The sequence below is a fragment of the Camelus bactrianus genome, chromosome 16 (genome assembly GCF_048773025.1).
Source record: "Camelus bactrianus isolate YW-2024 breed Bactrian camel chromosome 16, ASM4877302v1, whole genome shotgun sequence".
Classification (NCBI taxonomy): domain Eukaryota; kingdom Metazoa; phylum Chordata; class Mammalia; order Artiodactyla; family Camelidae; genus Camelus; species Camelus bactrianus.
Window position 1 is genome coordinate 42,217,101 of NC_133554.1, and position 142,418 is coordinate 42,359,518.

At 47.6% G+C, this 142,418-nt stretch overlaps 3 protein-coding genes and 1 pseudogene across 10 annotated transcripts; all 4 read left to right on the top strand.

The window, feature by feature from the left end:
- Positions 1-913: 913 nt before the first annotated feature.
- Positions 914-24,741, top strand: LOC105072578 (leucine-rich repeat-containing protein 37A3). The gene is given in 11 exon segments (XM_074342205.1): positions 914-1,073; positions 1,158-1,320; positions 3,651-3,722; positions 11,705-11,776; positions 14,652-14,723; positions 15,738-15,818; positions 19,753-19,824; positions 20,381-20,394; positions 20,397-20,451; positions 22,141-22,259; positions 24,201-24,741. Coding segments are annotated over 11 exon segments (1,224 nt in total). The 3' UTR covers positions 24,545-24,741.
- Positions 24,742-25,194: 453 nt separating this feature from the next.
- Positions 25,195-26,675, top strand: LOC141573555 (leucine-rich repeat-containing protein 37A3-like; annotated as a pseudogene).
- Positions 26,676-42,098: 15,423 nt separating this feature from the next.
- PLEKHM1 (pleckstrin homology and RUN domain containing M1) lies at positions 42,099-88,574 on the top strand. 2 transcript variants are annotated; one of them, XM_074343257.1, is made up of 12 exons: positions 42,099-42,235; positions 48,047-48,134; positions 50,195-50,442; positions 52,155-52,781; positions 59,667-60,072; positions 70,032-70,302; positions 73,129-74,049; positions 76,442-76,587; positions 79,684-79,877; positions 84,113-84,176; positions 84,748-84,905; positions 85,753-88,574. In XM_074343257.1, the coding sequence occupies exons 2-12, from the start codon at positions 48,087-48,089 to the stop codon at positions 85,862-85,864; spliced, it is 3,195 nt and encodes a 1,064-aa protein (XP_074199358.1). In that variant the 5' UTR covers positions 42,099-42,235; positions 48,047-48,086; the 3' UTR covers positions 85,865-88,574. The 2 variants fall into 2 exon arrangements, with proteins under 2 accessions (XP_074199358.1, XP_074199359.1); XM_074343258.1 differs by lacking the exon at positions 42,099-42,235 and adding an exon at positions 44,709-44,856.
- A 1,241-nt stretch (positions 88,575-89,815) lies between these two features.
- On the top strand, positions 89,816-119,910 carry ARHGAP27 (Rho GTPase activating protein 27). 7 transcript variants are annotated; one of them, XM_074343259.1, is made up of 19 exons: positions 89,821-90,390; positions 90,803-90,963; positions 91,367-91,507; positions 92,816-93,493; positions 110,427-110,834; positions 111,120-111,302; positions 111,510-111,590; positions 111,664-111,747; positions 112,121-112,188; positions 112,512-112,602; positions 113,117-113,221; positions 115,811-115,909; positions 116,863-116,980; positions 117,112-117,234; positions 117,311-117,409; positions 117,594-117,671; positions 117,757-117,891; positions 118,029-118,134; positions 118,236-119,910. In XM_074343259.1, exons 2-19 carry the CDS (start codon positions 90,949-90,951, stop codon positions 118,411-118,413), a joined length of 2,790 nt encoding a protein of 929 aa, XP_074199360.1. In that variant the 5' UTR covers positions 89,821-90,390; positions 90,803-90,948; the 3' UTR covers positions 118,414-119,910. The 7 variants fall into 7 exon arrangements, with proteins under 7 accessions (XP_074199363.1, XP_074199364.1, XP_074199360.1 ...); XM_074343261.1 differs by having other exon boundaries at positions 89,836-90,390; positions 116,863-116,968; XM_074343262.1 differs by lacking the exon at positions 111,510-111,590 and having other exon boundaries at positions 89,816-90,390.
- The last annotated feature ends 22,508 nt before the right edge of the window (positions 119,911-142,418 follow it).

Below are 142,418 nucleotides of genomic sequence, written 5' to 3' on the forward strand. Positions count from 1 at the left end.
CTCCAACCAAGCAAGAGACCCCAACTCAGCCTCCAGAGCCACCAAAGGAGGTTGACTTTCAATATCCACCCCATCAGGAGGTGCCCATTCCAACTCCAAGGAAGGGTCAAGGTCAGCACCCAACACCGTCCAGCATCACACCTCATCACCTAGACCTGGAGATAACCGTGACTTCAGGACCTAGTGTGGAGGCAGAACACTCTACATCTCACCCTCCAAAACACCCTGAGGGGACACTTGCCCCTTCAAGCATCACTCCAGTCACAATTCACACTGTGGACCTGGAACTTACATTAACAAGCATCCATTGTGGAGGTTGAACCTTCTCCGACCAAGCAAGAGAACCCAACTCAGCCTCCAGAGCCAACAAAGGAGGTTGTCTTTCAATATCCACCCCATCAGGAGGTGACCATTCCAACTCCAAGGAAGGGTCAAGGTCAGCACCCAACACTGTCCAGCATCACACATCATCACATAGACCTTTAGCTAACTGTGACTTCAGAACTTAGTGCAGAGGCTGAACACTCTACATCTCCCTCTCCAAAACACCCTGAGGGGACACCCGCCCCTTCGAGCATCTCTCCAGTCACAGTTCACACTGTGGACATGGAACTTACAGTAACGAGCATCCATTGTGGGCATTGAACATTCTCCAACCAGCCTCCAGAGCTAGCAAAGGAGGTTGTCGTTCAATATCCACCCCATCAAGTGGTGACCAATCCAAAATCCAAGGAAGAGTCAAGGTCAGCACCCAACACCGTCCAGTGTCACACCTCATCACGTAGACCTGGAGCTAACCGTGACTTCAGAACCTACTACGGAGGCTGAACACTCTTCATCTCCCCCTCCAAAACACCCTGATGGGACACTTGCCCCTTCAAGCATCACTCCAGTCACAGTTGACACTGTGGACATGGAAGTGACTGTAACTGGAGAATCCAGTGTGATTGCAGAACCTGTTATGAAGGCTGAACATTCTACATTCCTTCAGAAAACTACAGCTCCTTCTCCTGAGGTGGCCCTTGCACACCCACTCCTGACTCGAATCACAGTTACAGCTGTAGGCCCAGAAGGTACCATAACTCGACACCCAGGGTCATCGAAGACAGCTGTTTAGACTGATCCTTCAGTGGTGCATTCTATAACATACACCTCAGAAAAGGAGCAACTGGAACAGAGTGCTCCCACAAGCGTGAATGTCTGTGAGCTCTGCATCTGCAGTATTGAGACCTTGTCCTGCGTTGGTCTCAGCCCAAAGGAGAGGCACTGCAGAGTGCCTGTGCCAGAGCCCGACAGCTACAATGGCACCTTCACCGTCCTGTAAGTATTGCTTTTCCTCATTTGTTCTCTGCATCCTGCCTGACCTGGCAGCCTTTCTTTGAGGTCTTCCTGGGTCTTCCTCATCTCCCCAGTTCACACTGACTGACTTTGTTTTTACCTTTTGTCTTATAAGAAATTTCTCATCTTCATTCGCCTTCTTACTATCATTCCTTCTTCTCCAGTCTTTTGAATTGCCCCTACTCTTTTTCTTACTCCATTTTTTAGTCCATTATTTAATTTCTTAACATCTTCTCTTCTCCCATTTTTCTCCATCCTCATTGCAGCAACCCGTACCTCTCCCCATCTCATTGGTGGTAATTCAACAAAGTGGTTAAGAGTAGAGATTCTGGAGTCAGACTACCTGGGTTTGAATCCAGATCTGCCCTTTATTAGCTTTGTGACTCAGTTTCCTCATCTGGAAATTAGGGATTATCATAGTCACCAACCATCTCATAGGATTATTGTGAGATTTAGGTGAGTTAATATGTGTAAAGCTTTTACGTCAGTGCCTAGCATATATCTGAGTGTTAGCCATTATTATTATTCAATCCCTCAGTTACACTGAGAACTCATCTTTGCCCCCTGGATTTCTATGTATAGCACCCATTTTATGCCCAACCCAAGGCTAAGTACTGTGGGAGCCACAGAAGTATGGTGTTGTCTCCAGAACATCACAGTGACAGGTGGGAAGAAAGGGAATACACCTTAAAAGGTAGGTGATGTGTAATTGAGTATTAAAAGATACAGAGAGGTGCTGTAATTAACCAGAACCTGGAATCACTGGGGTGTGGAGGTCAGGGGAAACTGCATGGGTTAGCTAAAACTTTCACTGGAACTTAAAGACTGGCTGTGATTTGTTAGAGTAAAAATAGGGAATAGAGTCTAGGGAAAGGTGTGGCTGCAGGAATCATGAGGATTTAAGAGATCAGTCTAGCTGTGAAGAACGGGGTTAGGCAGCAATGAAAGATATGCTATGAAAAACCTTGACTGTCACAAATGAGGGGTTGAAAAATATGCTATAAGATGTGGGGAGCCATTGAAATTTTTCAAGGAAAAGAGAGAAATGATGAAAACAAGAAGTTTATTTTAGATTCCATATGTAGTGTGATCTAGAGAGGAAGGTTGGATTCAGGGAGACCAAACAGAATGCTGTAGCAAAACCTAGGAGGAAAGTGAGAATGGGCTGAATTAGCATGGTTGTGATAGGAGGAGGAGGAAATCCTAAAAGCACAACAAAGGGAAAACTGACAAGGTTTACTAACTGCCTAGAGTCGGGGGGCGAGGTGTACAGGAAAGAGAAAAATCAAATATGTTGATGAGGAGAAGGCTGGTGGTACAACAGGTGGACATACAGTTGGGAAGGAGAGCCACTTTGAGGGACATGGGTTCAGTTTTTATTGATGAATATAAAGCAACCAGAAGGCTTCTGTTTGAGTGGAAATGTCCCATAGGGAGGTGGGCAGACAGGTATCTGTTTTGACTTATTTCTGATCCCCCTGAAAAATGTGCATATAAACTAAATCGTCGTTGCTGAGGGAAGAGGACAAAGCTAAAGGTAAAGATTCAACGCCATCCAGTTAGTGGTTGAAACTGAACCTCAGGCATTTAACAGCTTCTTTTAAACATGTGTAATTCATGGGTACATTCTCACTGTGTAAAAGAAAGTGTCATAGAAGTATGCACAGGATAAAATGTGAAATTCTCTCCCCACCCTCCCTCCCACCCATAAGATAACTATGTTACTATTTTGATGTGTGTCCTTCCTTCCAGGCTCTTTCCTTTGCATTTTTTCCCCTAATGAGGTAATAACTTCACTCCTTACTCGGTGATCTGTGCTTTTCCTTATGCGATGTGTCTAAGAGGTATTTCCATATTAGTCTCTAATTTCTAACTGCCCTTATCCTTCCAATACCTGGAGAGATTTAGAGGGCACTGAGCCAAAGCTTTGGTGTTACCTGGCATAAGATTTCTTTACTTGCTGATAATGATACATTTTTGCCATTTTTATCATTGATTTGTAGGAGTCATTTTAGACACATAAGTGACTTTGGGAGAAAAAAGACTTACATTCAAAACAATTGGCAATATGTATCCAAGAAATTGGACAGATAGGAAGTTCAGGTTCTCAGGAGATGCCTCATTACTTGTGCCAGTGGCCTCACATTATATGTTTATGAATTGTGCCCACTGGGAAGCTAAGAAGCTGTGGGAGTTAGAAAGCTGGTCTCTTCTGCATTTGAGTATTCCCCACAAGGTTACTGTGATTCTCTCACTTACTCTGCTCATTCTTTTCCTACCTATTTAAGGATATGAACTGTGTTCCTTCACAGAGATTTCCAAGAAAACTCTATTTCTTACATTGATGAAAATACATGGAAGCCTTACTGCTGGACTGAGAAACTGTGAGTATATTCTCTCCGAACATGCATACAAAACACTAACTGCCTTGTCAGATTCTTCTTGGTCCAGAATTTCGAGGTCAACAGCTGTGTTAAAAGGTACTTCCCCCTTCATATTCCAAACCAACCTATTGATTGAAATTCCATGTTTATTTAAAAAATCAAACTTGGCAGGCCCTCATTCAAATAAGCAAGAACCAATTTAAACTTACTTTCCATTATACCAGTAATACATGATTATATTCTCAATATATAAAAATGAAAAACAGGTATAATGAAAACCCTTCTTGTGCCTTAATCCCCCACTCACAACAATTTTGAGTTTAGTAAAACAGTCCTTCCAGACTCTTTTCCATGTATTTGGCTACATACATATTTACAGATAAAATAAGTTTGTCATGTGTCTTTCTTATCCTTTTGTATGTAAAGGATAACATCCTGCAACTTGATTCTTTAACGTCATGATACATCTTATGTTTCTTTCTTTCCCAGTACGTAGAGGGTTGCCCCATTCATTTAAACTCCTGCATAATATTCCATAGTATGGATGTATCAGTTTAATAATGCTTGTATTGAAAGGTGTTTAGATTGCATCTAGTTTTCTTTTTACAAACATTGCTGCAATGAGCATCCTTGCACATGCATCTTTGTGAGCCTGTCAGGTATTTCCGTAGAATAGATACCTAGAAATGGGATTGTTGGGGTGAAAAGTATGTAGATATAAACTTCTAATTGCCCTCAAGCAAGTTGTGCCAGTTTATACTCCAGTCAGCACTCCCTGACAGCCTTTACTTCCCCACAGCCTTCCACTGCTGGATATTCTCCAAGTTTTTGGCTGATCTGAAGGGTCAATAAAAGGGGTGCCATGTGAATTTGAATTTTTCTGAAGCTGTGAATTTAAATATCTTTATATGTTTGCTGGACATTTGTATTTCATCTCTGAATTGTCTGTCCTTTACCCATTTTTCTGTTTTTTTTTTTTTAAATTGATTTGTAGGTAAGTCAGGTTAGATAAAATAAGTGATTTTAGGGAGAAAACTACATTCAAGGCAATTAACTGGCATTTTTCATGGCAGTTTGTATTATTTGTTCAACCTGAATAGACAAATCATAAATATAACTTCCAAATTAATAATAAAAGTAGTAACAGTCATAGTAATCTTGAAGTAGAGATTATGAGTACCCTTAAAGAGATGCCCCCTTAATCTGATAAGTTACTGATAAGGAAAAAAATGCTAGAACCAGGCAGTTTTTTGTTTTTGTTTTTTAAATTTACAGATTTCTTAAATACTATATATGATTTTTATTTCTCATGACAGTATCTGACTTGGAGGTTTTATTTCCCAGGCTTGTAAGAAAAATGAAAGTCATTTGGCACAAGAAATAGAGAATACTAGTTTTCTCTGGAGAGGAAAATTGAATGGTAGACTGAGGGAAAGATGTAAGGGGAAAACTTTGGATCGTATACTATATACCTTTGGAATTCTGAGCCATGTGAATATATATTACATATTTAAGAAAAGTAAATCAAAATTAAAAAACTAATTTTTCTAAAGCATGTATTTCAGTTGACACAGTATAATATGAGTCTGGTAAGGATTGAAATTTTCTAAGGCAGCTTGAGTTTTATACTTTATAAGCAGAGGTTCCTAACTTAGAGTCAGTGGCTCCCGATGGCAGGATTTCTTAATCCCCTACCCCCACCACATGTATCTTTTTGGCGATCTGCATAAGCTTATGTTCTTAGGATAATGTTATTAAATGTAAAATAAATTAATATATATACAGAAAAACAAAGGAAACCATTACACTGAAATCATTTTCAGAATATTTTAAAAATTAGTGATATAGAAATAAATATGCTTCTCTTAACACATTAAATAACAAGAATAGTTGTAAGTCTAATAACTATTATAACTCCAAGATAGTGATGAGAATAAATGATATTTCAAGATACCTGCAACAAACATGTGATATGGAGTGATCTGTGACTTCTGTTGGGAAGCAAGTTAACTGTACTGCTAATCTCCTGTGGTTTGTTGCCTGCACTCAGAACAGAAGGAATTGCTAGTTTTAATTAGAGATTTGTGAAAATGGAGAAGTAATTTTATTTCCCTTCCAAGTTTGGGCCTCTGAATTCAGTCCACTCTGTTCACAAACCTCTGCCCTAAAAGGATGATCCACAAATGGAAATTGCATGCACACTTTTGCATGTATTCAAGAAAGTGCAGTTTTCTAGGGAAAAGGGCCATTACATTTATGAAATTCTCAAAGGATTCTTGTCTCAAAAGATTGAGTCACAAATGTATGGGTGAAGAAAGACATTTCTGTAAAGCTATAAGTAGATAATAAATGAAAGATTTGTTTTAAATAACAGTATCTGATAGTTGGTAACCTGTCGCTTTCCGAATTCATCCAACAAATATTTATGGAGGATCCAGTGTGTGCCAGGGACTGTTTTACATGCCAGGGATATAGGCCCAAGAACAAAAGAGACCAAACAGCGCAGTCCTCAGAGGGTTAAAAAATACATAAAAATAAATATATAAATATAATAGATATAATATGAAATATTCATAAGTGCTTTGGAGAGAAAGAAAGCAGAGGAAGGAGGGTAAATTACTTTCAGAATGGCCTACTGTTTGCATTATACGTTAAGTCAAACAAACAAACAAAAAACCCTGAGCCCTGTCAGTTTCCTAGAAGTTACAGAGAGGGATAATTGTGAAAATAGATAATATCAAGAATGAATGTGAAATTCAGAAGGTTGCCTTAGACCATAACCGTGGTCAGAGGTTAATGGATGTTTCTTAAATGTTAGTTCGTGCCTGGTTTAGATACTTTCCTGGTGTGAGGAAGTTTTAGATCTGGCTTTAACTCTGATTCCCTATAACTTTAAAATTTTTCTTCAGTGAAAATGAGTGTTTGGAGTTCTACAGATGAATACATTTTATTTCAGTTAGTTGCTTATTTGAAGCTCCTTTTGGGGGTAATTTTTTGGTGACTGACTCATTCTCTAAACTTTACTTCTAGATTGAATGTATTGTTGTTATTTAAAAAAATTTTTCTATCCTGTCATCCAAACAGCTTGACACAAAGAAACCCCATTAACTTAAAAGACATACTCTTTGGTTACTCCCCATCCTTCTGTGATACTTAGACTCTAGCCAGTCTGACATGGGCAACAGTCAATCAGAAGACACTGCCATCAACAGTTGAGGGTCAGCCCTGTCTCTGTTGGTTTACTGAATCCTTGTCAGTGTTTAAAGTTATCATTAGTATATGTGAGTTTCATTTTTGTCTTGATTTTTTTCATGTATCGTTGTTTCTTATGATCTTTCTATGTCATCTATGGTGTTCGCGTACAGCTTTGTTATGTGATGTAGGGATGTAGAGTTTTTTCCAACTTTTAATTTATGAGAAGGGTTACTATAAATGTCATTGGATGTACTGATTTTTGTGGATCATTTCCATGGAAATATGAAACTTAACTACTTAACAGAGGTGAGAAAACAGTCAGTCATAGCACCACCTGTTGACCACTCCCCCTTCACATATCTTCTGACCATCACTGCTGTTCCTTCTAACGTGATCAATTTCAAATGGAGGTCAGGGTCTTGGAAGCATTCTCAGGGCTCCAAGAGTTCTTTGTGGGGATTTAAGTTTTTTCTGTGTTTTTTTTTTTAATGATCTTTTGAAAAAGCGTGGAACTACATCCTGTATAATGTGAGCCACCATATAACTAAGAGCTGCCCTTGATTTCAGCCACAGAGTTTCCAGATAGTAACATGTTAATTCTCATAAGCTATGAGTAAATAATCTATGAGATGGACTTAAGCTATGAGATGGAATTAATATAAATGTGACCAAAAGGCACTGTGAGAGAAAAACAAGAACATTTTACATGCAGAACTCCGTGGAAATAGTTTCACAACGCAATATAGTGTGTGCTCAAATCCCCAGGGCTCCTGAAGGATGTACAACTGTTAATACTTCCCACAAGGAAGGGGATTCTCTGAGGCAAGAGAAAGTTACCTTTGCTATCTTACAGAGTTTCTTGTGTGCTGGCTCCCTACTGCTTCCTCCCTCTAACTCTTGGAGGCACTGGTTATGGGCCTTCCTGCTTAGCAGGTTTAAGAAGCAGGTGCAAAAAAAGAAAAAAGAAAAGAAACTGGTGCAAAACAGCACCTTCTCTTCCCCGCAGCATGTTCCTAGTCTTTGTTGTGAGACCAGGCAGAGCAAAGGCCTTAGCTGTCCTCGGGCAGACCCAGGTGGCAGGCGTGAGTGTGAATCCTTCCTGCCCCCTGCATTCTGCATTCTGGAGAGGTCATTGGCTGGATCTCTCAGTTTTCTAATTTGTTCTTTAACTGTCATTTCTGCTGCTCATGTACTGAGTTTTTTTTTTAAATTAATGCGAAATTTCCATTCATATATTCTTGAGTTGATTCTTTGCAACGGATGTACTGTCTATTTACATCTGCCTGGGGATACTAATTATGCTGTTCTAAAGTCCTCTTGTGTTAACTCTGATTAGCGGGCTATATGCTGTTATGTTTGTTTTTGTTTTCTGTCCTTAATAGAGTTGGCTTTCTCCCATTGGTCATTTCTGAGTACAGTTCATCTTTGTAGTTGAGATTCTGCTGCTTCTGTTTTCCAGCTTTATGGGAGAGGTGAAGTGAGCTGCTGAGGCTTGTTACTCCCATTGGGTTCTCCTGAGAGTAGGCAAGAAGTGGAAGGTGCCTTCTGCTGGCTAGTGAGGGAGTGCATGGCCTTCCTCCAGGGTTCTGGGACTTTGCCCTTTTTCTAACACCAGTTGCTCCAACCTGGAGGAAGAACTTTTTTTTTTTTTGCTGCCTGGGTCAAGGAGCAAAGATGTGGGGTTGATGTGCTGCAGGTTGCTCCTACGACACCATCCCAAATAATCACGCTGCAGGCAGCTACAGGACATTTCTGGTCAGGGAGCATTTGTAGAGCTGCTTGCTTTGAGCTAAGGTTGTCGTTTTTAAATTATATCTTTTCTGTCATTCTTAGGGATTTTGGTGGAAGTTGAAGGAGTAGAGGCTTGACATGTTTCAATCTGCCAACTTGAAATAGCACAACTTCTTAGAAGTACAATTTTGTATCCCTGTTACCTCCTAGAGAAACTCAGGCAAATATGTGTCCGGATACAAATACAGGACTGTTCAAACCAGCATTGTTTTTAGTAACTAAAGAATAGAAAGCTCTTGGTATGTACCAGTAATTGAATCAATAAAGTGCGGTTAGTCCCACACTTAGAAGACTTACACTCTATCAGAAATGTGATGATGGCCACAGAAATCCCCTTACAGTTTCTGGTAGCCACTTAAAAGTAACAAGAAACAGATGAAATAAATGTTAATGTATTCTATTTAACCCTTATAACCCAAATATTATCATTTCAACATGTAAACATTATATACATTGTTGATAAGATATTCTACATCTTTTTCTTTAAGTCTTCAAAAATATTCAAAGTATTGTCATATCTACATGTAATCAGTATAAAAATTAACGAGAGTCTCCATAGTTTTTGTCTGTACTCTTTGAAACTCAATTTTCTTGCTAAATTTTATTTGTATTTAGATTTCATAAAATTTACAGTTGAAAAGTTGTATCACACACCCAAATTGTTGCAAACACACTTAACATTTTTTTTAACATTTTTTATTGATTTATAATCATTTTACAATGTTGTGTCAAATTCCAGTGTTCAGTACAATTTTTCAGTCATACATGGACATATACACACTCATTGTCACATTTTTTTCTCTGTGAGCTACCATAATGTTTTGTGTATATTTCCCTGTGCTATACAGTATAATCTTGTTTATCTATTCTACAATTTTGAAATCCCAGTCTATCCCTTCCCACCCTCTGCCCCCCTGGCAACCACAAGTCTGTATTCTCTGTCTATGAGTCTATTTCTGTCCTGTATTTATGCTTTGTTTTTGTTTGTTTGTTTGTTTTTTAGATTCCACATATGAGCAATCTCATATGGCATTTTTCTTTCTCTTTCTGGCTTACTTTGCTTAGAATGACATTCTCCAGGAGCATCCATGTTGTTGCAAATGGCGTTATGTTGTCGGGTTTTATGGCTGAGTAGTATTCCATTGTATAAATATACCACATCTTCTTTATCCATTCACCTGTTGATGGACATTTAGGCTGTTTCCATGTCTTGGCTATTGTAAATAGTGCTGCTATGAACATTGGGGTGCAGGTGTCATCCTGAAGTAGGGTTCCTTCTGGATACAAGCCCAGGAGTGGGATTCCTGGGTCATACGTTAAGTCTATTCCTAGTCTTTTGTGGAATTTCCACACTGTTTTCCATAGTGGCTGCACCAAACTGCATTCCCACCAGCAGTGTAGGAGGGTTCCCCTTTCTCCACTGCCTCTCCAGCATTTGTCATTTGTGGATTTTTGAATGACGGCCATTCTGACTGGTGTGAGGTGATACCTCATTGTAGTTTTGATTTGCATTTCTCTGATAATTAGTGATATTGAGCATTTTTTCATATGCCTTTTGATCATTTGTATGTCTTCTTTGGAGAACTGCTTGTTTAGGTCTTCTGCCCATTTTTGGATTGGGTTGTTTATTTTTTCCTTATTGAGTCGTATGAGCTGCTTATATATTCTGGAGATCAAGCCTTTGTTGGTTTCATTTGCAAAAATTTTCTCCCATTCCGTAGGTTGTCTTCTTGTTTTACTTATGGTTTCCTTTGCTGTGCAGAAGCTTGTAAGTTTCATTAGGTCCCATTTGTTTATTCTTGCTTTTATTTCTACTAGGAGAAAAATTTTGAAATGTATGTCAGATAATGTTTTGCCTATGTTTTCCTCTAGGAGGTTTATTGTATCTTGTCTTATGGTTAAGTCTTTGATCCATTTTGAGTTGATTTTTGTATATGGTGTAAGACAGTGTTCTAGCTTCATTGCTTTACATGCTGCTGTCCAGTTTTCCCAACACCATTTGCTGAAGAGACTGTCTTTATTCAATTGTATATTCTTGCCTCCTTTGTTGAAGATTAGTTGACCAAACATTTTCTGATAATTACATTGAGTATCAGTTTTTACATTTTAATTTTAAAAATAATTAAGTTAAATTAGAATTCAACTCCTTAAGCACATTAGCTACTCAAGTACTCAGTAGCCACATGTTGCTAGACATGCAACACTACATGCTACATGCAAGAATAAAATAGATTTACAAAATATTGTTGAATGAAAGAACATAGAGAATAATACATAAATGATTCCACTTACATAAAGTTAAGAAGCAAGAATAAATTATATTCTTTGTGGCTGATGTATAAAAGGCAAAACTACATTTAAAAAGCAAGGAAAGTAGTATTAAAGTCAGGATAGTGGTTCCCTCTAGGGAGAGGGCTGTAATTGGAAAGGAGCACAGCAGGGGCTGCGGGGGTGCTGGCTGTGTTTTTTCTTGATGTGAATGGTGTTACATGGGAAGTTCTAATTATTAAAGTGAACAGGTATGTATATTTTACGTACATTTTAATTTTGAAAAAAAATTTCAGTGGGGAGAAAAATCAAATGGCTTCATTTGCAGCCCTAATATACTCTGGGACTTCCAGATACGGTTTGGGAAAAGAGAGAAAGGAGTGGCAGCTCTGCAGCATCAGTGCTGCCCAGAGTTGGGTTCTAACCAAGGACTTGTGATCTGAAGAGTAGGCGTTGAATACATGATTTGGTGAGGAAGAGCGGATGGGTGTGTGTGTGTGTGTGTGTGTGTGTGTGTGTGATGGAGAGAGATGGACGCAAAGGAAGACGGAAGAAAAAATGATTAAATGAAACCAGAGCAGAGATCACCATCTCTAAATTAAATAAGAGTTAGGGTATTTAGGTGGCAGCATTATCCAGGCTTCCCCTACATATAGGAGTTAGTCTTATGTAGTAAGTAATTGTAGTTGTGTTGCATCTTGACTCAAAATAACCTTTTCATTTTTTAGAATTCTCAGAGAAAGTTCTTTGACTGAGTTACATAAGGAATCATTTAAAGGCTTGCTAGCCCTCCGGTATTTGTAAGTTAGTTAGTTAATCATATTTACTTATGAGGTCTTAGTTATATTATCAAAAAGTAATTAAGAGGTTCAAATCAGATAACCTCTACAATTTTTTCAGGCAATAAAATTCTGTAATTCTCTGTGTAGGGCCCCAGCCCATCTCCAGCATCAAATACTTCCTATGCATTTTTAATTTTTACATTTATATAGACAAGCTACAGATAGAAAAACAGTTTCAGTTGTAGAGGAGAAGTAGTAATGAGGTCCAAGCAATTCTAGACACTCATATGAACCTTATTATGTAAGTGTTCATATACCATCCACTTATATTTAGTTTATGGCCCACGGATCAGATCCAGCCCATGAGCCGTATTTACACAGCACACAAGTTAAGGATGATGTTTAAAGGGCTTTAATTGGGAAAATGGAGGAAAAAACAAAGGAAAACACGCGACAGAGACTGTGTGTGGCCTGCACAGCCTCACATACTCACTGTGTGGCCTTCACAGAAAAGGAGTGAAAAAGGTGGTTTAGTAGAATGAGAGGAATTAAAGTTAAGCTCAAATTATCACCTACAGGACCAGAAAATATAGAACACTTACATTAATATGAGTGCCATTAAGTCATAATTTTAATATAAATTAAATTAACTTTTAAATATTAAATATTAAAGCAAATGAATTATGTAAACAGTATTGTCCAGAACACATCAAGTTACCAAGACAAGAGACTGGCATTAAGGGTTCAATGTTGGAATTGTTATACCAATATTAAAAATGTTTAAGGTGATGGTTAAAGTGGTATAGTTATACATGTTTACACCAAGTAAGCATATTAGAAATGCCCCTAACTTCACTAATTACAAAATAAAAAACTCTGCAGCCTCATTATACAAGGAAAGAAATGCTTGCATAGTATTTTTGTTTATTTAGAGATAGGGAGATACTGTGTTCTTTGCTATGAAAGATCAATTTTTATCCATTGTCCATGGCATCCAGAGCTGTGTATGCCATTAATCCTTACTAAGCTAACTAATGATGCTCTTTAGCAACGAGATTCTTCTTGCAAATATAGAAGGCTGAGGGAATTGGGTATAAGGACCCTCACATGGCCCTAAAAATAGTCCTTTTAACAGTCAAACCATCCAAACCTTAAGGGGCAACCACTTTTGTGTTAGTCTTCTTGGGTCCCTCTGTCATGTGGGCTCCAAACCTTAGAAACACAGTTTGGAGAAAAATAAATGAGTTAACTGCTCAGTGGATTAGGCCTTTGACTACTTCTACTATGAAATACTTTCTTAGCTGATTATTTCATGTTAGCGTAAATCATTTTTACTCATTTTAAGAAATGCCAATTAGTAAAAAAGAGTATGCCGAGCACATGCCTAATGTAAACACAAAGATGGGTAAGACAGAGTTCCTTCTAGCAACTCCTGATCTCACAGGGAAAATAAACATAAGCTCAAACCAAATGCACAAGCACAGAGTGGATGACAGAGTGCTGCAGAGGCATAGAAAAGGGAGCGATGAAGTAGTAGACCTACATTTCTTCCAAAACAGTCATTTTCCTCCTGTTCACTCCCCAGCTAGTTGTTTATTTTTAAAAACTCTGACTTTGCTCTATGTCCATGCATTGGCTTTAAACATGATAGACGTTGCACATGAGCAGGTCTAGTCCATACATTCAAGGAGTTTATACTCAGAGGAAATGGGCTGCAAAAACAGCTATATAAGAAAAAAAGAAGTGTAGAGGGGCAATGAGAGCCCTAAGTTGGTTTTGGAGCTCAGAAGAGGGAAGAAAGACTTCAAACTGGATCAGAGAAAATGTTAGATCAGTGCTGTTTGAACAGGACCTTAAAGGGCCATTGTGTATCAACAGACAGACATCTTGGGAAGAATAAATATACAAAAAAAAAAAAAAAAGAAAAGAGGCAAAACACAGGAAACATGCTTTTAGTACCTGGAGAGTACAAGTAGGAAGAGTAGGAGATTAGGGCCAGGTCATCTAGGGCTTTGAAGGCCACGCTGAGGGTGACACGCCAGGCTGCCCCATTCCCGCAGCAGTGCTCTCGGACAGACTTGAGCCTGCAGCAGAATCAGTCACTTGGAGGGCTTGTCAAAGCACAAGTTGTGCCCCACAGTTTCTGATTCAGTTGGTCCTGAGTAGAGCTGAGCATTTCTTAAGTAAGTTTACAAGTGATGGTGGTATTTGAGAACCACGTCTGGAGAGTTAACCTGGTGACTGTGTACAGGATGACTGAGAAAGGAAGAGACCAGAGGCAGAAACACCAGTCAGAAGACAATTACACCCATCCAGGATAAGTGAGAGACTAAGTTAGAATCAGTGGAAATAAGATAGCCAGCTATAGTCAAGTGTGGGTGTTTCAAATAAAAGTCAATATTTTAGTATAATACTGAATTAGTTCAAATTACACATTAATAAGAGCAGTAACTTCCTTTCAAGTCATGTGAAAGGCTATCTTTTATTTCTGCTGGTATTGAATTGGCATAGAAAAATAGAATTAAACTGGGAGTTGTGTAAATAGAGTATTCATTTTCACATTGAACATTATAATTATATATGGAGGTAAAAACTTTGAGTTTATAATCTAGAATTTGTTAAGACCACAAAAGGTTATCTAATCAATTCTTCTGCTCTGAGGAAAGATTACCTCCAAATTCTACCAAGATCTATATAGGTGTATATATTATTTGTGAAAATCATGAAAGTGAGACCCTTAAGAAGGTGAGGACAGGTTCCAATAACAATTCATAAGGTTTAGAGGTCATACAGAAGCGACTTACTCGTTGTTATTCTAACCTCTAGAAGTTATTCCTACTAATTAGCTATCTAGTAGCTAATTGAGGCAATATTTTCCTTTTCCTTTTCCTAGAGATTTATCCTTCAATAAAATACAGTTTTTTGAAAGTGGTACATTTGAATCGCTACCTTTTTTGGAGTTTGTGTAAGTTACAAATATAACTTCATTATGTTTGGAATTTTTATAAAACTTAATTTTTTATAAAATTAACTTGCTACTCATTTTGAAACATTAAAATTTTAGTGTAGAGAGCTACTACAATTATGTAGCTAATCCTTTTTGTCTCTTGCAAAGATTTGCAGTCAGATGACATTTGGCAATGTCTGGAGACATTTTTGGTTATCAGAACTATAGGTATGCTGCTGCCATCTGGTGGGCAGAGACCAGAGATGCTGCTAAACCACCTACAGGGTACTAGAGAGCCCCCCACAACAAAGAGTAGTCCGGCCCAAAATGTCAGTAGTACTGCCCTTTGCTAGAGAAGTAAGGATCACTTATCACAAATATTTATTGAGGATTTACTGTTTTGTATTTGTAGGCCCCTGACTGTGGGAACAAGGGAACAAGCCTTGGGCTAGAATGGTAAACAAGTTATTAAAAGCTGCAGACTCAGAGGTGAGAAGGCTGGTTAGCCAAGGACGGGTAAGATCCCCAGAGAGGGGCAACCTAAGACAGGCACAGCCACCTGAGTCCAAGAAGAACATTGTAAAGCAGCCGTTTCTTATACACTCTGCCCTGATAAGCTGTAAGGCTCACTGGTGTCAACACAAACATGATTTACCAAAACATAAAGGGTCTTCTGACCTTGAGCCAGACACTGCCAGTTAACCATTTCCTTTGTCATTCTTCTTTGCTATGTAAGACTGTGCAGCTTAATAAAGCTTCAGAGTAGCCATCAACTCTCTCCGCATACAGTGTGTATGTGTACATGGTATTGTGACACCGACAGTATCTAATGCACCATATATGTAATTATGAAAATATAAATCATAAGCAACTATTTTCCACAGTGAGATTTCTTTAGTGTATGGAAGAGATAATAAGGTTATGTTTCATCATATATAAATTAGAATTACTGCCAAAAGATAATGTTCTGAAAGAATATTTTTTTCTTCTTTTGCTTGTGTCTTTTTTTTCTTTCCTTTTTTCAGTTTGTAGAAATCTAAGTTGCAACTTAATCATAGACCTGAGCTTTGGAATATTCTGGGCCTGGAATGGAATGCAGTTTTTACACAAGTTGTAAGTGAAATAGATGAATGCATGTAAAAGCTATGTGTTTTGGTTATCGGTAATTGGTTAGCTGGGTGTAAGCTCACTATGAATTCCAGAAATTATGTCTTAAGATCTTTTTTTTTTTTTTTAAATGAGAAAACTAAGGTACAAAGAGGCCAGGAGACTTGTCTAACTCATATATGGAACACTTTGCTTTCCCTACTACTGATCCTTGGCACGAGCAATAAAATAAAAGGCACCCAACAGAAACACTCAAATTAGCATTGCCATGGAATCCCATTGTTGTTGCTCCAATATGTGAATGGTACTTGAAATTCCACTTTTGAATTTAGTTCCTGCTCATGTGCAAAATTCCTAACTACTTAAAATGTATGCAGCACAGAGCTGCAAAGAACTAAGTTTAGCCCCAAATTCTTCAGGGAGCAAAAGTTATGGGTACTTTCTCAACTATTAGCTTCTTTTAAATGGTAAACCATAAAGAATTCCTGAACACCCACCACTGGGCACCTCTCTCCCCAACCACCCAAAACATTATTTTTCAAAAAGTATATATGTCTGAAGTGAATTATATGTGGCCGATAGGAACCTTTGAGGTGTGGATATTTCTGTTAAGCTGTAGTGTGAAAAATATAAAGAAGATACATTGCTATCGCCTAATTCTATGTACTTTCCTGACTACTACTAATAAGAAGTGTGGGTTTTTCAGAATCTTGAAAATTCTGTGATTTCTCCATGTCACAAGCAGATCACAGCAGGTAGGTTCAGTGGCCTGAGGGGGATTTTAGACTCGAGGTGAAGAGCCTCCTCTAAATCAGGCTTTGGAAAAGACTTTCCTATTTGTCTTGTAGTTCAGAAATCCAGTTTCACACAGTTCACTTTGGGTTAATGAAGGTGTTGAAGGTGTGTCTGGAGCTGGATTAACAGTTCTGCAGATGCCCACCAGTGGCATCTCCCTCCCATCTTCATTGGTTTGCTGGTGCCTAACTTGTGGAAAGAGAACAGAGGGTCAGTTTTTCTCTTGCCAGAGAGTGGACTCATTAGGTCCCTCCACCAAGAGATTTTAGTAGCATCAGTACCATGTCTTAAACTCATGACCTTTTCTAAACACTTTATAACACCAAGAATCCCTTATAAGAATCTGAGTTTCATTATGGTTATGTAGGTGACCCGGGGGGGAAAATTGTGGAATCACAGTTAATAAAAATTAATTTATTCAAAAATATTCATTGAGTGCCATGCGTGCTGTGTGTCTGCCCTGCACTAAGTGCTGGGGTTACAAAGAAGAATAGGCCAAAGACTTTGTCCCCAAGAAACTTTCATACTGGGAGAAAATTGATGGGAAAACTTACAAGAGCCATGCTAGCATCTCTGCAGCAGGGTAACAAGGTTGGGGGGCAAGGAAGTAGAAAATGGGTGGTGGGCTAGAAAAGATGGTCATGGAAGAGGCATGAGCCTGTTCCTCTTGAATTTCTGTGTTTACCTTAAATGGCAGAAAAAGTTAATGAAAGAATCAGAGCCAGTGTTGGAAATAAGTTAACACTGTATTCCTAAAATTCATTCACAGTTACTTTCAAAAGGTTGTCAGAATACAGTAAGTGTGTGTTGGTGGCTGGGCTCCTCCTTTGTTTTGTGCCAAATCTAGAAAGTCTAGATGGTGCCACCCCTTGAGTTGTCATTTTGTTGCCTATAATGAGATATTACTGAGGTATTTATAAATTGAAATAATATTTTCCTCTGCATTAAATAAGTCTGGAAAAGGGCCCCAGCTGAGGTGAATTTGTCATGAATTAAATGAAGCTGAAGCTGCAGGGCTCCCCACTTGCCTAGGTCCCTTCCAAGGTCTTGGGAGGGATCCTAGCAGTTTTTGTGTTTATAACTTTGCATGTTTTTAGTTAGGATTTTTCCAATGTAGATGAATTTTAAGCCCCACAAAACCTTGATTCATCACTGGGTTTCAGGTAATTATAACTCAGTAGGTTTCTTGAATGAAACCTCTGTGTTATTGACAAACACCAGGTGAACAAGTTAGAGGTGTGCTAGAGTCTATTTTGAATCTGAGGTCCACCTCAAAGACAAACCAAGAGCTAATTAATTAATAAAGCACCATTTTTAACTTTGTTTTTTTTCTTTTTGTTTTGGTGGTGGGAGGTAATTCAACTTATTTATTTATTCTCAGAGGAGGTATGGGTACTGCTAAGTTTAATATTTCCTCCTTATCCTTAATTTTTGTCGCTTTGATTACTATGTGCCTTGGTGTGTTCCTCTTTGGGTTGATCCTGTGTGGAACTCTCTGCGCTTCCTGGATGTGGGTAACTGTTTCCTTTCCCAAGTTGGGGAAGTTTTTGGTTATTAGGATGTGGGCTATTTTTCAAGGCTACCACTGTCATGGTCTAGGACAAGCTAAAGCAATACAGATCTCACTGTCCTTATAGATTTTAATTTGTTTTTCTTAAATAAATTGCTCCCCAGATTGCTACAAGCCCACTGGTTAAATTTCCAGAGTTCTGAGAAAGTTGATTCTGACCATTTTTGCCAGTTGTTGTTGTTTTTATGGAGGGATGAATTTTCAGATGTCCTCACCCCACCATTTTTACTGATTAGCCTGCAACATGGTTTAAAATCTCTAAAGCCTCAATGACCATAGGCTAATTAAATATTTAATCATGGGAGATAATTGAAGAAATGAAATAAAAGAGAAAAATGTAATTCTCATAGAGGCTCTCCCAGATGGGGAAATGAAATTTGAAAAAGTATTTCTATATTTAGTGCCCTCAGACTTAAGGTTAAAGTAATAGTTATTTTAAACACACTCCTTTTTTTTTTTTTTTTTTTTTTTAATTCAGGTTAAACACAGGCTTTGGAGTCAGAACAGAGTTCAGGTTCCAGCTCTGCTTCTTACTAGCTTGATGCCTTAGGACAAGTTATATAACTTCTCTGTAAAATGGGATAATAATAATATCTATCACATAAGGTTACTGTGAGGATTAAATATTAAATGTTGTTCATAGATAGCTGGCAATCCAAAGGGTATTATTTGTGATAATCTTTATAATATTCTGTAAAAGTACACTAATGATTCTTGAGTAGAGTTAATTAACCTAAAGGCAGATTTTCTTTTCTTTCTTCCTGTTTCTTTTGGGTATACAAAAAAATTTTTCTTTTTCTTGTTTGTTTTAAAGAATTGAGAAGAAAATCTTTTCCAGCATTTTGGAATAAAAATTTGTTCCAGAAAATGAATTTGTCACTTTGTTGATATATAAACAAAATGTTATTTATGCAACAAATATTTATTAAGTACCTAGTAAATATTAGGCTCTGTGTCAGGCACTGAGATGACAATGACAATAAAATGTAGTCCCTGCTCTCATGGAGCTGACAATCCAGGAGACTGACAAGTAAGCAGGTGATTCCACACATGGTAGCAAAGGCTGTGATACAAGAACACATATGGGAGTGTGCAGTGGGAGTGTTGCTCTCCCCAGCTCCTCTTGTATTTTTCTCTTCTTCAGCTCCAGAACCAAGGGATTGGTCCTACTTTTGTGTTTAGCTGGGTAGTTTAAAACATGAAATTTTAAAAATTTCTAGAGATGAAAGAAAAATGCCTTGAATTATGGAGGATACTAGAAATAGTATTTCTTACAGAGGAATGGCTTCCTACCAGCATAGTTCCTTCTAGGGTTTTTGGCCTAAAAAGTTCTTTGGCATATTTTTTTCTTTGCTATCCACTTTTTTTTTTCTCTTTCTGTTCTCCACTTTATCATCTAGACACCTGGGTAGTTCCCAAATGAAGAGTGCTTTATGAATTCTAAGGGTGACTTATAGGTAGATTCAGGATTTTTTTTTTTTTTTTTTTTAGCTTCGAGTTCCATACCAAAAAAATGAATATAAACTTTCATGGATGTTATTTTGCAGATAATTTTAATGCCATTCCAGTCTTCAAAATTCTCAGTCATAATCCTTTGATAACAGTTGAAGATACTTATCTTTTTAAATTGCCAGCGTTAAGATATTTGTAAGTATTGCAACAGTCTTATGGCTCTTGAGTTGATTTCTGCTCTTTTTTTACTTTCATCAGAGATTGAGGATTTTGGCTAAAAAGTCACAATTTAAATTTTAACTGGGTTATTGTGGTAAGAATTATTGGCAAAGAAAAGGATTAAGAAAGAATGTATACGGGTAAGACAGCCAGCAGAGGAAGAAAGCAGTGTTGAAGAACATGTATAGAGATGAAACATGTAAAAATATGATTTATCCCAAAAAGCAAAAAGGAATAAGTTGTACGTTATATTAAAAAAAAAAAAGTAATCAAAAGAATTGAATGCAGTTGAGAGTGAGAGTTAGGATAATGGTAAAAGGAAAAAAAAAAAAAAAAAAAAGTCCTGTTCAGCACCAAGGTCATTAATTTAATGATGCAAATAAATTTAAATTTCTTCAATAAGAGCTCCCTGGAATTATTGTCTATGGCAAGTAAAAAGCCAGAATTGAAATAATCACATATTAGTTATCTTTTTAAAGGTAGAATTTTTGTCTTTGGGTTTATATCATGCCTGTTCGGGCTTTTCCTTCAGGGACCTGGGAAAAACACACGTCTCACAACAATTGAAAGAATCCCCATGATGGCCCTTGAATTGGAAAAACTGTAAGTTGATTTTTATTACATTTATTTTCAGTTGTTTTTTTATAGGTTTGTTTTATTATTTTCTTAAGTCAGGTTTATTGATGTATAAGTTTCATAATTTTCATGTAATAAAATTCACTCTGTTAAAATACACAGTTTGCTGTGTATTGACAAATATGTAGTTATATAGGCACCCCCACATCTGAGATATAGAAAACTTCTGCAGACCCAAAAGTCACCTCATGTCCCTCTGTAGTCAGTCCCCTCCTCCCACCACCAGCCCTGGTAACCACCAGTCTGATTTTTGTCCCTATAACTTTGCCCTTTCTGAATGCCTTATAAGTTAAATCATAGGGTATGTGGCCTTTTATTTTTGGCTTCTTTCACTTAGCCAGTCTCTTTGGAGATTATCCATGTTGTTGCACCTGTCAGTAATTCATTTCTTTTTATTGCTGAGTAGTATTCCAATTGTGTGGATATACAGTTTGTTTATGCATTCATCAGTGGATGAACATTTGAATTGTTTCTAGCTTTTTGACTATTATGAATAAAGCCACTAAAAACACTCATGAAAGTGCAAACATACGTTCTGTGTGAATATATGTTTTCATTTCTTTGGGACAAAATACCCAAGGATGAGGTTGCTGCATCCTATGCTAAGTGTATGTTTAACTTTTCAAGAAACTGCTTAACTGTTTTCTACAGTGACGGTACCACTTTGCATTCCCACTAGCAGTGCACGAGAGTTGCACTTGCTGCACAGCTTCACCTGATCCTTATATTTCAGTTTTTAAGAAAAATTTTAATGTCTCCAGTAGATATGTATGTATACTTCCATTTCTCTTGGGTAAATACTTGCCAATAGGATGGCTGGATCATTGGTAGGTGTATATTTAAATTAAAAAACTATTTTCCATAGTTGTTCAGCCATTTTACATCTCTGTTAGCTGTGTATGAGAGTTCCGTTTTCTTCACATTTTGCCTAAACTTGCTATGATCATCATTTTTTTTTAACTTTTTTTTATTGACTTAGAGTCATTTTACAATGTTGTGTCAAATTTCAGTGTAGAGCACAATTTTTCAGATATGATCATTGTTTTTAACTGTAGATAATTTAATAGTTATATAGTGGCATCTCAGTGTAGCATCTCTAACAATTAATCATGTCAAACATCTTTTCACATGCTTCTTTTCCATCTATATATCTTTGAATTTTTTGTCTATATTTTTATTGAGTTTTGAGAGTTCTTTATATATTCTAGAAACAGTCCTTTATTCAATATGTAGTTTTCTAAGTATTCTGTGATTTATCTTTCATTCTCTCAAGAGTGTCTTTCACGGCGCAGAAATTCTTAAATTTGACCATGTCTTATTTGTCTTTTTTTTTTTTTAAATGGACAGTGCCTTTTGTGTTGGGAGGAGATACTTCTGAATTAAACTACAAATCAGTGTCATCCAATTCTAATCCCTATCACCTTTTTTCCTAGGCACACCAACACCCACTGCCATCCTTACCCTTCTGTTGGGCACTTCTGTCCTCTGTATTTATTTACAACAGTTAAAAGCAACAGTTGGTCAACTGGTCGCTGTCCAATTCTCCAGGCCATGTGCCCCAAGAACTTATTTTTTTACTGCCCTGTGGTGGCCGTGGCCTGTCTCCCTACTCAAGTCACTCCTTTACCACTAATTTAATTCTGTTTCCATTTATAGGATCTTACCTAGCCGTCGGACCTGCTGCCTCTGCCAATTTAAAAATACTATTGAAGTTGTCTGCAAGACAGTCAAGCTGCGCTGTGACGGGGACTGCCTGGCAAGCACCACACGTTGTGGTGAGTCTGCATTGCCTGATGATAAATTTTTACTTTTTTTTAAAAATTTTTATTTTTAATCAGTGATGATAAAAATTTTAAACTAATGATGTAATCGAACTATTTTTATTCATTCATTCAGAGTTTCAACTCCTTAAATTTCTAAGAACTACTCCCTTGCTAAAAGTAAGATTCTCAGTTACATTATTAAGCTCATAATGCCTCAGTTACTGTCAGCTTAATAATGTAACTGATCCACATACATAGAGGAACAAGAGAAAGGCATGGAAGTGGGAAGGGAATGACCATTCAGGGCCACATATTGTATACTGTGCTCTCTGCTTGATGCGTTACCCCCAAATGAGAACTTATTCATGTAAGTGCACCACGGTTTGTAAACTGATTTAATATCCATTAGGTCTCAAGTACCCTTTGTCTTATAGGGCAGGTGTAAATATATTTTTGTTTATTTTGTTTGTTTTTTCAGTTTTATAAAAGAATGCAAGTGGTGGTATTTTGTGTTTTATTTGGAGCCTGAGCATTTCTGGTTCCATAAACAGAAGCTGCTACCTAGCCCTTCCAGTGGATGGGATGGCTCTTTTATTCTTAGACTGTCCAGCTCTGAACTTGCTCTGAAACTCAAGCATTTCTATACATAAAACACTCAGATGCTTTCAAGGATTTTTCTGTACATTAGATTTATTGGCACTTAACTTGGTGACTTCCAAAATGTGCTTTCATGCACAGAACAGCTTGAATACTGGTCTCTATCAATGATCTGGAGCACTTTATAAATAATATTTTGCTACTTACATAAAAATGTTGCTTATTTTCCAAACTTTTTTTTTTAAACCAATTATATTACTCCCTTCTCCCCCAGAAGTTGGCAGAACAGGCATTTTTAATCTCCCTCCTTTTACAGGTGAGCAAAGCAAGATCAGAGGTGTGAAGTGCTGAGGCCTAGTGCCTAGATCTCCTGTCCCCAGTTTGGGGCTGTCTGCGAGCTCTTGTTCCTCCTTTCTCATGACCCTTCACCTCTTCCTCTGACCCTCACACCTCCTCCTCTGACCCTAACCACCACCACCAAAAGTACTTTAAATCCTTCTGGAAGAGAGACCCAGCTGCACAGTGGTACACATGACCTTAACACAGTCAGAAGCTTTTGATGGGTCTCCAAGTAAATCTGGAAATACTAGGAGTTAAATAAAATGAAAGCAAAGTAGGCATCTGACAAAAGTTGCTTTTTCCCTTCTGCATTTTAGGACTTCCAAGTATTATTCCATTGATTTCTTGAATATTTCACATTAGCATACAGCCTGGCAAATCTCTTATTAACCTACACCCCAGATCTCTGCCCAAACGTTAGCCAGAGAGCCAGCGTGGACATAGTGTTTCTCTCTGTGTAGAGCCTTCTGTTATGGGGGCTGGGATATACGGGAGCAGGACCAAGGAGAGGCATTGGTGGTAAGTGGAAAAGGCCACATCCAGATGAGGACCTGTTAGCAGCGGGTGTTGTGATAATCTGTGATGGGAGCAGGAACACGAGCACGCTGAGGAGGTGGAGAGAGGAAGCCTCACTCCTCTGCGTCTGAGGCAGGATGGGCTGGGGTGTATGAACGAGAGGAGTCACAGTGGGTCTGCAGAGCGTCCTGCTGAGTGGGGAACAGTTGTCTTCCAGCCTTGACTTCTCTTGAGTACTGGGCAGTTGGCCCCTGGGAACCAGTGGAATAATCCTGAACACTGTCACTCTATTTCACACCATGGAATTTTCTGAGTAGAGAGCCACTTTTTCAAAAGATATCTTTTTTACCTCTTGTTGTGAAGTTTCTTTTTCTCCTCTCTAAGTGGCACTCAGATGTTTGCTGATTTCTAATTTATTTGGCTGCGATATGTGGCTGTGGACTGACAAAAAACTATCCAATAGCCTTCAATTATCAAAAACAGTCTCCTCTTTTTTGACAGATGAAGAAGCAGCAGTAGGGGATGCAGAAGGGTCATTCATGAAGGTTTTACAAGCCTGGAAGCAGAGCACCAGCGCCAAGCTGATTATTGAGCCAGAGAAGGCGTCCTTGGACACACGTGGTGTCAGCCTGCCAGCCTCCATGTATGAGCAGCCAGACTTTAATGATGAAAGTGACGTTGTCAGTGCAGTAAATTACGTACTGCCTTATTTCTCAGAGGGAAATCTAGAAGATGTAGAAGCAGCATTTTTGCCATTCATTAAACTTCTTTTTTCAAATATACAAGATGGAGATAAGCCCCTGGGTTATTTGGGGGGAAAAAAACACAAGGAACCATTCTGTTAAACCTGAATCCAACAATTAACCTTATAAAAATAAACTGAAGAGATTCTATCTTCTGAAAAAATGATTCGATTCAGAAATGCAAAAAAGAAAAAAAAATTGATGAGGTTAAAAACAAAGAAGAAACGCATGCTTGTACATGCCGACACTTTAGGCCCCAAATTTAAATGGCAGATCTTTCAAAAGGAATTGGAAATTGCCCAACCACAGGAAAACAGCCCAGCAAAGACTGAGAGTGTAGGGGAAAGGCTGTGGGGAGTGGAAAGGGTCCTCAAGGGCCCAGGGGGCATCATCAAAACACATATCAAAGAATTGATGCGTCAGGGGAAACAGAATGCCCAGCCACCTGTGGAGAACACTGCCAAGGAAAAAGAGCTCAGGAGGCCATCCCCAAGAAAGCTAGAGCAGCTTCAATGATGAAGAGGCCCAGGAAGTCAGTGGGAAGCTCCTTCAGCCTTCATTTACAAATGAACATAAGGCAGCAGTCTGTTCTTCCCTGCCTTCTGCTTCCACCCCTCCTAAATCTGATGTTAATCACAAATCAAAAGACTTATCCTACACTGTTTTAGAAGATGCAGATGCTAGAGTTAGAAATATGGAGATTTCTAAGCCAACGTCACGTCCCCCCTCCCCAAAAAACACTTCTTCCTTGATACTCGCTCTCGTGTGATCCACAATTATTCAAGGCCAAAAGGAATCACAACTTGGGAGGGAAAGAGTTACTCAGGAGAGTATCTGCAAGCAGGCCTTCATCCTCTGCAGTGAGGAGCCTCATAAATTCTCCTTCACGAGGAGCTACTTCAACTTCAGGGGAACTGACTTCTCAGGAAAATCCTTCTCCAGAATTATTTTCTCCTTCAGACCCTACTACTGGAAAGGTGACTGCCGGAAGGAGCTATCTCTGAAGTCACTGTCCATACAGATGTTCCCAGCACATATTCTGTTACTGCAGGCAACTTTATGCCAACTGTTCAACACGCCCACGAATCACAATGGGAATACCACAACGTGGGCACCGAATTACCCTCTAAACCCACCGGCTTCAATTTCCCAGGGCTTTCATCCTTGGGTGATCAGTTTGAAATTCAGGTAACCCAGCAACTATGGTCCTCCATCCCCAAAGATGACGTGAGAAGCCTCATTTCCCATGTGATCCGGACTTTTAAAATGGTCTGATCTGAGACCTATGTGAAGCTGGCCTGTGCCAAGCTCTTCTCCAGAACAGGCCTTCTGGTAGTAGAACAGCTGCCTATTTGGGGGAAAGATAATAGCAGGTCCCCATTTCTTATCTTAAATATATCTCTATAAACATGAAAGAAAATAACTCATAAAAGTATTAGAAGAAAATAGAAGCAATATGTTTATAATCGTGTGGTGGAAAAGGGCTTTCAGAGCCTGATGCCACAGGCAGAAACCTTTGGCAGATTTGACCACCTTGTCTGTGACACCAACTTAGCACCGACCTATGCCAAGCACAGGACAAAGAATCTTCCATATATTTTCTGATTTAACCCCCACAGTCCTGTGAAGACGGTAGTACCATCCTTGTTTCATAGATGTAGGACATCAGCTTAAGGCCCCAGTGACAAAACCAAAAGCAGAATCCAGCTTCAGCTGACTTTAAAGCCTGAGCTCCTTACTCCACTCTTCTGTCTCATCCCCTTAGAGACAAAAACATTGGGAAGTGTTTGAAACACTGAAAATCAATGAAAGCCAATATTTATTTATTGTAAAGAGTGTTATAAATGAACAGGAAGAAGACAGACAATCCAGGGGAGGAGAGGGCAGGGGCTTGGTAGAGTAGCCGTCTGTTGACAATCTGTCCCCACATCAGCCTGTCCTCATGGTGAGTGGGTTTTGTCAGCCAGGCCTTTGTCACCTCGTGGCAGAAAAATAGTCTCTGATACTTTCTTCTAGTGCTTTTATAATCTATCTAGAATTTGCTTTGTTTTTTAGTGTAGTTGAGGTAGGGGATCGAACTTCTTTCCCCTGCATGAAAATCGAATTGTTTCAAAATTTTCTACTGAATGGTTCATTCTTTCTTCACTAATCTAAAAATACTGTCTTTATCTGGACTCTGTTCTATTGATCCAGTTACCTTTTCCTATACCAGTACCGGCACCACACTGCCTAATTCCAGTTGCTCTGGAACATGTTTTATAAATGGTAGGGTAAGCTTCTGCTTTTTGATCATCTTTTTCATAGATTTCATAACTATTCTTGCACAATTTCTCCACCAAATGTCAAATAGCCAGGATTTGTTGAATATTTATCTTGGATTTATATAGGATTGCATTGAATTTGTGGGTTAATTTGAGGACAATTGATATCTTTACAACATTCTAGGAAGATGGTATCTCATGCTATATACATATTTTTTTATTTTAATGTCCTTCAGAAGGGTTTTAATGTTTTCATCACATAGGTCTTATACATTCTCGGTTAAGTTTATCCCTAGGTACTTTATGCAGTTTTATTGATATTTTAATGGGCTATTTCTTCTATTTCTTAGTTATTTGTGTTATAGAGGAAAGTTTTTGAGGCTTATATGTTGATCTCCTGATTTTGTATGTAGGATCTTCCTGAATTCTTATATTGCTTCCAGCCTAAAGGTTTTCCATCATTTCATACGCAAATATGCTTGTCTCTTCCTTTCCCATATTTTTCTTACTGCATTGATGAGGACCTCCTCAACAGTGATCAATAGTGGCCATAATGATAGGCATCCTACTGTTATTCTTGGCTTTAAAACCATGCTTAGGTTTCTGCTAGATACTTTTATTTTGTTTTCCTACTTCTAAGAATTTTTATTGGGAATTATCTATTGAATGTTACCTAAAACAATCAATAAAATGTATTGCCGGCTGCGCCCCAGATCCTAAGTTAGGTACTGTGAAAGAGTCAAAGGATTATTAAACAAGACAGCATTCCTTCTACAAAAAAAGTCATCATCTCACTGAGTAGATAAGACTTAAAATAAAAAGGAATGAATAAAGATTTAGAGATAGTCATTGTGATGAATTATTCTGATCATGTTTCTTCCAAAACAGCTTTATTCTCACAGAACAGCAGCAAAGGGCAGTAAAAAAAAAAGTGTAAGGTAAATACTACTCTGGTAATTTTTTTTAAAGTTTTTTTTAATTTTTTTGTTTTACTTTTGTGGGGGAGATTATTAGGTTAATTTATTTTTAATGGAGGTACTGAGGATTGAACCCAGGACCTCGTGCATGCAAAGCAGCTCACTCTACCACTAAGCTATACCCTCCCCCTAGTCTGGTAATTTTTAAAGTAGGATTTTAGAACTAGAGGAGAACTTAGAGCTCATCTATTCAATCTCTTCAGTTTCCAGTGAAGAAAGCACAAGAGACAGGAAGAATGTTTATCGTAATGCTTCACCCAAATTTATTTACCAGCAAAACTAGCTCCCCAGCCAAAGCTGAGTTGGAATGGGACAGGCACAGATGCCTCTGCTTTTCCTAGTCCTTTAAGGAAAGAAGAGGGAGGGGGAGAGGTTTGGGTTGTTACCTGTTCCTGCTGGTGGTGGCCATCAGGCCAGGCTGGGCCAGTAGCCTTCTTGGAGGTTCTGGGGTAGGGAAGGCCACATAGTTCTAGGGTTTGAGGACCAGCCTCACTCAAAGTTGTTGGAAGGTAGAATATATGAGTCCTTCCTAGAAAGTGTCAGGAAAACTTCCCTTGTCATCCTGCTGGTTTTCAGGCCCCCACACTCTATTCCCTTTATCCAAACCTCATAGAATTGTAACTGGGAGAAACTATAGATAGTCATTTGTTTATATTAAGGAAATGGAGAAAGAGAAAGGGAAAAGGCCCTGCCCCACAGCCATGCTGCTAGTGAGTATCAAAAAGAAGATGCTTCCTTTCCACTGAGGACTTTATTGATCACACTGTGCTTGGGCTGTGAGCTACATTTTATGTCACAAATCAGCACCACATACTATATGGACACCAAGAGTTTCTAAAACAAACTCTGATTTTGCATTCTGATTTTTTCCTATTCTATGTATATTCAAAAAAGAATGTTTTGTGTTTTAGTGCTGCTCATGGCCTTTCAACTGACTTCACAATTCACTTATGCATCGGTGACAGCCTGTGGTGTGAAAGCCAGTGAGTCAGATAACTGTGCTAGTTGGACTCAGGGATTTACTTAGTGTGATTCAACTTACAGGATAAAGCAGCTAGGAAAATAGGGGCTCCTCCCCACTGGCCCCCAGCAAGTGTTGCGTGTGAGACTGCGTCTGCAGAGGACTGGGGTGAACACTTCCAGAGAGTCACATGCTTCTGCCCAGCACGGCCGGCCGTGAAGGGTCTTCCCTGCACGAGGGCACTTGGCAGGGCGGAGCCATGTGCTGCTCAGCTCCCTCCAGCTCAGCCCAGCACCAAACCTCCCCACTTCCTGCCTCACCCAGCACAGGCCCGTGGCTGCATGATTTCAAGTGAGTATGTAATGACAGTGCCACCTCCATCAGCTGCAAGGTTCTTCCACTCCTGCAAAGAAAGTCATTAATCAGTCACATTTAGTAAGCCAGTGATGGTTGAGGAACGTTAGTGAGTAAAAGAAATTCTCAATGATCAATAACAACGACAACAACGAGGAGAAAGATGGCAGCTGTTTGCTGAGCACCTGCTCTGGGCCAGGTGCAGTACAAGGCACTTGGGTCACACCATTAGGTCATGAGAACAAGAAAGTCCCCATGCCCGCTCAGACTCTGTAATGAGTGGGGGGTTGATGTCAACAAGAGAGGTGGACACGAAGACAGAGCTGACAAGAAACCAAGGATAAAGATCCTCATGTTGCTGGGCTTCCCAGATTGTGGACCAGGATTCCAAGTAGCTCCAGGCTCCTATGTGGGAGTGTTTCCATTATTTCAAAGTTGGTACATAGAGTGAGGCTTAGGTAATATTTTTTATGTCACACTACCTCAAATTTGCACGATTCTTTATTAGTCTCAAATGCTACCCTACCATATTTCTAAATAAAAATGCCCAAGAGTAAGGTTCTGCTTTGCCCAGCTTGACCCAGATTGGGCGGTGCTTTTGTCAGAACGCAGAGACTTCACCTGGCCAGCCTGTCTCTCCTTGGGTCAGGAACACACCCCTGGCTGTAGGAGTCAGCTGGTTCAGAAAACCATGGCTGCCTAGGGCTGCCTCTGTCCCCATCTTCCTGATGGGCAAACTAGCTTGGAGCCCGGCTCCTTACTGAGATCTGAGTGATAGAACAAGGGAGGGAAACACAAGGCCAACAGCTACTACGTGAAAATTCTCACTGATTCCAATGAAATCTATCAGACAATTTAGCCATTTTTAAAAGGCTAAATGAAATGAAATGAGGCAATGTATGAATAGGGTAAGAATGACACAGAAAGGTTGCAGGGTTCAGAGGAGGGAAGGTTAGGAAGCTGGGGAGAGTTCATGAAAAAGGAGGGACTTGACCTGGGCCCGGGGTATATGCCAGACACTGTGCCTGGTGCTGGAGGAAGAGTTGGCTAGGACACAGCCCCTGTCCTCCAGGCACTCCTAAGACTGGGAGGAGGGACAAACCCCTGCAGATGTACATAGAAGACAGTGTGTTGACGTGACAATGGCAATGTACCAAGAAGTGGCTTGGCTCTTGGTTGGCTGGAAAGGAGTAAATGTGAGGGATGGCTTGGAGGAGGGGAAGAGGAAGAAAGCTACACGGAAGGACAGTACAGCGGCGAGAAGCGTGAAACCCCAGGTGTTCCCGAGCTCGAAGAACGAGGAGGGAAAGGCAGTGTGTGAGGCCACGTGGGGAGCAAGGCACCAGTCCCAAAGGGCCTGGTGAAAGCACATGGGCTTTACCAAACAGCACAGACTGCAATGTTTTAAGCAGAGAAGAGACATGATCAAGTTTGAGTTTTAGAGTACTTTGAAGGTGACTTGTAAGTAGAGGCCAAGAGATCAATTGGGGGGTAGGCTAGGAACTGGGAGAAAATGGGGCTCCAGACCAGAGGTTTTGATGCAGCTGAAGCACATGTATGGTGGGTACACATGAGTGAGAACTGGAAGGACAAGCACTTATGTTCAAAGAAGGAAAGGTTGGACTTTTGAGTTTTTTTAATGGTAGATTCTAGATGATAATAAGGTACAAGTGTAACCCGGGGATGCGTGGGTCAGTGAAGTATTAGGAATCCAGGAAGTGATGAGAAAGAGTTCGAACAGCCTTGGAGACTCACTTGTTTCCCCCTTTTCAGTGACCCAGCAGAAAACTAGCTGAGCAGGTACCTGCGGGGTCGGGGAAGACCAGGCTCCCCTTCTCCTGTCATCGCTTCTGTCTTTGGGCAGTTTCCATTACCAGTGGCACACGTGTTCCCTGCCTCCCTGTTCCTATAGTTGTGGGGCACTCCCAGTGGCTCCCTCCCTGAGGGAGTGCTAGCCATGGGACACACAGTCAGAAAATACAGCTCCCGTTCAAAAGGGCTGCCAGAGAAATGGCACCCATATAATTATGAAAAGGGAAATAAAGTTTCTCAAAATATGATCTGTAGACCTCTGTACTGAAATGTCCCTGGGGTGCTTATTTAAAAGAGTATTAAATGAATAAATAATAAGGCTAGTCCTGGACACCTCCCCTTTTCAAAAATAAACAAAGCCAGGCACTTCTTAAAGTGGTGAAGACAGATTTCAATCAATAATATACAGTAGCAATAATACAGGAAAAGGGTCCATCGTAAACTGAACTCAGCTGCACCTGAGGTGACCAGGTTTTTAAAGGGAGAATGAGGGGATAGGAAGGGGGAGGGGGGCTCCGTAGAGTGAGAGAGGTGAAGGATTGCAAAAGGCAGGAAGGGCGGGGCATTGGTCACGTGAAACCCATCTGTGTTGACTAATTGTCACTTATCAAAGTTAGGCTCCTACCCTCTCACAGAAGCTGAGAGACCAGGGCCCTCCCTTCAAGCGTTGGCTGGAACAAACAGCCAATTCTTCAGACATCCTTGAGTGTTTTTTAGGGAGCTGGGGTCATCCTAGGGATGTGTCCTTGAGCTGTTAGAAACTATGTTAGTGTTTGTTCAAGCCTTTATAGGCCAAGGTTGAATCCAGAAGTCTCAGAGGAACCTGGCTTGAATTTGGTCCAGGAGAGAGCCCGTCACTCTCCAAACCAATGTGCCTGCCCCTCCTGAGTCAACCTCCAAAGCAGATCCATGTTAACAAGCCCTGTTACGCTCACTAAACTACTGAGGTCTAGAAGGAGGGAGGGAAGTGGAGGGTGCAGAGGTTCCTGGCTTCTTCGGGGCTGGAGGTCAGCAGGGCTCTGAGGAGGGGAGAGGCTGGGCAGAGGGACGCAAGGATGACTGGAGGCAGACTGGACTCTCCTCTTGGACACTGGACTGCAGCCCCCCACCCATGGAGGTCAGGGCCTCTCACTCTTGGGGAGCACCAGGTCCGACCAGCTCTGGCTTCTGAGGCCCTGGTAGGAGTGAGATGTTGAGACCTGGCGGGCGGCAGTGGGGCACAAGCGTGGGGGCATGAGGGGAGCACACCCATTCAAGAAGAAGACACATCCTGAGGCCTGAAGCAGAAGTAGGAATAGTGGTTCAAGGTGAGGCTTTAGGTGTTGGAGGGTAATGTTGGAAAGAGTTTGGCGCCACACTGTGGAGTGTTTTGGATTGCAGGGCATCAGGAAATTAAGACTTCAATCTGTGAACGATATGAAGGTTTCGTGTGGGAGAGGATCACATGGAGAATGGTAGAGCCTGGCTCCCTGACACACGAGTCACCAAACTAGCTCTGGACTTACTTAATCAGATTCTTACATAGAGGTCAGTAAATTTCTTATTAGACCCAGTGTTGTGTAGGGTCTCTATTGCAGCAGCTGAACTTAGAACCTAATAAAAGAATAGGTACGCGTGTTGGTTAACTATTGCCACAAGAGTGCTATATAACAAACCCACCTCAGAACTCAGTGCGTTGGAGTAACGACTGTCACCAGTCTGCGGCATAGCTGGGACAGCTCTGCTTTAATGCCCTGCTGGCTAGATCTGCTCTGCACCTCACTGCTGGTCTGCAGATCAGCCAGCGTGGCTCTTTTCCATGTGTGTTCATTCTGGGGCCCAGGCTGAAGCGGCAGCAGCTACCCAAAGGAGGCATAAGAGAGCAAGGCAGAAACCCATCAGGCATCGTCCATCCTAGGCAAGGAGCTGGCACTCTCTCACTTCTGCCCATGGAATGGGCCAAAGCCCCCAGCCAGGGAACGAGACCGTACACTCTGCCCACAGTGAGACGCAGCAAAGGTGTGGATGCAGGGAGGTGAGTGCTCGGGGCCAAAAATTCTATCCCAGGATGTAACTGAGTTTTGATTTGGGATTTGTGTAGACAATTGTGATTTTTATTCAGCACTCATATGACCCTTTGGTAAGGTTATGCCTAGTTCTGTAGAAGAAATGAATGTTCTGCAGAATGCACAAATTCCACTCTCCCTGTTGTCATCATGAAAGATAGTGTCCATCATTGTGCAGACCCAAGCACTGTTCCCTATTAGGTCAGAAACCCTGACAACACAGGAATCACATGTCCTTCCTCCCTCCAATGTCTAGCAGCAAGCCCTGCCCAGTGGTGACTCAGGAATATTTCTGAGTGAAGTTTAGGCCATTTCTTCATTCTCCCCATATGATTCCTTGTACAGACCGAGCACCCAAAGGTCAGCATGTGCTGCTGTGCATTCACCCCATAAGCTGCCAAGGGGCTATGCCTTGTGGAGCTGGGATTTGTACCCGGGTCTGTCTGATGTTGAATCATGCATCCACTGCCTCCCATAGGAACCTCAGAGAAGAAAGGGCTACACGGGGTAAACATCAAAACAGGTTGGTGAGATGTGCTCTCTAGAGGCTATATGACAAAGGTTCTCATTGCCTGAAATATCCTGAAAGGAAGGCTGCCCAAAGGCACAAGCCTAGGAATCCACATGAACTTAAGGACAATTTTAAGAACAGGGAGATTCACCATCAGAACCTGCACGGCTTCACAAAGCCCCTTGGCCTCTCCATCATCTCTTTGTCCCTCTCATCAGAGCAAAAGCAAAACCAGCCTCAGATGCTCTCCATTAATTTTTGCCTTGCCCAGTGCATTTTGCAATCTAAAGGAGACCCACTTAAAGGGACCCATGATTAACCCTAAAGAATGCCACCCTCACCATTGAATTCCAGGCACAGGGCATGTGGGTGGAAATTGTATTTTAGGGCAGTGACTCGTGGTAAGTTGTTTCCCCCAGTCCCCAAAAGGGGCTATTGGATATCAAACTATCTCAGGCTCAGGCTGATAAAAGTGGAAGGATAAGGAACCCAGAATTGTTGCAAGATGTGTTGGTTATGATGGTATGATGTAAAAGATTTCAGAGCTTTTTATTAAAAGTGGTGATCCATGGCTCTCTGGGCTGAGTAAGGGATCACCTTAGTGGATTACAAGAGGATATTATGCAGCAGCTTTTAAAAATAAGGCAGACCAAACAGTCTATCTTCAAGATATGTGTGTTAAGTGAACAAAGCAAGATGTGGTACAATATGTAGAGTATGCCACTAGCCACACGTGGCTGTGTAAATCCAAATTTAAATTAATGCAAATTAAGTAAAGTTTAAAAGTCACTTCCAAGTTACACTAGCCACATTTCAAGTGCTCTGTAGGCATGTGTGTGACTGACAGTACTTTATTGGGCAGCACGGTAGACTTTTAAAAATTGAACTATGGTTGATTTACAATGTTGTGTTAGTTTCTGATGTACAGCAAAAAGTATATTTTTTTGTATTCTTTTCGTATTCTTTTCCATTATAGATTTTTACAAGATACTGACTATAGTTCCCTGTGGCATACAGCAGGACCTTGTTGTTTATTTTATATACAGTAATATGAATCCACAAATCCCAAACTCCTAATTTATTCCTCCCCCTCTTTCCCCTTTGATAACCATAAGTTTGTTTTCTGTGTCTGTGAGTCTGTTTCTGTTTTTGCAAATAAGTTTATTTGTGTCACATATAGATTCCATATATAAGTGATGTCATATGGTATTTGTGTTACTTCACATAGTGTGATAATCTCTAGGTCCATCTGTGTTGCTGCAAATGGCATTATTTCATTCTTTTTTATGGCTGAGTTATATACATACACACACACACACACACAAACACACACACACTCCACATCTTCTTTATCCATTCAACAGATAGACTGTTTTTACCATTATGGTTCTATTGAACGATGCTGGTACAGAATATTTCCGAAGGACATGCAAGAAGCTGAATGGTGGTTGCTTTCAGGGAAGGGGACTGGGAGGCTGCAGCACCATATTCCCTTTTGTACCTTTCGAATTTTATATCATATATTTGTATTAGGAAATTAAAAAATAAATTTAAAAAATAACTTTGGAGTTAAGTATTCCCACATAGGGTCAGTGGAATCACTAGGACAGTGATTCCCAGGAGATTACTTTGCAATCAGCCAAAAACAAAACCAAATCTTAAGCCCAAATTCTTCACAGGTTTTCACTGTTCCTTAATATTATTGTGGCAAGTAAAACACAATTCATTAAAGCAGCAGTGCTTTTACAGTAATTTTTGGTCCTTATGTACTTTTTCCCAATTAATATACACTAAAGGTATAAGTATTATCATGAGGAGGTCCAAAGACCATTCTGTTTTTGAGTATTGGCTAGGGATTCTTAACTGAGGATGTGCTCCAGTAAAGACAGAGTAAAGAGCAAGAAGAGAAGGAAGCCAGGAAAAGACCCAACCCAGGAAGCAGGGAGGGGCAGTTCCAGGACGGCAGCTGTGTGACAGGCCGAGGAGGTGACTAGCACACCCTGGAGCACAGAACCTGGAGGAGGGGACTCAGAGGGAAATGGGCACAGCTGCTAAGCCCCAGAGCACTGGAGCACTGAGGATGCAGCGTGGCAGATAGTACAGAGAGAGACAGGAAACTGAGCACCTGGCTCTCAGAAGGGGATGCGAACGTAATCAGAGTCTATTATTAAGCTCTATGGGGAACGATATTTACACAGTCACAGTTCTGTAAAAACTACCAATTATCTGGAAATAGTGACGGAACTAAACCTCAAGAATGGACTGGGAGTAGGGGTGTAAAAGAACTAAGTCCTTGTCAATGTTAGTAGGAACTCAATAGACAGTGTTTAAAATGGATAAATCAAGAACTAGAAGTGCAAAGAGATGTGAAGAAGAGCACCAGAAAATTCAGATAAAACCTGCTCCCTAGAAGGAACCCAGCCCAGTGAGCTGGCTCAGAAAGGCGGGCAAGGAACCAGTCAGGGGCAAGGCACTGCGGTGGACCATTTTGTTTCACTTAATGCTATTTGAACTGTACACTATGCATATCATACAGTTTTTAGTTCATTATTTTGTGATTTCCCCTCCGGCTTTATTGAGGTATAATTGACAAATAATTTTAAAATGTAAATCCATTTTTTAAAAAAGAGTGAGAAGAACCAGTGTCCAGAAGCCAGGAGAACATGAGCTATTGCAGTGTCGAGAGGGACAGTTGCATTAATACTAGTTTGATGATTTCATTCAGTTGCCAAGTAAGGATGTATCTGGGTCCAAACAAGAAAAGATCTCACTCCATTGCTCAGAATAGCAGTGGAAGGCAGGAACTTGATGGCACTGGGAAGTGAGAAATAGTCAAACTGTAATAATAATAGCTAGTCAACATCCAGTGCTTACTATAGACCAGAAACTGTCCTAATGATATTATCTTACTTAATCTGATATTTTCCTGACTTTACAGATGAGGAACTGAGGCTCAGTGAGGTATTGGAACTTCCCTGCTGTCACACACTCTTACCCCTCTGCCTGAGGCTAAGGGGCCAGAGGATGTTGTGACTGACTTCTCTTTTCTGGACATTAGTAAAATCCAATTTAGCAGTTTCTATCTTCAATGCTCTCTCAAGGGGTCTGTGAAATACACTGACACTCTGGCAGTTGTCTTAGCCCGACATTTGCTAGGTTGCCCTGGGCCCCCACTGTGTTAGGGAAAGCCCAGGAAACAGTATGGAGTACAGCTGGGATTCAAATTTAAGCGTTTCTGGATCCAAAGCTCACTTGCTTGCACACTGAATGACTTCACTTCTCATTACCTCTCCAGTTAGAATCAGAAAGAGCTGTATGAGAATCCTGCTTCTACCATTTCTTAGTTGTGTGGACTTGGGCCCCCAAGTCACTGAACCTCTCTTATCTCTGTCCTGTGGGGTAATAAAGGGACTACCTTCCAGCTGGTTGGTAAGGATAAGTCACAATTCCAACCTGGCAAAGGGTAGTAGCTTCTATTTTCCACAAATGCCAAGCCCTTACCCCTCATCTCCTAGGTCAGGACAGAGTCTCTCATTTTATTATGCTTCAGATCCGTTGGTAGTGAGGGCACAGGACAGGTGGGTGGTCAAGCCCCAATTTTTGGACCCCATCTTAAAATGACTCTTTAGGGTAGGGGTGGGGTTTAGGAAACTGCTTGTTGGACCTGTCCCCAGGGAATCTGGATGCCTACGATTCTTGTATCTAGCTTCAAGTAACTTTGGATAGTGCTTGAAATCTAAGCTTTCAGACCAGTGGGATGTGAACCGCCTTTGCCAATGTTTTTGAGCCTTTCCTGCCCTGGCCTCCAACTGTGTATGTGCATCCTCCCTTTCCCTCCGGCCTTACCTGTCTTTATTTCCCCATTCATTCTGACCCCCTGCCCTTACTCTTCTCTTTTCTTACTTCCTAGCTTCCCTCCACCTCTTGGTGCATCCTCCCCGGAGCTCAGCCTGCATTGCTACCCACCAGCCATTTCTCTGCCAGTCCCTTCCTCTGTAGTGCCATTTCTTCCATTGACTGGGGAGGCTCAAATCAAAAGTCACTTCCTCCAGGATATCTTTTAAGATCTCTTTGAGCTCTCTAGAACTTTGCAGGTGCCTTTATTATTTTCAAATTGTGGTAATCTGAGATGATTTTTCTGGCTAGGGTCTTCCTGGTGGACTCATAGTTCACATATGAAATCTTTCAAGGAAATGTGCACCGTGTGTGTGCATTTCCCCTTCCTTCACTCTCCAACCCTCCCTCAACCCTCCACCTCTCCCCCACCCCCACCAGGATCCAAGACTTTATTTGGCTTCACAAAGGGGTGGAGAGCAAGATCAAGAGAGGAAGACAAGCCTGCAGGTTTTGCAGAGAGGCTGAGAGACCTGGGAAATAAGACGGGAAGATGGGGGCTCCTGAAAAAGTCAGACAAGTGATTACTCTGTGGGGTTCCCACAGCTTTTGCAGAGGGCCATTGCGCAAAAATCCATAACAACTGAGGGAAGTCACATGTTCCATTTATGGGGAGGGTATGCTTGTGCCAAGCCAGTGAGGCTCTTGCTGTGCCACTTATGACCAGAAACACTATACTTCTGCCAAAGTAACAGGATTTCCCTAGTAAGTCCCTTACTTTCCACCTTGTCTAAAATGACTTTAACACCAAGAGAATACTTTGCCTCTATGTCCTTATTTCTAATCTTCCTGCTCAACCATTAACCCTAGTGAAGGCACTCAGCACCCAGACTCACCTGGCCTAAAACCAAGGAGGGGTGGTTCTCACTCCTGGAGAATTACTGAAGGGGCAGACCACACACAATCTGGGGCCAGAGCCCTAGCAATCACTTTTATAAACGGAAACTGTTACTGATGTTCCCCAACGATTGGCTTCACCTCTTGCTGGGTGTGGAGCCAAAAACACAACCAAGCCAAAGATTGGGAGAAGGATTTATTACTTGAAGCAAGTAAGGAAAACACCCAGAATCTTTCCTGAAACAGTGTCTCCCCAACAGCAAAATTGGGCATGTTTTAAGCTAAGGGTACATGCATATTCATGAAGGGGCTTGAGCAGAGGAGAACTCAACATAGAATTGGGACAAAAGTTGACGGAGTCCAAGCTTTAGTTGATTGAAGTTAGGAGGGTTAGAAAATGTCAACCTCATCATTTCTTAATTTCTGACCAGTCTGGGGTCACGTAGCATGTGGTGACCATCCTCCAACTGGGTGGGGGCCTTAGGTCCTGAAGAATAACTCAAAGATAGAGATATAGATATAGATATATCCCTTAAGGAGAAACTAGGACTCTGTTTTATTGCTGAACTATGGTTTTTGGTTTTTTGTTTGTTTTTTACTGCTGCTCCTGTTCCTGCATTCCTTTGTTCCCTTAAGGTCATTAATTACTGAGACCTGTTCAAGGGCAAGCATCATGGCCAGACTTAGATCACAAAATGGCTTAGGCCTAAAACGGCTTCTCATGTCATTAAGCTGTATCTGGTTCTTTTCTTCCAGGAACCTCCTACCCCATCTGCTTATACTGGGGCCTCAACCTTCCCCAAGATATGAGGAACATCTTCCTTCCCTGGAGAGGTTGATGGAGCAGAGAATCCCCAGCCTAGGTCAGTGGAGCTTGCTCCCAAGAACTGGCCTATCCCCAACCAACACCACCGCCACCCAGCAGCCCTGTGGCCAACCCAAGTTCCTGCAGACTTGTATGTCCCAATAGTTCTCCTCCCCTGGCCCACACTCAGGCTGCAGGCTTCCAGGTGACCAAAGCCTGCATGTGAGAAGTGTCTCAAGCACAGCAGGACACCTGCTGCTGATTTTGACTTTTTGTCCTTAGACTGTTTGAAAGAGAAATGTCACTTCTCCCATGAAAAGCAAACAAGTACATGGCTATATGAGAGTAAGCGGATGCTTGAGTGTGTGCCGCCAGGGCTGATGGCGGTTACAGAATGCTCAGGGGACGTCAAGGTGTTCCCTTGGTATAAACTGCGGTCAAAACATGTATATTTTTCTTGAGAGCTGCCAGGTGGGAGGCTGGGCCTGGGCTCTGCCCTCCAGGAGACAAAAATAGGGTAGGCATTGGTCTCATTTTATCACAAGGGGGCAACCTTTGCTGAAGGAGACCAAGTGCTGACCCCAATGCGTTGCAGATAGTGTTAGAGGAGGCAGATAGCTAGATATGAGCAGAGAAAGGGGAAAACAGACCAAATGGCACAGAAATTGGGCAGAAAGTAGCATGGGCCAAATGCAGGAAACCATACATCACGTAAGCACCAGGGGTCACTGAGCAGAGAATGAAAAGCAGGAACCTCTGGGCTAAGTGGTCACACCTTTGGGGGTGATAAGTGGCCTGGAGGCCAACAAAGAAAGGTGGGAAAAGGCAGGAATTTCCAGTGTCTGAATGTAACTGAGACAGGAGGGAAGGGTACAGGGCACAGCCACTCAAGAAATGACAGCAATTAACACCAAAATGGTGGAAGATTCACCTCCTAGTTGGCCTTGAGGATTAAGAGGTTTGACTTCTAATAGACCTGGAGCTTCATTATATGCTCATGGTAACAGCATGATCAAATAACATGCCGGCAGGTGCCATGACAGCCCCCAAGGCTAACCGCAAAAGGCAAAAGAATGGGTGGTGGCCCAATCCCTGGGAATCCCAGCCCCTTCCCCAGGGCAGTTGGATTGATCCCACCTGTAGGCCTGTGAAGCTACTGAGGCCATAAAAAGTGACAACACCACACCTAGTGGTCCTTTGTGCTCTCTCCCTGCTTTGGAGATGACCCGCACTCTGTCTGTGGAGTGTGTACCTACTTTTACTTTAACCTGAGCACCCAATTCCCACACCTCTTTCTTGGCCTTTCTCTTACCTTTCAAAGTATCTCTCTAAATAAATCTACCTTCACTCAACTGTGGCTTGCTCTTCAATTCTTTCCTGCACGAAGCCAAGGACCCACACTTGGTGGGGCATGTCCCAGGAGCTCAACTGAAGCCTGGGACACAGCCCTTCTCATGCCCCACATCTGTTTTCCTGCATCATAACCGTTTGCCCATTATGCCCTCATTTCAATAAAATTAGCCTTGCAGGTTAGAAGTACCCATCATGCACCAACACCATGACACTTCTGATCCAGACTAAATAAGGACAAAAATCAGGATGAAACTGGATGAAGATCAGGGAATAGGACCCCAGACCCTTCCATCCCTGATGAATATTCCGCCCATTCATTTTTACAGTCTATGTAACCAACCTGCCAAAGAAACTCGGGGAAGCCGCTCACCTGAGCCTGCCGGCTCTCCCCTTGAGACTGTACTATCCATCCTGTAATAAATTCTCACTTTACTCTTTTACTACATCTTGTCTCTGAATTCTTTCTGGGACAAGAACCTGGAAAACCAGTTACATCCACCAGCAACATCTTTGGCTGGCCAGCCAGGAGATTTGGTAAGCCAATGCCTCTCACCTCCCTTGTGCTTGAAAGGCTCACCCTCTCCCTCTGCCTCCCCATCTCTCCCCTTCCCTCCACCCCCCTCCCTCCCTCCCTCATCCTTATCATCAGTCATCTCTTTCGGACCTACTGCCGCAAAAATGTGGCCAGGAGTTGAGCATGTAAATCCCTCTACAGCGCTTGCCACTAAAAAAGTCTCTCCTGCGAGGGTGAGAGAGACAATAGGTCTGCCTGCCCACCAGAAGACAATTCCCACGCCACGTTATCTTGGCTCATAGTTAAAAACATAGCACTGTACCCCCAAAAAAGACTACTTTTGGCCTTGGGAGACTGCCTCAGTCCCAAGCCAGAGGAGGTCTCCCTTTCACCCCACATTGTAAACCCCACTGTCTGGAACACCAAGGTCCCCGACAGAGCAACTATCGTCAGGCTACCATTAAAAATGAGACCACCTGAGACTATAGGTAAGCCTCTTCAACCAAAGGCCAAACTGAGAGCCGTAATTTAAAATTTTCCCAAACCTAGGGAGGATCCTCAAAAGTGTTTGTAAATAAGTTTCCAAAATGGGAGACTGCCAGTCTAACTAAAATAGCCACAACTGATATTCAGAGCCTGACAGAATTTTGCGAAAAAAAGACTTTTTCCCTAAGCTAAATAAAAATAAAAAACTGTTCTTGTTTTACAAATCTAGTCTTTACAAAGCAAAAAAAACCAAAAACAAAGACTTTCAAAAGTAAACAAAATAAGAACTCTTACGTAAACTTAAAATAACTATGTTTAAAAATGTCTCTCTAAAATTGTCTCTGGCAATTTTGGTAGTTGAAACTTAAAACTAAGTTAAATTTTAAAAACTCACTGTCATTTATAAAATATTAAAACATTCATTGCTATGCAGGTATAAATTTATCTACCTTTGCCTTAAAAAAAAACTAGAGTGTAAGTTTCCAATCCAAACAAAAAAACAAAAAAACCACTTATATGACAAACAGTTCACAATTGCTTGTGGGGTTTTTGTTTGTTTTTATCACCCACCAACAACAACAGCGCTGAGGCTAGGCCAGGGCAGGAACTCAGAAGCCAGAATTTCGTCTGACACACTCCCTGCGGGAAGCGGGCGTTAAGGACGCGTTTCACCCGCGGCCACGGCCTCGCCTCTCCGCGCCAGGCTCCGGTGTCTCTCTGAGTCCCAATCCTCCCAGACGTTATATTCTCGGAGCTGGGAACCGTTGGACATCCCACAGCTCCGGCCCCGCCCCGCGGCTCCTCGCGGCCACGCGACTGGCTCCTCGGGCGGGGGCGGGGCCGGACACCGAGCTGACGTGATGGCGTCAGGCGCCGCGGCCGCCGCTTCCTGTTGTCAGTGGCCCGGAGGCCTCAGCGTCGGGTCCGAGGCTTAGGGGCTGCAGCGGCTGGGAGTGCCCCCGACCCCCTCCCCGCCCACTCCGGTGAGTTAGGGGTCGGGGTCAGGGCCACTGCAGGCAGCGGAGGGGCGGGAGGGCCGAGAGGCGAATGGGCGGGGGCACAGCAGCCCTCTCTGTGATCCCACAGAGACTTGCCTTGAGACTGCCCTGCTTCAGAGCCCTCACCCTTCCCAGCCCAAGCCCCGCGCCACACTCTGACCCTAGCCTTCAGCCTGCTTTGCTTGTCCCCTCCATTTCCCACCTGTGACCTGGCCCCAGCCCTACCCCCACCCCCTGACCACCAGTCTAGCGTAAATGCAGCCTCACCCTTGACCTCACTCTAGTTGAGTAACAACCACGACCTTGGCCACATCCCTCAGCCTCCCTTTAATACATCTCATCTTCACCATTCAGTCCCTTTGGCAATTCTAATGCTGCATACGAGCCTCCTCGAGCCCCACCATTCTGGTTTGCCCTTTTTAGGATCAGTTTTCTTACCTGAATCTCCCACACACCCCTGCTCTGCTCCCCAAGGTCTGCCCATCCTGGACACCCCACCTCTGTCCCACCCTCATTTAAGACCGACCACCAAAGGAGATGCCCTGTTAAGCTCATCCTTTTCTTTTTGATAACTCTGATCACAGCCCTTTCCTGAGTCTTAAATGTATCTTCTTGTGAGCCCGAGAGCCAGACTCAACCCCTAACTTCCTAGCCCACTATATACATCCTTTCCATCTTCAAGCATCTGAGGACACCTCCATGCCTAAGTGTTTGCTCAACTGCCCCCCCGACTCCTGGTGCCCCAGTTCCTATCACCCTCACCTAATCTTATTAAAAGTGATGTCTCTTGTCCTTTCACCTCTGCTGTCCCCACCTCAGCTCTACACCTCAACTCTGCACCCATTCTTACCTTGACCCCATTCAGTCTGAGAATTTAGTGCAGAATCCCCTGCCAACCCCACCAGCTGCCCCTCAACAGTCAAATTTAGGAGCTTGCTCAGAACCCAGCATTTAGAGACTGAGCAGCTTGATAGGTGCATGCAGGGCCTCAGGTGGTAAATAAGTGTGGAGAAGGAGTGATCCCTGCTTTGGGTTGGGGGCTTTTCCTGGGTATCTGGTCCCGTGTACCTGCCCCTGGGAATTATGTGTCTGGCATTCATATTAAATTACTTGTGCTGATTGCTGGAATGGTAGGTATCACCCAGATACCTGGAAGGTTCGGGTTGGCCACTCAATTAGCTCACTCAGCCTGGGGCAATGGAAGCCGTCACTACCTTTTGGCTGGTTTTCTGGCTGGGGAGAAACCTGAGTACCACTGTGTGGGATTGGCTGTGATCACAGAACCACGTCCATGTGTGTTGCCCTGGCACTTGTAAAGGACCCTCACCCAGTGCTCCTCTCAGCTAGAGCTGATAGCAGACTCCAACACAGAACACAGGGAATGTGATGGAAGCCAGAGATGATGGTACATGTTGTGAAGAGTATGGGTAAGAGGGTCCTGAGGAGGCCAAGGCGGATAAGCAGGCACAGAGGCTGTCAGATCACTTCCTCTTTTTGCAGGTGCTGGATCACTGAGTTTTGGCCATTTGGTTAGCCATGGGGAGCTGAATTATCTCATAGTGGCTGAGGCAGACGGACAGTCCTGCGGCACCCAAACCCCATGCTCAGCATTTATAATCTAGGCTTTTGGGGTACAAATTCTTTCTAAATTCTGATGACCCACCTTCAAAGTGTTGGCCATTTGGCAGCAGTTTTAAAGGGTCTCAAACAGGATCTGTTGTCTTTGCTTGCCATTTATATAGTCTGTTCCTTTGAAAACTGAATGCCCTTCCTCCTTCAGTATCCCCCCTCCACATTAAGGTGCAGGATATCTGAATGGTGTTCAGCCTCCTGGCGGTGTGGTTTAGAATTGGCGGTGCGCCAGTTGTTTCCCACCACTTAAGAGTTGTATACCTCAACTTTCCATGGTCTTTGAAATGGAGATAACCTGCCCTGAGCTTTATTTTTATTTCATTCATCTGTTCATTCAGCAAGTATTTTTTGAGCACCACTGTGTGCCTACGTTTTTCCAGGCACTAGAAATGGTGAATGAGTCAGGCAAAGTTCAGAGTTTGGTCCTTGCTAGAATCCTGAGGGACGTAGGACAAGAATATGGGGGAGATGGGTGTTATTGGATGGAAGGAAGGAGGGAGGAAAGAAAGATACCTAGTGTTCACTGACTTCACATTTCTGGGCTCAGTCACTAGCCCTTGGTTTGGGAATCACAGGCTAGACATTTCTCACCCTCCAGCTGATGTCCAGTTGCTTCAAAGGCCTCATTCGCGTACACTCACAGGACACTTGTCCAGAAATCCAACTTTCTTCAGGTGGAAGGAGGTGCTGGCTACTCACTCAGCACTCACATGTCTGAAAGATCAGCTGCCTTTCTGAATCAGAAGATAACTTTGTCATTCTTTTCCAAACATGACTCATTGATTGATAACAGCAGCTAGATGGCTTAAACGTCAGGCTATTTGTTCTGAACAGCCAGGTACAGAATTGGATTCAGGCTGTAGAGAGAAAGCTGTTGGGAATAGCTAACTCTCTAAGGAGAAGAGGTTGCTGTTTACTGATGGATGGAGTATTTCAGAAGCAGTGAAGCCAGGTCATCCATTTCGTCTTTTAATGTAAGTCTCATCCAAGCCATCTTTTCTTTCTTTCTGGGTCTCTGGAGGAAGTGAAATTGGATGTATATGGAAGGCCAGGAAGGTATAATGAAGAAAAACAAGCAGAACAATTCCTCCCTGTGTGTTGGAACATTTAAGAAAGGACAGCTGTGGAACTTGGGTACCATGGAAGGGACCTGGCCGCAGCTGGTTGGGACTATAGACCTGATGGGCAAGACGGTTTCTTGTGGATTTTAGCCTTATTTGATAAAATGGAGCTTCTGAGTGCTAAGTTAATTATTACTTAGTCTATAAGTAAATAATTTTGCCTGAAACTCTTAGAACCAAAGACCTGAGATGGTTTGATCTGGTGAAAGGCACAGGAATGTGGAAACCAGAGAATCCTGTCCCTTACATGGGGCTCTTTTCTGCTGAGCCTCAGTTTTCTCCTGTGTAAAAGAAGGATAATCATCCTTCTGTCACAAGATTGTTTTAAGAAGTAAATGAGATTAGAGAAGGGTGGAGAGCTGTGTCAGGATGAATCGATACTTAGGGAGTGAGGTAGACTTCTCATGGTTAGGAGTTGCCTAAAGGGCAGACAGAAGTCACCTTTTCTGCTAAATTTCACCAGTGATGTTTGAAGAACCCTTTGGTAATATTACTCCAGTTCTCTTCTTACTCTTTTTAGCCTAAATCACCTTGAAGCCACACCTCTTCTTGGTTTGGTTCTTGGTGTCAGTGAAGAGTGTTCTGAGGACCGGAAGTGAAACCAGTCCCATGGGATGGTAGATTGGGGGTCTGGGCCTCCCAGGAGAATGATGGGGTGCTGATGCAGGAGACCCAAAGTCCCATTCTGGTCCCACCACCAAGTTCTCGAATCCTAGGCTGTCAAATTCCTGCCCCGAGCTGGTTTCCTGCCTGCCCGAGGCACGATGGAGCAGACACGCACAGGTAGGGAGCTGAGGCTGCCTGCAAAGAAAAGTGTGCCCTGAGTTGTGGCCTGAATCCCAAAGCCTCAGTCCTATTGTATGAATTGTCAAGTGGCTGTTCTCCTTCTGGACTCCTCTTCACTCTCGTCAGTCATTTGGTGGCTTTTCCTACGCTTGGTTTTAGGCGACAGTTACTCATCTCTTGTCTCGCCCTGCTCTGACCTCTCAGCGTCAGCTTTCTTTGGGGTTTTAGCAGACCATTCCTGGGCTGGGGCACCCGCTTACGAATAAGCTTCCCTCCCTCCAGTGAATGTTATTTTCAGTTAATTAGTTAATGAGGCCTTAATGGGCCCAGGCTATCATTCAGATTGTTTTGGTGAAGGCATTCTAGGCCTGGGCTGTGGCTGGCTGAGGGAAGGGCAGTTTTGGAGCTTGAGGCTCTGTCTAGAAGGTCAGGCCTGAGGGAAAGCCTTTGGCTGCTGGAATTGCTGAAAGGGCCTGGAGCCCAGAGTCTTGGAGCCAGAGAGCCTGGACTTGACCTCCTGGGCTACACTAGGTAACCTGGAAGGAACCTAGTCTCCAGGCTCAGGCATTTTTTCAGGAGGGACTGTCTGCAGCACATACCCCTTTTCCTGTTCCCTGGGTGGCCAGAGTGTGGCGAAGGGCCCCTGAGAATCCCTGGTGTGTGGGAGGGGGAGCATGGTGAGAGTGAGGCAGTCAGACAGGGGCCAGTGTTCTATGGTCTGTCACACCCTGAGCAGAGCTGGCTCTGCAGGGGCCGCCTTCCTAACACTTCTCTCCTTCTGCATGTCCTTACTTGTTGAGGTTGGCTCTGAGTCCTGTTTACCCTTCACCAACTCCAGAAGCCAAGGATTGAATCAGAGCATCTTCCACTGTCTAGGGCCACGCTGCTTCTCCCATTTCCAAGCTTCATGCTCGCTATCCTCCTGTAAACCTTTCCCACCAGACTGACCTCAGTGTTCCACTGCACCCCCTCACCTGGACCCCCAGCTGAAGAACCCTCCTCCCAGGCCCCCCTGCCCTTTTGCCCCACCCCCACACCTTAGCCCTGGCTCACACCTGCCTCTTCCAGAAGAGCAGTGATCACACCTCTTCAGGAGTCTGGGGGTTTCCCTTGAGCTGGGGTTGGCGTTGTCCTGACCAGAGGTAGTGGTGTCTGCCACTTAGTAACCCTGGAATCTTGGGAATTTCCTTGACCTGGGTCAGCTTCTATTTCTTATCTGTCATCTGAGATAATTAAAATGCTCCTAGGGTGGTTAGAAGGAATGAATGAGGCAATATACATAAACTGTACAAAAATCCATTGAGCATGCCTTGATTTTGTTAACTTCTTTGGGCCATGAGTTTTTGAGAGCAAAGACAACAATAACCTTTTTCTTTCTTTTTTTCTTCTTTTGGTGTCCATTCATGCTTAGCTATGTGACTTACTAGAGATGTGTTTAGATGTGGGTGGGGCCAGGCCAGGCAGCAGTCCCCTCAGGCTCAGGCCAAAGTCCCCACCCCATCCTTCTTACCTTCAGCCACCCCCACGAGAGGGCCTGAGAGATTTACCTGTGTACTGACTTCAGCTACTTGTGCATACTCATTTAGGCAATAGCATTCTTTGCTTGTAGATTTGGGTGGCCACATCCACTAGGGTTATAGATATCCTTGGTAAATATCAGGCCCTGTGCTCGGTGTTTTCCACATTCATAACCTCCATTTGAGAGGCCTGGTGCATGCCCCAGTATGCTTAGCTGGTTAGTGGCAAATTGAGATTAGAACCCGTGTTGTTCTCCTTTAGACATATTCCTGTGCAGCTCAAACTAGACCCTCAGCCTAAAGGAGAAGCAGATGTGTGGCAAGAGAGCTCCTTCCTTTTGAAGCTGTTTCAGTTGTGCTTTTCCCCACTGAGCTGGCTGGCCCTGGGCTAGGACAGGAGTCAGGGGACAGTGGCAGGGCCCAGGCCCTGAATGTGAATGGTGAGCCCTGCATCAGCTTTTCATTCCCTGCTTTTCATGTCAGCCATTGGTGTGGAGTAAAGAGCCTTTTCTACCCACCCTTGGGGCAGACCCACCCATGTCACATAGGGACCCTCAGCTCATGAGATCAGAACCCTCAGACGTTTTTCCTTCCTTGTCTCCTTCCTTAAAATCTACTCTTGGTTTTCACTTTTGGGTTCAAAGTCCTTCCAGTTGCAGTTTGAGTAAGATGAAGGCTGGGGGTGGGGAGGAGATGGGCTGAGGCAGTGATCGTTCATGTGGTCCCATGTATCTCTTCAGGTGTCATGTGATTCTTCTGGGAGCTGCTGCTTGAGTGGAGATGCTCTCAGTCGTGGAGAATGGACTGGACCCCCGGGCTGCCATCCCGGTAGGTAACAAAGGAGGATCAAGGGTGGGGGAAGGGATGCTCAGGACAGCCATTCCTTTGGTTTTTCTCACTTTGAAATGAGTTGGCACTGTCCAGAAAGAGAAGACTTGAGAAAAAGTTATAGCAGAAGCAGGCTCTGAAGAGATCCTGCCCTTTCTAGATCATCTTATTGGTGATAAAATGAGGATTTATAAAAAAAAAAATGGAGATTTAATATAGGTTACCCAAAGACCAAGAATTCCTCCAAAGAAGATATACAAATGACCAATAAGTACATGAAAAGATGCTCAACATCATAAGACATTAGACAAAGACAAATCAAAACCACAATGAGATACTTCTTCGTAACCACTAGAATGGCTATAATCAAAGTGGCAGACAATAATAAGTATTGGTGATGATGTGGAGAAACTGGAACCCTCATACATTGCTGGTGGGAATGTAGAATGGTGCAGCCATTGTGGAAAACATTTTGATAGTTCCTCAAAAAGTTAAACATAGGGTTGCGTATGATCCAGCAATTCCACTCCTAGGTATATACCCAAAAGAATTGAAAACATATGTCTACACAAAAACTTGTTCATGAATGTTCGTAACAGTGTTGTAGCCAAAAAGTGCAAACAACCCAAATATCTATTAATTGGTGAATGGATAAATAAAATGTATACCTATGCCATATTTGGCAATAAAAAGGAATAAAATACTGATATATGCTATAACATAGACAAACCTTGAAAACATGCTGAGTGAAAGAAGTTAGACACAGAAGGCTGCATGTTGTATGAAATGTCCAGAACAGGCAAATCCACAGAGACAGAAAGATTCATGGTTGCCAGGGGTTTGGGGAGAGGGGAATAGTGAATGACTGCTATGGGTACCGTGTTTCTTTGCAGGGCAGTGAAAATGTTCTAAAATTAGATAGAGGCAATGTTTGCACAGTTCTGTGAATATGCTGAAAACCATTGAGCTGTAAATTGTAAATGAGTGAATTTTATGCTGTGTAAATTATGTCTTATTAAAGCTGTTCTAAAAAAAGAACATTTAACTTGTCAAAGAACATTAACATTAATTGTGTTGGCTAAAATAAAAATGAAACACTGAAATATTTGTCCATAATCCTATACCTAATAATTTAAGCCAGTTTTTCTCAGCTCCCTCTAGGCCTTTCCACTTAGGTGATTCTGACATACTTGCTTATATTATAATAGAACTATCTTTACTCTGTATTTCCAAAGGACTTTATGTTTTTTAATAGTTTATTCACTTAGCAAACATTTATGGAGTACACGTGTCAGGAACCAGGCCTAGTGTTGAGGGCACGAGGATAAATTGAAAAAACTAGTCCTGCCCTCAAAGAGTAATCCCCCCAGTGCTGTAAATCATGAAGTATTCTTTCCATTTAACAGATGAAGCAATTGAGGTTCAGAGAGGTTAAGTGAAATGTCTGAGGTGACCCAGCTGGTGACTGACAGCTGAGACTAAACCTCGGCTTCAGTCGCCACGTCTAGGCTCTTTCCTCATGTAGAACGTGCTCCTGTTTCTTAGTGGTTTTGTTGTTGTTGATGTTGTTCTAAAGCAGTGCCTTTTGCCTCTTAACTTATTCTCTGTGGAATGTTGGTCACGTGAATAAGGTGGGAGGCCTCACCCCTGTCCTAGGTGGATTACCTGCGCTCCCATAGCTGTAACTGTGATGGAGCCAGGGTTTACACCCAAGACTTATATGGCTGTCAGCTCACCGACATTTAAAAAACAAGAACCCCACAAATGTCTTTGGGGAAAAAAACTGACAACAGTATCTCTGGGTGGTAGAAGTGTGTTTCCTTTTCCTCTCTATGCTTTCTCTTTATTCTCTACATTATTAGTTACATTAATTTATTTATTTTGTATTACTGTAATAAAGTTACATTGCATTCCATACATTAGTTAGTCTGTGCCAGTTTTGCTACAGAGATAGAGGTTTGTGCAGGCACACGGACCCTTGTTTTTGGCAACAGAGTTACACTGCAGGGGGTGCCATGGGATCTTCTAAAGGCCTGTATTATGTGTCGGGCACTGCCTAGGTCATCAAGAAGAAGCTAGTGGGCTCCGTGAAGGCATTGCAGAAGCAGTACGTGTCCTCGGACACGGTGGTCACGAGCGAAGACGGGGACGCCAACGCCATGTGCAGCGCCCTGGAGGCCGTCTTCATCCACGGCCTGCACGCCAAGCACATCCGGGCGGAGGCCGGAGGGAAAAGGAAGAAAAATGCCCACCAGAAGCCACTGCCCCAGCCTGTCTTCTGGCCCCTCCTGAAAGCTGTCACCCACAAGTGAGAGCCCGGGGTGGCGTTGTGGGACCAGGGGAGTTGGGGAGGAGCTTCAGAGTATGCGACACAGGGCTCTTCCTCTCCAGCTGTGTGGAAAAGCCACTCTGTGTCCTTAGAGTGGAGATGGGTGAGGCTGGGGTAATTATTAAACCAGGCCTCGGTGAGCCTCTCAGGGGATGGCCTGGGGCAGCTTAAAGTCCCTGGGCTGGTCTCTTGGGCAGGAGCAGAAGCTGCCTTTTTTTTTTAACCACACTCTGGCAAGATTGGTAGTTGCAATGGAGGTTTTGTGACCTGCAAAGCCTAAAATCTTTCCTGTCTGATTGTTCCCAAAAGTTTGCTGACCCAGCCTTAGAATATTTGCAACATCTGTGTGTTAAGTGTCATACTTATACCAAAGTCTGGGTTTTTTTGTTTGTTCGTTTTGAAGAAGAGTGGCATCCAGGTAGAGCATCTGAATGTGCGCCCTGATACTTGTCTCGCTGGCCCTGCCCTTAACCACCTGGGCTTTGGAGCAAACGGCTGGCACTGTGCCTCTCAAGGCTATTAAATGCCACCTTCTGCCCGAAGGTGCCTTGTCAGTCTCTACTCTTCCTTTCTGTGCCTACTGCCACTGCCCTATCTCAGGTTCTTACCTCACTCCTGGGTGACAGTGCCTTTCTAATTGTTCCCCTTATCTCATTCTGTCTTTCCTTTGGTCAGACAGCCAACATTTACTGAGCTTAAGCTCACGGGAGCTCAGTCACTGAATTCTGCAGAGTATGGCCCGAGCTCCCATGGAGGAGACGTGTGGTAGTCAGAGGAGGAGCATTCCAATCAGACGGAGGCATTCAGGAGCTGAGCGTGGTACACATGGGGTCAAATCTTATCCGGGGCACCCCACCCTGAAGTCTTCACGGCTGTGGGCACATCACTTTCCTGTGCAAAGATCTACAGCCCACAGGTTCCCAAATACCAGCCCGGAGTCTGATTCACTTGGCTGGAGCCCCTGAACCTATATCCTGACCTGGTTCCCCAGGTGATTCTGATGCACAGCGGGATTTGTATTGCCCCACTTTGCCTTACCCATTTGATACTCAAGACCCTGCATTACCTGGCTTTGCAACCAAGTCACCCACGCCTCCTCCCTGTGCTGTAACTGAAGTGCGCACCACTCTTGCTACAGTCTGTTGCTTTCTTACCCTTTATGCCTTTGTCGCTGTCAGTCCCTCGTGCCTCGAAGATTCTCCTTCCATCTTTGCCTCTTGACATCCCTCAAGGCTTGGCTTGTATCTTACTGTTTCTATGGCATTTTTCTTGCTCCAACCCAGAAATGATTGCCCAGCCCCCACCCTAGCTCTCCCAACAACAGGGCTCACCTGAGTGTGCCTTTGAGAGGTGGTTACCTGGGCTAAGGGTAGGGACCATGTCTTTACCCTGTCTTCACAGTTCCAAGGACCTTGCACTAGGGCTCAGCAGACATGTCCCGGGTGAGCAGATGATGTCAGGGGCCCATGGGGTAGTTGTAATAAAAATGGCAGTTAACCTTCATGACACCACCCTACGAATGTTGGGGGTTGTAGTATTTCTAAATTCCCCTTAGAACGCTATTCTCCAAGAATTTTTCATGCTCTGTATATCTGCAGTCTTATTACTGGCTATTTCTAACCAGTGGGTAAAACAACATCTCAGTGACTGGAAGTTGTTTCTTGAAACAAGTTTGTTCTCTCCCTTCCCAGACACATCATCTCAGAACTGGAGCACCTGATCTTTGTCAGCACGGATGTGGGCCGCTGCCGGGCCTGGCTGCGGCTGGCCCTCAACGATGGCCTGATGGAGTGCTACCTGAAACTGCTCCTCCAGGAGCAGGCCCGGCTGTGCGAGTACTATCAGCCCACAGCCCTGCTCCGGGACGCCGAGGAGGGCGAGTTCCTCCTCAGCTTCCTGCAGGGCCTGACATCCCTGTCCTTCGAACTCTCCTACAAGTCTGCCATCTTGAATGAGTGGACGCTCACCCCGCTGGCCCTCTCTGGGCTCTGCCCACTCTCTGAGCTCGATCCCCTCACTACCTCTAGTTCACAGCTACAGCGGAAGGAATCCTTGGATTCAATTTCCCACTCCTCAGGCTCAGAGGACATCGAAGTCCAGCACTCGGGCCATAAGATCCGGCGGAACAGGAAGCTCACTGCCTCGTCCCTCAGCCTGGACACGGCCAGTTCGTCCCAGCTCTCTTGCAGCCTCAACTCTGATAGCTGCCTCCTCCAAGAGAATGGCTCCAGGAGCCCAGACCGTTCCGAGGAGCCCATGTCCTACGACTCAGACCTGGGGATGGCAAATGCCGATGATTCAGACCCATCTCTGCAAGAGTAAGTACCCCCCTCCCCCCCTTCCTTCTTCTTCTCTTCCTCTTGCCCTCCCTCCCTCCCTTCCTGTAGCATGTGACTGCCTGTCACTGAGCACTGTCCTCTGTGAGGGCAGAAGGGCAGACAAAGGGGCCGTGGACTCTCCCTCAGGGACTGGAGATGCTGGAAGCTGTCCCTGGAGGCAGACTGGGGCCAGTGAGAAGGATGGGTGTAGACAGAGCCCCAGCACTGTCCTGGGTGACCTCTTACAAGGTCTTAGGATTCAGTGTAAAGTAACATTGTCCTCTTCATCTAGAAAGAAGGAAGCTAATAATAGTTCAGAGCTATATTTACAACTTCCAAAAAGTTGCAACAAAGCATAATGCATAAGGGTGATCTTCTGGGACCTCACAGAAGACCTTCTGGAGGGCACAAAACCTGAGTGATTCCTGGAGCGGGTGGCAGACAAATGGGGACAAGCAAGTGTGTGGACGAAGGAATACACAGAGTGAGAACTTGGCTAGAGGAGGGAGCCTGGGCAGAGCCTATTTCATTCAGGCTTTTTAACATTAATTTTTGAATAGATAATCTTTTTATGGTTAAAAAAGATCTAAAATGTTTACAGTGAAAAGTGTTTTCCCACCCCTGAAACCATAATTATTAAATTCTTGCATATTTTTCTAGTATTTCTAAATTCATCTGTAATAAATAATAATATGCAGATTTAGATTTTTTCTTCCTTATTTCTTATTCTCCCACTTCTTTCCACAGAAGCTACTATAGATTATAAGTACACTATTCTACACCTTGTTTGGGAGATCTTTTCTTCTGTCTTCTATTTTTTTCCAGATTTTTTCCATTGTATGAATGTACTTTAGTTTATTGAATCAGCCCTGAATTTCATGGACATTAGAGTTCAGTGTTTTTATAAGTAATACGTTTATGTGGCCTTTTAGTTCTATGCAAGTTATCTCTGTTCAGAAGCAAAACTGCTGAGCCAGGGGATAAATTAATTTGTAATTTTCACAGATATTGCCTATTTACACTTGATCAGGAATGCACCTCTGTCTTCTCAGCCTTGTCAACAGAAGGTGTTACCAAGTCCAAACTTGTTCTGCTGGCCTCACGACAGGCCAATAAATCAGGAGACAAGGTGTTGGGGCAAGGAATAGCGACTTTACTCGGAAAGCCAGCAGACGGAGAGGATGGCCAACTAATGTCTTGGAGAACCATCCTGCTGTAGTCGGAATACAGGCTCCTTTTACACAAGAAAAGAACAGGGGAGGGGGTGTGGTTGATGTTGCAAACTTCTTGCTGTAGGAATTCTTTGCTCCTGCAGCTGCCCATGTGGGCCAGGTAATGGTGCTCCTGCAAAACCTCCAACAAAACAAAAGTTATTTTCTATTCTGCAGCTTGTTATCTTTATGTAAGTGCAGAAGTGTTAGTATCCTTAAAGGTCAGATGCTTGAGAAAAGGCTCTCCTGTTTACCAGACAGGCTACAGGCAACATTCACTTACAAAAGGTGCAGAGCTAGCAGGAATAAACCTAGAAAAAAGGGTGCGGTGGTTAAAACTAAAGGAACAGATCTAATATAGAGTCAGATTTGTTCTCCTCTATTACAAAGGGATTATCAAACTTATGGATATTTGCTCCATCTAGTAGGTTAAAAAATGGCAACTGTTTATTAAATATTTCCTTCTGTAGGACCCGTGTTCCATCAGCCTGTGTTTAGGGCCTTCTTTCCACTCCTGCTGTTCTCCTCACCCTGACCTTGGTTCAGGTCTTTACAGGGTTCCCACCTAGTGTGGGAGTAACACCAGGATTGGGTAATCACGGACTGGGCTTGGAGCAGATCTAGTTTCAGGTCCTGTGCCACCGCTCACAAGCCCAGTGATGTCCCGCAAATGCTAACTCTTTTTGAGGTTCTGTTTCTTTGTATTTAAAATGGGAATTCCCTCATTGGGCTGTTTGGGAATTGAATCAGATGCCTGTTAGTGAGTTGCACACATAAAAATATCAGGTCGGGCCCAGAAACACTGAGCACATTAGACAGAATTTTTAAATAGATATAGCGTGCTGGGGAGGAGCAGCCCCCACCCCAGAGGTGGCTGGACCCGTGGCGTGACTGAGGCCCAGTCACCTGTCTTAGCCCTGAGTTGTCTACCTCCTCCCGCAGACCAGCTGGCCTTCTCTGTGTCATGTGCCTTGCCTTTATCTTTCATGGGTCTTGTGATTGGAAAATTCCAGCTTAAAGTCATTGAATCAGTGACCATCCACTCTGTGTGGGAAGTGTTGTCCTGGGCATTACGGGGGAACTCAAGGGGAGAGGGTCAGGATATACAGACCAGCTCTGGACAGTGATGTGAGGAACTGGCCAACACTACACACACACACGCACAAGTATGCCTCCAGCACCAGCATTCTTGGAGCTGGACTGGAAGTCAGTCTGTGAGCATCCACAGAGACCAGCATTTCTTGGAGCGTATGTTTTAAGGGTAAAGATACTCACCAACAGTTAAGAGTTTGCTCAAGTTGTAATGTTACTTAAATGTCTGTAACTTAGAATTAGGCATCAACACCTTGTGCTTACAACTCTTACAACTATAAGATCAAAACATCTGCAAATTAAGCATGAAGCAAAGTAACATTCCAAATGAAATTTAATAATTTAGTGTTTTGCAGAAACCAAATTACAGTTTGCCTTGTGAAGAGAGGATTGACTGCCCTGAATATCTTCTTTTGTGTTCATTGGGTCTGAATTATAGTTGTCACTGAGAAGTGTAGGTGCAGTCTAGTGACAAAGAGTGTGGACTCAGGAGCCAGACTGCCTGAGTCCTCCACTAACCGGCTTTCCCACTTTGGGCAAGTTACTCAGCCTTTCTGACCTTGATGTCCTCCATAAAAGGCGGATAAGAATGCTTCAGAGGAATGCTGGGGATGTGAAATGAGTTTAGATACGTAAAGTGCTTAGAGCGATGCCTGACACAGGGTGCATGCTCACCCGGTGTTGTCATTTTATTCCTGGATACCTGTGACATCCATTCTCCTACTGTTTGTCCCCATATACACTGCTGCAAAACCCTGATTAGTAATAATTTGTCAGATGTCATTGTCATGAGACCTTTCCCTGGGGGACATGAGTCTTAGCATATGCAGCCCATCTCTGTGCTTTTATCAGTGGCCTTTGACTGCCAAATGGTACCGTGTGTCACCAACACGATTGTCTGAATGTTTAAGAAAACCGCAGGCTGAGAATTGCTTGTCAAGGGTGCTTTATAAGGTGACCATCCAGCTTCTCTAGGCCATGCTCTTTATTTCCGTCATACACACACACGTACTTACACTTACATACATAAGTATGTACAATATGTATACTTTTTTCAGATTGTTTTCTAAATGAAATCACAAACCTTAAAATTTTTTGAATAGAAAGTTTGAAAAACATGACCCTGAACCAGACGGAAGTGGAAGGAGTGTAGCAGTTTCACTGTTTCATTTCTATGTTTCATTTCCTCTCAGTTTTTGAAAATTTTCTTTCTTTTGCCTTTCCTTCAAAATTTTGTCTCTAGCATTTTTGTTTCCCACTTGATGTACATGTCTCTCTTACTCTCATTGGGTCCTGAAGACCAGTACTGATTCTGGGGAAACTCAGTGAACTTGATTGCACCTTGACCTTGGTTTTGATTTGTTGGAAGCTCTGATTTATCACCCAAGATTCTTGCTGTTTGGTGGCATTTCTTTAGGCATGAAGTCACTCACTTATTCTAACATCTAGTCCACTCCTATCGTTAAAATCTTTCTTATTGATTCGGATTCATTGATAATTGATAATCATTTTGGTAATGCTAGTGAGTATTTTGATAAATCTTCTCTTTTCCTTCTGTTTTTATGTTTGTGTACGTGGAGACTAAGCAGTCTTACCAGTGATAATGAAAACAATTGCAATAACAAAATGAGGTTGACGGTTGTTGAGTACTTACTTTTTGCTAGACACTCTACTAAGCACTTTACCTATATTATCTCATTTAATCTTTGTCACAGTCATAAAAGCTGGGTGCTGTTACCTCGCCTGCTTTTCAGACAAGGGAGTTAAGTCCATGACCTTCAGTGTTTACGTTGTGGGGCCCCCAGCAATGTGCTGACCAAGGCCAGGTGGACTCTGGAGCCCTGCTCTTTATCACTCACCGCATCACCTCCCAGGAGCCCCAGAGGAGCTGGGACCTCACAAAGGATGTTAGCAAAAATCTGCCTCCCTAGTTCATTTCAGAAGGGGGCCCCATTCTGTCACAATGGTTTGGACACATATAATCGGTTAGCAAATGTCCCTTCCTCCTCTGCCTGTGGAAGCTACTCCAGAATTTATCATGGATTGGAATTTTTGTGGGTGTGTTTTAGAGCAAGAACGAGCACTCACCTACCCCTCCCAAGACTATTCCACAAAAACATTTACACCTTTCACTGAAAGGTCACTTGTTTATTTATTGAGATATGATTCACATACTATAAAGTTCACCGTTTTAAAGTATACAATTCAGTGGCTTTTAGTATATTCACAAGGTTGTGAATTCAACATCTACTGCTGTCTAGTTCAAGAACATTCTCATCACCCTGTAAAGAAATCCCTTACCACTTAGCTATGAATTTACCTATTCTGGACATTTAACGTCAGTCAAATCATATAATATGTGGCCTTTTGTGAGCGACTTCTTTCACTAAGTGTAATGTTTTCAAGGTTCATCCGTGTTAGAGCATGTATCATGGCTGAATAATATTCCATTGTATGGCTATACCATAATACACTTTTTCATCAATTAATGGACATTTGTTTTTTTCCCACTTTTTTGACTATTATGCATAATGTTGCTGTGAACATTCACGTACAAGTTTTTGTGTGGACATATGTTTTTAATTTTCTTAGATGTGTACCTAAGAGTAGAACTGCTCAGTCATATAACTCTATATTTAACTTTCTGAGGAACTACCAAACTGTTTTCCACAGAGGCTACACCATTGTACATTTCCACCAATATAGAAGAGTTTCAATTTCTCCACATCTTTGTCAACACTTGTTATTCTCTGTCTTTTTCATTATAGCCATCCTAGTGGGTGTAAAGTAGTATCTCATAGTGGTTTTGATTTGTATTTCACTACTGTCTAATGATTTTGAGCACTTTTTCATGTACTTACTGGCTATTTGTATATCTTCTTTAGAGTAATGTCTATTCACATCCTTTGCCTATTTTTAAATTGGGTTATTTGTTTATTATTGAGTTGTAAAAGCTCTATATATTCTGGGTACTAGACCCTTACCAGATATAGGATCATCTTTGCATAGAAGATATGCATTAATTTTTCCTATTCTATGGATTGTCTTTTCACTTTTTGATAGTATCCATTTTAAGCAGAAAAGTTTTTAATTTTAATGAAATCCAGTTTATCTATTTTTTATTAGTTGCTTATGCATTAGATGTCATATGTAAGAAACCATTGCCCCATCCAAAGATATGAAGCTTTATACCTATTTCCTTCTAGGAGTTTTATTGTTTTAGCTCTTACTGTTAGGTCTTTGATCCATTTTGAGTTAACCTGTTTATATGGTATGAGATAGGGGTCCAACTTTATTCTTTTGCATGGAACTTTTCACTTCTCCCAGCACCATCTGTTGAAAAGACTATTCTTTCCCCGCTGAAATGTCTTGGCGCCCATGTTGAAAATCAGTTGCCCAGAAATGCATGGGTTGGTCACTTGTACTTAAGGAAAATGTCTTGAAACATCATTCGGGGTTATGATGGTGTAAATAAAAGCAGAGCTCGCCTAGAAGACAACCAGATGAAAACCTAAGTTCTAAAATCCTCTTTTACATAAGCCCTTGTTAAGGGGAGTTTGATGTGTCTTCTGGACTCAGTCTAAGCCATTCGGGCAGATGTGTGGGATCTCTTGGACTCGAGACAGCTTTCTTGCCACCTGAACTTGCATTTGTCCATGATGTCCTCCACTAGATTCATAAGCAGAGGAGGAGACAGCTAATAGGTTTATCTCAGAAGTAGAACTTGGATTCTTGGAAGCTTCAGGAGAGGGAGGAGGAGCAGCCACTGGCCAGTGCACATTCCAGAAGCCTCAGAAGTGTGTGTGTGTGTGTGTGTGTGTGTGTGTGTGTGTGTGTGTGTGTGTGTACATAAGGCAGTAACACTGACTCCCTGTGCCCCAGAAGCACCACTGAGGGGCAGGAGGTACCAGTCCCATCGGGAGCACACCCTGTGTTTGCTGGTACCAACACCACACGGCTTGTAGACACTGTCCTCCAGCAGCGGCTTTTGGGAATGTGAGGCCTCTCTGGCTCCACACCCAGCCCCTCACCCCATGCCTGCTGCCCAGTTACTGTTCCAGGAACAAAGTGGGTCCTCACTTCACCCAAGTCCACATCCCGGGGAGCGGGGTCTTGGTGCCTCAACTGTTTGTGCTGTCAGGGAGCCCAGCGCTGAGACACGCTGTTCACCAAAGCTCTGCCGAGCACAGCCTGGGGCAGTGACAGTCCACACCACTGTTTATTTGGCTGAGCGAACTCTCCAGGCCCACAGTTAGCCTGTTCAGCAGGTAAAGGCAGTCAGTTCCCATTCACATCAAGTCCTTTTCTCTGCTTTGTGAGCTTTTTCACCTGAGATCCTGGACCCCACAGCTCACCTGCCCACTCAATCTACCTAAGTCCCAGCTGCAAAGAAGCTTCGGTGGGGAGTGTCAGGTGAGGAGGGCCGTGTGTGTTGTGAGCTAGGAGCGTAGCATTAAGAGGGTGTTTGTTTTGTTTTTTCAATCACAAAACAGCAGTTTTCACTCTTCCCACCGCCCCAGTAGCTTCGGGCATTCCACCTGACAAGCCCGTCATACAGGTTTCTCTGTTTAAAAACTTCCAGGGTGTTGTCGGAATTCAGCAAAGCCCAGGTAAACTCTGTGCCAGCCAACGGACTGAGCCAAGAAACGGAGATCCCCACGCTGCCAGCCTCACTCTCCCTCCACGGCCTTGACACCAGCACACCCCTGCACTTCGATGTACCTGCAGAGCCCCTCCCCACCCAGGCATCCCCTGGGACTCAAGATGGTGGCCCCAAGCAGGAGCCGCTTTCCCAGGCACCTGGCCCCCTGGGCCGGCTGCATCTGGGCACTACCCAAGCTGGCCCTTCGGGGAGCACTTCAGACCAGCAGCCTTCTAGTCCTGTGAGAGAGACTACCAGAGCCGTCGGCCAAGGGAGTAGCCAGCAGAAGCCTCCAGAGGATGACGGACGTAGGCTGAGCCTTGTGGTTCCCTCACCCACCAGTCCGGTGAGTGGTACAAGCCATGGGGGCGGTGAGGCTGAAGGGGGTTGGTGAATGTCTCAGAACTGGTACAGGGTTTCCTGAGCTAGTGACCCCAAGTGGTCTCCACCTTCTCCCCCTGAGTCCCCTGTCCCTGCATGATTTGGTATTAATAGCTTCATGGTGATGGAGGTAAGGTTTCTTGGTGAGTGGTGGATGTGAGCCAGGCTCTGTGCCCATCACTCCCTGTGGGTTTCTCCTGTCATCTGCGCGTGGACCCTGTGGAGAGGATAATTCTCAGCTGACAGCAGGCTCTCTGCTCTTAACCACTGCCCCTCTCCAGCTTACGGCCTCGAGCAATGCACTTCACCTCACGGAGGTTTGGTTTCCTCCTCAGTAATTGTTATTAAATTCACATGTTTATAAAATACTAGGCTTTGAAAATACTCATTTTGCAACATGAAGCAGATTTAGAACCGCATGGTCCACTTTGGCAGCCACTGGCCATATGTGGCTACTGAGCACTTAAAATGTGGCTCGTCCAAACCGAAATAAGCTGTGTAAAATAAACACTGGATTTTGAAGACTTGGTAGGAAAAAAAGAACGTAGAATGTCTCGTTCATATGTTTTTTGATCACATGTTGAAATGGGAACAATTTAGATACATATTTCAAATAACATTAAAATTAATTTCAACAGTTTTTCAAAACTTTTTAAAAATTGAAGTATAGTCAGTTACAATGTGTCAGTTTCTGATGTACAGCACAATGTCCCAGTCATGCATATAGATACATATATTCATGCATTTGTTGTTTTTTGGTTTGGTTTGGTTTGTTTTTGGGGGGGGGGGTTGTTTATCTATTTTTAGAGGAGGTACTGAGGATTGAACCCAGGACCTCCTGCTAGGTGCTAAATATGCGTTCTACCACTTGAGCTGTACCCTCCCCCTCTAAAACTTTTTTAATGTGGTTAGTGGAACATTTTAAATGACACATGTGGCTCGCATTATATTTCTGTGGGACAGTGCTGTTCTAGAACAAACCAATCCAGACCAGCCCTGGGAATGTCCTGGAGAGAGCCTGGCAGCTGGAGAGAGGCTGGAACTGTGGGCCCAGTGAAGCAGCAGTCAAAGCTGTGAACCCAAGCTCTTTTGCCATTTCACATTTGTGCTTGGGTCATGGGAAGCAGAAGTAGGAATTGGTGTGCACGTGCACATGGACACATGAAACCCAGAGCTCATCCCAGCTGCTGTCTGGGGCTCATGTTGGGGATTTAGTCTCTCTTTCAGCTCTGTCTATACATGTTTCTCCTTTGGCCTGTAGCTTCCAGATCCTATAACTCAGGGGGTGGACCAAGGCCATGAAATAGACTAGAAGAGGTCCACCCACCCCCTTTTTAGCAGCTTTATTATGATATAATTCACATACCATACAATTCACCTAATTAAAGTGTATAATTCAGGGTTTTTTTTAGTATATTCTCAGAGTTGTGCAGCCATCACCACAATCTAATCTTAAAACATTTTCATCTCCCATAAAATTACTTCCATGAGCAATCACTGCCCATCCTGTTCCCCTCCTCCTACCTCACCCACCTCAACCCCTGGCAGCCACTAATCTACCTTGTCTCTGAATTTGCCTCTCTGGACATTTCACATAAATGGAGTCATATAATATGTGATGTTTGTGATTGGCTTCTTTCAATTAGTGAAATGTCTTTAAGGTTCATTGCTTTTTGTTGCTGAGTAATATTCCATCACCAATCCCATTGTACGGAGTATACATTTATTTATCTGTTCATGAGTTGATGAACATTGGCTTTTTTTCTACCTTTTGGCTATCATAAATAATGCTACTATGAACATTAATGTACAATTTTTTGCTTAGACATATATTCTTAACTTTTTTGGATGCATACCTATTAGTAGCATTTTTGGATCATATGCTAACTCTATATTTAACATTTTGAGGAACTGCCAAACTGTTTCCCAAAAGCAGCTGACCCGTTTTATATTTCAAGCATCAGTGTATTCCTCTACATCCTCACCAACAGTTCTTACTGTCTTTGTTTTTGTTTTTTATTGTAGTCATCCTAGTGGGTGACAAATGGTGTCTCATGATGGTTTTGATCAGCATTTCCCTGATGACTAATGATGCTGAGCATCTTTTCATGTGCTTATCGCTGTTTGTGTCTCTTCTTTGTAGAAATGTCTATTCAAAACATTTGCCCATTCTTAAATTGGGTTATTTAATAAATTGAGTTATCATAGTTTTTTATATATTCTGGATTCTAGCCCTTATTAGACAAGTGGTTTGCAGGGTTTTTTCTCCCATTCTGTGGGTTGTCTTTTCACTTTCTTAATGGTATCATCTACAACATAAAAGTTTTTAATTTTAATGTAGTCTAATTTGTCTGTTTTTTCTTTTGTCACTGATGCTTTTGGTGTCCTATCTAAGGACTCATTCCTAATCCAAGGTCATGAAGGTTTACTCCAATGTGTTCTAAAAATTTTATAGTTTCAGCTCGTACATTTAGATCTATGATCCATTTTGAGTTAATTTTTGTATATGCCTTAAGAAGGGGGTCCAACTTCATTCTTCTGCATGTGGAAGTACAGTTGTACCAGCACCATTTGTTGGAAAGGCCATTATTTCCCCCATTGAATTGTCCAAACTCTCCCCTTTTAAAACTGTTTGAGGAACAATATATTTAAAGTACCCAGGTCTTCAGTGTACACCTCAGTGAATAATTATGTATGATGTGTGCACTCTACCACCATCCAGATCAGGACATGGAACATTTCCAGCCCACCAGGAGGCTTCCTCGTGCCTTCTCCCACTGCTTGCTCCCCTCCAGAGGAAATCATCATCTGACTTCTAGTCCTTAAAGTTTTTCCTGTTGTTGAACTTCATAGAGATGGCCTCATATACTATGTGCTCTTTTACTTCTTTCACTGAACACTGTGTATGTGAGATTCATCTGTCTCTATAGCCTGAGGCTCTAGTTCCTTCTTTTCCATTGTAGGAATATATCACAATGTAGTTATTTATTCTCCTGTTAACAGATATTTGGGTTGTTTTCAGGTTTTGGCTATTAGGAGGAAAGCAGCTGTGAACATTCTTGTTACTTGTCTTCTGGTGAATCTCCACACTCACTTCTGGGTTTGCATCTAAGAATGGAGTTGCTGGGTCACCGGGCAGGCACATGTTTAGCTCTAGAAGAGACTGCCAGATAGTTTGCTAAAGTGCTTGTGCGAATTTACAGTCAGATTAGCACTATATTAGCATTTCCATCACTCTTTATCACAGTCAATGGTATTGTCAATATTTTGCATTTTAGCCACTCTAATAGGTGAGTAGTGGTATCTCTCTGTGGTTTTAATTTGCATTTCCCTGATGACTAATGATATTGATACCTTCTCATTTACTTTTGGGCCATCTGATCCTCTTTGGAAGTGTCCTTTAAAGTCATTGTCTCATTCTTAAATTAAGTTGTATATATTTTCCTTATTGATTTGTAGGGGCTCTTTATATGCTATGGATGTGTGTTTTATTGGAGAAAAAATACATATAGCAAATATTTTCTTACAGTCTATGGCTTGCGTTTTAGCTGTCTTAATGGTACCTTTTATTGAACAGAAGTTCTTAATTTTAATGATCTTCAATTTATCAGTCGTTTTGTTTTTGATCAACGTGTTTTGTGTCTATTTTAAAAATCTTGGTCTACCCCAAGGCTATGAAGGCTATGAAAATCCCTGTATTTTCTTCTAGAAGTTTTAATATTTTACATTTTACACTGAGGTTTATTATCCATCTGGGATTCATTTTTGAATATGGTGTGAGGTAGCTGTTTTCCATGTGGATGTCTGATTGACCCAGTGCCATTTATTGAGTATGACGGTATAAATCTTGGAGCTGTATACGTGTGGGTCAGATTCTGAGTTTTTGCTGTCCTGAAGATGACTTCAGGGCCCAGAATGCCACAAGACCCTGAAGGTTGATTAAGAAACCAGCAACACGCGCTGAGGGCTGAAGAAGAAAGGCTCTGCAGCCCAGACTTGAGCTTGAGGAGGGGGGTCCCCTTGGGACGGTGGCTGTGGGCCCCAGCAGGGTTCCCCCAAGTGGCCTTGACCGTGGTGCATTCACTTCTGTCCAGGGTCTGCTTTACAGGCTCAGACATCCTATCTTGCCAGGGTCCCAGAGCTGATGGACAGAACAGCTTACATCCCCTGTCAAAGCTCATTAAGTTTTGACACCCACCCTGCCAGCCTCCTTTGCAGCTCCTTCCAGCCCCAGCTTTTACCTTTGCTGTTCCCTCTGCCTGGACCTTTCCCTGACTCTGCTTTTCCTCATTGTCCCTGCCTTCCCTGACCACCCTGTCTCAATAGCATTATCCCCAGTCACTCTGTTTCCCACTTACCTGCTTCACTTTGTTTATGACACTCATTACTAGGTGAGATTCTGTTATCTTTTTGTTTGTCTACTTGTTTATTTTCTGCCTTTTTGACTAGAATATTAGCTCCATGATATGAAAGACCATATCTGTTCACTTCTGTCTTGTCAGCTCTGAGCACTGTATCTGGGAGAGAGTATGTATCAATTAATAGTTCTCAGGTTCTCCAGAGACTCTTGAGATGCCAGCTTGTAAGTTTACACTGAGAAGAGCTCCATCAAGTGCCCGGGGTGAGCTGGTTGGTCTGACCAGGTCACCCTCCACCTCCCAGACGGCCTCAGGGGAATCTGGTTGCTGGAAAGTTGCTTGGGAAAAATGGAATCAAAGCCTCTGGTATCGAGTCCAGCATGAGAGCCTCGGGTGCTTGCCCCTTCCAGAGTCTGTCTCCCCAGGGGAGCTTTGCATCCATCCATCTCCCCACCAGTAGATAATCGCTGGGCGCCCTGGGTGGCCTGCCTGCTCACACAGGCCTGGAGGGCTGCCTGCCTTGGGTGGAGTGAGGCTCTGCCATGCATGCTGCCCCTGTGGACATCGTCTTTCTATGCTTTCATCACTTAGTCACTGCTATTTATTTGAGACTTTGCGGGTAATGGTAGGGGGTCACTGTCAAGTTTTCTAATACCAAGAGCGAGTCCGTCTTTCTTTTAAAATTTTTGTTTTAAATTAGGTTAATTCAAAGCCCAGCTGTACTTGGTACAGCAATGGAACAGGAGAGACAAAGGTCCTCCTCTCTGGGGACAGACACTGGGTTAGACAAATAACTATCTCCATCATAATTACACCAGTGATAACTGCTGGGAAGGACCAGTGCAGGGAATTGGGGAACTAGGGTGACTTTGCTCATGCGGATCTGAGGGGTTCTGAGTTGCTTTCTCAGTTTAGGTCCCAGAGGGCAGTCTGAATTACTAAGACTTGGCCTTGATCACTGCCCTCCATGGACCACTTGTCTATGGCATGTGGTCCTTTCCCCTCGGTAGGGGTACAGGCCATCCCTTTGCCTGTCCTAATGAGGACAGACTGAACAAAAGTGATTTTTTAAAAGTGGTCCAGAGACCTGCTATCTCACTCCACTGCCAGACTTCTCTCTGGGATTTAGCTGTTGTATTCCGTGTCCTGATACCTTTAGTAACTCAAAGTGGCATTCTTCTGTCTTGGGTCCCTGGTGGCAGCTGCTGCTCAGAGCCTTGGTCAATGGTGATTTTTCCCCACTGTTAAAGGAGCAGAGACCTGGCCAGATGTGGGGCCCTGAGTGAGCAGGAGGTAGGAAGGTGAGAGAGAAAAGGGAAGCAGTGATAAGCTCACCACCCCACTCCGTTTTATGACTGGGGGCCCCGGAGAGGGGGCACAGCCACAGAGCTTAGTCCAGGCCCACGTGTAGAAGCTCCAGAGACCCAGTGTTCCTGCTGTTTTTCTCTGTTGCTTAAGGGAACAACAGATCTTCCCTAGAGTACCATTTCCTGGTGGCCGGCCTGTGCTCACTGGACCGGATGTGAACATTTCCTAGCAGTGTCCCTGCCATGGAGAGAGAAGCCCTCACCAGTGACTTACACCTTCTCAAAGTTCACATTTGTCTTATTCCTTGTTCCCTCACCCCATCCTTATTATTTTATGTTAAAGACATTTGGATAGTCGAGATTTATTCCCTCATCTTTTATAGCCCCACGCTAGGCACAAAGAAACATGACCATTCCAGTCAGCTTTGTAGGTGCTCAGATGGGGGTACGTACAAAATGCCATGGGAGCCCGCAGAGGGTCCCAAACCCAGCTGAGGGTGGGTAGAAGGGAGTGTAGGCTGCAGATGAGTAACGAAAGCTTCCAGGAGGAGGTGATGGATGACCCCTGATCTGAGTCTTAAGAGAGAGTAATCTCTCCCATTAGGGCCATGATCAGGGGATAGAAAGTCACAGGATTTCCCAGGTGTGTGTGCCAGGCTCTGTGAACTGCCCGGACAGCCATGTGATGCCCCTCCTGCCCATTTTCCATGGGGAGATTCCCCCTGGGTCTTGATGACCTAGACAGACTTTGTTCAGAATCCTGAGTTGTAAATTGTCGCTAGCAGCCACCCTGATTGACACACTGTCCTGTCACTGGCAGAAGGAAGTTTTTTGGAGGAAGCTCCGAAGGCCTAGCTCTGAGCCCCCCTCACGCCACCCCCGCTCCAAGCCCCTGACTCAGAACTCGCCACACTTGGCTTAAGGAGTTTTACAGCATCTGAATGGATTAAACTGTCCAAACCAATCTTTCTGGGCAGCCCCAGACCTACTCCTCTTCCCTGTCTATGGGAGCAGGGAGGGCAATCTTAATTTAGGGGTTGGAAATACCAACATCAGGGTGAGGTTGGTGGCACTTAGCAAAACAGCTGGGCTGGTCCCACCCCTTGTGTGACTCATTTCCTCTATGTGGACAGCCACTTAGGGCACCTAGCCAGCTTCCTTGCCTCTGCTTGTCCACACTTAGGCACAGAAAGGTGTAGGGAACACTTGAAATAGCGAAAAAAAAAAGGAGCCAAAATCCATTCCCACAAGTCTCCTGACAACCCTAGACCCACCCCACTTCTCCTGGCCAGTGAGCAGCTTCCGACTCAGAGAGCAACAGAAGGGGAGGGGCAGGGTCTGGCTACCTGGAGCCTCAGGGGCCTGCTCAGAAGTGGGGAGCAGAGGCAGCCAGCGAGGTCCCCAGGTCCTGCTTGCCCATATCTCGCTCATCTCAAACCCTACAAGCAGCATTGAAAACCTCTATCCCCCTTCAACAAGTGGCACTGGATATCCACATGCAGGAGAATAAAGGGAGATGCCTTCCTCACACACACACAAAAATTAACTCAAAATTGATCATAGACCTGAATGTAAGAGCTAAAACTATAAACCTCTTAGCAGAAAACTGTAGAGTATATCTTTGTAACGTTGGCTTAGGCAGTGGTTTCTTAGATGCAACACCAAAAGCACATAGAAGAAAAAAGGTAAATTGGACTTCATCAAAATTTAAAAAATTTGTGCCTCAAAGGGCACCATCAAGAAAGTGAAAAGACAGCCCATATAACTAGGGAAATTGTTACGAAGTCCAAACTCATTCTGCTCGCCGCACGACAGTCCAATAAATCGGGAGACGAGGCGTTGGGGCGAGGAATAGTGACTTTATTCAGAAAGCCGGAGACTGAGAGGATGGCGGACTAATGTCTTAGAGAAACATCCTGCTCCAGTCAGAACAGGCTCTGTTTACACACACACACACACACACACACACTTACTTCCTCAGGCTTCTGTAACCAAGTGCCTGGTTGGTTTAACTGGATGGCTTAAAATAACAGAAATGTATTACAGTAGTTACCCCTTATCCGCAGGGATACGTTCCAAGACCCCCAGTGGATGCCTAAAACCCTGTACATACTATGTCCTTCCCTGTGCATACATACCTATGATAAAGCATAATTTATAAATTAGGCACAGTAAGAGATTAACGACAATCACTAAGAAAATAGAACTATTATAACAATATACTGTAATAAAAGTTCTGTGAATGTGGTCTCTCTCTCAAATTTGTACACATTTGTATATTCTACAATTTAATGCCTTTCCCATCTTAACTAGGCACTTATCATGCACTGTGGCCGTAACTTTTGCAGTTTGAGATGTGACAGCAAAACTAGCACAAATTTCTTTTCCTTCATCACAATCTCAAGGATAAGGGAAGGGCATAGCTCAAGTAGTAGAGCATATGCTTAGCATGCACAAGGTCCTGGGTTCAATCCCCGGTACCTCCTCTAAAAAGTAATTTAAATAAGTAAATAAGTAAACCTAATTATCTGACCCCCCCCAATCTCAAGGATAGATTTGTTCTTACTGTAGATCTTTAGCAACTTCAGCATACAGTTTCTTTCTTTCCTTATTAATTTGAGAACTTTCACCTTTCCACTTAAAGGAAGTACTTTATGGCTTCTCTGTGGCAGATCCGAATTGCCAGCATCACTCGTCTTGTGCTTTTGGGGCCATTATTAAGTAAAATGAGGATTACTGAACATAAGTACTGCAATACCACAGGAGATCTGATAACCGAGAGGGCTGCTAAGTGACCAGGAACCAGGATACACTAGACAATGGGATGATTCATGTCCCAGGTGGGATGGAAGAGGACAGTGCAAGAGTTCATCATGCTGCTCAGAATGGACACAATGTAAAACTTATGAATTGTTTACTTCTGGAATTTTCCACGTAATTTTTTGGATTGCAGTTGACTGTGGGTAGCTGAAACCACAGAAAGTGAAACCACAGATAAGGGGGAACTACTGTATCTGATAGTTCTGGGAGGCTAGAAGTCCAAAATCCAGATGCTGGTAGAGTTGGTTCCTTCTGGAGATTCTGAGGAAGAGTCTTTCAACTTCTTGTGTCACCAGCAGTCCTCAGCGTTCTCTGCCTCATAGATGCCTCACTCCATCCCTCCCTCTGTCATCACATGGTGGTCTCTGTCTGTGTCTCTGTTTTCACTTGGAATTCGCTCTGTGTGTGTCTCTTCTCCTCTTACAAGGACACCTGTCACATTGGATGAAGGGCCCACCCTACCCCAGTGTGACTTCATTCTAACTAATTACATTTGCAACAACCCTACTTCCAAATAAGGTCACATTCTGAGGTACTGGGGGGTTAGGATTTGGGGGTATGGGGAAAACAAACCCCTAACATAACACAAGAACAAAAGGACAAATAAACCAATTTTAAAATGGGCAAAGGATTTGAGTAGACATTGCTCCCAAGAAGATCTATAAATGACCGATAAGCACGTGAAAAGATGCTCAGTGTCATTAGACCTTAGAGAAATGCAAATCAAAGCTGTAAGATTGCCCTTCATACCCATCAGGATGACTGTAATCAAAAAGACAGATAATAACAAATGTTGGAGAGAATGCAGAAAAACTGGAACCCTCATACCTTGCTGGTGAGAATGTAAAATGGTGCAGTCACTTAGGAAAACAGTTTGAAAGTTCCTCAAAAGTTAGATGTAGTTATCGTATTACCCATCGGTTCCACTCCTAGATATCTACCCAGGAAAACAGAAGGCATGAGTCCACAGAAAAACTTGTACATCAGATGAGCAGGTAAACTAAATGTGGTGCACCCACACATTGGAATATTATTTGGTAATAAAAAGCAATGAAGTACTGTTACACACCACAGTGTGGATGAGCCTTACAAACTTTAAGCTAAGGGAAAGAAACTGGTTTCGAAAGATCACACGCTGTAGGATTTCGTTTATACAAAATGTACAAAGTGGGCAAATCTATGGAAACAGAAGGTAGATTATTGGTTGCCTAGAACTGGAGTGGTTGAGTGGAAACGAGTGACTGCTGATGGGTACAGGGTTTGAGGGAGAGTGGAAATGCTCTAAACTTTGTGGTGATAGTTGCACAACTCTGAATACGCAAAAACTATTGAATTGTACATTGTAAATGGGTTGATTTTATGGTACGTGAATCAGGTCTCAACAACGATGTTTTTTAAAAAATTGTAAAAACAGCCCATCTTTCCTTCTTTCCTAATAGAAAAGCAAGAGCTGGATCTCAGAAGACGACTTCTACCGGCCTCCCAGGGAGCAGCCCGCAGAGAGCCCTTCAGATCCCGGTGGAGCTTCTCCCAGAGGGACTCCTGAGTTGAGGCCTGGTGTCCTCAGGCATTTTTCTCAAGGGCCAAGAAGAAGCTGTTCCACGGAGGCCTTAGACAAAGCTTGTGTGCCTTTCGCAGGAAGCAGGAAAGGCCAGGCGGCCGCGGTGCGGGAGCACAAGCACTTCAGGGTGGTGCACCGCAGGCAGATGGGTAGGCGGCGCACAGGGCTCCGGGCGTGCGCGGGGCCAGTGCCTTTCAGAAAACACTTTGAAAGTCCTCTTTTCCATTACCCCGTTGGGAGGTGTCTTCTCACAAGAAAAACCTCATCCCAAAGTGTCATCAGGAGCATCCTTGCTGAGTAATTCAGGAAACCATTTCAGGAAAAGTATTATATTTTCTCATAAAATCTTCATAAAGTGATGCTCAAAACTGCCCACAGAGTACATCAATACAGTTTCCTATATTGAAGCGGAAAATATCTTCCCTGAAACTACCCTGTGAATCTTATGATTATCCAGACAATACATAGGATAATCTTATGAATATGCAGACCTCCAGATTCTGTCTGTAGCCCAGAGCAAACCCCCACCTCTTGAAGGCCCGTGTTTCAACTGCTCATTCCCAAGGCCTTTGTCTTAAATGGTTTAACAGCCCTGGTGGGGTTTATCAGATCTGTTGTTTGTTCAGTCCCCTGTGTGCTGTCTGCAGTGAGGCCAGCTTGATCTCCACACCCTGTGAAGTTCCAGAAAGCATTAAATAACCATAATCTAATTTTTCTGTAACCCTCAGAAACAAACCAACCAATAAGTGTGTCCTAGAGGCAGTCTCTTTCTCTTCTCATTTTCTGTTGGCATGACCCGGCAGAGAATTCTGGCCAGGGTCCAGGAGCACTGGCTTGGAGACTCTGGGCAGAGCCCTGGTCTCCGTGCTGGCTCCCATGTGCCCATGTGATGATTACAACCATACCAGAGGTGTGCTCCTTGCCGAGGCTGTCAGGTTCCCTGAAGGGTAGGAAGACCCCATGCAATGATTTGAAATCTCTAAGGTCAGTCGAGGCTGGGAGAGAGAAGTGTGTGTCCTTTGGGCCCCCCTGGTTGGTGGCCAACCCCCAGGGAGCAGGGAGCACTCACTCACTCCCTCAGCAAATCCTCAGTGAGCACGTGTGATGTGCCAGGCACTGTCCTGGGTGCTGGAGACATGGTGGGAAACAAGCAAAGTTCATATCTTCATGGAATTTATATTCTAGTGTGAAAGACAGGAAATCAGCAAATTAACAGGTGAATGTACAGTGTGGGCGGGTGATGATAATTGCTGTGGGAAACAGTAAATCAGGGAGTGCCGAGGTGGGCAGTGTGCTGTTTTGTAAAGGATAGCCAAGGAAACCCTCACAGATAAGGTGATCTTTGAGAAGTGAAGGGAGGGAGGGAGGCACGAGGTGATCTTGGTGTTTTAAGCAGGGGGAACACGTGCAGAGGCCCTGCAATGGGAACATGCTTGATGTGTCCAGGAAACAACAGAGCCCAGAGTAGTTGTAATAGAGGTGATGGGGAGGAGATGGCTAGAGATGAGGTCAGAGTGACAGAGGGCCTCTTGGGCCACAGAAGGGACGTGAACTTTTGCTCTGAAGGAGATGGCAGCCCTTGTAGTGTTTGGGGCAGAGAGATGGGATCTTACTTGTCTTTTAAAAGGGAGTGAGGGTCATCCTGGCTCAGTTATTGAAGGGCTATAGGGGGACATAGACCCATTAGGAGGCTTTTGCCATAAGCCAGGCTAGGGATGACAGTGGAGAGAATCCATGAGGTAGTGGTGGAAGTGGTTAGCAGTGGACAATTCTGGGTACACCAGCAGGATTTGCTGATGGATTGGATATGGGGTGTGAAAGAAAGAAAATCAAAGATAACTCCAGGGTTTTTAGCCCAAGCAGCTGGAAGGGAGAAGTTTGTCACTTTATGAGATGAAGAACATCAGGTGAGAAGCTGGTTTGGAATGGGAGAGTCAGGAACTCATTTTTGGACGTGTCAACTTGAGAAGCCTATTAGACATACACGGAGCAGATGGAGATCAGGATCTGAGGTTCAAGGGCGAGGTCCAGGCTGGAGATAAAAATTGGGGAGTTGTTGGCATAAAGTCCTGAGACCAGGGACGATCAGCTAGGAAGTGGGAGTTGACAGAGAAGAGAACCCAGGGCTGAGCCCTGGTGCCCCCAGCATCAAGAGGCCAGCGAGAGGAGGAGGAGGAGCTCGGGAGACAGATGAGGGGCCAGTGATACAGAGAAGAACCAAAGGAAGGGGAATCAGCTGTGTCCAGTGATGCTGATGGGTCAGGCCAGATGCAGACCAAGGATTGGCCTTTAGACTTGGCCATAAGGAGGGCCGGGTAGCCTTCCCAAGCGCAGTTTCTGTGGAATGAGAGGACAAAAGCCTGATTGGAGCAGGTTCAAGAAGGAATAGGAGCAGGGGAATTAGAGACTGTTCTGACACCTCCTTAGGGAGCACTTCTGGAAAGGGGACAGAGAAACAGGGTGGTAATTAGAGATGCAAGTGGAGTCAAGAGAGAGATTTTTAAAGCTAGGAAATAGCAGTGTGTTTATGGGCTGGTAAGAATGATCCAGTAGAGAAAGGAGAAAACAGCAACGCAGAAGAGGGAGGGAGGATTGCTGCAGAGACATTCTTGTCCTTGAGTAGGCGGGGGGTGGGGGAACCCCCGCACAAATGCACAAATGGGGGGTTGGCCTCAGAAGCACAGTCTGTGATGGGGGAAGTCAGTGTGTGGGTGCAGATGCTGCAAGTGTTGTGTAGGGAGGGGGACGTGGACTTGAGCATTTGAATGCTTTTATTTTCACAGGGAAATTCAGGAACAAGGTCAACAACCGGGGTGAGGACGGGAGGGAGGCTCTCAGAAAATGTTCCCCTCTGGCCTGTGAGGCCTGTGTTCTCATGGTGGCCACTCTGCCCGCACCCACTACAGGACTCTGGGGATTATCCTGGGTGGTGAAGGGACAGGCCCGATGTCTAACGTGCCTCTTTCTGCCTACAGGGCTGTCCAACCCGTTCCGGGGTCTCATGAAGCTGGGCACAGTGGAGCGGCGGGGGGCGATGGGCATCTGGAAGGAACTCTTCTGCGAGCTCTCCCCGCTGGAGTTCCGCCTCTACCTGAGCGGCGAGGAGCACACCTGTGTGGAGAACTGCTCCCTGCTGCGCTGTGAGTCTGTGGGGCCGGCCCACAGTGACGGCCGCTTCGAGCTGGTCTTCTCTGGCAAGAAGCTGACCCTGCGAGCCTCCTCCCAGGATGAAGCCGAGGACTGGCTGGACCGGGTGCGGGAGGCACTACAGAAGTGTCGGCCCCAGCAAGAGGAGGAGTGGGTGAACATCCAGTACCCAGACCAGCCCGAAGACCCCCCAGAGGCCCCTCAGGGTGGCCACCCCTCCCACTCAGACCTGCCCTCGGAGGCTGAAACCCTCCAGGGCATGCAGTTGGACTGGTCCTCTTCTCAGATTCCCGAGCCTGATGCTATTAAAGAATCTCTGCTGTACCTATACACGGATAGGACCTGGATGCCCTATATTTTCTCCCTGTCCTTGGAGTCTCTGAAATGTTTCCGAGTGAGAAACAACGAGAAGATGCTAAGTGACAGCCATGGAGTCGAGACCATCCGAGATATCCTGCCAGACACGAGCCTTGGGGGCCCATCCTTCTTCAAAATCATCACGGCCAAGGCTGTCCTGAAGCTGCAGGCTGGGAATGCTGAGGAGGCCGCCCTGTGGAGAGATCTGGTGCGCAAGGTCCTGGCGTCCTACTTGGAGACAGCCCAGGAGGCAGTGACACTTGGCGGGAGTCTGGATGAGAACTGTCAGGAGGTGCTGAAGTTCGCCACGCGGGAGAATGGCTTCCTGCTGCAGTACCTGGTGGCCATCCCCACGGAGAAAGGCCTCGACTCCCAGGGCTGCTTCTGTGCAGGTGCCCACTTCCTGTCCCACTGGCCTCACTCAGCCTGCGGTGGAGTTCCTGCTTTAGGCTCTCCACCTCTTCCCGTCTCCATGCGTGCCCCCAGCTCACCCCTGGGATGCTGCAGCAAACGAGGATGTTTGCAGCAAATAGCCTCTGCTCCTCCGCAGCACCCACTGGGGCTGGCGCCCCTGCTGAGGGGTGGGACCTGCGGTGGCATCTCTGCTGCGCACTGCTCTCTGCACAGGGAGTTCCTGGGAGCTGAGCTCTCCGTCCCCTTCGTGATCATATTACTGCACTATTATATTCCTTGGAGCAAGGGCGTGGTACCCTTCCAAATGTTTTTGCAAGCTTTTGCAATTGTACACAAATTTTTTTAAATTACAAAAATGGGCTCATAGTACTCAGTGCTGTCCAACAGAACTTTCTGTGATGATGAAAATGTTCTAGATCTGTGCTGTCCAGCACGGTAGCTACAAGCCACATGTGGCTACTGAGTACTTAAAATGTGGCTTCCTGTTGTGACTAAGGAACTGAATTTCCAATTTGATTTAGTGTAAAGGTATTTTCATGTAAATGGGCACCTGTAGCCCATGGTCACGGTTTCAGACAGCGCAGCTACAGCTGTTGTTCTGCAACATGGCTTTTCCCTACTTAGGAATATTTTATGGATATTCTTCTACCTCAGTACATCTGCTGTGTCGTCATCACCATCAAATCCAGCCCTTCTGTGTTAGGCACTGGGATAGATGCATTGTTTGGACTGAGTCATTTAATCCTCATGACAACCCTACTATTGTCTCTGTTTACCGCTAAGGAAACTGAGTAACAGGGCTGGTAAGTACCTGTCCCAGGTTCACACAGCTAGTAACGGTGGAGCCGGATGAGGACTTGGTGTTCTCAGAACCTGCGCTCTTAGCCAGGTGCCCACAGGCCTCTCCACTCCCTTGCTTTCAAGGCTGGATGATATTCCACTGCTCTCAGTCAGTTTTTAGCTCTTCTCCCCAATCCAGATAACCATTTCCATCATGCTGGGTGAACTGAGGAAGTTGCCCTGCTGGGTGCCAAAGGGAGAGATTCAGCTGCACCTGGTTTAGAAGCCATCCTGCCAGGGCGGAGCCTGTGGGACCGAAAGGGAAAGCCTGCTTCAGGCATCTGGAAGGAAGTGTTCTGTGGTTGGTCCCCCAGGAGGATGGAGAAGCTGGGCAGAGCAGAGCTTCCTGCAGAAACTGTCTTCAAGCCCCTGCTCACCCGTCACTCCCTGCCAGCCCCTGACACTCACACTTTGCCCCTCAGCCTGCAGGTACCAGGCTCAGGGAGGAGGCCAGGGCCCCAGGGCTGTGAGGAGGGCTCCCCCGCTATGGGTGTGAATGCCTGCAAGGGGGCTCTCCCCATGCCCACCAGCCACCAGCCCCTCTGGAAGCTGAAACTGGGCAGCTCAGGCCTCTCTGCCTGTGAGCAGAGCCCAGTAGCTGGACAGACACCAACTGCTGACATCTGGCTCTTGTTTTGTAGTTTATAGGGCACTTTCCAAACCTCATTTAATGTTGTAATAACCCCACAAAACAGCAAGTGGTAGCTGAATTGGAACCTTGCAAAACTTCGGTGAAAGTCAGGATGAGACAGCCGGTGAGCAGAAGAGACAGCCCTTCCTGTCCCGAGGAGGCTGAAGGGACCCTCTCCCTGGCGCTGTAGGAGGCTGGGCATATGCTCAGGATTTGAGCCAGGCCTTTGTTTTTCCCTTTGCACACCCCACTCCTGCTCCCTCTGCCCCTTGCTGTGGAGGGACCTCCAGCAGAGGGGCTGAAGCTGGGCCTCCCACCCCTTGCCTGGGGCATCAGCCAGCTCTGGCTTCAAGCTGGCACCAGGCAGTGTCCAGACTGCCCTGCCTCTGCTGGCTTCCCACCCACTCTGTGAGGACAGCTTCATGTCCCTAGGTCCATCCCTGGTTGCTGAGGCCCTAACTCTGTTGCTTCCATTTCTGAGCCCCAGGGGAAGGGTGGACCTCAAGGAGGCTGGCATTGCTGTGCACCAGTGGTAACATCGAACAGAGGCCACCAAGAATAAGAGAGTGTGGGCTCTACACCAACCCAACCCAAATCTGATCCAGCTTTGCCACTTAATTGTGTGACTGGGCAGGTTTCCTAACCTCTCTGTGCATCAATTTCTTCAGCTATAAAACGGTGACAGTAATTCTTAATGTTTTGTTGTAAAGATTAATGAATAGGGTTGTTGATTCTGGGTGGTGGGAATATGAGTAGTGGTTGTCTTTATCTTTGTATGCTCCTTTTTTATCTTTCTGCTCTCTTTAAATAGCAGGCCCTTTCTGCTTTGTAGCTTCCATGTCATTTTGGAGCTGACTCTGGCCCCACCACTGCTCACGCTCCTCCGTTCTTCTCCCCAGGCTGCTCCCGGCAGATCGGCTTCTCGTTTGTACGACCCAAGCTCTGTGCCTTCTCTGGCCTCTATTACTGTGACATCTGCCACCAAGACGATGCCTCAGTGATCCCGGCCAGGATCATCCACAACTGGGACCTCACCAAGCGCCCGGTGAGTCTTGAGCCCAGCCTGTTGTGGCCACATAGGGCTGCCGAGTGACAGAGGTGCGGTCGCTCCTCTTTGCTGCTGCTGTTCATATGTTTGGAAGAGTTTGGCTCTAAGGAAGCCAAGGTCACTAGTTCAGGCCCCATGATCTGGGGGAGCTGACCAAGAAAAGTACTTGCTGCCAGTCTATAGCCCCTGGGCAGAGCTCAGTCAATGCCTGTCTCTGTCCTCAGGTGGGAATCTGAGGATAGTTCTCTGCAGCTCCCCAAGGCTGCAGACAGACTGTTTAAAGGACCAGCATCTAGGGAGTGGGGGAGGGAGGGAGGGAGGAAGAAGGGAAGGAGGGAAGGAAGGAAGGAGGGGAGGAAGGGAGGAAGGAAGGAAGGAAAGAATTACACATAGGATAGATTAGATATATAGATGGATGGGTGGATGGGTTGGGTGGATGTAAATGGGTGAAAGAGTGGATAGATGGATGAAGGATTGGGTGGATGTGGAAAGGTGGATGGATGGGCTGGTAAGCTGGCTGCACTTCCTCTTGAAGCAGTCTGCCTTTTCTGTGCATTTTTTTCAAATATGCATCTACTTTTTGTAAAGTTGGGTTCATACTGGACTCATACTGCTTTATAACATGTTTTCTTCACTTAGTATTACATCTTGGATACTTTTCTATGTTCACCAAATTCTTTTGAGTAAAATGTATTCATCAGTCTTTGAGATTTTCCTCTTCTTCAGCTGAGCTTACCCACATCTATAGCTGTGTTACTGTGTGCAACTTATTTAACTTGAGTTTCCTCATCTATAAAGGAGGATTCATAACAGTGTCTGCAGGTCATGTGAAGACTAAAGGAGAAGTACCTGCCAGTCACTTAAACAGTGTTTTACATTAGTGCCCTTTTTCTCTCCTGAGGCCTGTCACCTTCTGTCCCTAATTCACTTGGTCAGGGTCTGCCTCAAGGATCACAAACTTGGCTGTCTCCCCAAGGCACAGATTTCTGCTAAGACACAGAATCAGGAGGAAGAATCTGTGTGTTTCTCTAGGGGCCCAGGCCTGCCGGCCACGCAGTCTCAGCACGTGGGTGTGTCCTCGTCAGAGCTCACCGAACGTGATTCTCAGAACTTGCACCGCCCCAACCTCCACCGCCCTGGGAACAGGAACCCCCAAGACGCTAGCTTCACTTTGGGTTTTTTGTTGGTTACCTTGTCCCCACCCCTGCCCTCAGTGTTAAGTATTTAAGTAACTACATGAAGAAAATTAAACCTGTCAATCACCACAAATGCAAAGAACCCTTTGGCCATAAAACACACTCACTGTTTACAACACCCGGGTGCTTCTGTTGAGCCATCTCTTTATTCATTGCTGTAATTTTGGTGCCACTTCCGTTTTCCACCTAGGAAATTGTAATACTGCCCTTAGCATACCTGAGGTCAGGAGATATCCAGCTCTTTCAAAGATCCCGAGCCTGGGAAAGACAGGAAAATTCAAGCTCGAAAGTGGCTAGCTGGTGGATTAGGGGCCCTTCGTCCACTGTAACCGCTCTGGCTGACCCACTTGTGCGGGGCCTGCCTGGCACTTGGCAGGATGTCAGCCCAGACCTGGGGCCTCTCTCTGTCTGCTCCACGCCCAGTCCCTGGGGAGCGGGAAGCCCTTGCCTGTCTGCAGCCCTTGGCAGTTTTCAACATGCATTCCTGCCTGTTATTTCATCTGAGCCTCACCCAAAGCCAGGGGCTGAGTCTGGGGAAGGGCTCCGGAACTACCCGAGTCACCAAGTCACCGAGTCACCGGGCCTTTGCCAGTGGGCTGCCCATGGGCTGGGAGCTGGGACCTCAGGACTCTAGGAAATGGGAAAAGATGGAGTTGTCCACTGCTGGGGGGAGGCAGGAGGTGCCGGTGAAGCTGGTGGAGCAGCCTCCCACCTGAAAGGCCCCTGAGGGCCCTGTTACATCCCTGACCCTCCAGGGAACAGACACCTGGGCCACACAGGCACCCACAGTCCTGTTTACTGAGGACACGCTTACAGGAATTATTGTTTAGTCTTCTAAACTCCAAATAACCCCAGGAGGTAGGTGCTTTTGTTTTCCCCACTTTATAGATGAGGAAACTGAGTCACAGGGAAGTTAAGTAAGTTTCACAAGGTCATACACTAAGACAGGGTGGAGCCAGGATCCCAAGCCCGACTCCTGACCACTGCACAGTAGTTGACGGTAAATATCTCAGCTCCTCTATCCTTCTTACAGAGCAAAGAGGAGACTGCAGGGGAGAGGGGCTTCTCTTTACTAAGTGAGGCAGCCAAATATGCAGAGACAACACCTCAATTTAGACCCAGCCTCCGCTTTCTGCAGGAGGCTTGGATAAACTACTTTAGCTTCTCGGAGCCTCAGTTTCCTCATCTACAAAATGGGGATGATGACACCTTCCCTTTTGAGTTGTGAAGATGAAGGAAGGATGTGGTTGAGGTCCTTAGCCCAGTGTCTGGCAAATAGTAGGTGCTCAGTAATTGGGTTTCACATTAGGGTCAGGGCTGAGGGTAGAACCTTCAAAGTCCTATCATGTAGGCAAGGCCGAGATTGATCACTCAACTCCACGTGGAGACATGGGGGAACCCTGGTTGGTACTGCTGGTGGGAGCAGAGATAGCTCAGGAAACCTCTTATTAAACTGTATCTGATCTGTGGCTTCTTGTGGTTGGAGCCTGACTCAGACCAGCCACCTGGTTCCTGAGTCTGCCTGTTTCCTTTGGGCAGGAAAATGGGGGCTGGGAGGACAGGAAATAGTGGGAAGGATCTGTGAGGCCCAGGAGGAGCGGCTTGTTGACCAAAGCAGCCAGCATGACCGGGGAGGGGCAGCAGCTGGCGGGGAAGAGTGGGTTTGGAAGTCAGATAAACTGGGATCAAATCATGACTTCTGTGAGCTGTGGACCTTGGCCAGGTCACTTCCTCTCTCTCAACCTCAGTTTCCCCACCTGTGAGATGAAGATGGTACCACTTCCCTTGGCAAGTGGTTGCAGGGATGATCAAGTGACTAGGTAGTACATTACCTGGCCCAGAGGTGCTCACCAAATGGCCATTCTGTCTCACCCTCACTGCCCGGTGGTGTCCCCAGGTCTGCAGGCAGGCCCAGAAGTTCCTGACGCAGATCCGGGCCCAGCCCCTCATCAACCTGCAGCTGGTGAACGCATCTCTGTATGAGCACGTGGAACGGATGCATCTCATCGGGAGAAGCCGGGAGCAGCTGAAGCTTTTGGGGGATTACCTGGGTCTGTGCCGAAGTGGAGCCCTGAAGGAATTAAGCAAGAGGTGAGCACCCTGGACAGAAAGGCACACACACGCACACACAGACGCGCGTGTACACGCACACACAGACGCGCGTGTGCACGCACGCATGCACACACACTCACCCAGGGTCAATGCATAACCAACTTCTTGGGAGAAATGCCAGGGCTGGGTGGAGATCTTCCTGTTGGGTTTGGGGGTAGGTTTTATCTGTTCATGTATTCATGGACTCATTCATTTGACAAATATTTATTGAGAACGTACTCAGTGGCCGGCAGTGGGCTAGCAGGTGAGGGACACAGCACTGAGCAAGGTAGACCTGGGTAAGCCAGCAGCTCTAACCAGGAGGGAGGGCTGGAGAAGAGAGCAGGACACCCTGGAAGTACCGGAGGAAGGAGGGGCGTCTAACCCAGACTGGAGGAGGGAGGAAGGCGCAAGTCTTCCTGGAGGAACTGACATCAGAGGTGAGACCAGCAGAACGAGTATGAAAGGGGGTAGATGCAGGAAAGAGTGTTCAGAACAGGAGTGATGTCCATGGGCTGTGAATGAAGCCCCCTTTGTGGAAAGAACGGGGAAAACTTTGGGGGGTGCGAGGAGGGACATGATGAGAAGAGGCTGGAGAGGTGAGCAAGGGACGGACACGAGGGGCTGTGTTGCCCTGGCTCCTCCATTCCCCTGCTAGCCCTCTACCCTGTGCTGGCTTTGCTTTGCCACTGTGGCAGCATCCCTCCCCAAATCCCCAGAAGAGGACCAGACTAGGGTGCGACCCTCAGGATGCCCTTCAAGGACCCGGGCCTGGGGATCTTCAGTGCTGTGAGGGAGTGATGCCTTCTGTGGGGCTGTGCTCTCCTGGGGCCTCAGGAGGGCAGACCTCAGGGGGACGAGCTGGTGCCTACTGCCCAGGTGGGCTTCGCTGCTGGCTGTCTGAGGATTTGGAGCAGCTCACAAGCCCCTCCACGTTCCCCCTCCAGCCGCTCTTCCCAACAGGGCTGGTGCCAAGACCACCTGTCCGATGGGCTTGCCAGCTCAGTCCTGGTTACTGGTCTCCTTCTCGGCTCCTCGTGGCCAGGGTGGCTGGCGCAGGGAGAGGCTCCTGCAGGGAGCCCTGTCTTCGGCAAAGGATAGAGGCTGGCTCTTCACAGGCTCCCAGAGCAGATGGCTGAGCCCTGGTCTCCTCTGAAGGCCTGGAAGAACTGAAAGCCCTTGGCCACCACGAGGGACCCAGAAGGCTGCTTCCTTAGGAGGCTACACTTACCATCAGCTGGGTGCCTAGGTCTCTACTCACTCCCATCCTTTCTGAAATTCCAGGACCCAGGACTCCAGAGTCTGCCTTCCTGCCCCTTTGACCAGGGTGGTGAATTCCCCATCTTGTCAGATGACCTTGTCACCCTCCCCAGTCAAGGGTCTGGGTAGACCAGGTGCCTGTAGGTTGCTGGCCTCAGTCCCCCATCCCTGCCCCGCCGAAATTGTTTGGTCATCAACCTTACTGACCTGTCTGGGCTGACCTGTGCTGAGCCCTGGGGGTAATCCTGCTTCTTTCTCTCTGGCCCTACTGTTCCCATCCTTGGGCAGCAACACTGCACACCTGTGTTCCCAGTCTTCGAAAAAGTAGGGCCACACCTGTGATGCCCCATTTCAGAAGCAGTGTGGGGCAGGGGAGAGAGCTCAGAGCAGCCTTCACCCCGCCCCAGACCCTCTGTGTGACTCACGGAAGTTGCTTCACTTCTCTGAGCCTCAGCTTTCTTGTCTATAAAATGGGCCAGTAATCCCTGTGTTCACATGGCCTAGCAGAGATGTGGTGAGGGTTATGTGAGTGGGGAAGGGCAGAGACACGTAGATGGACCTGGATCAGGGAGCCGTGTGCCGTGAGGGAGGCAGACAGGGCCCAGAGGGCCAAGGGAGCTCCGGAAGAAGATGGCATCTGAGCTGAGGGTTTGTGGAGTTCATCTCTTTTCTTTAATTAAAAAAAAAACAAAACTTTTCTTCTTTTCAAAGGTAGTGTTCAGATAGTACAAAAGAGAATCAAGCAGAAAGTTTGGCTCACCCCTCTCCAGTCTGGCCACCATCAGTACTGTCTGAGCACACTTCCTGACCCCACTCTCCTCACACACATGAAAACAGAGTTACCACAACACAGCAGCATCACGTACTTAGTGAACTGGGGCCCTGGAAAGAAAAGGGAAGGGAGGGAGGGCTTTCCTGGCTAAGGGAGCCCTCAGCGTTGGGGGGGCGGGGGGAGGCGGGCAGGAGCAGGGCTCTCCAGGACCTTCGAGGGGCTCAGTGCAGCTGGACTGTGGGTGAAGGGACCAGACCTCAGAGGTCCCCTGTGCCACAGCAAAGGCGTTTGGATCTTACTCTGCCGGAGCGGGCAGCTGTTGAGAGGTTTTGAGCACGAGACTGTCATGTTCTAATTAGGAGTTTAGAAAAGACTAATTTGGCAGCAGTGGGGCATGGGCCTGGTGTCGTCATTTGTCCGGGAGGTGAGGAGACCTGGACTGAGTCGGCCAGAGTGGAGGGTGAGAGGACGGAAGGGTTGAGGAGGGACGGGCAAGTCTGGAATGTGGGATCCCCTTTCTCTCAGAGGACCCAGCTGGGCCCGCCCTGGCAAAGGGACTTCACCTCCAACCAGTTGTAAGTCCTCACTGAGGGCGTGACAGGCCCAGGCAGGTGCCTTATAGGGAAGACCCTGGGCCTGGCTGGCCCCCTGGGCTTCCACGACAGTGGGCAGAGGGCAGATGACAGAGAGGACTCTCCATCCAAACCAGCTCCACCCTTCCTGCCAGCTCAGGAACAGCCTGTGCGCCCCCCACCCCTTGTGTTTTCCTGGTGATAAATGGTAGCTTCCTGTTCCCAGAAAGCTGGACGTTTACTGGGGAGGCCAGCATGGGGAACTGAGCAGCCAGCCAGCAGCATCCTCACCCCACACAGCACGGGGTGGCCTGTGGGCTTCTTGGTGGGACTCTCCACCCTGGATGGGGTTACCCCTGGATCACAACTGGCCATGGGGTGGGGCATAGCCCAGCACCCACTCCAGATGCCCCAGGGCCTGGCAGCTTCCTGCCCCCAGATGTCCAGAGCATCCTGGGCAGTTTCCCAAACTTCTCTGGACTGGGAGCATTCTCCTCCCAACCCCAGTACCACACAGACACAGCAAGGCCAGGCCAGTTTTTATACCAGGGGAATTTCTGCAGGTGTTTCCTCTCTATCCCTCAGGATATAACCTTGGGATCTCTGTCATTGGTGAGGTGGAAACTAGAGCCTGGTTGGCCTCTGAGCCCTCGTCCTCTCTCCTTGACCCCCACCCTCTGAAATGGGATCTGCAGTGCTCAGGACGTGGCTCAGTTCCGCTCTCGGAGTACTGAAACTAGATAGTTGAATGACTGTCCTTCAGCTAGAGCCCAGGGCTACAGGAGGGCAGAGGCCACATCCTGTGGATTTCTGTCCCCAGCACTGTCCCTGGTATGTAATGGTGGCAATAATGACCACTGCTAACACCTCTAGGCATTCACTGGGTGGATAAGGACTCCTGCGTTCAAACTCCAGCTTGGCCACTTACTAGCTGTGTGACCATAGGCAAGTTGTTTAACCTCTCTGTGCCTCCATTTCCTCTTCTCAAAGAGGGGATTATGATAATGCCAACCTCACAGGATTATTGTGAGAATTAAATGAGTTAATATGTATAAAGCTCTTAATCCAGTTCCTGGTACCACATGTTAGCTTTCATCATTACCCTCATTATTATTACTTTTTAATAGACATTTTTTTAATATCTTTAAATTAATTTTTTTAACTTTATTGAGGTATAGTTGACAAAACTGTAAGATATTTAAATTATATGTCATGATGATTTCATATATGATTACATTGTAAAAGAATAACTCCCATCCGGTTAATTAACACATCCCTCATCCTCTCGTATTTTATTTATATGTGTACATTTACGTTCTACTCTTAGCAAATTTCAATTATACAGAACAGTGCAATGTTATCCATTATAGTTAATAATTATTCTTTGGTATGTTCAAGGCACTGTGCCAAATGCTTTAAATACACTATTTAATCCTCAAAACAGCTTTATTTCTCAGATGAGGAAACCTGAAATTCAGAGAGGTTGAATACCTTGCCCAAGGTCCCAACAGTTAGTCACCTAGGCGGGAGGTGTTCACGACTGGTGAGCAGCAACTAGGGAATGAAAACAAACACGGGTTGGCCCAGGGCTCAGAAACCCTTCTAAGGAGCCACCTGTGTTTTCTTTGAAGGCTCAACCACAGGAATTATCTCTTGGAGTCTCCTCACAAGTACAGTGTCGCTGACCTCCAGCAGGTGAGGATGTCACCCCCAACGCCAGACCTCTCTAGAGGGGCCTCACTCCTGGAGAAGTCAAAACGGGGGTGATGGGTGGGTCTGCCTGCAGTTAACTGAGGCAAGATAGCGATCGTCAGCTTTTCAGACCTCACTCAGAATGGGTGTCCCACCTTCCCACGCTTCCTGGGGTGGTGATGGAGCCCCCAGCCTCCCTGGGACAAGCAGGCACTCCAGCAAAGCCCAGGATCTTGGCACTCCTCAGCCCCTTCCCTGCATCTAGACTCCTCCTTGCTGGGGGGGCAGAGGGAGGAGTGGGGGTTTGGGACATTCCTTTCCTCTAGAAAAGTGGACTTGGGTCCCACCTGTCAATCCCATGATCCCCAGCAACCTCCCTGCACAAGGACGGGACACCCACCTTGCCCAGCCTGATTCAGGGAGGTTTTCTTGCCCAAGTGGAGAGAAACATCTCTGGGGGTAGGAGTTCTTCAAGCAGGGTCCTGGGAGCGAGCAGCAGACCACATTTTGCAGGCAGCCTCAGGCTCAGCACGGCTTCCTAAAAGGCCTGGCGGCCCATGCTTGCTCTTCACAGATTGCGGAGGGGGTGTATGAAGGATTCCTCAAGGCCCTGATTGAATTTGCCTCTCAGCACGTCTACCACTGCGACCTATGCACCCAGCGAGGCTTCATCTGCCAGATCTGCCACCACCACGACATCATTTTCCCCTTTGAGTTTAACACCACAGTCAGGTATGTGGACACCCGGCCAGCCGCCCCGCCCCTCTCCCAGCTGGCCCACACTCCAGGCTGGCAGGCCCAGGCCACTGTGTGCAGCCCAGGCCACTGTGTGCAGCACAGTGACCATCCTCTCTGTGCCAGTGCCTCAGGGTACTGAGGGGGACAAGACGATCCGTCATAGGACTCCCCTGCTTCTGCTGAGCCAGCCGGCTTCCTAGAGAAGAGGCAGCTGCTGCCTCTCTGAGTTGCGGTGGGGTGGGGGGACCTCAGTCTTGTCATCTACCAACAGGTGGAGGAGGGACTGGATGAGTTATGGCCCTGGCGTGTTGGCGCAAGGCTGGGCACAAAGTGGGCAGCTTATGGGTGGCACCTGCCACTATCACTGCCCCTGTAGCCAGTGCTCTTGTCCCCAGTTATTGCTCATCATCAGAAGCCTGTAAATGGAAAACTTCAGGCACCAAACCTCCATTCCAACCCATGTGGGAGTGGAAGGTGCAGTGGTGGGAGCATCAGTTCACTTTCAGTAGGTGTCCCCTGGCCCAGATTCAACCCCTGAACAGACCTAGGGCTGAGTTTTTTAAACTGCAGAGTGTTTGAAACATAGGCAAGGAATCATTTTGTAAGTCAAGCGGTATTTATGGAAAGGGAAATAGAATAGAGGGTACCACCATGCACTGCGGGACTTAGAGGTAAGTGTTGTCAAGAGGATCTTTGGTCCCGGAGCAGAGGCAGTGCCCATGTGCCTTGGTTGCGGGTAGAGTGTAGCCTTATGCGGGCTCTGATCAGCAACTCCAGCCAGCCTTCGGCCTCAGGAGGGCCCAGCCCATTGGCCCCAGCAGCACTTGCCGCTTTCTCCCAGGTGTGGCGAATGCAAGACCGTCTTCCATCAGAGCTGCCAGGCCGTGGTAAGGAAGGGCTGCCCCCGCTGTGCCCGCCGGCGCAAGTACCAGGAACAGAGCACGCTCACCTAACCCGATCTGCACTGGCCAGCAGCCTGGGGCTGCACCCTCAAGGTGCCACCCACCCATATCTCCCTTGTCTGGAAGACTCTTGGATGTGACCAGAGCACGAGCCTAAGAGAGGGAGCCTCTGAAGCCCTTGATGATGCCCTCTGCCCCCCACCCATCTGCTCCAGAAAGCCGGGACACCAGCAGATGTCCCTTATCCGAGGGTGCAGCAGGGAGGGGGCCTTGCACTAATTGGGCCTCGGCTCTCCTCACTGACATGGCATCTCCTTCAGGGCTGTCCAAACACTGTGGAAACAAGACTTGGGGAGCATTTTCAATTCCACATTCCTGATTAAAAGGTCTAGTTTTTTAAGGTGGGTTTTTCCCCTTCATATTTCAACAGAAAATATTTTTTTATTCTTAACCCTCCACAAGTCACCCAAGAAATCCAGGCATTCTCACCCCGAGCAAATGTGCAGGAACTGCTCAGGCCTGGCCTGCAGGTAGGAGGTGGCTGGGTGGACAGGCCACCTGGGACAGAAATCTCGCCCACTGGCGGGTGCCCTTCCTTTGTCCTCGCCAGGCACTTGCTGCCAACAGTTCATGTGCAATGTGCCAAACCGCCGTGGGGCCAGGCAGGCTCAGTCCTGATGACCCCACCACCTCCTCCCTCTCCTCTCTGCTCCCCGCCTCCTCCTCACCCAAAAAGCCCATCACTTTCTCCATGTCAGAGCCCAGGCTCTCCTGTAGCTTGGGATCTCAGTGCCGCAGGAGAAGGGAAATGACTCGGAAGCAGCACTGTCAGCACTTGGAGCCTTCCTTGGTCCCAGGAGGGGTCATCATCTTGCCCACCCCTTGGCCTCTGCTTTTCTCACTCCTACCACCGACCAGCAGCCAGCTGGGCAAGGTGCTGCTGCAGACGCTCTTCGGGGACACATCCCCGCCTGACTGACCCCCGCCAGGACAGAGGTAGGCTGGGCCCACAGAGAGGGCAGTGAGCCCAAGCCAGGGGCCGGCCTCGGGCAGCGTGACTGCCAGGCCCTACACTGTGGAACAGTGACCCCCATCCTTCCACGAAGAGTGCCAGCCCTGCTGCTGAGATGTGCATGGACATGCAGGAGAAGCCACCCTCTTGGAAGGATGCTCAGCCTCAGTTTACAAAGCCATGAATTCACAAAGCTTGGCTGGACTGGCCCAGGAGGGGCACTGCCAGAGACTAGAAAATTTCATTGGAGCGCGATTGCCTTTTGAAGGGATCTTAGAGAGGGGTGGGAGCCTGGAATTGTTTTCAAAGTGATATTGGAAACCTTGGGGTCTGGAGGGAATCCAGGCATGATTTTTCTGTGGCCTTCCCCCACCTCTCCTGGACCCAGCAGACCGCCCTCAGCCCTGTGGTCCTCTGGCCATCCTTTCTGCACTCAGCTTGGATTGGGGGCCTCAGGTGGAGATCCACCTTCAGTGTCAAGAGACGAACCTACTCCCACCTCTCCCTTGGGGTGATTCTGCTGCTGAGTCACCTGCCCAGCCCTGTGGAGCTGGATAAATTGTGCAATAGAATATAAAGGAGGTGGTAGTGTTACTGAGTCCAAACTCGTTCTGCTCGCCACATGACAGGCCAATAAATCTGGAGACGAGGTGCTGGGGAAGGAATAGCAACTATTCGGAAAGCCGGCAGACCGAGAGGATGGCAGACTAATGTCTTGGAGAACCACCCTGCTCCAGTCAGAATACGGGCTCCTTTTATACAAAAAAATAGGGGAGGGGATGTGGTTGGTTGGTGCAAACTTCTTGCTGCAGGAATTCTCTTTTCTTGCACTGGTCCATGTGGGTCAGGCCATGGGGTCCCTGTAAACCCCCAACAAAAAACAAAGGTTATTCTCTATTTTGCAACTTGCCATCTCCACATAAGTGCAGAAGTGCTAACATCTTTAAAGGTCAGAGCCCTGGGAATAGGCTCTCCTGTATTTCAGGCTAAAGGCAACATTGTTTTACAAGAAGTGCAGAGCTAGCAAGACTAAGCCTAGAAAGCAGGGCACAGTGGTTAAAACTAAAGGAACAGATCCAATATGGAGTCAGATTTGTTCTCTATTACAGTAGGCGGATGAGGGGGAGGGGACTGCCACACAGCTTCCCTGTCCCCATCATGGAATATGGTGCACACCTGTGCCCAGCGCATCAACTCTTCCTGAAGTGGAAGTGGATCCTTATCCCCACCCCCATCCCCCACAGCCAGCATTACCGCTGCACCACAAGCCCAGCCTGATCAGAGCTGTACTTAGGCCGGATCCCTGAGGGGGCCTGGGGTGGGTAGTGCTGCCTGAGCCCGGCCCTGTTTCTTTGGTCCTGTGAGTATATTCTGTATTCCAGAAGGTGCCCTAGGAGGCAGTGGGAGTGAGGCCCTGGAGGAGCTCACTTTGGTCAGGCAGAGCCTGGCGCACCCCACTTCCCGCCCTCCCAGAGATCCGGAGATCTGTAGCATTAGAGCTGACCCCCCCACACCCCCGTACCAAAAAGCTGCTAATGTTTTCAAATAAGTTGACTTTTACTCCCTCACCTCCAATGGAAAGCTGATGTGAACCTCAGTAGTGCCCACACTATTTTAAAATTTTCATTTTATGCAATAAACTGTTTCTAGTGAGGGGCTCTGGCCCTGAGAAGTGCTTTGCAATGTATGGAAGGAAATGCTGCTGTGTGATTTTTGAATGATTTTGCAGTAAAGACCTGATCTTTCTAATCTATGGTCTGGTTTCTCAATCTTACTGCTGCTGATTGGGGCCAGGAAACCACAGGCCCTCCATTGCCATCTGATAGGGCCCCTCACCCCCAACTCTTGTCAGTCAATCTCTAGGCACAGGGGAGGCCTGGAGGGGGACAGTTACCCATAAACATTTGCAAGCAGGGGGCTAGTGTGCCAGGAGTGGGTATGGGGAAGAGGGGAAGTGACTGTTCAGTCTATACCCCACCCTCGCCTCAGAGTCAGGGCCCCCCAGGGGGGCAGAATTTCAGGGCATTCGGGGAGGTTTACTCACATACACTCATATATAACTGAAGCTAATGCCAGAGATCCCACAATGATGGCTTCTTTCCTGTGCCTTAAGTGCCAAAGCAGACTCCTGACACTGGAACATGTGAAACCACAGGACTGTATTTCCCACTGGGTTACTCAAGGTGAGAGAAGTCTCAGGAAGGAAAGGTTTATGAGCAGGGCTGATTCACGGATCATGGTTTTCAGGCTCAAAGTGGCCTTTGCTTGGCTGCCAACCTTCCTCTGAAGTTCGAGAAGCCTATGGCTGGGTGGTGGTGGGGCCTGCAGGGAGAAGCCCACCGCCACCCACTGTAAGGACAGAAGAAGGAAACTAATTCCCAGGGAAACTGGGTTGCAGGAGAATGCGACTGAATGACATTCAGGTCTGCAGTTTCCTGTCCTGGAAGATTCCTTTCAGCCTACAAGAGAGCACCCTCTGCCCATCCCATGAGCCCCAGGTTCCCTCAAGAGCAGGTGGTGGTCAGCTCTGAGTAGGAGGGAATAGAAGGAGGAGCCTGGGCTGTGGGCGAGACGAGGCCGGCCCAGAAGAGGGCCAGGGACACGTGACCTGTGTGCTGCCCTGCCTTTGAACTCAGTGCCTCTATCCTTAGCAAGGTGCTTCTGAGAACACTTGTTTCTCCCTTACCCCTCCCACCTGAAGAAGGGAGTTGGAGACCTCAATCCAAACCCAAAGAAGAGGACAGCTCATCTCAGTAAAATTAGTGATAATAACTAATATAATGTGTGTTCCTATAATGTGACAATAACAATATGTTGTGCTTAGTGCCTATCATTTAATCAACAATCCTATGAAGCAGGTGTTACTGTCTCCAGTTTACAGGAAAGAAAACTGAGATGCAGAGATAAGGTGAGGATCTTGAGTGCAGCCTCAGGAGATTGTTCTTTTTTAAATTTTTATTTATTATAGTACTATTTAATTATTTTATTTTGGCTGGGAGGGGAGGTAATTAGGTTTATTTTTAAGGGAGGTACTGGGGATTGAACCCAAGACCCCATGCATGCTAAGCATGCACTCTACCACTTGAGCTATATCCCCCCAGAAGATTGTTCTGAGCTTACCCAATGGGCAGATTGGAGAGGGCCCTTCTCCCCGACAAGGATCAAGGCGGTGGAGGGAACGGTGTGGAATAGAGCAGTGGGAGGGTAATCTGGCCAGAAGTTGGTGAGGAGGCTTCCTCCCTCCTCATCCCACCATCCTGGCCCTGCTGCCTCCACCTCCGGGAGACAGCCAGGTGTGGCCCAGGATCCCGGGAGGTGCAGGGGAAGGGGGTGGCGTCTCTGCTCCTGGGGCGCTGGCCCGTCCCAGAGGGGACAGGAAGCCAGGACACCGGGGATTGTCTCTCGAAGCCGCAACCCCAGCCCGGGAGGAAGTTCTGCCGGGTGCTCTCCGCTGGTGCCTCCCTCGCTATATTGTTGAACAGGAAACAGGGCAGCACGGGAGCTGGGCGGTGGAGGAGGGAGCGCCGGACGCCAAGCCCCCGCGCGCCAGCCTGGACAAGTGGAGGTGAGGCCAGCGAGCGGACACCCCAAGGTGCCAGGGCCGGGCCGGACTGGGCAGGGGTGCTGAGCTGGGGTGGGGGTAGGGGGACCGCAGGTGGCGGGTCCTCACCGGTCCGGGAGCACCGGTCGCCTGCCCCCTTAGCACCGTACTGGAGCAGGAGCTGCGCTGGCCCGGGAGGAGGGCCGCGCGGGACGGATCCTCCCCTCCCCCAAGGAGGAGGTGGGAGGCGAAGGGCTGCCGTCTGTCCCGGGACAGGAGAGGCCCCGGCCTAGGCTCCAGAGCCAGCCCAGGCGTGGGCGCCGCTGTGGCTCTCCCGGACAGTGGACGCGGGGCACCTCCTGGTGACTGGTCGATCCCCGCGCTCTTGAGATCCTGTCCGCTCCCCTAATCTCTCCTCTCCTCTTCGCTCCCCCAGAGTCGGGGATGGAGCCAAGGGTCGGGTCCCCTCCCCACCCAGCCCGTGACCCTGCGCTCCGGTGAGCGTCCCTGCCGTGGGAACCCCGCTCCAAGTTTTTCCAGGCCCCGCTGAGCTGCGTCGGGAAAGGTCTAGGGAGGACGGCGATGGGCCCGGAACAGGTAGTGGCCAGCAATCCGGACGGTTCAGGATGCAATGGCTTTGCTCGGATTGATAACGCCCAGGCGAGACACCGAGCCCGAGTTGAGCAGTCCCCCGCTCCCCGATCATCGTGCCCGGGGGACGCAGAGGCTTGCAGAAGATAAATCCCGTGCAGGGGCGCACGGAGCGGGGTAGAGGCGGGACCCTACCCTCCCTGGGCTCCGCTTGCGACCCGCCAGCGCCCTTTCAGTCGCAGCCCTCCCCGCCCTGCCCCTCCCGCAGGCTTCTCTACCTCTGGGCCCCGCCCCAAAGTCCCCACAGGCCGGGGAGGACTCTTTCAGGCTCCTCCTTGCCCCTCCCAGACACAGCTGCTGTGGGAATTGGAGGCAGCCCTCCCGAGCGTCCCTCTCCCTCTTTGCTCAGCTTGCCAGCTCCTGCTCCCGGAGGTCTCTCCAGCCTAGCCCTTGGAAGCCCCGCCCAAGGAGATGGCAGGGACCTAAACTTCATCCATCTGCCGGCTCCGCCCAGCCAACCCATGGGGTTGGTGAGGCCCGCCCTGCCGACGTGAGTGAGCCATGAGGGTCCAGGGGAGGGTGGTGAGAAGGGATGTCCTCCCTGGTCCTATTGGCTTAGCTCCAGGCAGCTCACGGGCCCCACCGCCAGGGTCCAGTGTGCTTAGTGACCCAGTTTACACCTGCTCCCCGTCGAGGAAAGCGTGAGAAAGTAAAGGAGCACTATACGCCCCGCAGCTGGACCCTGTTCCTTGGGTCCCTCAGCTTCAGAGAGGACAAGCTCCTAGCTGCTGGGCCCAGGCCACCTTTGTGGGGCAGGAGGTGTGGTCGGTGTAAAGGCTTGGAGGAACCAGCCACTCCCGGAGGAGGCCACCAACTCATTGCTTTGATGGAGGGACACAGGAATGTTTAGAGTTGGGCTCACCCTCTCCGACACACCAGGAGCCGGGCTGAGTTGGCATGGAGGCGGGTGGGTTGCCGTAATCACTCCAGGAGAGCTTTGGAGGCCCCTGGGTACACCGCAGGGGTAGTTACTGTCACGAATTGCATTCTCTAGTGGCCACTCTTACAGGGCAATGTATCGATCATAAGGCAGGCGGGCAGGCCACAGGGACCGAGCCTCTCTCAGGAGGCGGAGGTGGGAGCCGGAGAGCAGGGGTGGTGCTGGTGGGTCTGGGCGGGACGGGCTCCGGGTTCACGACTGCTGCGAAGGCGCTGGGGAAGGAAAGAGAAACCGAGAGAACCGGTTCCCCCGGCCTTGGCAGTCGCGGCCCCTTACGCCAAGGCTCTTGGACTAAGCAGGGCAGGGACACTCCCAGAGCCTGCGCCCCAACCCTGTCACCGCTGGCCTGGGGCACAGACGCCTAGGGAGGGGAAAGAGGTGCCTAGGACGCGATTCCCTGAGGGCTGGAAGCGTCAGGGCGGGGCAGAACGGGGATAGGGGCAGAACGGGGAATAGGGGAATGGGCTGTTCTTCCCACTTCACAGACTCGGAAACTGAGGCTCAGTCAACTTTTAGGCAAATATAGTGTCGACCTTTGAGCCCAGCCATGGCTTCTGATTGTAAAGCTGGACCAGTATAACCCACAATCTCCCCACCAAGAGATTGAAGCGAGCCTCGAATTTTAAAATCAACACCACAGAATGAAAAGGCTGTCTTAATTCTCATCACAGAGTGTAAGAATGAGAACCTTAGAGATTAGTTTATCCAAGTCTCCCATTTTAGAGATAGGAAAACTGAGGCCCAAAGACACGATTGCAGCTTCGGGTTCTCAAATCCAAATCTTCCAACCCCCTGGTGCGGTGCGCTTCCTGGCTCCGCGGCCCTGACCTCCGCGCCCCTCTTCCTTGTTGCCCACAGGGAAACTCCGCGGCCGCGATGGCAGCGGACGTCGAAGGGGACGTGTACGTGCTGGTTGAGCATCCCTTTGAGTACACGGGCAAGGACGGGCGCCGTGTTGCCATACAGCCCAACGAGCGCTACCGGCTGTTACGCCGCAGCACGGAGCACTGGTGGCATGTGCGGCGCGAGCCGGGCGGCCGCCCCTTCTACCTGCCGGCGCAGTATGTGCGCGAGCTGCCAGCGCTCGGCCACCCTGCTCCCGCCCCGCCGCTGCCCTCACCCCTCCCGGGTCCCGCAACCCCCGAACCGCTAGCCTACGACTACCGCTTCGTGAGCGCTTCAGCGCCCGCCGGCCCCGACGGCGCGCCCGCCGACCCCCGGGGCCGCGCAGGCTCCCTGTGCGGCTTGGCTCGGCGTGGCACCGCGACCCAGCGCCGCAGCCTGGCTCCGGGCCTGCCCGCCTGCCTGTACACGCGGCCCGCGGCGCCCGTGCGGCCTGCGCAGTCCCTGGACGACCTCGCGCGCACCGCCGCCGCGCCCCCTGCCGGCCTCCTCGGGAGCCGGGGCAGCTTTAAGGCCTGCAGCGTGGCAGGCTCGTGGGTGTGCCCGCGGCCCCTGGCGCACAGCGACTCTGAGAATGTCTATGAGGCCATCCAGGACGTGCGTGGCCCGCCACAGGAGCATCGACCGGAACAGGTAACCCTTGGGGAGCCAGGAGCAGGGAAACCGACGGGGGGCTTCACCCACTCAGAGCTGGGGCGCGAGGAGACCCCTCAGCCTTGCGTGCGTCCGGCTTTGGACCAGCTGGCCACGCGGAGCCTAACTTTCCTCAGCCACGAAACGAGAGGAGTACAGGCTCACGCTCTCATCTGCAATTCCCAAATGCCAAAGCTCCCTGGAGCAGAAAGATTTCTTGTAACTCAGTTGATGGCAAAATTGACTTGAACCGATGTGCAGCCGTGGACGGCCTTTATTTATCTCATTTAGTGTGAGTATTCAAGTTTTGCTGCAGAAGTGCAAGTAAACTCGATTACAGGGTGCTGCCCAAGACTTGCTGGGAGCGATATGTCACCTGTGGCAGGTGTGAGCACTGGTTTCCTTGCTAAAATTCGAACCATTCCGAAACGCATCTAGAACTGAGAGAAGGGATGGTGGACCTGCTGCCTGCTCTACCTGCCTCATCTTTCTCACATGAGCTTGGGCGTCAGAGGAGATAATGGATATGAAAGTCAGGGGTCTGCTTCCTTTTTTGGATGGTTCCAACATTTTAGTTCCTTTTTTTTTTTTTTTTTTTTGTTACTTTCGATGGGTTTGTTTCAGAAAGATGTCCGGTTATAATGAGGGTGTTCATTATGACTCAGAATCCAGTTATGCAAACTTAGAAAATCTAAAATAGAGCACGTTTTAAAAACACTTACATCCTCAGAATCCTTCGGCAGCCCTGTTATCTTCAACTTTAGGGACTTTTCAGGGTGAGGTGGGGGTGCACAGACCCCCCCCCCGACATCTGCCACAGCTGTGTAATTATGGGCAATTCACTTCCTCTCTCGGAGTCTCAGTTTGTGTTTAGACCAAGGGGGTTGGGGATGGTGGACGGATGACCCCTGAAACTTGTGAGTTTCTAATTTCCTTCTTTGGACCTAATATGATTACAATAAACATTGATGGGGGTGGGGGAGGGTGTAGCTTAGTGGTATAGTGTATGCCTAGCGTGCACAAGGTCCTGGGTTCAATCCCCAGTATCTCCATTAATATAAATAAACCTAATCCCCCCCAAAAAATCCAAACAAAAAAATTGATGCCTGCCACTTGTCAGTACTGAGTCAGAGATACCCAGAAGAAGGAGGCACTGTCCCCATCTGCGAGCTCCTGGGTCTTCCCTCTGCCTGGTCTCGTTATAGTGCAGAGTTCAGGATATGAGCTACAGAGACTCGAATTTGACCCTGATGGGTGACCTGCCAGGTGACCTGCCAGCTGCTGATGAGCCACTTCATTCCCCTGCCCCGATGTCCTCGTGTGCACACTCAGGATATTACCAAAGGATTAGGATTGCTGAAAGCCTTAAATGAGGTGAGGTGTGGAAGTGTTTAATGCGTAGTAGGCGGCCACCAAGACGGTCTGCGGTCCCAACTGGGTATCTTTTCTCTGGATCTGTGCCGCCTTCGCTCCCATTTCTGCAGGGGGCACCTCGCTCCCTTGTGGCCAGAGCAGAGAACAGCATGGGGTGGGTGGGGAAGGAGATCTGGACTTGGACCAAGAAACCCCAGAAGAGTCACGGGGGTGGAGGAGGTGGGGCGAATCCTTGAGTCAAGCACCTCTGCCAGCCAATTAGACAGCTTCTTTGGGACAGATGGCTGGATGTCATGGCTCCTTCCCTAGGTTCCCATTCTTTTCCTGGGCAGGCTCTTGGCAGTGTGCTCTGGGGCCTCTCCATAGTTTCTGTCCTAGTGATGGTGGGAGTGTCTGGCCCTTGGAGGTGCACTCCTCACTCCTCGCTCCTCACTCCTCCAGGTGGGAGATGGGCCTTGCTCTCTGAACCCCGGCACCCATCATAGGGGCTGGCACAAAGTCTGTGCAGAGTGTGTTGAAGAGGGACGAGAAGAGGCAGCCCTTTTATCATAAGCCCAGGCTTTGCGTGTCTTCCCAAGGGACAGCACCCAGAGCCAAGGACCAAGGTGGGAGAAGGAGATAAAGACCCCCAGATACCAGTACCTCTTGAGAAAATAAATCACCTCAGTAGCCAGGGTCACTGCCCCTCCTAACTCCAGCTCCAGCAGGTGCAGTGGTGTGTTGGGGGTAGGCAGACATGGAGGAAATGAGGCATCTGCCAGAAACCTGGGTTTTGGTGGAGAGGCTCTGCGTTGTTCCACTTCTGGTCCTAACTCACTGTGTGTCCTCAACAGGTCACTTAGCATCTCTGATCCTGTTTCCTCCCCTGCCTAATGGGTAAACACCACACTCCCTGTTACCTTACTTTAATCAAGTGTCAGCCATGGATTTCCCTTGATACTTTATCCCCAACAAACTCCAGGGGTGGGGAATTGGTTCCCTCCTGAGAAGGAAATCCCACCCTGCTCTCAGTTGTTCAAGGTCACATTTAGAGAAGGAATTTCCTGAATGGCAAGCCCACCTGTTTGCTCCTTGGAGGAGGCAGGAGAAGCAGGTTCTTACCTTTCCCCTTTATTCACTCAGAGGGAACTGACTAAACACCTGCCAAGCACCAGGAGAGCCTTTGGATCTAAAGGTGACTGAGACATAACCCCAGCTCTGGCGGTTCACTGTCTAGGACAGGAGATTGGCAGGAGGAGACAGATGTTTCAGTGGCATAGGCCACCTGTGATAGAGCTGCACTCAGGGTGCCAAGTTGCCTGGGCAGAGGTGGAGGTGTGAGATGTGGCACCTTTGGGCCTTACAGCTGGGGCTCAGAAGTGGGAGGTTTGGGGGTCAAGATCATGCCTTGCCAGGCAAGGCCTTGTAAGCTCTCAACAGGAATTTTGACTTTATCCTGCAACCATTGGAAGGCTCTCAGCAGAGAAGGGAGTGAGGTTGAGGAAAGACCCCGTGGCTGGGCCTTTGAGAAGGGTGGAGGACCTTTGTGATCTCCTGGGCACACAGTGATGACAGGAGATTTGGGAGGCAGAATTAGCAGGACCTGTGGCCAGTGGGCTGAGGAGGGTGGGTGAGAAAGAGAAATTAGAGTTCCAGCCTCCCAGTTTGCACACCTGGGCAGACTGCAGTGCTGTTTACTGCGGGGACAACTGGGGAGGAGGGGGTGGGGGAAAGATGCAGTGCCCACTTCGGCAGAGCCAGGTCCAGGAGGCAGCGGGGTGGCTGGTGGAGCCGTGGGTGTGGAGAGAGTGGGAACGTGGGAACGGGAGCATCTCAGACAGCCCTGGGGCCACTGCGTTCGGGAGGAGAGAGGAACGTAAGAAAAGAACAAGGGAACAAGGGGAACAAGGAGGAAAGCAGCAGAGTGCTGGCCCAGAAGCTGGGAGAAGTGTCCAGACAAAAAAGGAATTTAGATAAAGGCCATGGAACCTTTATCGGAAGTGGCCACCAGAAGGCCAGCAGCCACCTTATCTGCAGCTGGTCAACAGGTCGCTGAAGGCAGAGGGCAGAGGGTCAGAGGAATGAAGGTGAAGATACAGTGTATACAACTCTGAGAAGCCTGGCAAGGAGAGGAGAGGCTGTGTGGCCAGAGGTGGGTGTAGGCCTAGGGTGGAGACTCCCTGAAATCTAAGTGAATAGGCAGAAGTGGGAAGAGGGGGAGGCTGACGATGCGTGGAGGGGGTAGGTGGTAAGATATGAGCTCCCGAGAAGGGAGTGAGGGAGGGGCCTGGATCAAAGAGGGAGTGATCTGCTTCCTCTGAGGGGCAAGGATGTGAGGATGGAGGTGACATGGGCTCATCAGGGAGGGTGGGAACAGTGTCCAGTCAATAGACTGCTGGACTAGGGGAGAAGTGGCGAAGAGGACAGGACAGTCGATGAGGAGAGGCAGGGGCTGTCCCCCCCCCAGAAGAGAGGAGCCTCTACCACTGTAGGGCATTTTACAGCCTTGTCATTCACCATTCGCCATTTACTAGGCTAGCACTTAACAAGCATCTCCTTGTGCTGGCCACCGAGGACGCAACACATGGTAACATATGACAATCCCTGTCCCAAAGGTGCTAACGGCCTTGTGGGCTCTCTCTAAAAGACTCATCCTCTCGGCAGCTCGGCAGGCAGACATGAGTACCCTCCCCACATTTGCCCTGAGTACAAAGGTTCAGAGAGGTTTAGTGACTGGCTGAAGGTCACACAGCCAGGAGGTGGCTGCATCCAAGTCAGTCCCAGGCCTCCTGACCCCAAACCCCACCCTGACCACCAGGCTCAATCTCAGACAGGTGGTTTTCAGGCTTGGCCACCCTATTCCCCTCAGCAAGGACAGTATGAGCCCAAGGCAAATAGGTATTCACTTTTCTGAGTGCCCTGTAGGTGCCCAGAGCTGTCGTGGGCGTGGGAGCAGGGAGGAGGCAGAATTGCAAACCTTTCCCTTGCTACCTGCAGCTACCCGTGTGGTAGGAGAGTGAGATGTCCCAGGAGAGGGCAGAAGCACACCCTTCTGAGGAGGGAGAGAGGGAGGAGAAGGGGGAGGGCTCTACCTTCCCCCGCCCCCTCCCCCCTTACAGGGGAAGCCGGGTGAGCAAGGGCCCTTTGAGACTCCTCCCCAGTGGCTGCAGGGCCCACCCCTGGGTGAGGGCAGTCCAGACCCAAGGATTTCAGGGTGTGGTCACCCTGCCGGCCCATGCCCCTAAACTCAGGTGGGAAGGCCCAGGCTGGCCACCTGGACTGGAGCCCGCCCCCGCTGCCGGGGCATTGGCCACTGGGAGGAAAGAGTTTCAGCCCCAGCCTCTGAGGCTTCTTATGCAAACAGCCCAGGAGGCACCACACCTGAGCAGGCTCCCGGCCGGGAAGGAGCCCCAGGGCTCTCATTCCTCCCTCCTCCTCTGCCGGGAACTGTGAGTGACCCTTCACCGCCGAGGGAGTTGGGACCCTGGGGGAGGAGGGGCATGCCACGCAGTGTTCCCACTCCCTCTCCTCTCTCCCTGACTCCCCTTCCTGGCTGTCTTTCCCTGTACCTGTCCTAGAACCCACCCGGTGACCCCTGCTGCGAGGTCCCCTCCCCAACCCTACTTCTCTCTGCATCCCAGCCCTGGCACGTACTCCCCAGGTCAACCCCAGGCAGCTGAGGTTGAGATAAAGGAACTGGCCTTGGGCAGACGCACCTGTATTTCCCTTTGGGGCCAGCCAGGGGGCTTCTAGAAAGGGGGGCTGGAAAGAGCAGGGGAGCTGAAGCCAAGTGGAAGGTCTAATGAGTCCCCTGTCCATACTCCCTCCTTCCAACAACTCTTCCCTTCCCCCATCAAGGCGCTGCCCTGGGGTAGCCCAGCTGGTTTCTTCACACTTGACTGGATACCCTCCCCGTGACTCATCTGCTGACCCACACTGACCCAGGAGCCCCACTGCCTAGCCTGTATTCCAGTTTGTGAAAGAGCAGGTTCTTGGGCAGCCCCCTCCCATCCTCACCCCGCATTCCTGGGCCTCATTTCACCCCTCAGTCTCAGGTTCCTTTCAGCAACACCCCCTACCCGACCGGACCCCGCCTCCAGAGACAACCCCGTGGCAAACCCACCTGCCACTTCCTTCCTGAGCCCCCAGAAGCTGGCCTCACTCTCCATCTATTTTCTCCCCTCTTCCTGGAGCTGTCTATTCAACAGGGAGGGGGCCGGGCTGTTGGTACTGACTGCCAGCCTCCATGGCCAGCCAGGGCTAGCTCCTGGCCGTGGGAAAACCCATGATCATGACCAGGTGTAGCTGATGACCACGGTCAAGGTTCCACGCCAGAGTGTTGGGGAGACTTGGAGCTGAATCTTAGTGGGCTAGCAAGGGGACAGTTGATGTTGGTTGGTGTCGAGGGAAAGAGGGCTACCAGGGCTGGGTCCCAGGGAGGGATGCTTGCTAAAATCCAGAGACTCTGTTTCCAAACTGAAGAAGGATTGTGGTACTGAGGGGATTTCCAAAGCTGTGCCTAGGCAAGGTGAGGCCTGCAGGACCTTTCTGTCTAGCCCAGGCTCTGGGCTCCTATGGGTGCTGCCCTACATCCTCTCCTTGCCCTGCCTGGAAGTCTCCTGTGAGCATGCAGGTAAGCAGGCCAGGCTTCTTATGTGTCCTGGTGGCTGGGCCCACTTGTGCCTGAAAGAGGAAGCCCAGAGGGGGCCAGAAGGAACCTGCCTCCAGATCCTTCCAGCCACCATCCTCTCGCAGCCCTACATCTGAGTATCCCGCCTTGTCAGAGTTTGTAAATTACTGTTCACCTATAAAAATAGTTTAACCCCATTACAAATATTTGGATGATGGGGGGGAATTTCAATCCAGTGACTTAGCATTTTGGTTTCTCTCCATAATTATGAATTTATTTGTGGGCAAGTAAATTATTGTTTTAAGTTTTCAAAATTTTTCATAGACATAGAAAAACTATTTTCTGTTTGAGGGATGTAAGTTTCCATATGTATCAAATCAAGGTTATTATTCAAACGCATTTCCTTTGTATGCTTTTTTCTTTTGCTCTGATTCTGATTGAAGTTTTTTAAATCTCCTACTCAGATTTTCTCTAGAAAGTTCTTGCACTTTTAATAGTTTTTGCTTTTCCTATTTAACTATAATGCTGTTGGGAGCATATAGATTGTGACTGTCCTGTCATCACAAATTGTGCCTTTGTGTCATTTTGTGGTGTTCCTTTTTAACTTGCTTAGTGCTTTAATACAAAATCCTACCTTTCTGTTATTAATATGATCATGCTTCCTTTTTATTTCATTTTATTCTATTTTTTGCACTTGCTGATCTCTCTCAGTATCCTTTTATTTTCAGCCATTTTCATTTTTCCAAAAGCGTATTTCTTGTATATATCATATCACTGTAATTTTAAACCCACGCCGACTGTCTTTTAATGGAATAATTCAATCTGTTCACATTTCATTTAACAATTGATACACTGCCCTTGGTTTTATTACTAGTGGTTGATTTTGCATTTATTGGTTTACCTTGTGGTTTTCGTCTGCCCTTCAGTCAAGTTGCTGATTCCCTTTTTCTCCCGTTAACCTCTTGTCTTGCTCTGCTTTCCTTGTCATTAGTGGCTTCTGCTTTTTCCTGGGCTTCCTAATCAGATATGTTCCAGGGTGTGCTGTGATGGGGATTCTTTTTCTCAGCGATCCATCTGGAACTCACAGAGCCCTCTTAATCCATAGACTTGAGTTTTTTTCATCTTAGGGAAATCTATCTGTTGCCTGATTATTGTTGTTTTTTTTTTTCTTTTTCTTTCCTTTGCCTGTTCTCTCTCCTGAATGGATCCCCCCCCCCCTTTTTTTTTTATCTGTTCCCTCTTTATTTCTATCTCTACATACTTTTGCTGAGGTTTGAGATACTTCTGCTTGATCTCCCAGGCCACAAATTTAAATCTTGAGAGTGACTATCTTCTTCTTCAATAGGTAGTACAATGATATATTTTAAGTTCTAAAGCAGTCCTTTTTTGTTCTTCTGTGCTTTACTTGCAACTTCTTAACAGTTCTTATTTTTTGTTCAAACTATAATTATATTTTCAGCCCCTCTAGCTTGCTAATAGCTTTGATTTTTAAAAAATAAGTAATATACTTACATGATTTTTTTAAAGTCAAAGCAATATTTTAAAAGTACATAGCAAGAATTCTCATACCCCTGCTTCCATGCCCTGTTCTCCATCAGCTCAAAAGTCACCACTTTTATTCATTATTTCTCTATTCTTCAGAGTTTTTTTTATACAAACACAAACTAGTATGAATGTATTTTTTTTTTAGTATGAATGTATTTTTGATTACTTGATTTTCTGTCTCCCTACATAAAGGTAGTATGCAGTATATGCGGTCCTAAACCTTTTTTTTCTTTTTTTTTTTTTTTTTTTTGCTTTTTTGAGTTAACAATGTATCTTGGAGGTTGTACTTGGAAAGCATCCGTCTCCTTTTTTATAGCTACATGGGTTCCCATCATAATTCCTTTAACCAGTCCACTGTTGATGGATACATGGATTGTGTCCTATCTTTTACTATTACAAAAAAAACAAAACAAAACCGTAATAAGTAATCTTTTACACCTGTACAGGTAAATTGAGGATAAATCCCAGAAGTCTGGTTGCAGGGTCAAAGGGTAAACAGTAGGTATTAGTTAGATGTTACCAAATTGCTGTATGTAAGGCTTATACCACTTTGTTCTCCCCCCAGCTCAAATGAGCATGCCTGTTTCCCCACAGCCTTGCCAACTGAGTGCTGTCAAAATTTTGTTTTCCATCAATCTGAGAGTAAAATATGCTATCTTAAAGTAGCTGGAATTTGCATTTCTCTTTCCAGTGAGGATGAGACTCTTTTTCAATATTTAAGGATTGTTTATTTTTCTTAAAGTAGCTGGAATTTGCATTTCTCTTTCCAGTGAGGATGAGACTCTTTTTCAATATTTAAGGATTGTTTATTTTTCTTTTTCTGTGAATGGTCTGTTGATATCATTGAACCATTTTTTGATTGCGCTATTGGTCTTTTTCTTACTGATTTCTAGGAGCTTTTCTATAACATGGAAAATAACCCTCTGTCTGTTGCATCAGCTGTAATCCCATATTAGAGTTTGTCTTTTGACTTTGCTGTGGGTATTTTTTGGCCACACAAGTTTTCTTAAATTACATTTATGTAGTCAGATGTAAAAATCACTTATTTTATGGCATTTAGATTTTGAGTCTTTGTTACAAAAGCCTTTTTTATAGAGAATTTTGCTCATATTTGCCTCTGAGTATTGTTGTTATGGCTTCACTTTTTACATCTGAATCTCTGCTCCTTTGAGGGTATCTCTGGACAGAGTGAGAGGGAGACTCCTGGTGGTCATCCAGTGGTCCCATCACCTTTTATTGACAGGTGCCTCTTCCCTCCGTGATCTGTGATGGTGTCTTGAGTGTGTTGGGGGTCCTGGCCATACTGGGGTCTGATACAGTACCCTTTTTGGTTGTTTTTTTGTTCCACCTCTCTCCAGCCACTGGGCTGTCAGAAGAATGGAGTTTATTATATGTCTTTGCTCACCAGGGCTAGGGGTGCACTGTTGGGGTGCCCCATTTGGCAGGGGAGTGGTGGTCTCTGCCAGTGGGCCTGTGGGGCTGGGCAGGTGTCGAAGACATGGGCAGGGAGTGCTCAGCCCACCTGCTTGGGTCCCCATCAGCCAGGGGTCAGGTACCAAGGCTCAACCTGCCTTCCCACTAGGGTCCCATGGCCTCCCGGTTTGCCCTGGAGTTTCCCAGGTCCCAGGCCCTCTCACCTCTTCCAGCCCCCACTTGGCTTGGGCAGTAGAAGTTAGTAGTTGGAATAAGAGGAGAAGCAGGACACGTTTAAGCTGCCGTATTTCCAGAATCCCTGGCCCTAGAACTACATCTTAAAGTGAGAGAAAGAACTTTGTCTCTGATAGATTGGAGTCGGGGAGAGCTGGGAGGGCCAGTTTGTGTCCAGATAAGAAATACTGAATACCTCGTAGAGTGTAACACTGAGGATGCAGAATAGTTAAAAAAAATTTTTGAGGTTTTTTTTAACTTTTTATTATGAAAATTTTTCAAACATACAAAAAAGCTAAAGGAATACTAAAGTAAATAGACGTAAACCTATTATCTAGATTGAACAATTACTGATGGCTGCATTTGTTCTTTTTATTTCGCCAAGAAAAAAAATGATAAAAATTGTAAATTCCAGACTCCATCGTATTTCACCCCTGAAAATGTCAGCATGCATCGCTGAAGAATGTTTTTCTCCATAATCATGATACCATTATTATATCTTAGAAAGTTAACATTAATTCCTTAATATCATCTAAAACCCAGGCCACAGTCAAATTTCCCCATTTAACTTAAAAGAAATCTCCCACAGCCGGTTCAAACCAGGATCCAATTCAATGCATTCTTTGCATTTGCTTGTCTCTTAAATCTCTCTTGACAACCCCTTCCCTTTCCTTTTGCCCTGAAAGGGACTTACTAAAGAGACCAGACCAGTTGTCCTGTAGAATGTCTGCTTTAGATTTGAGTGTTTGTTTCCTTGCGGGAGGGTCCGTGTTCCTCTAACCCCTGGGTTACCTGGGGACTGGCTGGTCTGCAAGGCTTCTGCAGGTCGTGTTGCCAGGGCTCAGTGACAGATGATACAAGGGAAGCAGGAATCAAGGGTGATTCTAGGTCTTTGCTTGAGCAACAGAGCTGATGCTGAGATGGGGAGGAGGAGGAGGATGAAGACAAACTCGATTTGGGAACATCCATCTTTTCAATGTACCTAGGATGTCTCTGGGGGCAATTGGATTTCTCAACCTGGAAATACAGTTGCAAGTTGTTAACCTAATAAAGCTGGTTGAGCCTTCTCAGATCAGCAGAGTGAAAAGCAGAGATGAGACACCAAGCACCCAGGAGATGGGCAGAGGAAGAGGAGGCAGACAGAGAGGTCATGGCCCGAGGCGGTTCAGAAAAGGGAGGGTTATAAGGACTCAGTCCTGGAGAGGAGTCAGGCCACACCAGGGCCCAGTCTGTTATCAAGGAAGTTGTAGGAGATCTGAGCAGGGCCCTGGGTGTGAGTGAGTGGACCATGAGATGGTAGGCACACATTCCTTCAAGAAGTTGGCTTTGAAAAGGAGGAGGGGAGGGCTGCGTCCAGAGACACACTTCTTTTTCTTCAAGGTAGAGAAAACTTGAGTTTGTTGAAATGCCAAAGAGACAAAGGCAGTCAGGTGGAAGGGACTGAGATTTGAAGTGAGGCAGCTTCTGGGTAAATGAGAGGCAGTCGGGTTCCCGAGCTTGGACAGGAGGACCCTGTATCCCCAATCAGGGGAGGGAGAAGGAATGGTGGGCCCAGGTGCAGGTTCGCCTGAGGGAGTGGCAGAAGATGACCACCCTGTCCCATTTGCCCCCTCCCAAGGTGGGAGCCTGCCAGCAGAGTCCTTGAGAGACCATTTCTGATTCCTCCTGGCCCAGCAGCAGGAGCCCTCCTGGGCATCTGCCGGCCTTACTCAGAGCACAGCGGGTGGTGAGCGGTGAAGGGGCTCCACCCCAGGCCCCACTCCACCCTGAAGGAGCAGGCCGAGCAGGCAGCCCCATGAGGTCACCAAGAGGCTAGGGGCAGAGTCCAGAGCCAAGGGCGCTCAATCGCTCAATCGAAACCCAAAGCCAGAAAAGCAGAAGTGCAGCCCCATTTTCTTCCCCGTGTCCCATGTGGGTATGGGAACTCAGGCGCCTGCTTGGCTCTTCCGCACCAACCAGCCCTGGGAGTGGGGAGAGAATGACAGCCCATTCCGTGGATAGAGAAGCTGAGGCAGAGATTCCAGGGGTGGCCCAGAGAGAAGTTTAGGCAGTCTACACAAGAAGCCAGGTCTCTGGACTCTGGCTCCATTCTTTTTTCCTTTTAATTGAAGGAAGCTTCTGTCCCAAAAGAAGAGAAGCACCACCTCAGGCAGGCCACCGGGTTTGGAATCTCACCCTGAGGGCCTCTCAGGGGCAGGTCCAGGCTTGGCTCCCTGTATTCCAAAACTTGATGACCTGGACTCTGCCTGGCGACCCTAGCCTCCCCGTTGCAATACGCTGGTGGACGCATCGCTCAAGGTTAGGGGTGGATACTGGGTGAGGTCTGGACTCTGTCCTGAGGAGGTGTGCTCAGGGAAGGGCCGGATGCCAGAACAGGGGCGGTTCTGTACACACAGAGGCCCTGGGGGCAAAGATCACAATTTATTCCCGCTCCCCGCCACCCCAGCCCAGGTGGCACAGAGCAGCCTCAGAGTCAGCCAGGGAGGCCCTGCCCCACTACCACGAGCCCCATTAGCCAGTCCCTGGGCTCGAGGTGCTAACTGGCAGACATTTCTTTTGCCTCTGGCCCAAGAGAGCTGATAGAACTTTCTGGTTGCACCTGCTCCTGCCCTAACACTTCTGTGAGGGTTTTGGAGAGAAGGGTGATGTGCAGCTGGCTTGTTCTGTCCCCTCCCCAACCATGTGCCTTTTGAGGCATGAGGGTGTGGTGAGGCAGGAGGACCCCAGGGGGATCCACTGTGGTCACCACCTCCTCTCACTAGGGGAGGGGAAGCCCAGGCAGGAGGCCCAAGGAGCCACCTTGGTGACCAAGAGTAGCCCAGAGCTGTGTGGGTTTTGCTGGGTCCCCGTAGTGTATGGCCAGAGCCCAGAGGGAGAACCCAGGTGTGAAAGCCAGGCCTCTTACTGGGGAGGAGTAGCAGGTGGGGTGCTGGCTACACTTTCTGTGGTCCCAGCCACCCTCCCCACCACTGTCACTCCCGGTCCCTGCCACAGGGAGACCCTGCTCCCCAGTTCCACCTGTAGGGCAGTGCTGAGGTCCTGAGATCCCACCCTAGCTCATCCCTAATGGCTCCGCTGCCCTGAAATTTACAGAGGCTCTCCTGGGCTTGGCTCCATCTCTCTTGGTGGCCTGTCATGTATGTGTGTGTTTGATCCCTGGCCCTCAGGGTGGGGGCAGTGTGACATGTCATGTGTATGACAAATATGAGGACTCTAGGCCTCTCTGGGGGATTAGTCTGCCCCTGGGCTCTTAGACTTCTGGGCTTCTGAGTAAGGGTCTCCCCAAGAGTCCCAAACCCCAAACCCCAAACCCATGCCATGCCTGGCTTTCCTTGGGTGTCCCTGTCCTGAGCCCACTGTGGGTGCAGGGGAGGAGAGCCAGGGCAGGGGGCCAGAGGATTATTGAAATGGATGAATGGGAGTTGTGGGGTCTGGGATCCAGGTGGGAGGGTGAGGACCAGAGGCTGAACAGGAAGCTGGGCAGTCAGTGCGGGCGAGTCTGCCGGCTGGCAGGTGGCAGGCACTTGGGGCTGGGGAGGAAATTGCTCTGAGAGGGTTAATGAAGAGATGGTCCCCAGAGGCTTGGAGGAGGGGCCGCAGCTTCTCACCCAGGACTTGCTGTGTCCTCTGTGAATACCCACGTGGTGAGGGGGTGAAGAGAGGAGAAACCAGAAGAAAGCTCTTAGGGTGGGGTGCGGGAGCTAATCCCTGTCCCCCTTCTCTGGGTCCTTGGAGAGTCGGGGAGGGGCACAGGCATGTTTGGGTATGCAGGTGGGGGTAGTGACCATGTATCTTGGTGACCAAGGCTGAAGGAGGCAGACCCAGGCAGTCAGGCGGGTAGATGGTGGTGTGGTCAGAATCCCTCCTATTCTCCACGTGGCTGGAGGGATCTGCTCCCTCTGATAACCACATCGGCCCAGACCCCTTCCTTTTTGAGACATCCCCCCTCCGCCATACAAGCTTCCTCTTTTCCATCACATGCTCCCTGGGCCTTGGAAGAGTTGACAGCCGCTCACTGTCCTGTCTACGCCAGCTCAGGCCCCCTCTGCCTGCCGTATCTGTGCAGCCTACCCTTCCCCCACCCACAGGCCCAGTGCCATCCTCTGTGGATCTTGCTCTGTGGCTATGTCTGGGCCTGGGCCTCAGAAGTCACTGATAATCAGAGTACTGAGTGGAGTGGTCACTGGTGTCCCTGAACACACATACCCCTGATCTGAGGCACCCGCACCCCACCCCACCCTGTCTCAGGCAGCCTCTGTCTCAGGCAGCACTTCCGCAGCCCTGACAGGAAATGGGTTGGAGGTTCAGCCTCCCGCCATCTCAAGGCAACTTCTTGTTCCCGTTGCCCTGTGCCAGCCCTGAGGTTGTACCCTTTGGCTCCACCCCCAAAGCCTTCCCAGGGCTCCATCCCAGCAGCTCAAAGGGGACCATTTGGACATGATTGCCAAATTAACCAGGAGGCAGAGTCGGGGCCCGCGGGGACAGGTAGGCGACCCTGGCTTTAGGGGGTGAGCTCAGCCTCTGATGGGGATGGCGGAGGGGCCTGTAGGGTCGAGAGGCTGCCAGTGGGCCTCCATACTCTGGCCCTGTTAGGAGCTGAGTGAGTGGGGTCCAGAGCAGGGAGCCCCACAGAGGTTGAAGACTCCTTTCTTTCCTCTTTCCTTCTCCAAGATCCCGCCTGTCTGATAGGGGCAGCAGAGGGATGCTGAGAGGTGGTGAGCAGCTTCGGGGAGGAGAGGCAGGCCTGTCACCTGCATGTGGGCAAGGGGAGGGAATCAGAGACAAGCGGGGCACTGGGGACTGGGCAGCGGGGTGTGGTGAGAGCTCTCGTGGCCTCTCCTGGCTCTGTTCTCTGGCCCGAAGTGGGAGACCACTTCCTTTTTCCCACTCGGTGCCCCTGTGTTTCTAAAGTGACTGGAATCTGGGCTCCAAGTGCCCTAGTCAGACCCCTGTCGATGGGCTATGTCTGCATCTAGTTCGGGTGCCCAGAAGTTGGGAGCGGGGAGAGGGCAGCTCTGCGAGAGCTCCCCCGTGAAGGCCTGAGGGCCTGGAGGGCCTGGCCTCACCTGGCTCCCAGGGGCCAGTCTGCTCCTGGCTGCGGCTCTGCCGGGAGAGGAAAGCACCTCTACCTTGGCCCTGTGGGGGCTTGACAGAAAGTTCCAGAGCTTGAAGGGGCCTCAGGGCCACTTCAGTTCAGCTCTGTCCACAGGGCTGCAGCGGCCCTAGCAGGGGTGGGACTCAGCTTGCCACCTCCAGTGAAGGCCCCTCACAACCTCCTGAAGCCACATGTGTCTCTGAGGAAGCTCCAGTCCTGAGACTGGGCTTCTCTCCAAGGGGCATTGCTCTGCCCACATCTGGCCTCTGATCTGCAGTCTGGAGTCCCACAGTGTGATTCTGTGTCTTCTCTTCCCGGTGACAGTTCTGTCACATGGGGGGCAGGGCTAAACTTCTACCTCCCAGATCTCCTCTGTGCCTCCTGGGAGTGTTCCTTGTACGAGAGCCCCATCAGCGCAACCAGCCTGGGGCTCCTTGTGGACTTGAAAGTTGGTAGATTGGCTGTGTGCTGCAGGGCATTGGACCATCTGCTGGGGTTGCAGGGTGCAATGTGACTGTGATCAATTACAACATCCTGGGTCTTACTCTCAAGAAAGTCCTGCCTTTGGGGGACAGAGAAGGTAGGCAGATGGGTGGACAATGAAGTGACCATCAAGGCAGAATGCCATCAGGCCCTAACAGTGACAAGCAGAGTGCCTGTGGGGTAGACTTCTCCTCGGAGGGAGAAGGTGTCCCCCAGGTGAGGCTTGTGAGCCGGGTGCCAGCGGAGAAGCAGAACTTGACAGGCAGACCCTGGGTGGGGGACAGGGGGTTCCAAGCTGCGGGAACATCTGCAGCAAAAGAACGGCGGTAGGAAGATGCCTTTTGTGCTTGGGGGAGGGTCGGCAGGCTGGTGTGGTTAGAATACAGGATGCCACAGGAGGGCTGTTGGTGACAGAGAGAAAGGAGAAGTGGGGTGCAAGGTCCCATCTCAGCCACACAGGAGCTTGTGGGGTGAGGGAGAGGAGTGCGGAACTGGCAGACTAGTGGACCCACCTCTTCCTGCCCCTCGGTGCCTGGGACCTGCCACACTTTCTAAAAAGGCAACACCCCCTTCTATTTTTGTTTTACTGTTAGCAGCAATCACCACTGATGTGCTGTGCATTTCACTGTCAGCCTGCTTGTTCCCCCCACCACTGACACACATGTGTACTAGAGTGTCGGCCCTGCTAGGGCAGAAATTTGTGTCCATTTGTCCATGCTGCGTTCCCAGTGCTGAGAACAATGCCTAGCACAGAGTGGGCGAATCTTTGCTGGACAAATGAATGTTCTTTCAGGGGCGTGCCCAAGGCCCGGTGAGAGGCCGCCTTGAGCAGGACAGGCTTCCCCTCTTAAGCAGTTTACAACTTAGTGAAGGTGTTATAGCAACAGAGGAACTTCTAGGATTTTTTTTAAAGGTGTATTATACAAAATTTTGAGGTTGCAGAAAAGTTTTTTAAAAATTAAACAAAAACAAGTCTAATTCCTAGAATTATACCGTCCAGAGATGACCCTCCATTAGCATTGTGGAGGGTTTCTAAAACCACAAAATTGGAATTATGCGAAGTTTACTATTTTGAAATCTGCTTTTCCCTTGTACCATTATGCATTCTTAGAAAACAGTATTAATTTCTGCCTGCTGTTCTGCTGCCTGGGGTTTGATAGTGTCATTATCTGTCCTTCTGGTGGGTGCTAGGCAGGGTGTGGAGGGCACACAGGAGGAATCTTGGGAAAGATCTTGAACTTGACACCTGAGCTGAGTTCTAAAGAAGGAATAGGAGTCATCCAGGTGAGAAAGAGGTGGGGATGAGCAGGCTGTGAATGAGCTGAGGCCTGTAGCAGAGGCAGAGACGGTGTGGGCCTCCAGCAACTCAGTGTTCCTGGAGCTTGAAGTTCAAGGTGGGGGTGGGGGGGAAGCGGGGAGGAGTGGCAGGAAAGAAAGTGGAATACAGGCAGCCCTGGTAAAAACCTAAGACTTTGCTCAGCAGGCAGCAGGCAGCAGGGAGCCCTGAGAGCCTTGAGCATGGCCAGGCTTATATTCTATGTGACTGGACCCTCCAGCCTACCTGACTTTCCTTTGGAGGGGGAAGTGTGGCTCACCTCACCTTTCTTTGCCCTGCCTTCCTCTTTCCCCACTGGCTCTCCTCTCTCTTTCTCTTGTCTGAAATTGATTTTGAGGCCTGCAAACTCTGTATTGGGGAAGTTCTAGCTCCAAATCCAGAGGCAGTACTGATTCCAGTCCAGATCCTTCTTTGTGGGGAAGGAAGAAGGGTTAGGGGCTGTAAAATGGAGCAGGGCCCTGTCCCCATGTGATGGGGTGGGGCAAGGGGGAGAAGGGACTGGTCCCAGGCAATTATCTCTATTCCTGCCCAACCTTTAACTCACACCTGTGAGCATGCTGCTGGGAGAACTCCGTTATCGGTATTTTACTATTGTTAGTAAAGAATTGATGTAATTGTCCCACGCACCTGGGGCACTTCATAATTTACAAAGCACTTTAAGGAACATTTCCTCCGTTCTCTCTTTACTACGATTTCCGATATCCGTAGTGGACTGGCAGACATTTTGCAGCCGGGCAGAGAGGTGCTGTGACTTGCGGAATGTTGCCCAGGTGGCAAGTGCCCAAGTAGGCTCGATGTGACCCGGAGCTGCCCTGAAGGTCACGTCTCCTTCCTCCTCCCGCAGGTGGACGACCCCCCGGAGCCCGTGTACGCGAACGTAGAGAGGCAGCCTCAGATCACATCGCCGGGTGCCGCCCCAGACCCCTGCCCCGGCCCGGTGTGGGAAACACACACGGACGCGAACACTGGGCGCCCCTACTACTACAACCCGGACACAGGCGTGACCACCTGGGATTCGCCCTTTGAGGCTGCCGAGAGCACGGCCAGCCCGGCCACCTCCCCAGCCTCGGTGGGCAGCCACGAGAGCCTCGAGACCGAGTGGGGCCAGTACTGGGATGAGGAGAGCCGCAGGGTGTTCTTCTACAACGCGTTGACAGGCGAAACGGCCTGGGAGGACGAGTCCGAAGACCAGCCTGAGGACGAGCTGGAGATGCAGCCAGGCCTGAGCCCTGGCAGCCCCAGGGACCAGAGGGTGAGGGGCGGGGCCTCGTCCAAATGGGCGGGGCCTAGCCAGGGTTGGGGGTCTGGCTCTGAGGGCCTTGGACCCGCCTCCTGCTTCGCAGTGCCCCTGGAACTGAGGGGGAGGGGCGGGGACAGGCAAGGGGTGGGCGTGGGTGGCTCTGAGAGCCTCTGACCCCGCCTCTCACTCCAAGGCCCTAGAGGAAAGTTGAGGGGGTGTGGCCCGGTCCGAAGGGCCTGGGCCCGGGGTGTTGCTACTGGCTCTGAGAGCCTCTGAGTCGTCTTCTGCTCCCTGCAGCCCCCCACCCCCGAGACGGACTACCCCGAGTTGCTCACCAGTTACCCTGAGGAGGACTATTCCCCCGTGGGCTCCTTCAGTGAGCCCGGCCCTGCCTCTCCTCTGGCCACACCCCCAGGCTGGTCTTGCCACCTGGGCCCAGATGGGCAGACGCTCTACATCAACAACTTCACCCAAGAACAGGTAGGCGCAGGGGGCAGGTGGGCCCAGACAGACGCGGGGCCGCTCCCCTTAATGCTCTAAACAAGTTACCGCGCGGGCTTCATGCCAGCCTAAGACTATCACCCACTCCCGCCCCTTTAAACTCCTTGGGGTTATGTTGGGCTCTGGTTGGAGGAAACCTTTTGCTCTCCGCTCATGAGATGAGCTAGGGCATCCCTCTCCCCACAGTGGGTGAGGTTGGAGGACCAACATGGGAAGCCTTACTTCTACAACCCAGATGATGCCTCTGTTCGGTGGGACCTGCCCCAGGTAACCAACTGGGAAAGGACAGTAGGGTAGGGGGAGTGGAGGGGATTATATATGACAGTATCTTTCTCCCCAGATTCCTGTCCCTGCCCCTCGACGCATCCACAGATCCAGCCAGGACAGTGAGACCCCAGCCCAGGCCAGCCCCCCTGAGGAGAAGGTAAGGGAGGGGCATATAGGACCTGGCAGGACCTCCACAGAAGAAATGGGGGTATTTCTGCAGGTCCTGGAGACGTGGTTAGGCATATCTCTGACATTTGCCCCAGCACTAGCCCAGGCTGAGTGAACCTGGGACCTGGGTCATCCCAGGCTCAACTGCGTGAGGCTAGGAGCTGGAAGGAAACCTTTGCTGCTGCTGCTGTAGCAGGCAGCCCCCTACCAGCGACCAGGTAGCTGGGCTGGCAAAGAAGGTTCAGTGGAGACTCAGGCCCAGCCTGTGGGGAATTGCTGGCTGAGAGGTAGACTAGCCTCTGCCTCCGTCTCTCTGGTGGCTCTCCCCTTAACTGCCTCCTCTTTCCTCTTTTCTCTCTAAGGTCAAGACCCTGGAAAAAGCAGGTGTGCTCCATCGCACCAAGACGGTGGACAAGGGAAAGCGGCTCAGGTGAGAGCCCATCCACCCCCAGACCAGGGCAGGGTGGGCCTTAATGATGACGTTCACTGAGCACTTCTTATATGCCGGGCTCTGGATAGTCCCCATAGTGATTTTATGAGGTCCTTTGAGGAAACCAAGGCACTGAGAGATAAAATAACTTGCCCAAAGTCCCTTGGCTACCAAGAGTTAGAGCTGGGAGTCCACACTTCACAGTTGGGTGTCCCAAGCTGTGTTCTTAAACTCAGTGCGCTGCTCCAGGGGGTAGGAGGGGGGCCTCAGCCCAACGCCAAATCCAAGCTGTGCCACCACCCCACTTCCCCACCCCCACCTAGGAAGAAGCACTGGAGTGCCTCCTGGACAGTGCTGGAGGGCGGTGTCCTGACATTCTTCAAGGACTCGAAGACCTCAGCTTCAGGCGGCCTGGTGAGGCCCAGGCCCTCAGGGCAGGGAGTACCCTATCTGCTCCTGACTTCCATGGGTCTTTATCTAGTCTGGCTTGTAAAAAGCTAGGTCTGAGACCATGGAATATGAGTGTCAAGGGACCTGGGCCTTGGCGGGGGGGTGATGAGAGGAGATGCACCCCAGGACAAGCACTTCCAGCCACCTTGGGCATGGGGACCAGTCCATGAAGATGGGCAGCTCCAGCCTGGTGGGCAGGGAGGCTGGGGACTGGACACACCTGGTCGTAGAGATGAGGCTGCACTCCCTTCTCCTTTCCTCTCATAGGGGGCCAGGTAGCAAATCACCAGCCAGCCTGCAGGCTCCATGGTTAAGAAGTACTGGGAACTCTGGGTTCCGGGAACTCTTGGGCCCCTACTCCCGGAACTGTGATGCCGTTCTATCCCTGGAGCCAAGGCAGCCCGGTGGATTGGAGCCAGGCTGCTGTGCCAGGCCTATCTGAACCTGCTCCCTCCAAACCTTCTTCCCTTTCCTGCAGAAGCAACCTTCCAAGCTCTCCACCCCTGAGTACACAGTGGAGTTGAAGGGGGCCTCTCTTGCCTGGGCCCCCAAAGACAAATCCAGCAAGAAGAATGTGCTGGAGGTGAGTGGTGGTGGTGGGGAGGAGAAGGGGCTTACTGATGGCTTGGGACCCTCATTAAGCAAGCCCCAAAAAGGGGGACCTGGGGAGAGTTGGGGCTGGAATTCTCAGGGCTCAAAAGCAAAGCTGCCCCCACCCTGGGGATCCATCCAGTGTTTCTGATTTCTGCAGCTCCCTCTCTAGGAGCTGAGTTCATCAGAGTCCTTGGTCCTCAAGTAGGGGGTCCCTGGGAATGAAACTGTCATGTCTGGAAGGACAGTTCTCATCACAGCTGTTTTGGCCTGAGACAGGAGACTCCTGGTCCCCAGCTACTTTCTGTCATAGGCTGGGAAATCTCCTCTGGCTGGTCAGAGCCCAGCTTCCAACTGGAAGTGAATAAACCAGGGCAGTGGATACGTTTCTCGGGCTCCTCCAGCAGGAAGAGAGAGGCCAGGTGGGGCCCAGGCAAGACCATCAAAGGCCACACACCCTTTACTGTCCATGTGTCATCTGGCTTTCAAACTGCTCTTACTCTCACCTCAGTCCCCAAATGTCTTGAGGCCGTGCACAACAAAAATGCGTATGATGATCTGGTAAAAGCCACTGAAAAGCCAAAACCAGGGAAAATAAGTTAGAGAAAGAGGTTAGTGAGAGGGATTAGGGAGCAGATAATGTACAGGTGCTGAGGTTGTCATCGCTCAAAAAAAATCAGCTCCAGGTTTCTTGGTAGCCAAAGTGAAAAGACAAGGGTGATCGGCTACATGGCTCTTATTAGGGGGAAAAAACCTTCCTACATTTTGAGAGAAATCAAAGCTTTTTCCTAACCCTTGGCTCTTAAATAAATTTTTAGTGTGCGGCTCCATCTAGTTTAGTAAGGGACTCTTGAGGCTGCTTCAGGTCCTATCTGATGAGAGCCAAAAAGCATGACCTTCCCTCTCAGCTCAGAAAAAGCAATTCTGCAAGGAGCTTGAGTGTGTTATTTTATGATGATTCACTCAACTTTGTTCAGTTCTAGAATCAGCATCCACAGAGCAGGGCTGGAAACCAGTTTTATCTCATGAGCTACCCTGATCAGTAGGTCAGGAGCCTTTTCCAGGCTTGGCAGGATATAGTGCTGTGATCAACTAGCAATGTCTGCTATGGTGTCATATTGAGGAAGGGCATGGCATTTGCTAGGCGTGTTCCTTCCTTGATCTAAGAAGGACATCATCCTTCAAACAGTGCTCCCTGAATGTCACCTCTCTGACTGGGCTTTTGATGAAAGTTTCAGAGTAGATACTTCAGTGTTGTCTCTTCTGGCAAGGACTGGAAGGCAGATGGTGCTGTTGGAAGTTCCTCAAGCTGATGGGGAGGCTGACAGCCTTGACTGGAAATCAAGGAGCCCCCTGTAGCCCTGCTGGCTGGCGGCCATCCTTCCTCCACTCAGGGGTGACCTGTAGGCAACTCTAAGATTTTTCTCATGAGACAGCCCCAAATTCTCTATCACTGAGGATGACCAGTTCTCCTAGACACCCCAGAGCCACAGAAAACTTCAGTAACGATCCCCTGAGAATAGCTGGTTTGAGCTCCGCTTGCCTGTGCATTGACCAGAATGAATGTCCTGTGAAATGTATCGATAGGTCATCAAACAGCTTTGCTTTTCTATATGAAACTCAAATATGAACTGATTATGTTTTTGAGAGAACTGCCAAAAATAATGGCTATTGTTTTAGAAACATTGTTAGGCCATGCTCCCGGATAACAGGCAGGGCTCCTGTCAGTTCAGATTAGAGTCAGGCTGTGCTGTCTGCCCACTAAATGTCCTCTAGTCTTTGCAGGGAGGGGGTGGGGTAGAACATGTAGGTTTGTTTTGTTTTGTTTTGTTTTTGAAAGCATTTGAAATAGCATGCAAGTCTAAGTTAAATAGGTAGGCAGCCAAAAGACAGCCCTCTCTGATTCTGGAAGCTGTACTCTTGTCTGAGACAGTTTTTGCTGACTGACTCTCATTGGACCCAAAGCAAGGCTGGTGTGAGCTGCTGCAGCCAAACCTCCCCATCAACCTTGAACGCTTGGTTCTCAGAGCCAGAGGCTGAGGAGAGATCCTTCCAAGTTGCTGACCGCCTCACCTTGTTCTTTGTAGACTTTGTTAGGGAATGAGGACACTCAGGTGAAAAATAGCCCAGGCTGTTAATACCTGCTTGCTCCTCAATAGTATAAAATAGTGGCTTTGGGGAGTTTCTTTCATTGACTTTTTTGCTGGTCATTGCTCTGGGTAAGGCCTGCCGTGTTCTGTGGCTCATGGGGAGGCAGGATGGGGCAGGGGAACATATACCAGACAGTTGAGCCATGCAGATCTGCTGCACTCAGAGCCTTGCTCCATCACTCACTAGCTGTGGAAGTTGCTTAAACTCACCGAGCCTCAGTTTGCCCATCATTTGCCCAATACGGAGATGCTGTCGCTTACTGCTTTTAATGAGGTGGAATGCCTTGGCTTGGGGCGAGGCCCTTGCTCTATTAGGCTCTAAGTTCCTGGGGACAGGAACAGATCACCTCCATCTCTGTATCTCCCCTGGGACCTAGCCCTGGGGCATACCCAGGGAACTGTTGATGACTGAGTGACTTGTGTCCCACCAGCTGCAGAGCCGAGATGGCTCAGAGTACCTGATCCAGCATGACTCGGAGGCCATCATCAGCACCTGGCACAAGGCCATTGCCCAGAGCATCCAGGAGCTGGTAGGCAGAGCCTGGGGCTGCCAGGGCTGGTAGGGAGGGGATGGTCAGCTATTACACAGGGCAGCTGGGCCCACTGTGGGTGGGGGCCTCCACTCAGGCACTGGGAGTTCCCATGGCACCAGTAAGTACCCCTCCCTGCAGATGCAGATGGGCTGCTGAAGAAACAGCCTTAAGTATGTGAAGCCAGCCTCTGTGGTTGGCCCTGCAAGAGGACTCTCCAGGTGGGCATATCTTAGAGGTGTGCCCCATTTCAAGGGAGGCAGGGGAAAAGTAAATACTCTGGTAAACAGCCTCAGACTGGAATGACAAGCTGAAACCAGAAGATATCATTTAAAAGAATTGAATTGAAGAATCTACCATTTTTTAAGTTCAGTATATCAACTGCATAAGTAGAGATGGGGCAGGCCCCCTCTGACAGCTAGCTATTCACCTGGAAACAGCCTAGGGCTTTTCGATCCTTAATTCCCTGTGAGCCAACAGTGGGTGCCCTGTTTGGCTGTATTAATAGAAGTAGGAATCCAGATTCAGGGAGGGGATGCTGGTGAGGTTGTTGGCAGTGCTCTGGCCCCAGCCGGAACTTCAAGTTTGAACTGGGAGCCATATATTGAGGAATACTGACACAGTAGAGTGTGTACAGAGGAGCTAAAGAAAATTATGGGGGAAGGGAGCCAGGAACTGGGAGCTGGGTAGGGGTAGTCAGGATAAGAAAAGGTAGGGGAGAACAAAATGACTGTCTCCAACACCTGAAGGGCTCCACGAAGTTAAGGGAAGTGAACATTCTAGGTTCCCTGGTGGAAGTGAGGGGAGTTAACCTGGTTAAGGAAGCAGTGAACTAACTCTGCCTGGGGATCGCCAGTCCAGGCCTGCTGGGAGGGCACTTCAGGTCCCTCACCCTATCCCAGAAGGACCCTAGCTGGCCCCAGGCCCTCCTCTCTGAACCTGTGTGATTCTAGTCCACAGACCTGCCTCCTGAAGAGGAAAGCGAGAGCAGCAGCGTGGACTTCGGGTCCAGCGAGCGCCTGGGAAGCTGGCGGGAGGATGAGGCGAGGCCCAGTGCAGGTGTGCTTAGGGGTAAGGTGGGTGGAGGGGGATGGTGGGGGCATCCTTTTTTTGGGGGTGGGTGGGGTTAACGACCCAGCTGGGGCTGCTGAGCCAACCCTGGCGCCACCCACTGACTTAGCCCCCGAATTTCCATGCGGCAGCTGCGCAGGCCCCGGGGCCCGGAGGCCAGGAGGGCGACTTGAGCAAGGTCCGGTACAAGCTCCGCAAGTTCCTGCTGAGGCGGCCCACGCTGCAGTCGCTGAGGGAGAAGGGCTACATCAGAGGTACTGGAGGGGCCCGGAACGCAGGGAGCCGCCGGTGGTCCAGGGGCGAGGCGGCGCTGACGAGCTTCTCCCCCAGACCAGGTGTTCGGCTGTGCACTGGCCACGCTGTGCGAGCGTGAGAGGAGCCCAGTGCCGCACTTCGTGCAGCAGTGCATCCGCACCGTCGAGGCCCGGGGTATGTACGCACACCGGTGGGCTGGGCCGGGCACTCTGGGAGCCTGAAAGCCTCCTTTCAGGACCCCAGATGGAGACCCCCAGATGGTGCAGGGTCGAGAGGGGGGAAAGAACAGGAGCTCCAAAAGCGATCAGCTTTTGCCCCATCCCACCAAAGCTGGTGTCAGCACTTCCCTCTATTCCAGGGCTGGATATTGACGGTCTGTACCGCATCAGTGGAAACCTGGCCACCATCCAGAAGCTGCGCTATAAGGTGGACCACGGTGAGGCAAGTCCCCTGCCCCTGCCCCAGGCCTGAAGGCATTAAGTGATGGTGACCTCCTCTTCCTCCCTGCACCCTTACGGCAGATGAACGTCTGGACCTGGACGATGGGCGCTGGGAGGACGTCCACGTTATCACTGGGGCCTTGAAGCTCTTCTTTCGAGAGCTGCCGGAGCCCCTATTCCCCTTCTCACACTTCCGCCAGTTCATCGCTGCCATCAGTGAGTGCCCGGGGGAGGTGGAACAGATGGGGTAGGGGTGGATCTGGGCTGCCTAGGACACTCCCTTGGCCAGGATCCCCTCCAAAATACTGGAAGCCAGCCCCCTCTGTTCCTCTCCCTCTCCTTCCCTTGCCCAGAGCTGCAGGACCAGGCCCAGCGCTACCGCTGTGTGCGTGACCTGGTGCGCTCGCTGCCCGCCCCCAACCATGACACACTGCGGCTGCTCTTCCAGCACCTGTGCCGGTGAGGGAGCCTCATGGGAATGGGGAGGCACCCCAGCAGGACCCCCTACAACTCCCCCCAGCTCTGGGCCCTGATTCCACCCACCCCTACCCCTGCTGCAGGGTGATCGAGCACGGGGAACAGAACCGCATGTCTGTGCAGAGCGTGGCCATAGTGTTTGGGCCCACGCTGCTGCGGCCCGAGACGGAGGAAACCAGCATGCCCATGACCATGGTGTTCCAGAACCAGGTGGTGGAGCTCATCCTGCAGCAGTGCTCAGACATCTTCCCACCACACTGACCATGGGCCCCCACCCCGACCCCGCTGCTGGTGCTAGGAACCCGGGAGTGGGATGGGCTACAGTGGTCCTGCATACATGCTGGGTGGCTGGAGGCCATGCTGCTGGACTCTATGTCTGAGAACCTCTGCCTCCTACTCAGTCCGCAGGCCAGAGTGAGTTCTGCATCCCTTGGTTCTGAGAGTGTGGTGACCGCTTGAGAGCAGTTCGCAAAATGTGATTTTCACCCCCCTGATTGGTCTGTTTAGGGGTTAACTGGATTCTGTTCTTTATAACAGCATCACCAACTGTGCACATGACAGAATGCGGGGTTTGGGGAGAGTGTTGTCTGGGACCACCCTTGGTGGAAGGAGGAATTTGACTGAGGGGTTTCCTGACTTCCTCAGGCCTGCATCTGGTTGAGGCCCTCACAGACACCCTGTGAGTTCCCGGCCCTGTGCATGGCAGTGTCCATCATGAAGCAGCAGTAGACAACTTCCCTGCTGCAGAAACAGGACTGACCCCACCCAGCCTGCTGCAGGCAGCTGAACCTGCCTTTCCCCAGGCTTCCGGGCTGAAGCTCCTGCCCAATAACTAGCTGACTGTGGACCATTTTCATCTACTTTTGTTCGGGGTTCTGGGCCTCTGCCCCCCCTGATCACTTGTGCTCTGTGCAAGGGGTTCTTCCGAGTTACTAAATGTGTGCCCTGCACTTGACACTTCACATGCACCATTTCCATTTGCAGCCCCATTTTATGGATGAGGAAGCTGAAGCTTCCAGAGGCAAAGTGACTTGTTCAGGATCTGGTGGGTGATTTGACCCTCCTGTGAGGGTGAAATCAGTCCTTTCAGCTACCCCCCAACCCAAGCATGGCCTTATGGGTAAAGCAATGAAACTAAGCTGGGAGGATTCTGTCTGGGCCTGGGAGGTCCCTGAAGGCAAAGAGGGACTCTGCCCCAGCTGTCTTTCTGTGAGGGATGGGGAAATAGCACGGGCAGCACCCCCAGCCCCTCTCCAGTGCTCTGGTTGTCAGGTATGCCTGCCCAGTGCTCACCTTGCTATGAAGAGCTGGGAGAGGCCTGCAGGGTAGGGGGAAGGAGTGCACGACCTCAGGAAAGGAAGTGTGAACCCTGAGGTCATCAGCCCCCACTCCCCTTCAGTTTTGGGGGTCTCAGCCCCCTGCCCCACCTACCCATTCATTTATTCAAAAATAAGAGCTAATATTTATTGACATCTGTGTCATGCCAGGCATTTTACTTGGATAATTTCATTTGTTTCTCTCAGTCGATATTTATTATCTGCTCTTCTGTGCCAGGCACCGTGCCCTGGGACAGGGGTACCTCACACTGCCTCCCTGGTGGAGCTTATGGTCCAGCGGGCAAGGCTAACCTAAGGCCACCCCAACGGCCAGCAGGGCTGGGGCAAGAGTACAAATGGAGGCCTCATACTAGACATCAAAATGGTGTAAAGTTATAAATCAAGCTAACAACTGTTCAATAAAATGTGTTCTATTATCTTACTTTGACAAATATACTTTCATGATGACCTGGAAGGCCAGGTTCTAATGTAAACTTCTTTGACTCTTCCAAATTCCATGCCCAAATGGGTGGCATGAAAAGAGCTGGCTCTGCTCTCAGGCTGCACTCCCCCGCCCCATCTTCTCACTCTCAGAGCCATCCTGTCCTAAGGGGAGGTTCACGTGGACACACATGAACACTCCAGTCCATGAGTGCAGAACACTGCCCCTTGGCCACCTCACAGGGTCCACCCTGGAGGGAATAGGCCTGGAACCATTTGGGTAGGGAATTCTGGGGTCCCACATACCAGGAAGGGCCTGGGCTCCAAGAGGGCCCCACAGATCCCTCATCCTGTGGGGAGGGGCATAGACAGAGAAGGTCCAGTGTAGAACTTTCTAAAGTGGGACCTGTGGCAGGGCAGGGACCCCCTCACAGGTTTAAGGGTGGAACTGAACAGATACTAAACACCTGACTATTTGGTTAACTGTTTGAACAAGAGCTAGGAAAAAGCACAGGGTGCTCTGAAGATGTGTCACTGGGATGTGACTGTCCCCCTGAGATGTCTCTGCAGAAGCCACATTTGAGCCGAGCACTAAAGAATGAAAAGGAATTAACAGGGTGAGGAATTAAGGGAAAGGTGTCTAGTCAGAGGAACAGTATGTGCAGAGGCTCTGAGGCAGGAAGGGTTGTGGGGAGAACAAAACCTGAGAGAAGCCCATCGTGACGAGCCCACAGCGCCAGCGGGCATGGATGTGAGGTGATGCTGGGGAGGCTGGCAGGGGAGAAAGTGCGCAGGGCCTTGTGGACCACAATGAATGAGGCCTGTGGCAGGACAGCGGGCAGGCGGATCCTTGGCAGGAAGGTCTTGGAAAGTGTTAGCTTGTTTGATCCCCACCCCCTGCCAAGCCTTTGACCCTGCCAAGATCTTAGTGGGTGGTCAATAATGTAGCAGCAGGCATGGAAGTCCCAGAGTCATCACATTTTGTCACCAGGAGGAGCTTTAGAAATCACCTACCAACAATGAGCAAAATCCTGGAGAGACAGGTCATAACTCACCTGAGGTCACGTGGCAGGTTGGTGGCAGAGCCTGCCCAGAGCTTCCTTCACACAGTCTGAGGGCCTACTGTGCACCCCACCAGAAGTCTGAGCTCAGCCGTAAATCCTTAACAGCAAGCACAGTGTACAGCGAGCACCACAGGTGCACAGTGAATACACTTGGGTGAATGGGTTTTGTCTGGAGACACAAACATACAGAAATAGTATCTGCCCTTTTAAAGTGCCATCTGGTTGCGGGGTAGACATAAAAATAAGTGACGGTAGCAGAGTTGCTAAGGGCTTCTCAAACCTCTGGTCCTCCTGTAGCCAGGCATCTATCTCCGACGCTGCCCTAGAAAAAGCCGCTGGTGCCTGCCCCGTTGCTAAGTAACGTGGACATGCTAAATCCTCACAGGAGTGGACCATGAACTCCCTGTCATCCTCCTAAAGACACACTGTCCTTGGCCCACAGCAACATGGGTCGTTGCCCACCCTGTAAATGGTGCTGCCCCCGGGTTGTGCCTGGCCCACGCCTCACTCCCCTACACCCTCCTGAGCGCCCTCATCCACTCCACTCTGGTGACTCAGTCACCAATCCGGCACAACCTCATTCAAAGCTCTGTCACTAGCCTGACCTGTTCTCTTCCAAGTTCCAAGCGCAAATGTCCACCTGCATGGAAAGCTGCCAGGTACCCCAAGTACAACCTGCCTGCAACAAAACTGCAACCAGCCCCTCTCCCTATTACGGGGCACAGCATCTCCATGTACCCGAGTCTCCTCCCCCTCGGTACCCAGTCAGCCACCAAGTCTCTCTCTTCAACCTCCTAAACGTTCCCCGGTTCTGCATCTCCCACCCCCTCCCTACCTCTCATCTGGATGGGCTCCTCCTCTCCCAGGACTGTGTTCCATTTAGCAGCCATCTGACCACAGCTCTTCAGTGTGTGGTCTCCAAGGCCCTTCCCAGCCACACCTCCCACCTCTCTGCACAACTGTGTCCATGCCAGTGGATCCTCGCACACTCCAGAACCGTGCCTCTCCCCCTCATCACATTCACCTTGCTGTGTTGTAATTGTGCTTCCATGTCCCCTCACTTCCCCAATAGGCTACGAACCACCATGTTTTCAAGGTTCATCTGTGTTGTGGCCCATGGTGATACCTCATTCACTCTTATGGTCAAATAACATTCCACTGTATGGATTTACCACATTAAAAAAATCAATTCACTAATTGATGGACATCTAGATTGTTTCCACTTTTTGGCTGTTATAATTAAGGCTGCTATGAACATTCATAAACAAGTTTTTATGTGGACATACTATCTTACCTTCAGCTTCTGTAACAGATTACCATAGACTGGGTAGCTTCAACAACAGAAATTATTTCTCACAGTTCTGAAGACTGGAAGTCTGAGATCAGGATGCCAGCACACTGGGGCTGGAAACAAGGCTCTCTTCCTGGCTTGCAGATGCTGCCTTCTTGCTGTGTCTTCACGAGGCAGAGAGAGAAGCTCATCTCTTCCTCCTCTTAGAAGGTCACTAATCCCGCCCTCATGATCTCCCCTAAGCCTAATTACCTCCCAAGGCCCCGCCTCCAAAAACCATCACATGGGGGTTAAGGCTTCAACATACGAATTTGGGAGGGACACAAACATTCAGTCCATACGCATGTGTTTTCACTCTCTTGGGTAGAGAGCTAAGGGGTAGAACTCCTGGCTCATACAGTAACTATGTTTAACTTTTTCAGGAATTGTCAAACTACAATTTCGGTCAAACACTGGTTTCCTACATTGGCTGCATCGTTGTGCACCCCCACCTGCAACGTGGGATGTGGTTTCTGTTCCCTACCACCTGCTGCAGCATCTATTTCAAGCCTTCATTCTCCTCCAATCCCTAGCCCTCCCAGCCACCCCTCCTCTTAACAGGCGACCTCACCACCTCACAGAAGTAATGGAAGCCCCTGAATGTCCCACTGTCAGAGCTTGGAGCTCCCTCTCTACATCCCCCCTGTCCTCCTTGCCCCTGGTACCTCAGAGGAGACATCTCTCCAGGGTACAGCTCATCTCCTCCCTTTTTTGGGAGAGTATCCACTATCATCGGCCTCTTTTCTCTCTTACTCATTTAGCTGCTGTCTCAGGTTGAATTCCACAGGAAATGGAGAGAAGTGGGTAGGAGGTTTACTGGGGGTGCTCTCAGGACCGACACCTGCGTGGGATGATGCAGGCCCACCCTAGGCCTCAGCTGACCCCATGGGAAATTCTGGGGCCAGGACACACTCAGTGTTGTCCCCCTATTGTGGCAAAGAGGCAAGGCCTGTAAATTGCCTTATCGACAAGTCACTGGATGAAGGCTGACTTGGGCACTTGGAAGGTGGTGGGCAGCCAGGTGCATGAATTTGGCAGAGGCTCTCTGCAGCCCAGGGCTTGCCCTGAAGAGAGGCTCAGGTGAGAGCTGTTAGCTGCCAACCCTCCTGCAGCTGGGGAAATGAGTGTTTCAGCCCTGCAGAGGGCATCTCGGTGGTATCCAGGGCATCCACTACAACATCCAACTGGCTCCTCCCTCTCACCATTTGCCGCCCTTGCTCACTCTTCCACCCCCACACGCCATCAGACACCTGAACTCTCCCCTAAACTCACCAATGACTTCACACTGATAACTGCTGGGCATCTGGGGGTCTTCATATCAATTTTCCTCTTAGGAGCATCCTGTCCTCCGCTGGCACTCCCTCCTTGGAAACGGTCTCTTCCTCTTGGCTGGCACACTGCCACATTCTCTTGATTGTCCTCCCACTCTGGCCGCAGCATCTCATCCTCTTCTGCTCAGCCGTAAAGGTCAATGTGCTTGGAGCCAGCCCCCCCTTTCCCTCTGCAACCCCTCTTTGGTTGATACTGTCCACCCAACGGCATCAATAGGACCAGGCCAGACTTCTCAGAGCTCCAGAACCCCCGTGTCCCTCTGACAACCTGATATGTGTCTGGGACAGTCTTCAGCCCAAGATTAGATTCATGAACTTCCCTAAACTGGTCCTCCAGGTGTTACCTGTTCCAGGAAATGGCTCCATTATCCCCCCAGGTGGGCAAGCCAGAAACGTGGGAGTGTGGCCTTCTGCCCCCATCTCCCCCCTCTCCACCCTCCACACCTGATATGTCCAAGTCCAGTTGGTTCCACCTCTCTGGTTCCCCTACTTCTCGCCACCATTAGGGCCCCACTGAGTCTAAGGAGCTAATGTCTCCTACCTGGGCCACTGCAGCAGCCTCCCAGGCCCACCCCCTTCCCACATTCTCTTTGTCCCCACTCCATCCGTCTTCATTTTAAAATGCAAACCTGATTTGATTATCACCCTGCTTAGAAATCTTTTCACAACCCTCAGGAAAAGACTGCAAGTTTTAACACGGCCTCCGGGGCTCTGTGTGACCTGGCCTGTCAGCTCCTCAGCTTCCCCTCATGAGGCGGTGCAGCTTCGTGGTATGGAGCACAGGCTCTGGAGCCACACTGCCTGGATTCACACCCACAGTGCCCCTGATGGGATTCTGGGTAACTGACTCACCCTTCTGTGTCCCAGCTTCTTCATCTGGAAAATGAGGATGGTGATGGCAGTACCAACCTCATATGGCAGTTGCGAGGATTACGTGAGATAATACCTTCAAGAACAGAGTCTGGCCAGAGTAAACACTCAGTAAACCCTTGCTGGGCCTGGTACCTTACCTGCTCTCCTGGTTTCTGCCCTGCCGCTATACTGACCTCCTATCCATTTCCCAAATGGTTCATGCTCCCTCCTGCCCCAGGACCTCTGTGTGTGCTGTGCCTCCCTGCAATTCTCTTCTCCCTTTGCTCAGTCATCTTTTAGCATTCCTCAGGCAGCTCCTCTGAATGCCCTGCTAGGTCAGCTTTCTTTGTTACAAACCATCAGAGGCCCACGTGTTTCTCTTTTCTCAGCTTGTCGTTTTACAATCATATACAGTGATTATTTATTGCTATCTACCCCCTCCCCATGATACTGTCAGCCCCAGGAGGGTGAAGACTCTTGTTGCTCACCTTTGTATGCCTGGCACCTAGCACAGTGCCTGGCACATGACAGGTATTCAATAGATACTTGTTGATGAGCCAGGACATAAAAAGGTAGATACCTAGAGTTCAAGCCCCAGCTCTGCCATTTCCCATCAAGTGATCTTGGCCAAGCTGTGCACCTCCGTGTGCTCATCTGGCCAGTTAGGACTTCCACACTTACCCTAGAGACTTCTTAAGGTTATAAGATGAGATGTGTGCAACATGCATGGCTCAGAACCAGCTAGTCTTCATTCCTCAGGCCTGAGGAGAGTCCTGGGTCCTGGGGCAAGACAGACTATGGGTTGGGGCCAGTGGGAGCCAGATGCAGAGGCATCCTGGAGGAGCCCTGAAGGAGGAGCCTGTGGGCAGCACAGCACAATGGGCTGTGGCTTTTTTGTTTCCCAAAGCCCCAGAGCTCCAACGCTGCTTTTTCTCCTGGTTTATTTTTGGGGGGGGGGGGTTGTGTTTAATGGAGGTGCTGGGGATTGAACCCAGGACCTCATGCATGCTAAGTAGCTGCTCTACCACTAAGCTATTACTCACCTTCCCTGCAAAGCTGCCTTTTTTGAAGACTGAGCCCCATGAATGTATTTGTGATACCCAGGACGATACCAGCAGACCTACAAAAACATTTTCATAGAGGTTTATTATGTGTTACACATTTAAGTAGCTTCTGTCAATAGATAGCTACACCACTCCTAGGGCTATATTTTTGTGAAATTTTGTCTAAATGAGATGTCTTACTGAAATAGGACTAAATATTTAGCTGGCGAAAAACTTGCATTTCAGTGGTTAATTAGCATTCTAACATCATATAGAGGAACACTGAAATAATCCCATTTACAGTGACAGAAAAGTGCTAAGCTTTGATTTTCATACATGACTTTGTCTAGATAGGAAGCTTGATGTGTCTTAAAATGTTTTTAAGTTAAAAATATAACTTATTTCCTGATTACAAAATTTATGTCATTGTTAAAAAATTTTTTAAAGAGAAAGCCTTTTTAAAAAAAATTTTCCCCCTTCACAATGGCACTGGCAATTGAACCCAGGACCTCATGCACGCCAAGCATGTGCTCTACCACTGAGCTATACCCCCACCTCAAGAGAAAATTTTTTTTTCAAGTATCTCTAATTTTTTTTTTATTTAAGTACAGTCAGTTACAATGTGTCGATTTCTAGTGTACAGCACAATGTCCCAGTCATGCATATACATACATATATTCATTTTCATATTCTTTTTCATTAAATGTTATTACAAGATATTGAATATAATTCCCTGTGCTATACAAAATAAATTTTTTTAAATATATAGTGGCTAACATTTGCAAAACTCAAACTCCCAGATTTATCCCTTCCCACCCCCTTTCCCCTGGTAACTATAAGATTATTTACTATGTCTGCAAGTCTTTTTCTGGAAAAACAATTTTAAGAAAAGACAAAAACATTTAAAAAAAAAAAAGAGAGAGAGAGAGAGAGAAAGAGAGAGAGAGACTAAGCCCCAGCAGTGCTAAGGGAAGGGTACTTTGTCCCCTTGGGGACCAGCGTATCAGATGTAGAAGAGCGCCCCCCTCAGGCCAGTATAGGAGGGGACCACTGGGATTAACAAGCGAGTCCCAGCCAGGTATAACTGGGGCTGTGAGGTCCAGCCCCCTGTGCCCTCTAAGAGGGGATACTTGTCTTCCGCTGCCAGCTTCAGAGGAGGGCTTGGTTTATTAAAGGAGTTTCCTAGACTTCATCCTCTTTGGCCAAGCAGGTGCCATAAGGTAGAGATGAACAGGTAGCTGATATGGCGAGGAATTTTTTTTCTTTTCATAATTTTCATTTTGAAAGAACAGGGTGTTGCATAAACAGTACAAAGAGGTCCCGTATACCCATCACCTAGCTTCCCCCAGTGGTGACAGCTTCCATAACTGTAATGTGTTATGAAAACCAGGAAAGTGATTGACATTATACAATTAACTAGAATACAGACCTCACTCAGTTTCACCATTTGGGGCATGCACTTATCTTTTGGTATGTCTTAGTGTATAATTCCATGACATTTCATCACATGTATGGATTCATTTAACCACCACCACAATCAAGATACAGAATTTTTCCATCACCTTAAAAGAAATCCCTTCTGCCCTTTCATAGCCACACCTTCCCTCCCCTCCCCTTAATGTCTGGCAACCTTGTCTGTTCTACATCTCTATAATTGTGTCATTTGAGAATGTTATATAATGGAATCATAAAGTATGTAACCTTTTAAGATTGGCTTAAGATTGCACTCAGAATAATGCCCTTAAAATCCATTCAAGTCGTTGCAAGTATCAATAGTTCATTACTTGTTATTGCTGAGCAGTATTTCACAGATACGCTTTTAAAGAGATTCTCTCCACTATGGGTGGAGGAGGGAGGGAGGGAGACCAGTTAGGAAGCTGCTGGAGCCCAGGTATAAATATCACAAGCCAGACCTCCATCCTGGTGGCGGGCATCACCTCCTGCCACTGAAACTGGCCCTAGATGTGTTCGCGCCACTTGGGTCAAGAGTCAGCTGCAGAGCAGGGATTGGGATTGCTGAAACAGAGCTGGCAGTAGGGGGCACCAGAGGTCTTTTTCCCAAAGGGCGATTCCCAGCCTTGAATACAAGGGAGGGTTTGAAGTCGCACTGGGCTGCCGTAGTCATGGGCCAAGAGAATCCTAGAGTCTTGTCCCCCTCCAGCCCCAGCCCCCAAGTTTAGTGCAGCCCTGAGTTCCAAGGCTGGAGGATGAGGCTGATGATGTGTTGTGGGGGAGGTGGCAATGTAAGCCTGGACCAGGAGGAGGTGCAGAGTGAGAGGGGTCTGGCCCTTAATCAGCCCAATGTTCCCCCTCAGGGGGTGACTCTAAGCTCAGGCCACCCCACTGGGCCTTGGCACCTCCGGCCCATCCACCCTTCTTCATCCCTGACAGGTGCCCTCAGTTCACCTGCTCTCCCAAGAGAGTGCTCCCAAGACCTCGGAGTGAGCACCCCATATTCTATACCCACCCATCATGCCTTCCTGCAAGATGCCTTCCGCACCAGCCCACCCCTTCTCCCAGGGCTCATCCAGAGCGCTCTGGGCTGTGTGGGGCCAGTGATTGTGAAGCATGCAGAGTGGGCACTTGCTTACTAACCACTGGGGGCCAGGAGAGAAGCAGCGTTCCCAGGAGGCTTGGTGGAACAGTGGCAGGCACTCTCCTCAAAACCTGCACTGGCTCCATCACCTTCTGAATTCAGCCCACTCTCTTGGCATGACCTTAAGCCCATCCCAGGCTCCTGTCCTCTGGCTTGTTCCACCCCTCTTGCATTTGTGAACGCCAGCTGCCAGAACTCTCCAAACAGCTTTCCATCTCCTCATCCTTGCTCAAGCTGGTCCTTCTCTGTCAGTGTCCTTGCCCCAATTCTCTAGCTCCATGCCCACTCCTCCAGGAAGCACATAGTAGGTTCAAAAAGCGTTCCCATCCTCTGTGCTCCCATGACATACATCATTCGTACTTCCATAATAGAATCTTTCTCATGCAGCCTTCCCCAATAATCTGTAGTTTACACACCCGCCTACCCAAGAGACTTCACACTCATCTCAGATACCCCAGAGCCTGGCATTCAGAAGACACCAGGTAAAGCTTGACTGAATCAATGAATGATTGCATCAGTTGACAGATCTTTGAAACCCCCTTCCTGTGACCCACTTCCACTTTCCTTCCCCTCTGATTACTCCTCCGTGGTTTACTTTGAGGGTGTTTCTTACCCTGCCGCCTCTAAATGCTGGCACTCCACTCTCCTCTCTGCATGGTTCACTCAGCCCCTCAGTAAAGCTGACAGCTATCACTGCTGCGTTTACTCTAACAGGCCCCCAATCTATCCCACAGCCTGGAGCCCCGAGCCCCATGCATACCTTGCTTGTCCTCATCTGTCTTTCCCACTATCTATCTTTCCCACAAATGTTAAGCTCTATAGAGCAGAAATCTTCTCTGTCTGATGGACTGTGGTACCCCTGGTACCCATACATGCTCAGTGAATATTTGTGAAATGAATGAATGAATAAATGAATGGGAGACTCTCCCTGTGAGGTCCTGCAAACAGTTCAAATTCAGCACATCCCAGATTGATTTCACCACGTTCGCTACCTCCCTCCTCCCACTTAGAAATCCCACAGTCTCACCCCAGACATCTCTTATTACTCTCTTAACACATCAGTCAGTACAGATTCTACCTCTTACCTTTCCAATCCCCACACCCACCCCAGTCCCTGGCTTGCCCCTGGTTTAGACCCTTGACATTTACCACCTGGACTTTAACTTCTCCTAACTTGGGTTCCTCATCTCTATTTTTGCTTGTATTCACATTGTCATCTAAATGATTTTTCTAAAACATCAATTTCATTATATCCACCCCTTAGTTAAAGACCTCATTGCATTTCCCAAAGTGCAGACCTGACACAGTGGGTGGCATAACTATAGGAGTTTCAAGGAAAAAAGGGTACACTGGGGTGATCATTAACATGGAGCTGCAAAATGAGAATGCTATTTCTTTTCTAATTCTTCCCAGCCTTTTAAAAATATCAAGAAGAAAGTCTCCATGTGGTGCTAGAATGTCTTTAACAACTCTTTTTCACTTGCTAATCTCTTAACAGGATCTAGTCCAGGCTACGAGCCACAAGATATTCAGCTAGACTAATAACATTGTCTTACTTTTATTTTACTTATTTTACAGTTACTTACTAGCTATGACATAAGTTATTGGTTTGATTATGGTAATAATGGTCCATGAAATAAACTTATTTGGGAAAAGATACTGCAAATCATATATCCATCAAAGGACTAACATCCAGAGTATATAAAGAACTCTTACTTGTCAATAAGAAAAATCAATAGACATTAAAAAATCAAATAGAAAAATGAGCAAAAAGACTTAAACACATAAAAAGAGGATATGTAAGTGACCAATAAACAGATGAAAAGTGCTCAACTACATCAGTTATCAGAAAAATGTGAATTAAAACCACAACTTGATATCCCTGTACACCCACCAGGACTAAAATGAAAAAGACTTTCAGTATCAAATGTTGGCAAGGCTGTGGAGTAACTGGAACTCTGACTCACTGGGAGCGAGGATGTAATTCATAACAACTACTTTGGGAAACTGGCCATATCCATGGAAACTGGGCATTCCCATACTACCCTCTGACCTAGGAATTCAACTCTTGGGTGTAATCCCAACAGATATGAGTACAAGTGCTCACCAAGAGTCATGCAGTAGAATGTTCATAGCAACCCTACTCATAATAGCCAGAAAACAATCTGTGTCAGCAGTAGAATGGATAAATGCATTCTAGTATATTCACATAATGCAATACTGTGTAAAAGTGAGAATGGATAAATTAAACTGTACATATGCTGAGCCAGATACATAAAAAGAACAATCTTTGTGGTTCCATTTATATGAAGTTCAAAAGCAAACAAAACTAATCTATGCTTTACAACTCAGAGAGTGGTTACCTGTGAGGCTGTCTGGGAGGTAGCACCAGGCCAGCTGCTGAGGGCTCAGATCATCATCATTGACCTGGGGGAAAAATTGCTTTTTTTCAGACGAGTGAAAGTTAATTCATTTGTGTGCTTCTTCATATGTGTTATATGTCAAGAAAAAAATTACTTAAATTTTTTAAAAAGTGAAACACTGAAAGACAAGCATTATGAAAATGAAAGTTTGACGACATAGAATGACTCTTGACGACAGAGTACAAATGGCAGGTGTTCGGGGAACTCTGCTCTTCAGAATCAAGTTCAGATGGCCATCCCTAGCACCCCCAGTTCCTTCAGTCCTGCATCATGTCATAGGGCAGATCAGCATAGTGGTTAGGAACACAGATTTGGGAATGCAGCAAACATGAATTTGAACCTGAGCTCTGATGCTGGCTGTGGGACTTCGGACTAGTTACCTAGCCTCTCTGAGCATCAGCTTCTTCATCTATGAATCACCTTAGAGGGAGAGGGGCTTGATCAGCGGAACAATGTGGCCCAGGGCTGGGCACACAAGGCAGCCTTGATAAATGGAGCCACACCCAGCTGCCTGATGCTCCCTGAACAAGTCCTGCTGTTTCATACCTTTTTGCACCCCTCAAGCATCTATGCCGGCTGTCCCTCTGGAGTGCCCTTCTACCTGGAGATCACGTGCACACCCCTCAGTGCTCAGCTCAAGCACCTCCTGTGTGATGCTATGCCCCACAGGAGGCTAGCTCTGCCTCCTCTGCACCATCCCACCCATGAGCACATGCAATTTATAGGCACACCTGCATTTTTTTTTTAATTGACGGTTTGTGGCAACCCTGCATCAAGCAAGCCTACTGGTGCCATTTTTCTAATAAATTTGCTCATTTCATGTCTATGTCACATTTTGGTAATTCTCGCAATATTCCAAATGTTTTCATTATTATCATATTTTATGGTGATCTTTAATGTTACTATTGCAAAAAGATTACAACTCAAGGCTCAGATGATGGTATTTTTAAACAATTAAGTATTTGTATTTTTATTTATTTTTTGACAGTATAGAATGCATTTATTGACATAGAAAAATGCTGACAATGTTTAATCATATGAAAAAGTTTATAAAACAATATATTCAGTATATATGAATAGAAAACTAACTGAAAGACTATGCATCAAATTGTTAGAAATGTTTTATCAGGTTATTTTCATTTGCAAGAAGGAAATATATACTTCTGTTTCCTACAAGGAGTATATGTTCTTCCTTTTATAATCTGTTACATTGTTGTATAGTTTGCATGCAATAAAATTCACTCATTTTAAGTATGAAATTCAATGTTTTCAGAAATGTATACAATCATGTAGACACTAACACCATCAAGATAGAGCATATTTTCATCACCTCCCAAATTTTTCCCTGGCTTAAGACCAGCCCCTTCCCCAGGCAACAGCAGATCTGCTCTCTGTCACCGTTTTGCCTTTCCTAGAATCCATGTGCCTGGAATCACACACCAGTAGTCTCTGCGTCTGTTCTTGTCTCACTCATGCAATGTTAACACTTTTCAGATGCATTTACACTGTTGTTTTCGTAGTAGTTCATTCCCTCTTATTGCCCTATCATAAATCACTGTATGAGTACACTACAACCTGTCTCTTCTTTACCAACTGAAGGACATTTAGCTGTTTCCAGCTAAAGTATTTTTAAATTAAGGTATGTACGTTGTTTTTTTGGACATAATGCTATTGCACATTTAATAGACTACAGTATTGTAAACATAACTTTTATATGCACTGGGAAGACAAAAATTGTGTGTGACTCATTTTATTGCAATATCCGCTTTACTGCAGTGGTCTGGAACCAAATCTGTAATATCTCCAAGGTGCACTTATATATATGGTTTGTTATTCCTTTAGTGGATGGCACTTGCTTATAGGAGGAGACCCTCAATATGTACTTGCTGACTTAAAGAATGAAGAACTCTTCAAATGATTCTAATTTCTCTGCAGTTTCCTGGGCGAGGGGTGGGGGGTCTGGTTCCCTTTGCATGCACATAAGAACAGCAGACACACAACCCTGTGTTAGGGACCTCATCCACCTCTGTGGAGAACTGGCACCACGAGATGCGTTGTGGGTGAGTGGTTATCACCATGACGTCAGCCTCAAAGGTTAGGGATGTCCCCAAGTCATCCCAGTTCCCTTTACCACCCTATATGGATAGGTCACCCATGAGAGTGCCTCCAACTTCTACTTAACCTTTTGGTAGCCTAACAGGTTCCCTAAGCCAGGCACTTGCTGACTGAGACAGTGCACTTTATTTTCAACTTTTACAAGTTATTGGGCAGGATAGAGGGAGGAGAGTGGGGCAACACATTCAGATGTGACTTCATATGTGACCAAGGCCATGGCTCCCTTGGTGGTTTTGTAAATCAAGACATATTCCCTTAGTAAGACAAGGGCTAGAGAACCCCATGTGAAGCCTGCGCAGCCCTCCAAGATCTGGTGACAATTGTCATACCACTTCATCCCATCAGCCTGTGCCCCTGCCCTCCTAAAGCATGCGGTCACTGACACTGTCCCTGCCTCTGCCAGCCCCTCAGCCCAGAACATTGTGCCCCATCTTTCCAGCCTCTGAAATATAACTCAAAAGTACAGTTATCACCAAGCACCAGCCCCGTTGGGAGAAGAGATGGAAAAGACAGGACTCCCAGCCACTCTATCTCCTAAATGGAGACAGATACAGACAGAAATTCACAGAACAGGGTGGTGAGTGCAGTAGGGGCAAGGGCCAGAGAAGAGGCACCAGATTTGGGGAAGGGAGACTAGCGAAAGGGAAGGCTTCCTGGAGGAGGTTAATGTTTTGATTGCTGATCAGTTTACTCTCCGTCCCACCCACTAGAATGTAAGCTCCACGAGGGCAGGACCTCATGCTTTGTCCTCAGCTGTTTTTCCAATGCCTGAAAGTCAGGGACATTGACAGGCATAGAGCAGGTGTTCAATGTACATCTGTGAAGGAACTGGGTAAGAGTTGAGCTAAGATTTGAGAGTTGAGTGGAAGTTGGCCGTTCTGAAGGCATTCTAGGAGGGAGGTACTTCGTGAACAAAGGGCTGGAGGTGAGAAATGGCAGGACGTGTGAAGAGAATGAGATGTAGCTGGGGTGGGACAGGTGCTCTCTGTGATTGGCAAGGGATGAGACAGAAGAGACAGGCAGGGCAGCCAGAGCTAGCCCCCTCCCCCATCTCCTTCCTCTGATGAGGTCCTGCTGCCCCCTGGCACTTTATCTGCGCTGAGTTTACAGTGCCTCATGTTGCATGAGTTCATTCATCAGCACTTATGGAGCAACTACTACGTGCCAGGTGTGCTGCTGGCACAAAACACCTACCATGTGCAGCATGAGCCAGTTTCCAGAGCGATTTCTCACCCAATATCACAGCTCATTCTCACAGCAACCCTAAAGAAAGGGGTATCTTCATCCATCCATTTATTTAATCACTCATCTAACAAGTAAATATTGAGTACTTAGGATGTGCCAGGTGCCAGGAATGTAACTCGAGCAAGACAAACAAGGCCCCCCTCATCCTGGTGCAGGGGAAATAAACCCATAAACAAGCCAGTAATAATAGTAATCTTAGACTATGATTAATTCTGTGAAAGACATGGCAAATAGGGCAATGTGACCAAGAGTGACCAGGAGCGAATGGCGGGGCTGCACTGGATGCATGGTAGAGAAGGCTCTCCACGAAGGTGACATCTAAGAAGTCACCAGCCATGGAAAGAGTGTGGCAGGTCATGTGCATATCAAGTGGCAAGGTGCTGGGATGGGACAGTGACCAGGGCACTGGAGGAGCAGGAGGAAGGCATTCTGCATAGCTGGAGAACTAGAATATTCGACTAGGGTAAACTGGGGAGTGGAGGGGATGAGGTAGAAGAGGAAGCCAGCAGCCAGGTTATAAAAGGTTTGGAGACACTGCAGTAATTCTACAGTGAGATATGAGTCCACTGAAAGGTTTTAAGGAAGTGAGCTGATGTATTCTGATTGATGTTTTAACAAGACCACTGACTGGGCTAAGCTGGAGGTGGCGGAGAGGCGAGACCAGCAAAGACTTACGATCTGTGTGGGAGGTAAACAGCAGAACCAGCTTCGGGAAGCCTTAGTTTTTCTTCCAAACCTGTTTCTCCCCATTTTTCCCTCTCAGAAAATGGCCCCATAGCACACCCTATTGCTCCAGCAAGAAATTTCGTTCTTCCTGCACATCCCTTCTTCGTCCCACCCCTCACCCCTGTTCAGCCCTGTCCATCTTCACACCAGGAAAACTAAACTGTCTCCAGGCCAGGCCAGTGCCCATCTGAGGAGGTGCACCCAGGCAGCCTGGCTGTGGGACTGTCTCAGCAAGTTCCTGCTTCTCTGGTGCAGGTGGGGAGAAAGTAGAGAGTAGGCTTCAGCCACAGGGAGGCTCTGCAAGGCGAGGATGACAGAGGAAGCAGGGAATAGGCGTTGGGGTTGTTGCAGTAGAATAATCAAAATGGTGGACCATGGGCTCCAAGGCAGAGAGACAAGGGAAAAGGGCAGGGGTGATGGCCAGTGAGAAAGTGGGAGAGTCACTGGGTAGAGGGTGTTAGGTACAGCCTGCCTGAGAGAAAGCAGTCTGGATAGATAAGCGGTGTGGTTGGGGTGGAAACTTTGAGGATGGTACTGACAGCAATGAGGACAAGGTCTAGGGAGTGACCCTGGGAGTGGAAAGCTGGGTGGAGTGGGGAAAGTGATGTCTGGAGGTGAGGACGTCAGGTGCTGTGGAGCATCTGTGTGGATGTGGGACGAGGTCAAGGTGGATGACCGGCAATAAGTCCCCCAGAACGTTGAGGGTGACTGGGAGGTGGTGGATGCCAGCACTGGCAGAGGCCTGGATGGTATAGCTGGTTGGCGTGTGTTCTGAGGAGCCAGGGATTGGAGGAGGAAGAAGGAGGAATGGTTTGGAAACTGCGTAGGGAATAAGGTGGACACCCCCTCCTCCACCTCTGGGCCCTGAGGTGTCTCCTTTTGAAAGAACTGCTGGGAAGTCTCCATGCTGGTCAGGAGTTGAGAGGACACCCTGAAAACCCCAAGGCCCCCAGGAAGGGCTGCAAAAGAGCTGAGAGAGAGGCCTGGACGGGGAGGTGGGCCAACTCGAGGCCACACTTGGCTGACTTCTCAATTAGATGGAGTAGAAGAAGGGGCCAGCCCGGCAGGATGGGTGGGGAAGGAGAAGTTGGAGGCCGGGGGTCGTGGCAGCAGAGGGCACTGTGGAGGGAGGAAGGGTCCCAAGGAGGGGGAGGAGTTAACTAGCTTTTAGCACAATTATCCATTCTTTTCTAGAACTGCCTCGAACCCCCAAAACTGCCAGAACTGAGGCTTCTATCACTGGTCTCCCCAGGCCAGCAGCACTGCTCTCCCTCAACCCCTTCCCTGTTCCCTCACTCTGGGGGGAGGAGTCCCTTCCCTGCGGCCTGTGTCCAGTCCCCCCCCACCCCATCTGGGACTGGGCAGACCCAGGTCCAAGAAGCTCAGTGGTAGAGTGCATGCCTAGCATGCACAAGGTCTTGGGTTCAATCCCCAGTACCTCCATCAAAAAATAAATAAGTAAACCTAATTATCTCCCTTTGCAAAATAATTAATTAATTAATTTTTTAAAAAAAGAAGCAGCTCAGGAACACAAGGAGTGCAGGCCCCCTCCCCACCCTCTGCTCCTTTGCGGGTAATCTCCCTAGGCCCATAGAGACCCTGCCTAAAACTGTTCTTTATCCACAACTGGGAGCCTGGGACACCAGATTAGCCACCAGGCCCCCCACCCAGCTGTGTTTGCTGTGGAGAAAGCAGGTGCCTCTCAGAGGCCACCCTACCTTATCTGAAGGTGTAGCTGGGCCCTGTTTAACACTACCACTGCCTTCATCTTGACAGGCGCACATGGAACTCTGGCTCTGGGAGAGAAATGAGAAGAAACTGACCTGTGAGCCATCATCTTGGCTGTTACAGAGCAGTAATCCCCTCGGTGCGATGGAGGGAGGCTGTGGTATTTCAGGTCAGAGTCTGAGGAATGGGAGGGTGTCGGGCCATCTGGGAGGAAGGAAGCTCTGAGCAACTCTGTCCCTTAATCATACACTCCCCATCGCTGGGCAGGAGTAGAGCAAGACCTGGGGTGAAGTGTGGGGCCTGGTCCCCAAACCCTGGGATTTCACAGACCAACAACTGATCAGTTTGTCAGAGTTGGGATTAGGGTACAAACCAGGCTATGGGAGCCCCCAGGGGGTGCCTCATCTGCTTGGAGGGTCAGAAGCCCAAATATACTCACAGGTTGGGAGTCTTCATGGAGCCCGGGCCAAGGGGCCTCAGGAAACCTGAACTGGTCTTTCTGGTCAGAGGGAATTCAACCAGTGTCCTGGTGACAACCGATAATGGTAACAGTCCCAGCAATCCTCCCTGGAGCGGTAGTGACACGCTGGGCAGGAGCACTAGTCCATCCTTTCACGCTGTCACCAGCACCCCGGTGGGTAGGCCCGTCACGGCACCCATTTCACAGCAGAGGGAGCAGAACCTAGTCTGCACCCCGTCCGGCCTTCCATCCGCTCATTTATGTATGGTACTTACGTAACGTGAACGTGTGTACGTACCATGTACGTACGTAACGCATACGTACATACGTAATGTGGACTTTTATTGAGCACCTGCCATGCGCTAGGCACTGTTTTAAGTGCAGGAGATGCGGCAGAATACAACACAGATAAACTCTTGCCTTCATGGAGAGAAAGCTAAGTAATAAAGAAATACTGGAAACAAATTAGAGCAAGGGTGCAGTTTAAAAGCCCAGACCACTGATCCTTTCCAACCAGCTGACCATGAGAGCACTCTGCCTGGACTAGAGCCCCAGGGGTGAGGGTGTAGCTTAGGAGCTGGGAGCAGCATCCGGAGCCAGTATCTCTTATTGTGAGCCCGGGGGGGGGGGGTGCGGGGAGTGGAGAGTCTGCCCCCTTGAGCCCATTAATCTCTGGAGACCCTTAACGTTGAGTTTCTTAATTGCCAATCAGATCTGGGTCTAGTCAAGGTTCCACCTGTTAGTGGGACCTAATTAACAAGCTCCCAGCATCCCTGGCAGGCACCTCTGGTTCATCCATTTATCTCTAAATGCAGCTTCCCTTACTGTCTGCACTTGTTGCTGGCTGTCAACACAGATCTTGGCTGGGACTGCTGGCCAGACAGACACCTATAGGTGTTTCTTGCTTCCTCACAACATAGCAGCCTTGCACTGTTTACATGGCAGTGCAGGGCTCCAAAGGTGAGCATCCCTGGAGAACTTGAAGGAAACTGAATTGTCCTTAAGACCTAGCCTTGGAAGTCACATCACATCACTTCTGCCATACCCTATTGTCACCAGACTCTGTAAGTTTGATTCAGCTCCAGGGGGAGAAGACTTAGTCCCACTTCTTGATGGGCAGAGTGTCAGAGAACTTGCAGGCGTGTTTTAGAACTGCCACGTACAGCTAGGAGTGGTGGCATCAGAAGGTGAACTTGGGATGTCTGGGGGCAGAGTCTACACTGGACCTCATACGACGCCAGGCTGCCAAGAAAGAGAGAGAGAGGTCTTCCCTAAGGCAGTAGACAAGTACATGGAAGAGACATAGAGGAGGGACACTAAGAAGGTGAAAACTCTGTCCTGACCACCCGCAGACATCACAGCCCAGAGGACTGGGGACTGCTGGGCTGGATGGATGGTTCTGGGGTCTCAAGGAGCCCCTTCTCCAGGGCAGGGGGCCTGAATCAATACATAGCACTGGGGAGAAGTGAGAGGGGGTTCTTGCACTTAGTGAACCTGGAAGGGTCACGGGCCACACTCCTCAGGGTTTTTGCAAGGAGCTGGTGGGGGAGCATTAAGGATGTCAGATCCTGCTGCCCAGATTGTAGCCAATCACTATGAAATTTGGGAAGTGAAACTTTTTCAAGGCCAACTTTCTCATTTGTTGTTTGAGGTTGACTTTCAGTGGCTCCTCTGCTTGGCGTTGCAGGCAAAGGCCTGGGGCCTGAAACACACTGAAACTTGCCTGAGGGATGTGAGAGAAGGGGGGCTGTGGGCATCCAGGTGACCCCTGTGGGGATTCCCAGTTGGAGGAAGGGCAATAAATTCACAGGGCCCTTCTCCTTTGACACTAAGGTGGAGGGTGGGGAGTTGGGGCAAGGGGTGGGTTCAGGCCTGGCTGGGAGTCAGCCTGTGTTTTGGTGGCAGCTCAACCAGGAAATATCTGTGTGACCTTCAAAAGTCACTTCCCTCTTGAGCACTCAGTTTCCTTATCCATCAAATGTCAAGTCAGTTGATCTTTAAGTGGTTCGCCTCTGCTGACATCACCAGCTGATTGTCCAAGCTCGAGAGACGTCGTTCATCCCAAGCCTGTTCAGCCAGGGCCTGATGACTGGACAAACACACAAGAAGGAGATGTTTCTAAAGATGAGGACCTGGATTCAGCCCAGATCCACCTCAATCTCAGACTGAGTGCTCAGCTAGACCTGCCACCTCTCAACTTGCTCCATTCACTGGGAAGATGGGGGAGAGTGGAAGGTTTGGGGTGTGCCAGTCCCGCTGCAGGGGCACCACTGGACACATCAGCCCTCCTTGCCCTGGGATTAGGAGCATCCTTGCCTAGCCCCTTCTCCATCAGGACACTGAGGACAGGAGTATGAGGGAGGAGATGGAAAAGTGTGAGGCTTGGGCACCCATCTCTGACTGGTTTAAGCCCCCATCACAGACTGTCCCTGAGGCTAGGACTTCTCAGGGCTTGTCACAATGGTTCATTTTGGGTAACTGGTGTTTAAAACTCATCTTCCTTGCCAGACTGGAGGCTCTAAGAGGGCAGGGACCAGGTCTGGTTCACTGCTTATGCCTCAAACCTTGGAACTGTGACTTGCATATAGTAGGTGCCCAATAAATAAGTAGGTGACTGATTGACTGACTGAATGAATTAATACTTTTGAAGCACTTTTAATGTAGTAGGGAAGATTGGGCACAGACAAATACTATGATAAAAAGCCTTCCATGTCATTCAACATTTATTATTAATATACCAGCTAACATATACTGGAGACTAACTCTGTGCCAGGCTAAAGTTGCCAGATTTACCAAATGAAAATACAGGACACCCACCTCACACCTGTCAAAATGTCTATCATCAAAAAGAACACAAATAACAAATATTGGTGAGGATGTGGAGAAAAGGGATTCCTCGTACACTGTTGGTGGGATTGTAAATTGATGCAGCCTCTGTGGAAAAGAGTTTGGAGGTTTCTTAGAAAACTAGCATATGGCCCACCAATTTTAATTTGGATTTCTTTTTATATTCAGAAAACTCCACTAATTTGAAAAGAATGCACTGCAATACACCAGTGTTCATAGGAGTATTATTATTTACAATTGCCAAGATATGGAAGCAACTTGTGTCCATCAACAGATGAATGGATAACAAAGATGTCACACACACGCACGCACACACACAGGAATACTCCTCAGCCATAAAAAAGAATGAAATTTTTCCATTTGCAACAACATGGGTGGACTTGGAGAATATTATGCTAAGTGAAATAAGTCAGACAGAAAGACAAATACTGTATGATATCATTTATATGTGGAATCTAAAAAATACAACAAACTAGTGAGTATAACACAAAGAAAACAGACTCACAGATGTAGAGAACAAACTAGTGGTTACCTGTGTGCAGAGGGAAAGGGGAGGTGCGAGATAGGGGTAGAGGATTGAGGTACAAATGTATAAAATAAATAAACTACAAGGATATATTGTACAACACAGGGAACATAGCCGACATTTTATGATAACTATAAATGGAGTATAACCTTTAAACACTGTGAATCACTATGTTGTACACTGTAACTTATATAATGTTGTACATCAACTATACTGCAGTTTAAAAAATAAATAAAAATAAAGGTAAAAGATATCTATATGAATGACTTATGACCAAAAATCACCATCAGCAAAGACAAAAGACAAACTGAGGGAAATATTTGCTAATTATATCTCAGAAAAATACAGCTAATAAAAGAGCTCCTAAAAAAGACACCCAGTTACATTTGAATTTCAGATAAACGGTGAATAATTTTTTAGCTTAAGTATGTCCCATGCAATATGGTTGTCTTGCATTTTTTCTGGCAGCCTATGCCAGGCCACTCTGCAGTCCTCACACCAGCCCTATGGGAGGGGAATTATTATTATGTCTTTTTATGGATGAGGAAACAGGCACAGAAGGGATAAGTAACCTGCCTGAGGTCACACAGCTGGAAGTGGCCAAAACCAAAGTTAGGTCCTGAGTAGCTGGAGCCCCGGGTCAGCCTGCTTAGTCTCTGTATTCTCTTATTTCCCAACTAGTGCCCATAAATGGTGGGCACTGGACTGGGCTCTGGCACCCAGCAGGGAAAGGTCATTTGCCAAGAAGGACAATCATTTTTGGCTGGGTGGACAAGAAGTTTCCCACAGGAGGGACAGGAGAGGGGCTGGGACAGAGAGGGTAGCAGAATCTTGGCCGAGGCAGCATCTGCGAGACCAGCTCAGGCTTAGACCCATTAGACGGTGCCCAGCTGTTACTGACCACCCTGAGCCTTCAACCTGCTCAGTAAAATGGGCCATAGTACAGGTCCACAGTCTCGTATCTAAAATCCTGGGGACAAGATAGGTTTTGGAATTCAGAATTTTTCAGATCTTAGAAAGGAAATTCAGCGCATGAATTGCACATTATATAACACCTCCAGGGGAACCTGGGACAGCATCCTGTAATCAGACAGGTGCATTTCTCCAGCCAAGCGTAGGAGCATCTACACTCACCAGGATAAAGACTGTAACTTAGGCGCATGTCAGTTCAGTCAGGTTTTGCCATCCTGTGCTTTTGGTTTTCAGACTATTGGATTCGGTAACTGGGGATAAGGGAGCGTGGATCCATTCTCTCCGAGGCCCATGGGTCGCTGCACAGAGAGGGAGCCTGTCCCCAGGCTTCCCTGCCCTCCTTCCCCCGCCTGCTGGGGACCAGGGAGGAGAGGGGGCTGGTCGGAGCACAGGCGGCTAAGGAGTTTCCATATAGGAAAACCAGTGGCCTCGGGGGGCGGGGGGGGGGGGGGGCGCCAGGACTGGGCCGGGCGTTCCCGGGCTGCCTGGGTCGTGAGTCACCGCCGCCGCAGCAGGCGGCGCGCCGGAATGTGGCCCCGCCAATCGCCTGGCAGAGGGTGGGCGGCGGGCAGGCGAGAGCAAGGCTGGGTCCAGCGTTCGCCGGTGACTAAGCACCACCCTCCCCGTGGGCCCCTGCCAGACCCCCAGCGTCTGGCTGCAGCCCTGCAGGGGGCTGGGAGGACGCGCCCCCTCGTACCCTGCTCTGCGCCCCCCAACTCCCTTCTCCAGGCAAACGCCTCTGTGAAGGCCCAAGGACTGCGCAGGGGTCCCAGGGGATGTGGGCAGAACTAGTACAACTTCCATTTCTATTTACTTGTAGTTCATCCTTTTTTATTTTAACTTTTTTCTTCCTTCAAATAAGCACTATAATTCATATGCTTAAAAAGTTAAAGATACAAGCATGTCCAAGAGATATTTGTACACTCATATTCATAACAACATTATTCACAGTCTCAAAAGATGGAAGCCAAGACATCCAAGGACAGATGAGTGGAGAAATAAAATGTAGGATACACAGACAATGGAATATTATTCAGACTAGGAAGGATATTCTGACACATTCTACATCATGGATGTACTTTGAGAATATTATGCCAATGGATAGAAGCCAAAGACAAAAGGCCAATTTTGTACGATTGCACTTATATAAGGTACCTAGAGTGGCCAAATTCACAGAGATAGAAAGTAGAAAGGTGGTTGCCAGGCGCCGGGGGAGTTATTGATTAACTGGTGCAGGGTTTCAGTTTCGCA

Coding starts and splice junctions, on each gene's coding strand:
- PLEKHM1 (XM_074343257.1), top strand. CDS start 48,087: ATGCTCTCAGTCGTGGAGAATGGACTGGACCCCCGGGCTGCCATCCCG. Junction 74,050..76,441: donor CCAGGGCTGCTTCTGTGCAG/GTGCCCACTTCC, acceptor TCTTCTCCCCAG/GCTGCTCCCGGCAGATCGGC. Junction 76,588..79,683: donor GGGACCTCACCAAGCGCCCG/GTGAGTCTTGAG, acceptor TGGTGTCCCCAG/GTCTGCAGGCAGGCCCAGAA.
- ARHGAP27 (XM_074343259.1), top strand. Junction 117,410..117,593: donor CCGCACCGTCGAGGCCCGGG/GTATGTACGCAC, acceptor CCTCTATTCCAG/GGCTGGATATTGACGGTCTG. Junction 118,135..118,235: donor CTCTTCCAGCACCTGTGCCG/GTGAGGGAGCCT, acceptor CCCCTGCTGCAG/GGTGATCGAGCACGGGGAAC.